The 143,132-nt window shown below is 48.2% G+C and overlaps 2 protein-coding genes, 1 long non-coding RNA gene and 1 pseudogene across 12 annotated transcripts; 2 read left to right on the top strand and 2 right to left on the bottom strand.

The window, feature by feature from the left end:
• Positions 1-6,841: 6,841 nt before the first annotated feature.
• On the bottom strand, positions 6,842-29,724 carry Ldlr (low density lipoprotein receptor). Its single transcript, NM_175762.3, is given in 18 exon segments — positions 6,842-7,121; positions 7,928-8,085; positions 8,948-9,025; positions 9,523-9,750; positions 11,605-11,757; positions 11,960-12,101; positions 12,783-12,922; positions 13,261-13,379; positions 15,238-15,462; positions 15,547-15,718; positions 16,065-16,190; positions 16,347-16,466; positions 16,982-17,104; positions 18,947-19,069; positions 20,309-20,692; positions 21,495-21,617; positions 22,154-22,276; positions 29,504-29,724. Coding segments are annotated over 18 exon segments (2,640 nt in total). The 5' UTR covers positions 29,571-29,724; the 3' UTR covers positions 6,842-7,085.
• A 13,414-nt stretch (positions 29,725-43,138) lies between these two features.
• Positions 43,139-134,757, bottom strand: Smarca4 (SWI/SNF related BAF chromatin remodeling complex subunit ATPase 4). Of its 10 annotated transcripts, none has more exons than XM_087560319.1 (35): positions 134,464-134,627; positions 117,817-118,066; positions 116,022-116,154; positions 114,923-115,327; positions 114,560-114,658; positions 112,822-113,080; positions 111,457-111,583; positions 110,821-110,994; positions 108,707-108,880; positions 107,173-107,340; positions 107,021-107,071; positions 101,596-101,726; positions 101,433-101,490; positions 91,379-91,500; positions 88,389-88,539; positions 86,063-86,226; positions 81,295-81,361; positions 79,994-80,104; positions 78,473-78,715; positions 76,579-76,692; positions 75,954-76,061; positions 75,140-75,226; positions 73,365-73,411; positions 72,220-72,386; positions 69,955-70,118; positions 67,537-67,764; positions 67,164-67,262; positions 66,822-66,899; positions 66,082-66,300; positions 58,861-59,114; positions 46,372-46,480; positions 46,150-46,251; positions 45,378-45,510; positions 45,134-45,276; positions 43,142-43,575 (listed from the first exon to the last, which is right to left on the bottom strand). In XM_087560319.1, the coding sequence occupies exons 2-35, from the start codon at positions 118,036-118,038 to the stop codon at positions 43,543-43,545; spliced, it is 4,944 nt and encodes a 1,647-aa protein (XP_087416445.1). In that variant the 5' UTR covers positions 118,039-118,066; positions 134,464-134,627; the 3' UTR covers positions 43,142-43,542.
• On the top strand, positions 51,724-56,923 carry LOC134480145 (uncharacterized). Its single transcript, XR_015627551.1, has 2 exons — positions 51,724-54,069; positions 55,699-56,923. It is a non-coding gene; the product is annotated as an uncharacterized LOC134480145 (long non-coding RNA).
• On the top strand, positions 64,857-64,954 carry LOC148003985 (U6 spliceosomal RNA; annotated as a pseudogene).
• Positions 134,758-143,132: the final 8,375 nt, after the last annotated feature.

Here is a 143,132-nt window from a genome sequence, read left to right as displayed (position 1 = left end):
CAACAGGAAGTGTCCTGAGCCATGACTGAGTGTCCTGGGGGAAGGTCACACCACTAACGGCTACTGGACTAGCATTAGCCCACATTGCCTGCTGAGTCACTGCCGTGGACTCGTCTTTTCATACCAGTGTGGAACAGTTGCAGGATAGAGCACTCACCCAGCCCGGGTGTTCTTTCCTCTGGCTCTACACAGTGACCTGCAGACCTGGTGCCTGGCAGAGACGGCCATGGGGTTCAGGGCTGCCAAATAGCCAAGCCAGGGGACTGGAGGTGGCTCATGGATAAAGGTGCTTGCCACCAAGTCTGATGGCCTGAGGCCTCATAGGACCCTAGGGCCCATATTTGCCCTTAACAGCACCTCCTCTCTTCCAGGGGACCTGGGTTCAATTCCTACCACCCATAGAGTTCAATGCCTTTAACTCTGATTCAGGAGGTTAGATGCCTCTGACTGTGTCAGGCTCTAGGCACACACATAGTGGGTGTATATATATGTGAAACACTCAAAATACACAAATCTTAAACAACAACAAAAAAACCCAACAGCAGCAGGAACCAACAATGAGGCTTCACTCTGGTCCCTGTGGAAAGGAACTACCTTGCTTTGCACAGGAATGGTGAGTGCCTGGCTGCTTGAACCCCTGAACCTCCTAGCAGTTGGACCTGCCTGCGTCTACCCTGCTCCCTTCACTGGAGGAGCACCAGGGGCTGACTCCAGGGCCCAGTGAGTGAGGATTGTGTCCCAGCGTCCTGGAGAGCCCCCAGCTCTGCATGCCTAGGCTCTGAGTCACTACCTAGCACTGGCTGGCTGCCCGGGACATCCTGGGGCCAGGCCACAGCCTCCTGCCCAAATTCCTACCCACAGCCTGGCTTGCTCTTTCTAAGAGAACCAGACACTCATTTTTAGGACCAGCCAGAAGGAAGAGCAATCATGAGTCTAGTTTACAGATGAGGTAAACTGAGGGACAGTTCCACCTGGCCATTTCCCTAAAGTCCCAAGGCATCATATGAAGTTCAGGGGTTGAGCCATTCACCTGTGCTCTACTGCCACCAATGGGCAGTGGCACCTACAGCCACGTGCCCCCTGAGGTACATAATGTCTTCCTTTGAGGTGTCACCAGGATGAGGTGGTTTGTCAGGACAGTGGTGAGAGCGCCCAACGGGTAGCCAGCCTATTTTTCCAGTCTTTCTATCTCCTCTTTCTGTCTGGGTCAGCTGTGGTTAGAGCATCTCCACCAGGCAGCCTCACTAAGCAGGAAGGATGCATAGGCCAAGGAACTGAGCAGGAGGGCCCAGGGACAGCCAAATTGGAAGGCCGTCTCCTGACTCAAGAGCTGGGCTGGTGTTGGGGACAGAGGATCCGTTGTGGGTTATGGATATGACCACACTTGGGGACTGAAGCCTACAGGTGACTCACCTCAACCTGTGACCTGCTTTGTTGTTCGGGCCGCTCTCACCTCTGTCTCAGGACCTCTTAACAGCCCTTTTTACTGTGTCTGTATGGAGAGACACAGTATGGAGGGAGGTAAGTGCAGGCCATAGGGTGTGTTCATGCTTGTGCAGAGTGAGAGGGTCAGTTTTCTCACCTTGATGAGGTTTCCAGGGATAAAACTCAGATCACCAGGTTTGTGTGACAAGCTCCCTCAGAGCCATAGCCCAGTCCCCCAGTGGCTGAATGTCCTGCCCACTCGGAGCTATGCCTGGCTGCACATTGTCTGGAAAATGAAACTAAACCTGGGCTGGAGATTGTCTCAGGTTTCGCACCTGGTAGCTGCCTGAGCTCCCAGATGTGGGTGGGGGGAGGGAGGGAGGGGGGAGGGGAGTGGGAGGCTCTCAGTCTCCACCAAGGGATGAGGCCATGGATGAGGCCATCACACCCAGCGATAAGGAGTTGCAGGGGATAAAATGCTGTGGGAGGTAGAGGTCTAAAGGGCCTCAGCACGGGGACAAGGGTGGGAGGGTGGAGGTGGTGACACAGAATAACAGCATCAAAGCTGAGAGAAGGCCAAGCGTTGGGACCAAGCAACCTCAGAAGGCACCTTGATCAATCTGGGTCTGCAGTCCACAGTATAGGGGAAGATTTTCCAGATGGCCAGCGGCTTGTCTGAGTAAGAGACTGATCTAATCAAACCCCAAGTTTCTCCCATACACTCCCTAAGACAGCCAGGCCAAAGAGAGGGTCAAGGAGGGAGGCAGGAAGGGGAGGGTGTTGTTCCTCCAGGGCAGGTAGCAAATGCCAATAGGGGTCTCAGACAAGACAGGGGAAGTGTAGGGAAACTTTCCCAGGTAGGCTAACTGGGGGTGATGTTCCTGAGAACTTAATCTCAGAAAACCACACTGGGGGGAGGTGGAGCATCGCGCTGGCTGCTGAGCAGAGCCTCCCCCCCCCACCGCCTCCCTCCCGCTGGGCTCCAAGCTGACTCACCACAGACAGCTGTGGTCTGTGATACTATGAGTTGGACGACAGCCTGGGGGGCTGGTGGTCAGCGGGGAACAGCAGTCTATGTGTCAGAAATCAGCTTCTGCCCGGCATTCTTGTCCTGGACAGAACTGAGTCCACAGAGACAAGACAAGCAAGACCACCCTTACTTGCCCACCCTGGGTCAGATAGATACTGCACACATTGGGGTACCCATCCAGGTCTTTCACTGATCGCCATTCTGAGCCCAGAGAACTTCAGGCAAAGACAGGAAAGGAGAACCCTGACTCAAGTGCCTCCCTTATTAGGCAGGCACTGCACAGTGAGTAAAACGCCAGCCCTTCGTGTATGTTGGTACGTAAGGTGTTTGTTTTTGAGACACAGTCATCGACCCCAGGTTGGTCTTAAACTCACTATGTAGGGAAGGATGACTTTGAACTCCTGATCTTCCTGCCTCCACCCCCCCCTGCCCCCCAGTGATAGGGTGACGGGTATGAGTGAGCATGCTTGGCTTTTTGGGGCCCTGAGGGGAAAAAAAAACTGAAGCCAAGGATCAGAAACTCCATCACCGGGCTGGAGAGATGGCTCAGCGGTTAAGAGCACTGACTGTTCTTCCAGAGGTCCTGAGTTCAATTCCCAGCAACCACATGGTGGCTTACAACCATCTGCAATGGGATTTGATGTCCCTTTCTGTTGTGTCTGAAGACAGCTACAGTGTACTCATATACATGAAATAAATAAAATAAATCTTAAAAAAAAAAAAAAAAGAAAGAAAGAAACTCTAACTCCAATGAGTGGTGGAACGCGACTTTAATCCCACACTCTGGATCTGTAGTGGTAAGCAGATCCCAAATTTGAGGCCAGCCTGGTCTACAGAGCGAGTTCTGAGACAGCCAAAGCCAACAGAAAAACCCTGTTCTTGGAAGAAGAAAAAGTCAGCCCATCACCTTCCATGACGACACCCCATGGGAGCCCCACACCTGCTCTCCAGTGTGTGTTAAATCCCAAGCCATGGGAATCCGCCATGCTGTGTGTCACATATGCCAGCAACAGGACTCGGTGCAGCGGTCCTTGAAGGCCTGTGCAGTGCAGTCAGAGGCTTTCCAGGCCACTTCTGAGCATTCTCTCCCACAGGCGGTTTGGCTCTTGCCCCAAACAAAGGGCAGAAGGAATGGCAGATGCGCCATCCTGTGGTTGGAGAGGAGATGACAGGTCTGGGCAGAGGTCCCACCACAATCTGGCAGAAGGTGGGATTACCCAGCAAAGCTAAGGCTCTGAAGTGCACAGGGTCACAGGCTGAGCCAGTTGCTTCTCTAGTGCGTCTCCATTGCCGTTCCATTTCCCAGACTCTTTCCCGGAATTTCTCTTATTGGGCTCAACAATGGGACTCGAGTGGGAGATGGGTAGAGGTCCTTTTCCTCCTCCACTCGCTCCAGCAAGATTTCCTAAGGCTGCAGCGTGTTTCCCTGCAGCAGTTCTCTCAGGGTGTTGGCATTTAGTCTAGGCTCCGCCCCACAGTTGCCTAGCAACAGCCAGGTGTGCCTGACTCATTATAAGAGGGTCCGCTCGCTCGCTAGCTCTTGTTCTCTCCTCTTGCCCTCTCCCCCAACCCTTCTCCCCATTCCCCTCCCTCTCCACGTGCTCATGACCGGCTTCTATGCCCCTCTCCTCTCTCCTCCACATCTTCACCACAAACACTTGGAAGGCAGAGGCAGGTGATTTAGTCTGCGTTCTCTCTTCGGATGAAATAAACCAAGTCAAGCCTAATTAAAGTTTATATGGCAGGTTGGTCGGATCTTCTTCTCTGGCAGGTTCACTGATGTCCCAGGCGGAGGTCAGGGAAGTCCCCTTGTAGACAGGCAAGGGTGGGGCAGAGAAAAAGGTGCACAAGACATTCAAGAGCCGCTGGGGGAGAGGAAGCCCCGCCCCTGGGCTGGAAAGTTCAGGGTAGAGTGTGGGGTTATGCCAGCCATGCCCTGTAACAGGTAGGGACCGAGGGATGCTGGGAGAACCTGGAGGCCAGGTCTGCTTTGATTTAAATAGGCACCTCAGCCACTTGTCCTGGGTCTCAAACCCAACGTGGGCTATACTGTGAGATCCTGCCTCAAAAACTACCAAATAGGGGCTGGAGAGATGGCTCAGCCGTTAAGAACGCTGACTGCTCTTCCAGAGGTCCTGAGTTCAATTCCCAGCAACCACATGGTGGCTCACAACCATTTGTAATGAGGTCTGATGCCCTCTTCTGGCCTGTAGGCGTACATGCAGGCAGAAAGCTGTATGATGTATACATAATAAATATTAAAAAAAACAAAAACATGACTCAAACAGAAAGCTTTGACTGACAGGCTCAGCAGCTGAGGATGCTCCCTTTGTAACCAGGGCCACAGTGCACACTCCAGAACAGCTTAGCAAGACTGGGGTCCTCTGAACACTTGTAACCCCAACTCTGAGCAGAGCAGAGCCAGGCAGGACCTTGTTGGCTTTAGACAAAGCTGAGGGAGCCTGCGGTTCAGCCCCTGTCTCAAAGGAATAGTTGGGAGTTTTGGGACACCCAATGCCCATTTCTGGCATCCACAGATATGCATGTGCACATCTGCTTACAGACTGACAGACAGACAGACAGACAGACAGACAGACACACACACACACACACACACACACACACACACACAAACACGAGTAAAAGTGTTCTTGGCACAAGCCTGAGTTCCTGAACCTGGGTGAACATAGAGAAGTGACTTCACAAAGCAGTCCTCCAAGCCTCCAGACGCCTCCTCTGAATGCCACACCTCCCATGTACGCACACATCAAGATGACAAAGTTTTCAAAAAGGAATTTAATCCATCACAGCAAGACATTCTCAGCCTATAAAAACATCCGAACAAGGGTTTCAAAGCAGTTCCCACCCCCAAAGCAACACACACAGGACAGGCCTGAGATCAGTTCATTCAAATAATCTTTGTACGCAGAGCATCCCAGAGTATCACCCCAGCCTAACCTGGAGAAACGTCACCGACAAGTGCAGCAGTCAGGGTCAGCAAAATAAATAGAGTTAATATATATGTGTGCTATCCTTGAATATACAGTGAAGACCGGGCCCGGTGCCATAGCACAGAGCTCCTTACAAGTGTCCTAGTGGCTGGACAGTGGGCACCCCAGGAACCCAAGCAAGGTCCCCACTGTCTTTTTAGGTCACCCGTGTGACAAATCCATGGCCATTTCTAAGTATTCTTCCAAGTTCCCCCAAATAGCCTGGATTATGGGATTTCTTTTGGTTTTTAGATGTATAAGGTCTCACTATGTAGCCCAGGCTGGCTTGGATCTCAGTTGTGTGTTTGCCTCTGCCTCTTGTGGATTAAAGCAAAGTGCTACCACATCTGGCTGGCTGATTAGGGCTGAAAAACCATGCATGTCTGTCTGTCTGTCATCCGTCCGTCTCTCTGTCCATGTCCCTCCCTCCTTTCCTTTATGTCAGCCAGGCTGGCCTTCTATTCCTGGCAACCCACCTGCCTTAGGCTCCCAGTGCTGGGATGACAGGTATACCCCACCACGCCCAGCCAAGCCACGAAAGAGAGTCTCTTGTGAGAAAGACGCGTTGAGTCACTGTTACCAGAGGAGCGGAACAACTCTGCAGTTCAGTCAGAAACTGCCAGGCAGAGGTTTAACGTAAACAAACAAACAAACAAACAAACAAAAAACAAACGAGGCCCTGAGATCTGCCCAGCACCGGAGAAGGCAATGGGTGCTTGGGGCCTGGCAATTGTCTTCTGTAGTGAGTGATTCGGGGCCACCTCTGGCCCGAGGTTCCATCCAACACACCACCAAACAGTGCAACCTAGGAGTACAGACGCGGGCCACGTGGGTGCCCAACGGGAAAAGTGCGCAGAGAGACGTGAAGTGCAAATCTCCCATGGACAGTAGGGGCTGGGCATGAGACGGAAGTCTCAATGGCCACCCCTGAGCAGGACACTTACACGGCACAGGCCAGGACTCCTGAGCAAGGCAAGCAGATGTCTCAGGCACTTCATAAATATTAAGGGGGAATGGCGGCTCAGGCTTGTCCCTCCAGGAACGGGTGACGTTTTGGCAAAGGCATGAGGAGTCATCAGTCATTGGCAGCTGCTGACCCCAAGATCAGTACCAAATGTCACAAGTCACTTTCCTGGCTTCTGCCGGGGGTGGCAGAGTCAGGCTCTCGGGGTGAAAGTCAACGCAGGTAGTCCTGAGTTTAGGGATTGGCTAAGGTCCCTGGGACCCTGTCACTAGTACCTGCTGTCTCATATTCAGAACAACACCCTCCTTCTGGCTGGGTCTCTTCTTCCTCGGCGTTAGTGTTGAAAAGAGGAGAATTCCAAAGCTGCTGGGGCACCCTCTTTGTCTTCCAAGGAAAGAAAGATCAGAATAAAAAAAAAAAAAATACCAGGCAGAATTCCCATCTGGAGCATGGCCAGTAGCCTTTTCTGTCCCCAGACAATAAATATATAAAACAGGACCCAGGGCAGACAGGCCGCTGAGCTTGGCCCCAGCCCAGTTTTGCTCTTATCTTGCTTTGAGCAACACAGAGACCACTGAGGTGGAAGGACCAGTGCAGGGCGGGGAGGTGTGAGAAAGCGTCCTTCCTGCCTAAGGGTGGCAGCGGATCCCGGAAAGAGATGGCTCCCCTCAGCTGTTCATGCCACATCATCCTCCAGGCTGACCATCTGTCTCTGTCAGCAAACCGGAAACACAGGAAGCAGTCAGACCAACAGGACTACACACACGGCCAGAACCCACCCTTCTCTCCTGCTTCGGAGTCCCCCACCTTCTGTCCCCTGCACAGCCACCAGAAGTGGCTGAACACCTAAGACTAGGTAAATGCTCTTGTGAAGAACTTGCCTAAGGTGCGTGTAGGGTGTTTGGTCTACACTAAAGTCACATGTGTGCCTGAAGCCTAGGAAGGCCAGAAGGTATCAGATCCTCTGGAACTGCAGTTGTAGACAGTTGTGGGCCACCATGTGACGGGACTTGAACCCAGGTCCTCTGGGAGAGCAGTCAGTGTTCTTAACCACTGAGCCATCTCTCCAGCCCTTCCCTCGTGCTTCTTTTTTTTTTTTTTTTTTTTTTTTTTTTTTTGGTTCTTTTTTTCGGAGCTGGGGATCGAACCCAGGGCCTTGCGCTTCCTAGGCAAGCGCTCTACCACTGAGCTAAATCCCCAACCCCCCCTCGTGCTTCTTAATTAAGCACATTATGCCCAATCTTACCACAATTTGAAATCTTTGCAGTGGACTGATGCCTCTGTTATCCAACCCCCACTGAGGAGACCTCTCCCGCTCCACACCCACAGAAGATGGAGAATGGACTCCATGCTACCCTGTCTCCTGTGAGTCGTGCCCTAAGCCCTCACAGGGGTCCCTAGGCGGATTCTACCACTGAGCTGTGCATGCCCCTGGTTTAGGCTTCCTCTGCTGCTTCCACCCCACCTAACTCCTGTCCTTGTTTGACGTCTCCTCTCCCCCACAGAAGGTGCACTCACCGAGGGGTAGGTATAGCCATCCTGGCTGCGGCAAATGTGGATCTCGTCCTCCGTGGTCTTCTGGTAGACTGGGTTGTCAAAGTTTATGCTGTTAATGTTCCTCAGCCGCCAGTTCCTCCACAGGAGGATGGCCCCGAAGACAAGGAGGGCCACCAGTGCTGCGGGGGGAGAGGGCTTGGTCAGGGGGTGCCCAGGAGGCCCTGTGCCAGCAAAACCACCGGGAATTACCATCCTGGCCCCTTGTGTGAGAGTGATGTGCTCTGAATGTAAAATTCTCCTCGCCTATCACACAAAGAAAAAACCAAGGGAGGGTGGTGGTATAGCAGCCACCGGAAGCCTGGCACCTCAGGGATGAGGCAGGAGGATGCCGGCTTCTGAACCAGCCCGGGCTCCATAGCCTGACCCTGGTTCTATCTTCTCTGATTCTCTGTCAACTTCGCTCTGTTTGTTCTGTTTTTTGAGACAAAGTCTCACTGTGTAGCCCTGGCTGTCCTGAGACTCTCTGTAGACCAGGCTGGCCTCAAACTCATTGACCCTCTTCCGCTGCCCCCTGTGTGCTGAGATTTAAGACACGGAGCGCCATGATTTTTATTTTCACACAGAATCACAATTACTTTTTGAGACAGAAACCCACTGTCTACCTCCCTTGCTGGTCTAAAAGTCTGTATGCTGGTCTCAAAACAACCTCAGTTCTGCCTGCGAGGTTAAAGTGTGCAACCACCGGGCTGGGGATTTAGCTCAGTGGTAGAGCGCTTACCTAGGAAGCACAAGGCCCTGGGTTCGGTCCCCAGCTCCGAAAAAAAGAACCAAAAAAAAAAAAAAAAAGAAGAAGAAGAAGAAGAAGTGTGCAACCACCAGGGGCACTTGATCTATTTGTAATGAATGAAAAGGGGGATTAGAGGCCTGCAGGGCACCCCGCAGGCAGGGCACCCCACAGGCAGGCAGAACAGTGCTGCGGCCCAGTTGGCTAAGCATGGAGTCAGGAGCCCCTGCAAGGTCAGCAGTGCAGACAACACTTACCAATGGGGAGGAAGATGGACAAGAACCCCACACCGTGCCGCTGCACCTCGTCCCCTCTGCCAGCCATGTCACCTTGGACTGCAGTAAGGAGAAGGGTAAAGTGAGGAAGCTCAAAGACAGACATCAGAGAGGGGGTGTGGCAGGACATGTCACATGTCTATTGTCTGACATGTGCCTGACATGTCTATTGTCCTGCTAAAGTTCTGGGGGACCTAGGGGTGTGACCAAGGTTCCTACAACGTCATGTGCACTGAGTCTGGCGGAAGCCGGCCTCCAGTGTCCACAGGGGACAGTTCCAGGATCCCTAGAGATGCCAGACATTTGCACAAAAACTCCCCACACAAACACTTATCACAGCGGGACCAGTAAGAAGGCTCAGTGAGTAAAGGAGCTTGCTGCCCAGCTTGCTGCCCTGAGTTTGATCCCAAGACACACAAGGAAGAAGGACAGAATAGACTGCCACAAGTTGTGCTTTGACACCACAGGCAGAGTGGCCAATTCCCCAACCTCACTGAATACATCACTGTAATTTTAAAAGGTCAATCAAACGAAGGGTGGGCCTGTTGGGCTGTTACCTTGGGAGGACACTGTCACCGACTCCACTGTGCTGAGCTCTGGGGTATCCCCAGGCTGCCTAGAGGTGCTGGTAGCTGAGGGATCCTCCTTGTGCCTGGTAGCTGAGGGATCCTCCTTGTGCCTAGTAGCTGAGGGATCCTCCTTGCGCTTCAGTGACACAGCAGCTGATGTGGTGACCACAGGCCCAATGGTGGATGTCCCCTGGGTGGTCGGTACAGTGTCGACTTCTGATGGGGCAATAAGTGTGTCGTGAGTACCAGGAACCGGGTGCCACCGACACCTCTGCTCTGGGCGGAACGCATATCACCAAGTTCCTCAGCATCAGGAATTGAGCGAGAGCAACGGGTCAGCAGCTGGTGACACTGCTCCTTGAATTAGTCCCGAGGTTTATTCCAGGAGGACCTCAAACCTGTGATTCCCCTGCCTCAGTCTCCAGATTATCCTATTCTTGCAAAGGTTGAGTATACTTTGGTCCCCGAGATGGTGAGGATGACCCCAAAAATCCATGCTGGAAACCTAACCACGCAAGTCTTACTGCTGAGAGATTTTATTTTATTATCTTTTTTTTTTTTTCAGAGCTAGGGACCGAACCCAGGGCCTTGCGCTTGCTAGGCAAGCGCTCTACCACTGAGCTAAATCCCCAACCCTTATTTTATTATCTTTGTTTGTTTCTGAGACACAGCCACACCATAGAGCCCTGGCTGTCCTAGAACTCACTGTATAGACTGGGCTGGCCTCAGAGATCTGCCTGCCTCTGCTGCTGCATGCTGGGATTTAAGGTCATCGGCAGTCAGAACAAAGCCTGGTAGTCAATCTTTCCTTCCACCAAGCAGGTTCTAAGGGATCAAATGTCGGGAAACAGTTCATTCAGGAGCTGTCTCCGGGGCCCCTCGTGTCTGTCACGAGCTGTCTGTCTGTCTCAGGGGCCCCTCCTGGGTATGATACTTGGCGGTGAAACCTTGCGGAGGTGATTAAGAGTGAGTGAGGGCCAACCTGGCAGTGGTGACACACCATTAGTTCCAGCAGTTCAGAGGATCTCTGAGTGCGAGGCCAGCCTGGGCTAAAGAGTAAGTTCCAGGACAGCAAGGGTTACGCAGAGGAACCCTGTCTTTTTTTTTTTTTTTTTCTAAAGATTTATTTATTGTGTATAGAGTTCTGTCTGAATTGTACACTTGCACACCAGAAGAGGGCATCAGATCCCATTACAGATGGTTGTGAACCACCATGTGGTTGCTGGGATCTGAACTCAGGACCTCTGGAAGAGCAGGCAGTGCTCTTAACCACTGAGCCATCTCTCCAGCCCAGGAACCTTGTCTTAAAAAAACACAATGACAACAAAAAAGTAGACAAGGTGGTGAGGGTGGGCCTGAGGACAATGCAGACGGGAGGCATTACAAGACAGAGGTCTGGGAGTGTGGCTGGGGCAGAGCGCTTGCCCGGCGTGCCGTGCGCTGGGTTCAGTTACAGCAATGCATAAACCCGGGACAGTGAGCATCTCTGCAATTCCAGCACTCAGGCGGTCAGAAAAGATCTTCCTCAGGCTACATAGTACTTGAGACCAGCCTGGGCTACGTGAAGGACAAGAGAGGGCCTGAGTTCAGTCCCTAGGACCCACATGACAGAGGGAGAACTGACTCCTATGAGTTGTCCTGACACACGCACGCACGCACGCACGCACGCACGCACGCCTTTCTGCCAAAAATAATTGTCCTTTAAATCAACGAGAACAACTGTCTCCCAGATGCTGGAATCATGCTCTGAAACCTCTAATGTCCAAAACCAGGAGTCACATAAACTATGCTTTATAAATTAGCCAGCCTCAGTCAGTCTGATCTAGCAACAGAAAACAGACAACTCCAAACTGAGCCCTTCTCAGATGATATCAGCAAAAAGGGGTCTTCTTACTCCATACCCTGCTAAAGTCAGACTACGTCCACACAGAGCTTAGAGACAACCGGATCCCAGAGGGAACCTTGGTCTAAGGGTACTTAGAGAACCTCATTCATGGGTCCCAAGACATTTCGTGTCTGGTCAGCCTCGGCAGGCCCATGCACACACACCTCTGGGGACTTGTCCCCTACCTGGGAGGCAGCTCCTCATGTCCTTGGCCAGTAGCATACCATCAGGGCAAGCGCAGGTGAACTTGGGTGAGTGGGCACTGATCTGAGGGGCAGGCAGGCACATGTACTGGCAGCCACCGTTGGGGAGAACCGTTGCCTCACACCAGTTTACCCCTGGGAGGAAGAAGAGAGAAGTTCATAGAGAACGAACCGATAATGTCTGATGACTGGGATAGTCTAGAAAAATTCCAGAGCAATGGACATTTTTATTACCAGGTACAGGAAGGGTGTTGAACCCATCTTCAAATAAGCCAAACGAATATAAGTTCTGGGATCGTGGCAGAGAAACTTATCTGAGTGCAGGGGCAGAGCTCACCTCTAGGCTGCGTGACGTTGTGAAACAGGACAATGTCCTCCGGGGACATGAGGTTTTTAGCCACCAAATTCACATCTGAACCCGTGAGGCGGTTGGCACTGAAAATGGCTTCATTTAAGACATCTGTCCAATACACTTTGTCCTACACAGGTGGTATATATGGAAGAGAACAGAGCCAGTCACCCCCTGCAGTAGCACACACCACCATCCACCCCCCAAAATCTCTGGGGTTCTCATAAGCAAGGCTGGCTGTGGTAGAAATGTGGAGAAACAAACATAAAGTCTCCCATCCTAACCATTTCCTATGTATATGCTGTATGTGCATACACGTGTTCATGTGCTTTTGCACATGTGTGTGGGGTGCGTGTGAAGGCCACAGTCTTTCTCAGTCAATTTCAGCCTTAATTTTTTTTTTTTTTTTTTGAGTCAGATTTTCTTCAGAACTAGCTCTGCCGACCAGGCTGGTCTCAAATTCAGAGCTCTGCCTGCATCTGCTTCCCCGAGTACTGGGATTGAAAGTGTGCACCACCACCCAACTCTCCACGGTAATTTTTGAGACAGTCTCTCAGTGACCTGAGGCTCACTGAGGCCACACTGGCTGGCTGGTGAGCACTGGCATTTTCCAGTCTCGTCAAGAACTCTGGGTTCCACTCCTAGCACCACAAAATAAATAAATAAAAATAAACAAAACAGTTCCACGAAGTAGCTGTAATTCTAATACCCCTCTCTAGAGCTCTAGGCAAGAGCTTTTACCCAGTCTTGGCTTGAACGGACAAGACAAACCTATGGCGGGACCAAACTCCCTCACAGTCCCGGGGTTCACCTCATAGATGGCCAAGGAGAAGGGGTGAGCTAGCTGCTTCTCATCCTCCAAAATGGTTTTCCGACCACCCCCATTGACATCGATGCTGGAGATGGAGTGGAGTTTGGAATCAACCCAATAGAGGCGGCCACTGGGAAGATCTAAAACATAAAGAAATACGGAGAGGCCAGAGTCAGAATAAGATTATTCAATTCGCCTAAATATTCCAGTATGTTCTTGAAGATTCTTAAATGTTCCAGAAAGTTTCAAAACATGCCAGAGAAAATTCAGGGCACTCCATTAGTGTAAAGGGTACAGCTTTGGGGGCGCACTCTAGCTATGTATGAGCCTGAAGGCCACACTGTAGCTTCTGCCTTAACCCAGTAACCCCTCCAGTGGTACAGGAAGGGGGTACTGTCAACCAGGTATTCTCAACTATGTACTTTGTTCTCTTCATTGTGCCCACCCCAGCAGGCTAGACCACCCCTCAGATGATTACCTAGTGTGATGCCATTTGGCCACTGGATGTCCTCGGTCACCAGAGAGTAGATGTCTACACCATTCAAACCCCCTTTCTTGATCTTGGCAGGTGTCCCCCAATCTGTCCAGTACATGAAGCTGGAAAAGACAACAGGAGATGAGGCCTCTCGGGTGGCAGGCTACCGCTAATGTCGACAAGAGTTGGTTCTCAATTTGGAACCACACCTCTTTGTTCGTGACTGATGAGGATCGAACCCAGAGCCTCAGGCTTACAAGGCAGCCACATTTTCTCTTCAGACTCCACCCTTCTACCAACTACAGCTTCTCTGGGGTTCTCCCAGGCCAGGGCTGCCACCTGGATGGTCAGCCCCTCTCTGGAAGGCCAGAGTTAAGCCAGATGTGGTAATGTACACCAGTAACCCCAGTCCTTTCAGAGGTATTAGAACAACGCAAAATACAAGGTATGCCTGAAGCAGACACACTATGAAACTACTCCTATGTGGACACGGATGTGGCCATAAAGGGGCAGAACATATGAGGTGGAGGTGGGAGGTGGGGTGAGCCTCCCAACAGATACTGTCCAGAGATGCTCTGGGGGGGGGGGGGGTTGAGCAGTCAGCAGAGAGATCTTATAGACCCGTCTGATCTCCGTGGTCAGGGGGAGGAGGAGGGAGCCTGTATATCGTGTGATATAAGTGGACCACAGAACAGGGTCTCAGCGATGCCCTCCGTGGGGCCAGCAAGATGACTTGGCCACTCAAGGCACCACTGTCAAGCCTGACAACCTGCGTTCAATCTCTGGAACTTACAAGAGAAAGGCAAGAAGTGACTCCTGAAAGTTCTTTAGAAGCCTGTCCTAGCCTGGAACATTTAGGTACAAAATTAAGTGGCTAGCATCAAAAGTGGTGCACCACTAAGCCCAGTTTGTTTGTTTCTTTCTCACACTGGGGGTGGAACCCAGAGCCTCCTGCAAGTTAGGAAGGTCCACCAGCAGTGTGTGCCACCGCCAGGCCAGGACACTGTTTTTGACAGTGTCAACTCACTAGTTGGTTTCCAGCACGTTTTAACTTAGACCCTCCCCCTCTGTGGCTGGAATGCATGACCATGTGGGCTTTTCTGTGCTTCTGAGGCAGAATCCACATCCCCATCACCTTCATTTTATTTAACATTTATTTACCCATCGTATGAACACACGCATGTGTGTACTCACGCACCACTTTGGGAGGGGGTGTCCCCAGGATTAAACACAGGTTGTCAGGTTTGAAGGCTTTTTTAATCCACTGAGCTAGGCTTGGCTTTCTTTTTAAGATTTTATTTTGCAAGGCAGTGGTGGTCATACCTTATATCCCAGCACTTGCGAGGCAGAGGCAGGCAGAGTTTGAGGGCAGCCTGGTCTACAGAGCTAGTTTCAGGATAGCCGGGTCTACACAGAGAAACCCTGTCTCTCTGTAGCCACCACATCCAACCCATACACACACACACACACACACACACACACACGAAAAGATTTCATTTTTTTTTTCCCCAGAGCTGGGGACGGAACCCAGGGCCTTACGCTTGCTAGGCAAACGCTCTACCACTGAGCTAAATCCCCAACACCCAAGATTTCATTTTTAATTGTGTTTATGTATCTGTGTACCTGTGTGCCATGCCTGATGAGGCCAGAGGCATCAGTCCCACCCCCACCCCATCCATCCCTTGCTAAGTCTCTTCTTTGATTTTTATTTTATTTTATTTATTTATTTTTTTATTTATTTTTTTATTTATTTTTTTGAGATAGGAGTTCTCTTTGTAACCTGAGCTAGCCTGTAACTCAGCCTCCTCAGGGCTGGGATTTCAGGTTGGAGGCCCCTGCTTCCTTGGTCTTTCACTGACACCCCCGGCCTCTACTTCACTGTCATCTCTGCAGCTTGGGGGACCATTTCACATTCCCCTGAGGCCAGCTCTGGCTGGACCCCACCTTGGGCCATCCTCTTGTTCAGCTGAGGACACTCACCCATGCACAGGGTCCACTACGATGGCTCTGGGTCTGGACCCTTTCTCTCGGAACAGAGTTCTCCTCCTGACACCCTTGGTGTCAGCCACGGAAACAGTGCCCGGAACTGAATCCGTCCAGTAGATGTTGCCATGGATCCAGTCTACCGCCAGCCCGTCAGGGGCGTGCAGGTCCCCACTGATGATGGCATCATAGGACAAGCTGGGGCCCTGGTCCATCACGGCGCTGAGGCGGAGGAAAGGGATCTCATCAGAGCCTGGGGTCTGGGCCTCACTAGGGGACGGGGTGTCAAAGGGTGATGGGGCTCACCTGTAGATCTTTCTCTGGGACAGGTCAGACCAGTAAATTCTATTGTTGGCCACCTCAGTGTCCAGCGCCACCACATTCTTCAGGTTGGGGATCAGGCTGGTATACTCGCTGCGGTCCAGGGTCATCTTCCGTACCTCATGGCGGTTGGTGAAGAGCAGAAACCCTATGGAACCTGGAAAACCACACAGGACAACAGTGAGGGGATGAAAGCCAAGGCTTCGCCGACGCCAGGCAAGAACTCCGCCTACCGTGTCCCTGGAACCCGTTTCTCTAGTCAGAGTAACTAGGGAGGTTAAAGAGGCTCAGGTCACACTTTGTACCTCTTCCCATCTGTCTGGATGTGAAGCGGGATAGGCAGAGTTTGAGCAAGGATAAATATGGGTGAAGGCCCCGTGTTTCCAGGTCCCCACTGTGCAGCTCCCCACCAGCCAGAATCCTAGAGAGCTACCATTCCCAACTTAACCGTTCTGAACCCCAAAAAGGAGCACCCATCCCCACCTCGGCCTCCTAGTGCTCACCCACAGCCTTGCAGACCCTGGTGTGAGGGTCCATGTGGAAGCCGGCCCGACACTCGCACTTGAAGCTGCCCTCCAGGTTCACACAGAGCTGGCTGCAGGTGTCTGGCTCCTCACACTCGTCAATATCTGTGTATCAACAGAGAAAGGGTTTTCTCTAGGGGAGAGGAACCCTTTCTACAGGGCAACAGGAGAACAAAACATGTATCCTCCAGTGGCTGAGGGAACGCATGTTCATGAGGGAGGCACGGGTTCGATGGGTGGCTGGATGAACCGCAGACTCACCTTCACACTGGTGGCCGTCCACCAACCGGAAACCGCTGGGACATAGGCACTCATAGCCAATCTTGAGGTCCTTGCAGATGTGGGAACAGCCACCATTGTTGTCCAAGCACTCGTTGGTCTCTGCGCGAGGTTGGAAAAGCACCTTAGACTAGAACAGCCACTGGAAACACTATGACATTGCACTGTCTCTGAAAAGCACTCCGAAGGTCATTCATTACTTTTATTTTTAATCATGTGTGTGAGTGTGTCCGCATGTGGTTATGAGAACATGAATGCGGATGTCCTCAGAAGCCAGAGGCACTGGAGGCCAGGAGATGGATCCTCTGTAGTTAGAGTTATTCTGAGCCTCCTGACTTAGCTGCCGAGAACTGAACATGAGTCATCTGGAAGAACAGCCAGCGCTCTTAATTGCTGGGCCATCTCCAGCCCAAGAACATATAGTGCGAGGGCTCTGAATCAGGTCCTCATCTCCCGGTGCCCCTCCCCTCATGCCTGTCCTGCCCTGGATGACAGGAAGTGGGCCTTGTGAATGCTGTGGGGGTGCTGGCTGGGCTCACAGTCCCACAGTGACTACATGCTGATGCCATGCTGGGCTCCCCAAACACCCCCACTCTGCCCAGCTCCCCAACACTCACTGCACTCCTTGATGGGCTCATCCGACCAGTCACGACAGTCCCGGGCGGAGTTGCACACCTTGTCCAAGCTGATGCACTCCCCACTGTGGCACTTGAATTTGTTAGGGCCATCGCACTGGGTCACTGAGAGAGGCAAAGAGAACGGTCAGGAGGGCCTAAGCCACGGGCTTTGCCTGCTGTCTGTAAGATAACCCTTCAGAGCTGGAATACGGGACTCCCTGGCACAACCCCTGCCTCCCGGTGAGGGTCTGGGGGCAGGTGACGGGGAGGTCTGCCCGAAGTCTCACTTTGTAGCCTTACTGGCCTTGAACAGTGTCCAGGACACTGGAATTTAAGGAGACCCTCCTGCCTCAGCTCCCAAACACTGGGATCACAGAGTTGTCCCCCCATGACTGCGGCAAGGAATTTCCTGGTAGTGTTTTGTTTTCTCTCTGTGTGTACAGGAGAGCCAAGCCCTTGTGTGGGTAGACAAGGGCTCTGTCACTGAGCCAAGCCCCTGGGTACAGGTCGCTGGGGGCTAGGAAGTTAATGTTTAACAGAACAGAGTTTGTTTAGACTCTGCACGATCAAACAAGTCTTGGAGAGGGAGTTCAGCGATGGCTGCAGACATGTGAATTTTTGGTCAAATTGGGATTCTTAGGTTGAATTGGGTTTCTTAGCAAGAGGTCTCAGTATGGTCCAGGCTGGCCGCAGCTTTGTGTGCTTCCTGCCTCAGGCTCCGGACTGCTCGGATCATAGGCCTGTACCACCATGCCCAGCATGGCACCGTGCAGACACCATGCCCAGCATGGCACCGTGCAGTTAAAAAGCAACAAGTAACTCTTATCCTAGCAATGGGAAGCCCTGAGTTCAACGCAAAAGAACAAATGGCAGGGCTGGAGAGATGGCTCAGCGGTTAAGAGCACTGACTGCTCTTCCAGAGGTCCTGAGTTCAATTCCCAGCAACAACATGGTGGTTCGCAACTATCTGTAATGAGACCTGATGCCCTCTTCTGGTGTGTCTGAAGACAGTACTCATATACATTAAATAAATAAATCTAAAAAAAAAAAAAACAACAGCAAAAACCTAACATTAAAAAGAAAAAGTGTTGGTGTTTGTTTGTTTGGAGTGAGAGCTGCTCTCAAATTCAGTGTGTAAGCAAGGGCAGCCTTGACCTCCTGCCTGCACCTCCCAAATGCTGGGGTTACAGGTATGTGCCACCACCCTAACCCTAACCCTAAGAGGCGAGGGCTCGACCAATGGCTCAGCCCAGACCACATCATTTATGTTATGAGCATTTCTTCCAACTTGCAGGTCAGTGAGGTGGGAAAAGTGTCACTAGGCCAGATGACGCGAGTTTGATCTTGGGACACTCATGGTAGCAGGAAGGAAACAGCTCTCCTCAGCTCTGGAACATTCTTTTCACAGAATGGGACTGTACGTACATCACTAGGGTCTCAAGGGGAAAACGGCTTCTACTGGGAATGTGGCTCCTTTGGTAGAAGCTGATATGTAGCAGGCAGGAAGCCCTGGGTTTGATCCCCTGCATAAACTGAACCTAGCAGTGGACGTCCATGATCCCAGCACTCGGGAGCTGGGGGCAGGAAGATAATGAATTCAAGACTAGCCTCAGCTATATAAGGAGTTTGAGACCAGCCTGGACTACATGAGAGCCCGTCTCAGAAATAAACAAATAGAAGTACTGAAGCAGGGGATCCCATATTGCAATCTAGCTAAGTAGAAGCAGGTTCAGAGGGGGCAAGTAACAGGTGGAGCTCTGTGAGTTCGAGGCCAGCCCGCTCTACAGAGCGAGTTCCAGGACAGCCAGAGAAACCCTGTCTCGAAAAACAAACAAACAAAAAGAAAATACGCTTCCTAGGGGCCTGACCCCCACTCCCTCACCCAAGACCAACAGTACCCCAACTTTACAGCAAGGCACTGAGAAGGGAGAAGAGGAAGAGGAGCCGGCGAGGAACCAAGTTTACCATTGATGCAGCCAAGCTCGTCGCTCATGTCTTTGCAGTCATGTTCACGGTCACACTGGCGGCTACCGTGAATACAGGAGCCATCTGCACACTGGAATTCGTCAGGTCGGCAGGTGGTCACCGCTGTGGAGGACAGGGTGACCGTCAAAAGAAGCACAGATAAGCTGCTCTGCTTAACTGCAGCTATAGGGCTGGCAAGCAAAAGCAATTACCAGCAAACCCAAAGGCTGAGCCAATCTCTGGAGTCTTCACAGTGGATGGTGAGGACTCACAGTTGCCCTATGACCTCTGTATGTGTTGCCACACACATGTATCATGTACACTAATAATTTTGTCTTTAAATAAATCATCCAGGGGATTGAAACCTGGGACTCATGAATGTGTGGCATGGTGGTTTGAAGGAGAACAGTCCTGATTGGGTCCTAAGTTTAAAAATCCTTGGCCCCCAGTTGGTAGAACTGTTTGGGAAGGATTAGCAGGTGTGGCCTCATTGGAGGAGGCGTGTCCCTGGGGACAGGCTGTGAGATTTCAAAGGATTCTCACCCTTCCCAGTTAGCACTGTCTCCGCCTCACGCTTGTGGATCAGATGTAAGCTCTCAACTACAGCTACGACACCATGCCCGCCTGCCTGCTGCCACGCTCCCACCATGGCGGTCATGAACTCACCCTTGAAACTGTAAACCTCACCAAATTCTCTCTCCTCTAAGTTGCCTTGGTCACTGCCCGTAGCCACAGAAAACTAAGACACTTAGTAAGTGAGCCACAGATTTGGCCCTCTTAAAATTCATTGTTCCAAAGAAAGAAAAAAATATATATTTTTTAAAACTTATCTTTGGTTGGTTTTTTAAAACAAAATCATTTCCTTTGGTTTTTGGAGACAGGTTCTCTCTACAAGGCCCTGGCTTTCCTGGAATTCAGTATGTAGACTAGGCTGGCCTTCAACTCACAGAGATCAACCTGCTCCTAAAGGTGTGTGCCACCAGACCCAGCCCTTATCTTTGGTTAATTTTTAAAATTTTATTGCACAGTATGTGTGCACATGCGGGTATGTGCTCCTGTAATTCTGGCTCCTTCTCCTCCTCCTCCCCGAGTCTGGGTCTCTCAATGAACTGGGAGCCAGGCTGGTAGCCAGCTCCGGTCTCCACATCCCACAAGCACTGGAATCACAGGCTCGAGCATGGCTGTCTGCAGGAGATTTGAACTCAGGACTTCATGCTCTGGAGACAGGTGTTCTACCCACCCAAACAGCCCCTTACCCAAAACAAAACTTCTTCTCTGGGAAGTCTGGCTATTTCTAAGCCCCAAAGCTCCGCATACAGGGCCTGGAGAGCCATCATCCATCCCTCCTCCCCAGGGCCTTACCGCAGTTCTCCTCGTCCGACTTGTCCTTGCAGTCAGCCGCACCGTCACAGACCCAGCTGCGATGGATACACTCACTACTGCCACAGTGGAACTCGAGGGAGGAGCAGGGGCTGCTGACCACCTCAGCGGCCGTGTCTCGGCCCCCGCAGTTCTGCGGCCACTCATCGGAGCCATCGTCACAGTCCCGGTCCCCGTCGCAGGCCCACAGGCTGGGGATGCAGGAAGAGGAGTTGCAGCGGAAGTGAGCAGGGCCACAAGTGGTGGCCGCACAGTGGGCCTCGTCAGAGCCATCCAGGCAATCCCAGTCTTGGTCACACACAAACTGCCGGGAGATGCACTTGCCATCCTGGCAGCGGAACTCATCCAGGGAGCACGTCTTGGGGGCTGTGGGGGTGCACAGAGAGGAGAGCGCCCTGTCATGCTACGGCTCATACCACCACACACCAGCCTACTCACAGACAGGACCCTGTGCCTCAAAAAAAATGGTGGTAGTAGGCAAAGGCCCAGAAAGCTACAACACACCTGTCTCTGCCTCAGTTTCCCTCACACGGTAAAGTATCAAGCCACTCCTGTACCAACGAGCCCCTCTTTGGGGTGGAGATTCTAGGCAGGGGTTGATCCACATCTTAGCACTTTAGGTTGTGCTGTGAACTGCTTACCTTGCTAAATATATAAATTCCACTATTGAGGGTATGTAGGTATGGGGAAACCCACATTACATGGAGATAACATTCAGGGTTTGGCACTCTCACGTCCCAAGTCTGCCCTGTGGATCGGCACATAAGAGGTATGACATCATGACGCACAGCTGATAAACACATTGGCGGCTAGTACCTCAGCTCTGATTGGACTCCGAACACAGCTCAGCCTTCCCGCCAATGTGGGCACTTAAGGCAGGGAGGCAGCCTACAAGTGGGCTCCCTGGCGACAGTCATCAGAGCTTCCCCCTCCATAAATGCTTCTGATGTCCACGGAGGAGGCGTCATCTCTCAAGGTGGGATTTAAGCCATAGGAGCAAGCACACACCAGAACTCAGGTGGAGTCCACTCGGGAACGACTGTTACATCCCAGGGCCCCTAGGGGACTCTTTAGTGCAAGATGGGCCAGCATGCACGCACACACACACACACACACACACACACACACACGCTCGCGCCACATCCAGGGTGTTCTGAGCGTCACTTACAGCAGTCTAGTTCATCCGAGCCATTTTCACAGTCGGTCCGCCCATCACATCTCCAGGAGTCAGGAATGCATCGGCTGACGCGGCCTCCACAGCTGAACTCACCGGATCGACAGGTGACAGACACTAGGGATAAAGAGGAGCCATCACTCAAAAGGAACACTATTTAGTTAGGCCAGGTCCATCTCTTGCGTGTGTGTGTGTGTGCGTGTGTGTGTGTGTGTGTGTGTGTGTGTGTGTGTGTGTGTGTGGCGGTCACAGGACATACAGGACATTCTTTCCTTCTACCATATGAATTCCAGGGATCAAACTCATATCATGAAGGCTGACCCCAAGTGCCTGCTCTCATCTTAACAGCCCCTAAAAGCAATTCCACACAGCACTGTTAATGGACTGTTGTGCCTGCTGCAAGGCATAGCATGAGGCTAGGTGTGAAACTTTCCAAATCCATCATCACAGCATACAAAATGCTTTGGATTTTGAATATTTGGATTAGGGATGGTCACTCTGAGCCTTCTTCAAATTGAGGATTGAACTTAGGGTTGCTGGACTGCTCTGGCAGGATATAAACTAGGAGAGCGCTGGGGGAAAAAGCCCCTGACTAGAACGTGAAGGGCCATGGGTTCTGTCTCTACAAACACCCACAATCAGAGGCGACTTACTGCATGTCTCAGGGGACTCATCGGAGCCATCCGGGCACTCGCGGCTGCCGTCACACACCCACTTGCTGACGATGCATTTTCCGTCTCTACACTGGAACTCGTTCTTGCCACATGAATCTTCTGCTGCAAGAGCGAAAGGGAAGGAAGGGTGTGGTCATCAGCACAGCAAAGATGGCCACATCAGCTAACCGGGGAAGGCAGCAGAGGTGGCCAATGTACCCGAGAGGGCAGCTGAGGATCAACAAATAAACACAAAGAGGAAATCCATCGGGTGTTAGGACCGACTTCTGGGCTGTTGAATAAAGTATGAAAACATATCGGGCTTAATTGGTTATTTTTAAAACTTATTTTGAGACGGGTTTCCACCGTGTAGTTTTGGCTGGCCTTGAACTTTATATAGAACAGGATGGTTTTGGTCTCACAGGGATCTGCCTGCCGCTGCCTCCTAAGTGTTGAGATTAAAGTACGGGTCGCCTGAGCCCCTGATATGCTGGTACAGTCGAGGCACAAAAGTTGTACCAAGTAAACAGCTATCAGATCCTCATGAGAGGGAACCTGTATCTGACACGCCACCATGGCCGAGAACCTGAGATTAGAAAGGGATGGACCTAGTGGGAGAAGAAGCAAGTACATTCTGCTAAAGGAACCCAGCAGCGGAATGACCCCCGAGAGGATTTGTATATGCTCAGCCCAGGGAGAGGCACTATTAGGTGTGGCCTTGTTGGAGTGCATGTGTGGCTTTAATACCTTCCTCCCAGCTGCCTGAGAGTCAGACTTCTAGCAGCCTTCGGATGAAGATGTAGAACTCTCAGCTCCTCCTGCACCATGCCTGCCTGGATGCTGCCATGTTCCCACCTTGATGCTAATGGACTGAACCTCTGAACCTGTAAGCCAGCCCCAGTGAAATGTCCTTATGAGACTCGCCCTAGTCATGGTGTCTGTTCACAGCACCCCTAATGACATTCCGCTACACTCAGAGATCAGTGCCTTGCTCAGCCATCAGCAGCGAAGCGCCCTCCTGCAGTGGATGGGAGCACACACAGAGACTCACAGCCCTGTTGGGATGACCCACAACCACTGCATTTATTGGCTATGAAAAAGTATGTCCCTGTGCTGTTAACTGTTAATTGCTGGGTAAGTGGAACACTTAGTACTAAATAGGACTAAATCTCTCGCCTCAGGGCTCCGGGAACCCTTCTGCCGAATGAGGAGGCGGAACAGTTGCGAGAGCCAGAGGGTTGGAGGAGACGGATAAAGCAAGGCCTTCCAGATACAGCTGGACTGACACACGTGAACTCACAGACACTGTGGCAGCATGCGCAGATCAACACATAGGTCCAAGCCTGACAGGGTTCCAGCCCTGCGAGGGTAGCTGGACGTGAGAGCCCGACCCTAACTCAGAAGCTATCTTTGGACCTTTCTCAGTTTTTTCCCCTTAACTTTACTGGTCTTTTGTTTGTATTTTATGGTTTCCGATTAATGGTGTGTTTTTATAGACTTCACATGTATGTGTCTTGAATGGGCGTGCTTCTTTTGCTTTCTTTTTCTTTCCTGCTCCTTTTGTTTTATTCTTATTTATTTATTTATTTATAATATTTACTTTGTGTGTGTGTGTGTGTGTGTGTGTGTGTGTGTGTGTACACTGTAGCTGTCTTCAGACACACCAGAAGAGGGCATCAGATCCCATTACAGATGGTTGTGAGCCACCATGTGGTTGCTGGGAATTGAACTCAGGACCTCTGGAAGAGCAGTCGTCAGTGCTCTTAGCCACTGAGCCATCTCTCCAGCCCTCTTTTTAAGTTTTAATGTTATTTATTTATTTACATCCCAAACGGTATCCTTTCCCAGTCCCTCACCTCCCAGACTCCCTCCCCCAAACCCCTTCCCCTTCTCCTCTGAGAGGGCAGGGCCCCACCCTGGTGCTCTCCTGGTTTTGTTGTTTTCTGAAGCAGAGTTTCTCTGTGTAGCTCTTTGACTGTCCTGAAACTGACCAGACTGGCCTTGAACACAGAGACCCATGTGTGTCTGCCGCCACCTGGTGAGCCACTCACCACTGTCCAGCTTCAAGAATCTGAAACTTCATTAACTGAAATTCCACACTCCAGGGGTCCCCTCTGCTGTTCCCGTGACCCCCTCTCAAGTCCCAGTACCCTGCTTGGCTACACTGTAATTCTTTCTGTGTTTTGTTTTGTTTTCCTTTAAACAGTGTAGCACTGAGTACCTCCGGCTGGCCTGGGCCTCTCAAGGCTGTGAGTAGCACTAGCTGCGGACCTGAACAGGTGACTCACTCACCCAGCATCTGGCCAGGAAAGGAAGTGACTCATCCACTTCTCTCTGATGGCAGATGGTGCTGAGCAAGGCCACTAGAATTCCAGGAGTGGCTGCATCATTACCAAAGGAAGTTCAGAGGGGCACTGGCAGAGAGGAGTCACCCCATCAGCCGAAAGCCTGGTGACTGATCAACACTCTCACTTGAATGACACACAAACCGGGATGTGGGTGTGGAAATACCAGCCGTACCCAAAGCCAGTGGGGCTCTGGTGGCAGAGACCTTCCCAGCGTGCACAAAGCCAGGTTAACATCCCCAGCAATGCATCAACCTGGCAAGGGGTACAACCCTGCTATGCCTGTCACTCAGGAGCTGGAGGCGGGAGTATCACTACCATTTTGAAAGCAACCAAAGTTCCATGGTGAGACCCTGTCTCTAGAATAAAAAACAAACAAAAAATTACAAATGTCTGAGGGTGCACGCCCTAGACTAACGGCAAATTGAACGTCAGCTTGGGTTGCACAGGACAGACCCCATCTCAAGCAAACAAAAGAAATAAAGAATGCGGTGTTGGGGATTTAGCTCAGCGGTAGAGCGCTTGCCTAGCAAGCACAAGGCCCTGGGTTCGGTCCCCAGCTCCGGAAAAAAAAGAAAAGAAAAGGAAAAAAAAAAAAAAAAAGAAATAAAGAAGGCCTGTAGGGTGGCTCAGTGGTTAAGGACTGGCCAACACTCATCTGAGCTTGATGAATGGAGATCCCGCTCTGTCCCTTGTCCCCTGAAGCCCATACATACACAAAACAGAGAAACAGATGTCTTGTAAAGATTTAAAAGCAAGCCAGGTGTGCTTGGCTTTAACCCCAGCACTTGGGAGGCAGGATCTCTGTGAGATCCTGATCTACATAGCGCGTTCCAGGGCAGCCAGGGTGATGGACAAACGAATCAAGTAAAGGCCAGTCAACACGCACACACTCTGGAGCCTTGGCCTCAGCTCTCGAACGTCATGAATGACGAATCCTGAACAAGGCCACAGAAACTGCAGAGGGGGGCAGTAGTGCAATGTGGAGTTTTGGATTCTTTGAAAAACACAGAAATAGTCTAGGAATATGTTTCATTTTAATCCCATGGAGTTCCTTGGAGCAAGTCCCCCCATCCTTTTTTCTCTTCTATCTAGTGTTAGGGGGTTTTAAGGGTGGAGAAGGGTGGGAAAAAAAGAACGCACAAAGTAGCAAATGCCAGCTACAGAAATTACTCCATCCTGCTTCCCACACACGAATAAGGTGCTCAGTGCTTTCTAGGTGCCCTCTCTCTCTCTCCTGATGGAATGACAGGGGTGTGAGCGCCAAGCTAAGGACAGATGTCATGCAAAAAAAACAAAACAAAACAAAACAAAACAAAACAAGCCGTGGCTGTGCCACACTTTTAATCCCAGCATTTGGGAGGCAGAGGCAGGAGGATCTCCGTGAGTTTGAGGCCAGCCTAGTCTACAGAGTGAGTTCCAGGACAGCCAGGGCTACGCAGAGAATCTCTGTCTCAAAAGGCAAAAGGAAACAAAAAGATAATAAACCAAAAATAAAGGAAGTTAAAATACCGTCAACAAGGGGTTGGGGATTTAGGTCAGTGGTAGAGCGCTTGCCTAGCGAGCGCAAGGCCCTGGGTTCGGTCCCCAGCTCCGAAAAAAAGAAAAAAAAAATACTGTCAACAAAAGTGCTTGTCTAACACACAGGGTACTTTGGGCTCCACCCACACCAACGAAGAGCAAACCAGGTGTGTTAGCTTTCACCTGTAATCCCAGCATTCCAGAGGCTGGGGCAGGAGGGCTACAGTGAGTTCAAGACCAGCCTGAGCTACACGGTAACTTCCATGCCAGCTGGGCTATATAGGGAGAGCCTTCTAAAATATAACAGTGGGTCATGCTGGGGATGTTTCCTAGTGAGAAGTAGAGAGTATGCAGGGATTAATGTAGGGAAAGCCCTCTACTAGGAGGCAGTGACTGGGTCCGGCTAATGCACAAAAGGGCACAGCCTCACACAGAATATTTCATTTATGTAAACTTCGGGCTCACAGGTTCCGCACACACTCTGCTGTCCTTAAAGCTCTGTTAGGTCTTGACCCCAGGTTACACTTTGAACAATTTAAACAAGAGGCAGGAGACCACAAATCTAGTCCCTTGGGCAGGTGAGAGTTACAAGCAAAAACACTGCCAGAATTGTTTTGAAATACAGTGTTCTTTTCTAAAGGCTGTCATCCTGGGTCATCCTGCCCAAATGCCAAAATTCTCCTTCTGATAAAGACTTAACGGTGGACCAGGACTTAATGACAGTTGTCACCCTGAGTCCCCCCAGAGCTGTCCATCAGAGGCGTGTTTTTTGATGTCGGGAGGGGCCTAATGGCTGGTTCTAAGTCAGGGCTTTCTCCTGTTGTTATGGGAACGAAGCCCAACTGGAGGTCAATCCTGGTGAACAAACATTTACAAAAGTGTTTTCATAGCAACCCTAAACATGAGGGGCGGCACCAGCAGTTCCAACCCACCAACGCACCGGCTGTGTCCATTCTACCGTGGGTAATGCCATCGGCTAAGCAGGGTGTGAGTAAAATAAATCCGCCGTAGCATCCACGGTGGCTCAGGAGCAAAAGTGCTCGCCGGCCTCCTCACCAGCAAGCCTAACATGAGTTAGGGACCGCCAACCCCTGTCGTCTCCATAAGCAACCAAAGCTGATTTGCCCCACATGCCCAGAGGGTGCAGATACTGCTGACAGAATTAACGCATCAAAAGCTTGGTCAAAGGAGCCAAGCATAGAGGTGGCCAGAGTCTTATCAGGACCAAGCAGGGAGATAAGAACCCTGAGCGGTCAGAGTCAGGAGCATTGCCCTCCGGGTTTGTAATTTCAGGGATGCTCAGGTAAGAGGCTCCCAGGGCTCAGGAGTCAGAGGCAGGGGCGCTACCCTGTACAGTGAGACTCTACTTAAAAAAAAAAAAAAAAAAAGGCCAGCCTGGGCTACATAGTGAATTCAAGGACAGCCTGGGCTACAGAGTGAGATACTGTCTCTCCAAAAATAAATAATCAAAAAGAACAAGAGGGAAAAAAAATCCAACCCTATTCAGTGGTTTACCAGTTTTACTCAGCAAGGAATGTGACAGACAAATGAAGCTGAAGCACCACTGTGAGCTAACAGTGCGTGCTACAGACCTCTGGCATATCTGACACCCCTCACACGGCTGCGGGCTCTGTGTGTGTGGAGGCCAGAGTTCCCAGTCGAATGTTTTCCTTAGTGTTCCTCCTCCTCACCCTGCACCCAGAGCTCACCCTCAAGTCCAGGGATCCTCCAGAGTGGTCATTTCAGGCTGCCCCACACATGGCCATGTCACCAACTGACTGAGCCACCACCCCAGCCCCCAGATCTGCTCTTGAGCCATCTAAAGATGTGTTCACAACAGATCTTAAAACAGACAAACCGTCCAGTTAATGCACTGAAGCTTAACCTAGAGCAAGCCGTAGTGTGGCTGCCCGGAGCATGAGAGGGAGGCCAGCACCCAGTGAGGCCAGCACGGGCCCCTCTGGCTTTCCTGTGAGACAGGAAACTTCAGCTCTTGCTCAAGACTTTGTAAAATAATTTCCTCTCTTCCTTTTTGTTAAAGAGAGCAATGACAGGCGAAATGGAAGCTGAGCAGGATATCTGGTCTACCCTTGTTTGCAATTATAGCAGGATGGCTGAGTGTTTGCCTCAGTGTTCAATTACAGCACACGCTCCCACTCTCTCTCTCTCTCTCTCTCTCTCTCTCTCTCTCTCTCTCTCTCTCTCTCTCTCTCTCTCCAGGGGTTCACTTCACTGTATAGCCCTGGCTGTCCTACAACTCACAGGGCTCCACCTGCCTCTGACTTTCCGGTGCTGGGATTAAAGGTGTGCCCCAGGATCCCCAGCTCCGCCAGGCTGTCTCAAGGAAGCATCCCCAGGATTGACAGTCACACACAGCTAGCTAACTCCTTCCAAGCTCCTGCCTGGATCCCATGCATGGCCCCAGGTTCTATCCATGGTATCCCCAAATCTAGGTGCTATGGCACATACCTGTCACCCCAACACTCCCAAACTGAGGAAGAAGAATTAGGAGCTTAAAGTCATTCTAGACCGTATAGTGACTTATAGGCCATCCTAGGCTACATGAGACCCTGTCTATAAAGTAAGGGAGAGGTGGAGCATTTGTCCCAGTGTGCAAGGATCTGAGTTTAATCCCCAGTGCTGCAAAGAAGTCGTGGGTGAGATTATAACACCATCTAACTTCCTGTCCAAATTCCAGCACTTCTCCTAAAACTAAAGTCCACTTGATGGGGCAGCCCAATTCAACACATTCAGAGAGTGGGAACAAACCAGGCCAGCAACAGTCCTCGCCAGATCCCTGGCTCTCCTTGACTGATGGTCCCGGCTACCAGGGTCTGGGTTGCCAGAGGCACAACTATGAAGCTGACCAGAGAAGTGTGGACAAGGTAGTGAGTGACTCACACAGGGGAACCGGGGCGGCCAGGATGTGTAGCCCCACCCGACCCCGGAGACTCAGGCAAGCCACGCCCCTGCACCTCATCTTCTTCTTCCATTGGGCGAGGGGAGTGGCTCGAGTCTCGCCTGTTCCGGCTTTACCCAATAGGAGCTCGGGGGTGCGGTGGGAGGTGGGGTTAGGGCGGAGTTTTAGGGCACCCGGCAGCAGCGGGGTTTGAGCGCATCTGTGTAGACCCCTCAAGTCCTATACCTACGACTAGTGACCCCAAAGTTGAACAGCTGAGCCTGTCTCTCCCCAGTCCTTTAAAACGAATGATGGGAGCCCTCCTCTTGGACTCCCTCACACATAGCTCTGAAGAACACCGCTAACTCGAGAGAGCACCTACCCGTCTCCCCCCAAACCTACTCTGACCCCCTACAACTCTGGCATCCTATTTCCAGAACAGCTCCCTCCAGCCACGTGGGAAGGACATCATCCCAAGTTCGCATGAGTGATTCTATTTCTCGTCCAAAAAGAAAACCACTCGGGGCTCCCCGAGTTCAGAGCGGCTGGCCCTGGCCCTCGGCAGGCTCCTGGAATAAGCCTTACCTGCAACTCCAGCAGCAGCCAGGAGCAGGGCGATGGCCCAGCGTAGCATCAGATCCGCGGTGCTCATCCTCAGCCTCTGCGTCGCGTCCCCACTCGGATCACAGACCCGAAATGTTCCCGCTGCAAACACAGGATCACGGGTCCCACGGTGTCTCAGCTGCAAAACCTGGGTGGCAAGCCCCACGGTATGCGGGCTGCAATCCTACGCCGCACTGGGTCAACTGGTGACTGACTACACGCGCAGAGCCAGAGTCATTCTCAGCCCTAGGGACGAGGTTTCCAGAGGGGGAGGAGTCTGCAGTGGGGTGATTTTCAAAAATCTACTCCTCACTGTGCGGGGAGGAGCTTGGAACGGCCGATGTGACATAGGATCTTTAACCCCTGAAGCTCCCTTAGCCTTGGGAAGTTCCTCGAGTTCCTCCTTCAGAATTTCACCAGTTCCCAGATGCTTAGCTGTGGACTCAGCTCTCACTGTTCAAAGGACGACCCACATCCTTCCACACCCTGGGTCGCCTTCTGACGTTTTCCTTTCCACCTCCAAAGGAAAACAGAAGTATGGGACCCCCCAGCCCCCACCCCGGAGCCCCCAACTCGTGTGCGCGCACATACACACAGACTCCTTGCAGCATTTACTCTCCTTTCTAGGAACGGGCACATAGATTTTTGACCCAAGTACAGTTGCAGGTTTTAGATGGTTATTCGGATCCGACCATAAATAGCACTCAGAGAGGAATGTAAGTAAAATCAACCAGAAGTGCTACCAAAACATGAGTTGGGTCAGTGGGTAAAGGCGCAAGGGCCTCAGATTCCAAACCTAGCTCCCAGCAAAAGACACTGGGGCTAGTGAGCTGGCTTAGTGCACACAGCCAAGCCTGAGGACCTGAGTTCAAACCCGAGGACCCACAGGAGAGGCGAGAACTCTTTCTGTGACCTGAGAACAGGACAGGCTGGACTGGGTTGGTAGAGTATCTTCGTGGGTTCCATCCCCAGCATCACATAAACCGGGCCTGTTGTCACAAGTGTGTGGTCTCAACACTCTTAGGGAGGAGGCTAGCCTTGGCTACACAGATAGTTGAAGACAGAAACCAAAAAGATGTAAGAAGCTTCTTTTGTGAGTTGATTTCTCTCATTTTTTATTTTTGAGACAGGGTCACTCTATTATCTAGCTCTGGCTATCCTGGAACCCACTATGAAGGCCAGGCTGTCCTCGAACACAGAGCGATCCATCTGCCTGTCAAGGCATGTGCCACCACCTGCCCAGTTTATCTCTTCCTCTCCTGGGTTTTGGGGTGCTTGTGTGTTCACATGTATATGTGTAGGCCAGAGTTCAATGTCAGGTGTTCGCCTCAGTTGCCTTCCACCTAATTAAAAACCATTGTATTGTATTGTGTGTGTGTGTGCTCATGTGCTCATGCCTGGCAGAAGTCAACAGGTCAGTTTTCTCCTTCCACGGCGGTCTCAGTCCCAGCCTAACTCGCATGGCCACACGTGGCAGCTCCCTCGCTTGGCAACAGGAGACTCACTATTAATAACCCACAACTCCTGGGTTCAGTGATCTCCTTTCTTGGCCTCCTGAGCAGCTGGGACTGCAGCATGAGCAGTTTGGGACTCCCCACCCCTGCTGTGCCCTCCTTAGAGTCACTGGGAAGGAATCTCTTCCCAGAAGTCGAGCTGTGTGCTGGGCTGGGCAGAGCTGGTCAGCACCTTCCATGAGGTCTTGGAAGGGCTGCTTCTCTGCAGTGCTCTGGCCAGAGCTGGTCCTAGCCAGTTTCCTCAGATCCACACCTGCCTGCCAGATCTCCAAGCCTCTGCCTGTCCCGGCTGCTGGGTAATGGCCTCAAGTCAGATACTGGAAACAACCCACGCTGCTCCCAGCTAAAAGAGCTGTAACTTCCTGATGGCTATGGTGTGTGTGTGTGTGTGTGTGTGTGTGTGTGTGTGTGTGTGTGTGTGTGGTGTGCATTCTGTATGTGTATGTATGTGGTATGTGTGTATGCTATGTGTGTGGTGTATGGTGTGTATGGTGTGTGTAGTGTATTTGTATGGTTTGTGTGTGTATGGTGTGTGTTGTAGGGTGTGTATGTGTGTGTGTGGTATATGTGTGTGCTATATGTGTGTATGTGTGTAGTGTACATGTGTGTCCCAGACCATCCTAATGTGCTCACTGTTGGAATAAGGCAGTCTCAGCCTGTCGGGGTTGGAATCTGCGTCTCTGACTCATTTCTCCTTCACCCACCACCTGTGCTCTCTCCTGAACCGCCCTGGGCAGCAGTTGCTCCAGAAAGTTTCTGCTTCTGTTTTTCTTCCATTCGCTTTCCCATCACTAGCTTGAGAGAGTCTGGAACATGACCAGAAGTGTTTGGTGCCGTTTTCCACCCCGAAGCCACACCAGGAATGGATCTGGCAGTCATTTCTGAGGTCCTCCACCTTTCACCTCCTTCCCTCCACCCCATCCCTTTCCTCTTCCTCCTATTCCCCTCCACCCCATCCCTTTCCTCTTCCTCCTATTCCCCTCCCCCTCATCATCCCCCTTCTTCCTCCTTCTCAACTCTAGAAAACACCTGCCCTTTTCTGCCCAGAGCAAGAAATGCACGTCATTTGGATTTTAATTATTTGGTTTGAAATTTGTGTGTGTGTGTGTGTGTGTTTGCACGGGCCTGTGCACGAGGCAGCCAGAATTCTACACCAAACTTTCCTTGTTATCTGTCCACCTATCTTTAAAGTTAGTCTAAACCCAGAACTCACTGATTGGATAAACTAAATGACTGGCTAGCAAGCCACAAGAATGCCCTGGTCTCTGCAGGTGTGAGCACACTCCCTGCAGGGTCACACCTCCCACCCCACCCCACCCCACCCCAACCCGCCCCACTCCACCCCACCCCACCCCGCCCCACCCCACCCCCACCTGGCTCTTTTCTCTGGACGATGTGTGTCTATCCCAGGTCCCCAAGCTTGCACAGCAGACACTATACCAACCAACAGAGCCATCTTTGCTGCTAGTTTTGTCAATTGGACAAAAGCTAAAATCATCTGAGAGGAGGGAACATTAACTGAGAAAAATGCCTTCGTAAGAACCAGCTGTAAAGCATTTTCTTTTTCTTTTTTTTTTTTCCTTTTTTTTTTTTCGGAGCTGGGACCGAACCCAGGGCCTTGCGCTTGCTAGTCAAGCGCTCTACCACTGAGCTAAATCCCCAACCCCAAGCATTTTCTTTTTTTTTTTTCCGGAGCTGGGGACCGAACCCAGGGCCTTGCGCTTCCTAGGCAAGCGCTCTACCACTGAGCTAAATCCCCAACCCCGCCCAAGCATTTTCTTAATTCGAGATTGATGGGGAAGGTCCAGCCGACTGTGGGTGGGGCCATCCCGGGCCTGGGGTTCCGGGTTCTATATGAGCCATGAGGCGCAAGCCACTAAACAGCGCCCCTCCCCAGCTTCTGCTTCCACTCTTGCATCAGCTCCTCCCTGGGTTCCCACCCAGTGTGAGTTCCTGCTTTGGCTTCCCCTATGGCTTTTCCTCCCAAAGCTGTCTTTGTTCCTCCCCTCCTTTCATCTGTTTTATGACAACAATAGTAACCCTAAGACTGTCATCGGTCTAGTCCCAGGGTTTTTGTGTTTTTGCTATGTTTTTGTGGTGGTGGTGGTGGTGTTCTTTTGTTTTTTGAAACAGAGTCTCTATGTAACCAGACTGACTTGGAACTCACAGAGGTTCCCCTGACTCTGCCTCCCAAGTGCTAGATCATGCCTGGACCACTTTGATTTTTTTTTTTTTTTTCCGGAGCTGGGGACCGAACCCAGGGCCTTGCGCTTGCTAGGCAAGCGCTCTACCACTGAGCTAAATCCCCAACCTAATTTTATCTTTTTGAGGCAGGGTTTCTCTCTGTATTGCTGCTTGCTCTGTAACTCCTAAAGCACTCGCTGCTTCTTTCTTCTGGTGCTGGGATTAAGCACCTGCATCTCCACGCTAGTCCTCCCCTTGTGTTCTATGAAATAGTCTCTCCCCAGCCTGGGCGTCAGTGAGGCTGGCTGGTCAGTTTGCCCCAGAGATCTACATGTGCACCTCTATTGAGGCGTCCTACTGGGTGTATTTATATCTAGGCCCAAGGCTTGTACGGTCATACTCTACCCCCTGAGCTGTCTCCTTAGCTCCTTGCTTGCTTTTTTTTTTTAAAAGATTTATTTATTTATTTTATATACGAGTACACTGTAGCTGTCTTTTGACACACCAGAAGAGGGCATCGGATCCCATTACAGATGGGTGTGAGCTACCATGTGGTTGCTGGGATTTGAACTCAGGACCTCTGGAAGAGCAGTCGGTACTCTTAACCACTGAGCCATCTCTCCAGCCCTTGCTTGCTTTTCTGAGACAGGATCTTCGTGTGCTGTGTGTGTGAGGGATATTCCTGTGTATATGTGAGGCTGTACACACCTGTGTACCCAGAGAAGCCAAAAGAAGATACTAAGTGTCCTGTTCTGTCTGGTTTTCTGAAAGAGTTCCAGTACAGCAGTGGCCTCAGAGAAATCCTATCTTAAAAAATAAAAAAGGGGGCTGGAGAGATGGCTCCGTGATTAAGAGCACTGACTGCTCTTCTAAAGGTCCTGAGTTCAAATCCCAGCAACCACATGGTGGCTCACAACCATCTGTAATGGGATCTGATGCCCTCTTCTGGTGTGTCTGAAGTCAGCTGCAGTGTACTCATATATAAATAAATAATAAATCTTTAAAAAAAGAAGGAAAGGGGGTTGGGGATTTAGCTCAGTGGTAGAGCGCTTGCCTAGCAAGCGCAAGGCCCTGGGTTCCGTCCCCAGCTCTGAAAAAAAGAAAAAAAAAAAAAAAGAAGGAAAGAAAGAAAGAAAGAAAGAATAGAAAGTGGCCTTCTCTGATGCTCTCCTCTTACTCTCTCGAGACAGATCTTAACTAAGCTTGGAGCTAGGCTGGTAGGCAGCAAGTCCCAACATTCTCCTGCCTCAGCTCCCACATTACTGGGTGTGTGTGTGTGTGTGTGTGTGTGTGTGTGTGTGTGTCTGCCTTTTCACATGGGTGGTGGGTATTTGAACTCATGATGCCACAGCACACACTCTGACCCATTGAGCCATCTACCTAGCCCCAAGACGGGTTCCTCCTAAGTAGCTTGAGATGGTTTCAAAGTCCACAACCCTGCTTAGCCTGCCCCGTGCTAGGGTGGCGGGCGCATGGTGCCATGTTTAGCTCTCTTTTTAAATTTCTTCTTGGGCTAGGTGTGGGGGCACATGCAGAAGCAAGTGGAGGCCAGCCCGGTCTACAGAATGAGTTCCAGTACAGCCAGGGCTACATAGAAAAACACTGACTCAAAACAAAAACAAAAAAAGTAAATAAAAATAACCAAAAATCTGAAAAAAGTAATACAAATAATTTTTTATTCTAAGTGGTGGGATTAAAGGCTTCTTCCACTACACCCATCTATGATTCTTCATATTTAAATTTTTTTATGAGGGTTGGAGAGATGTCTCAGCAGTTAAGAGCACTGGCTGCTCTTCCAGAGGACCGGGGTTCAATTCCCAGCACCCACATAGCAGCTGACAACTGTCTGTAGCTCCAGTTCCAGAAAAATCCAACACCCTCACACAGATATACATGCAGGTGAAACACCAATTCACATAAATAAATAAAACAATTTATTAAAAAACTATTTTATGTGTATGATTATCTTGGCTGAATGTGGGTGTACCTGCTGGGTATATGCCTGGTGCCCTCAGAGGTCAGAAAAGGGTAGTAGGTCTCCTGGAGCGGGAGTTGTAAACAGTTGTGGGTGCTGGGTATTGAACCTGGGTCTTCCGGAAGAGCAGCCAGTGCTCTTAACTGCTGAGTCAGCTCTCCTGCCTGGTTTTAGTGGGCTTTCTTTACTCTGCATCCCGGCCTGGCTTTGGAGGCTGAAGCAATACTGCAGCTTCAGACTTCTGAGCGGATGAACCGGGCATGGCCACCTTGGGTGACAATGTAACAAGTTGCTCATGGCTATTACTGTGTGTGAAGAACCAAACGCCACAGCATGTGGGGGGTCAGGGAACAGCTTTATGAAGTTGGCGCCTTTTCTCCTTCCATTTTATGTGGGTTCCAGGGACCAAGGCTTGTGCGGCAGCACCTTGATCTGTGGAACATGGACGCAAAAGCAGCTGTGAGCTGATGGGGGTCTGGCCTCACAGAGGTGAGGTCAAAGGGGAGAGATGACTCAGAGTCAGGCCAGGCCCCAGGGTCCTGGCTTTCTTCTGCATTTCTGCCTCTGTGGAGATAAGGATTTTTCCCCCTTAGGGTAGAGGGCGGGGGAGGAACTTCCTGGGACCTGAGAGGTCAGGGAGCGTTAGCTGGAGGGAGAAGTGAGGGGCTCTTTCTGCCTGGATGCGGGCAAAGGCGATTTAAGGAAGGAAGGGTTTACTCTGGCTCACTGTTGAGGCGAGTCTGGGAGAGGACATGATGGCAGGAACGTGAGGTAAATGCTGCTTCTCAGTTGCCTTTTCCTTTCTATTCAGTCCAGGACCCCAACTCACAGGATGGTGCCACCCACGTTAGGGTGGCACGTTCACCTCAGTGAACCTAATCTAGAAACACCCTCATAAGCACACCCAGAGATTTGTCTCCAAGGCAAGATTTAGACTGTCAAGTTGTCTGCCTCAGTGGAGAAGGCTGAAGGGAAAACAAGACTTCCTGCTTCTGTGTCCTAAGCCCTGACCTTGCTGGGAAGAGGTGAACAAACACCAAACCTCAGCCCCCAACATGGCTGACAACAGATCAAAGAAAAGATGCTACCCAAGTCCACCCCTGGGGGTGGCAGTGGGGTGGGTGTGGAGATGGGGTTGGGGGTGGGGCAGGGGTGGAGATGGGGTGGGTATGGGTGGGGTGGGGTGGTGGTGCCTTCAATCCAGACTAAGGTGGGAGCCATGGAGGGTTCCCCACAGAAGGGAAACTGGCAGGGCACTGGCTTGGTGCCTCCTGTGGTCTCTGGGGAACACAGCGGGAGTGGGAGCCTAAGGAAGAAGTGAATGGCTGGCTAGGTGGGAGATGCTGAGGTCACAGTAGGAAGCTGACAGAACTCAGACACTAGTGGGTCAGATGTTGCTTTAATAACTGTCCCTGTGGCCTGTGAGTGCCCTGGGCTGGAGACTTTGGAACCCTAGAGGTGGATACCTATCTGCCGCATGCTACTGGTGATGAGCTAGAGGGCCAGGAGGATGTCAGGCTATGTGTGGAGTCCTATACAGGCCATGCTGTATATGGTCACGCATGGCCAGTGGGACTGAGAAGGTTGAAGCTAGCCAAACCCAGGACATGAGAATGGTTATGTGTGTGTCTGGGGGTGGAGGTCCCAGCCATGTTCCTGCATGGACGTCAGAGGACAACGCTGGAGTGTCTGTGTGTTCTCACCCTTCACCACTCAGTTCTGTCTTGGCAGCAATTGCCTTCACCCACCTTGGTTAGCTTGGCGCTGATGCCCTGGAGTTCGTGATGGCTCTGGTGCCCACCAGATGGTCTAACGCTAGAGGCCAATGCTCAGTTCTTATCTAGAGTCCCATGTATAAAACGCAAAGAGGACAAATGAGTCCAAAGCAGAGAGAGAGGGAGGGAGGGAGGGAAAGAGAGAGAGAGAGAGAGAGAGAGAGAGAGAGAGAGAGAGAGAGAGAGAGAGAGAGATCCTGGGAAGCATATGAAAGTCAAGGTCACCAGAGCCTACCCAACAAAGATTCATGGGTAGGTTGCCATTTTGATTTTTTTGTTTTTTTGTTCCCCCTGAGACAGGGTTTCTCTGGCTATCCTTGGAATAATTCACTCTGCAGACAAGGCTGGCCTCAAACTCAGATCATCCTGCTTTTGTCTCCCAAGTGCTGGAATTAAAGGGGTGCACCATTACCACCTGGCTTGTTTGGTGTTTTTAAAGATTTATTTTGCGGGGCTGGAGAGATGGCTCAGTGGTTAAGAGCATTGACTGGGGTTGGGGATTTAGCTCAGTGGTAGAGCGCTTGCCTAGGAAGCGCAAGGCCCTGGGTTCGGTCCCCAGCTCCGAAAAAAAGAACCAAAAAAAAAAAAACAAAACATTGACTGCTCTTCTAGAGGTCTTGAGTTCAATTCCCAGCAACCACGTAGTGGCTCACAACCATCTGTAATGGGATCAGAAGCCCTCTTCTGGTGTGTCTGAAGACAGCTACAGTACTCTTATATATAATAAATAAATAATTCTTTTAAAAAACAAGATTTATTTTGCTCTCTCTTTCTCTTTCTCTTGTTTCGTGTGTGTGTGTGTGTGTGTGTGTGTGTGTGTGTGTGTGTCCGTCCTTGAGCATAAGAACAACAATGCCAACCAACCAGAGCTTCAGGGACTAAGCCACTACCCAAAGACTATACATGGACTGACCCTGGGCTCCAGCTGCATATGTAGCAGAGGATGGCCTTGTTGGGTCACCAGTGGAACGAGAAGCCCTTGGACCCCCCAGTGTAGGGGGGAGGGAAGGGGAGGGAGATGGAATAGGGGGCTTATGTATGGGAAACCTGGAAAGGGAATAACATTTGAAATGTAAATAAAAAAAAAAAAAAAGGAGCAAGCAAATAGAAGACTCCCAACCTCCCCAAACAAACAAAAACAAAACGTCAGAACTGGCTTGTAACCAGCCTAGGCTACTGAGACCTTGTCTCAAAAATGAAAAAGGAACAGGAGAGACAGGCTCAGTAGTTAAGAACACTCTTTCTTTCTTCTTTTAAAAATTTATTTATTGGGCTGGAGAGATGGCTCTGCGGTTAAGAGCACCCGACTGCTCTTCCAGAGGTCCTGAGTTCAATTCCCAGCAACCACATGGTGGTTCACAACCATCTGTAAAGAGATCCGATGCCCTCTTCTGGTGTATCTGAAGACAGCTACAGTGTACTCATATATAATAAATAATAAATAAAAAAATTTATTTATTTAATGTATATGAGTACACTGTTGATGTCTTCAGACACACCAGAAGAGGGCATCAGCAGATCTCATTACTGATGGCTGTGAGCCACCATGTGGCTGCTGGGATTTGAACTCAGGACCTCTGGAGGAGCAGTCAGTGCTTCTCAACCGCTGAGCCGTCTCTCTAGCCCCAACTTTTATTACTTCTAAAGAAAATATATTTTGGTGTCTTCTCAACATTCCCCTCTTCTCCGCTTACATGGACCAAGGCTTATGTATAGAGATCAGAATACGACCTGTGGGAATCAGTTTTCATTTCCCACCATGTGGGTCCCGGAGATTACCTCAGGTGGTCAAAGTTGGCAGCAAGCCTCTTTACCTGTCTTAGGTATCTTGCCAGCCCCATTACTGTCTTTGAGACAGGGTCTCACTATGGAGTCCTGGCTGGTTTGTAACTATGTAACCCAGGCTAGCTTCAAACTCACAGAGATCCACCTGCTCTGCCTTCTGAGTGATGGCTTTAGAGTCACCTTGTCAAGCCCAGAGTGCTTTTCCCCCCTTTTTTAAGATTTATTTATTTATTATATATAAGTACACTGTAGCTGTCTTCAGATACACCAGAAGAGGACATCGGATCTCTTTACAGATGGTTGTGAGCCACCATGTGGTTGCTGGGAATTGAACTCAGGACCTCTGGAAGAGCAGTCAGTGCTCTTAACCACTGAGCCATCTCTCCAGCCCCCCCCCCTTTTTAAATAATAATTTTTCTTGTTTTTATAACGTGTATGGATGTTTTGTCCGCATGGATGTCTGCAGGGTTTCTCTGTGTAGCCCTGGCTGTCCCGAACTTGCTTACTCTGTTGACAGGGCTGGCCTCAAACTCATGACATTCACCTGCCTGTGCCTCCTAAGTGCTGGGATTAAAGGTTCGTGCCACCACAGCTGGGCTGAGAATTTTGCTTTAATCAAAGACTTGTGTTGGGTGTGTGTGCGCGTGTGATGAGGCCGATGGGTATCAGAGGACAGGTTTACGTAATGCTGGAGTGGATCCCAGGTTTTCATGCAGGAAGATGAATGCTTTAAACACTGGATGGCACACCGGCCTTGCTGACCTGCATTGAGCAGTTTGTTCCTTCTGTGACAGTGATGAAACCTGCTGGGATTCAATGGAGACTTCCCTACAGTTTGGATGTGAGCTTTGGTGGAGTATGTGTCATCGGTGACATGGACAGAGTCCCTCAGACTCTGGAATCTGGAAGGCTCAGGCACTGAGTGGGGCCAGCATAGAGGAGGAAAAGGCCACCATTGGGCAGCAGGGGTGGGGCAGGGAGGGCCTGTCACCAACTTCAGGCAAAGGGCAGCTTAGGACTAGTACCCTGACCTGTCATCCCACATGGCCCATGTCCCTGTGACACCTGGCTGTGCACGTGGTGCTCAATCCAAAGTATGCTGGCCTGTGTTGGGTCACTCCACTTTGCCCTAAGCCCGATTCCAGCTTCTTGCCTCTCAGATGAGAAAGGTCTCACGTCCTGGCACCGCAGAATGGCCATTCAGTTGTCCAGTCAGCAGCACAGCTGGATGTACGGCTGTTTATAGTGAAACTCAGACACAGGAGCTGCTTCCTCACACTGAAGCAGCGCTCCAGCCTGCCTGCCTGACTTCCTTTCCTTCTTTCTGGTTTTTCTAGACAGGGTTTCTCTGTCTAACCCAGGCTGTCAGCTCTGTAGATCAGGCTGGCCTTAGACTCAGAGATCTGCCTGTGTCTGCCTCCTGGGAGCCGGGACTAAAGGCCTGCACCACAAGTTCCACCAGCTCTCTCCTGACAGCAGAGATCAAAGGTCACATAGAACCTGTTAATTTTGGACTTTTTTGCTGTTTATAATGAAGTATATTATTATAACCACTCTTTGGCCTATTTTACCTCCCCTGTAAAGGACTCACTTTTACATGTATGCACATATGTATTTAATGCGTGTAGAGGAGAAACTTAAGGGGGTCGATTGTCCCCTCACCAACTGGGCAGCCCTGGGGACCAAACCCTGGTGTCAGTGTGCTGTCTCTTCACACCAGCTTGCCCCACTAAACTAAAATTAAAAAACCATTCACTTACTCATTTTATTTTATGTGAGTTAGTCTCCATGTGTACCATGTGCATGCCTGGGACCCAAGGCCAGAGGCTTCAGTTCTCATGAAACTCGAGTTAGAGGCAGTGATGAGCTGTCATGTGAGCTCTGCAAATGACCTGGGTCCTCTGTGGGAAAGGCAAATGCTCTTAGCTACGGAGCCCTCTCTCCAATCCAAGACCCATATTTTACATTCCATTAGAGATTGTGTTCATAGTTCAAGAACACCCAGACCGAGGGGCTGGGGATTTAGCTCAGTGGTAGAGCGCTTACCTAGGAAGCGCAAGGCCCTGGGTTCGGTCCCCAGCTCCGGAAAAAAAAGAACCAAAAAAAAAAAAAAAAGAACACCCAGACCAACTCATATACATTAAATAAAAACAAAGTTTTTTTGAATTGTGGTCTAGCAAGCTGGCATAAAGGCACAGAACAGCTGACAATAGATTCAACCTGACTCCTTCCTCTACTTGGACTCTGCAAATCAAACTCAATCTGTGAGGCTTGGCAGTAAGCACATACCTGCTGGGACAAGTTCTCATCATAGTCCTGGCTGTCCACACACTTGCTGTGTGCAGTAAGTGACCCTTGAATGCAGAGATCTTCCCACCTCTGCAGGATTGAAAGCGTGCATCACCAAGACTGGCTCTGGGGCTCACTTTTGGTTTATGGCTCTGCTATGTGTATCTTATATACTATGTGCACGCACTGTCCAGAGGCCAGAAGTGGGCACTGGATCCCCCAGGTCTGGAGTTACAGATGGTTGTGAGCCTGTGTGGGTGTTGGGAATTGAACCTGGATCCTCTGGAAGAGCACCCAGTGACTGCTGAGTCGCCTCTCCAGTCCCTATTAATGCTTTATTTTTTCACCCAAGACAGTTTCTCTGTGTAGCCCAGGCTGTCCTGGAACTTACTGTGTAGACCAGAACGGCCTTGGACCCAGAGATCTGCCTGCTTCTGCCTCCTGAGTGCTGGGATTTAAGCTAGGACTCATTTTTAAACTGGTTTCTCAATCCAGAATACCACAGAACAAAAGAATTGGCAAATTGTTTCTCTAAACATTCAAGATAATTATTCCAGAGCATTCAAATCAGCGCTAGCCAGGTGTGGTACAGGCCTGTAATCTCACAGCATTTGGGATCATCATGAGATATCAGCCAGCTGCAGCTACATACAAGGTCACCCTGGGCTGCATGCTGGCCTCAGAACAATTTAAAGCAGCCAGAACACGGAGGCCTGCTGGTCTACACAGTTCCAGGAAAGCCAGGGCTACACAGAGAATCCCTATCTCAAAAACTAAATAACTAAAATAAATGAATATACCTGCCTTTGCTTCCTGAGATTAAAGGTGTGCTGGGTTCAAAGACATGGCTGTACTGAATTAGTTCCCCAGAACTAATTTTTCATTAATTTTTTTGAGACAGGGCCTATGTATGAATTCTATGAGTCCTGGAATTCACTACGTAGGCCTTGAAATCAGAGACCTTTCAGTCTCTGCAGCCACTGGTGCTCTTGGATTTTTCCCTCCCAGAAAGTCTCCTGTGAGGTGTGTTGTACAGTTTGTCTCTGTGGTACTCCTTGGTCCCAGACTTCCAGGGCCTTTCCCTTCCGAGATGTAAGACTCTGGGGAAAACTTCCCACTCTGGAGTGGAACAGAACACTTCCCCTGGGGCACGGATGGGTAGACTGAGCAGTAATGGAGCTGGAAGGCAAAAGGGCTGCAGCCAGAACCAAGGCAAGTCTTCCTTTAAAAGAATACAACTTTGGTCCTCAGCTCCGGAAAAAAAAAAAAAAGAACACAACTTTTTGGATGGGAGAAATGGCTCAGTGGTTAAGAGCACCAACTGCTGTTGCTGTCACAAAGGACCACCGTTTGGTTCCCAGCACCCACACCAAGTCATGTGTGCTTCCAGTTCCAGATCCAATGCCCTCTCTCTTGATCTCTGCAGGCTCTAGAAACATACTTGGTGCACATATATACACACATGCAAAACTTCACACATAAAATGTCCAACACACACACACACACACACACACACACACACACACACACACACACACACACACTCAAATGTGAAGGCACGTGCATGGCGTTAAGAGGGTAATAGTGGGTGTTGGCTCTGGTTCACTTGAAGCAGCGTCTCAGTCACTGCCTGGCATGCGAGGTGGACAGCAGCCAGGGGTTCTTCCCTGTGCCTCCCTCATAGCACAGGACTGCTGAACTACATCAGAGCCTGAGCTTGCGCTGGTGGCTTTGTGCTAGAGGTACTTTCACCTATGGTGGGACTTCCCCAAACGACGGACAGACAGCCTCCGTGTGTGTGTGTGTGTGTGTGTGTGTGTGTGTGTGTGTACACGTATGTACATTTGCACATGAAGGCCAGAGGTGGATGTTAGGCATAATCTTTGATTGCTTTCCACCCTATACTGAGGTGGAGGCTCTCACTTGGATCCACAGCTTACCGACTTGGGATGTGTGGGTGGTAGGGATGCAAATCCTAACCTGTACCCCTGGCAAGGCCAGTACTTTGCCATTAAGCTAGACCCAGTTCCTAAAGGTCTTTCTTCTCTGAGGCCCCAGGCCCTACTACTGACAACAAGGAGTCCAGGGAGGCCAGTGATGGTTTGTCATTGGTTTAATTTATTACTGTCTGACTCCAGTGACACTGACATACCCGCGGGGCCTGTGAGCCTCCCGGAGAGTCGGCCCTGTCCAGTAAGATACAGTACAAGGAGTGGACGGCACGCGCATGCATCCACACTGAGCTACAGTGACTGGGGCCTGGGGAGGTGGATGGTGCTCCCAGGAGGTCCCCTCTCTAGACAGTTAATGCTGGTAGAGACTCGAGGCCAGACCAGGGCCAACAGACAGGCCTATACTTCTCTGCCTAAAAATGTGGAAGGTTGCATGTGTACAGTTCTCCAAGTTCGAAACTACATCTGGTGCTACCCATCACTGCTAAGGGTTACTCCATCTTGGCCGGGACGAGCGCCTCGGGGTCAGAACTCAGGAATGTCTGGTTCAGTCTTCCTCGCTGCCACTTCCTGAGCGGTCCTGAAAGAACAGGGCATATATCGTTTGTGAGTAGGGTGCTCCTAGGTGCTCTCTGATGCCACAGTGTTTTCAATGTTGTGGAAGGACCTTGGATCTTAAGGGATAAATTATCTTAAGGCTGCAAAAAAGAAAGCTGCATCAAAACTTGGACCCTGCTTTGTGCCATGATAGTTCGGTTAACACTGGGCCTGTTCTATGGGACAAATAGGCTTGGGGGTGAAGGACAGGCCACCATGGAACGCCACAGCCAGCTCATTACAGCCATTCTTGAGAATGAACATGTTGTCTTCTGACTGCCACTTTGGTATCTGTCTAATAGAGCTCAGATTGGCCTCACACTTGCTAGGCAGCCAAGGGTGGTCATTACCTCCTGATCATCTTGCTTCTCCCTCCCGAGTCCTGGGACCAGAGGTGCTCAGGTGCTCACCACTATGCCCACAGCTGCTATTTTAGTACACTTTAGTTTGAGGGCTGGAGAGACTGCTCAGTAGTTAAGAACTGGCTGTTCTTATAAAGGACATGAATTCCTTCCCAAAAACCCACACAGTGGCTCCCAACACCCTGGAACTCTAGTTCTAGGAGGTCCAATGCTCTTTTCTTGCCTCCATGATCACTAGGCATACATCCATTCATGCAGGCAAAATATCTATATACAAAGACAACAGTTAAACCCCAAATAAATAAACAAGAAAGCCCTTAAAAGAAAAATTAAGAGTCTCTATATAGCCCTGGCTGGCCTGGAACTTGCTATGTGTACCATGCCGGGTCTAAAACACAGACAGTTCCCTGCCTCTGCCTCTGACTGCTGTGAATGAAGGTGTTGGACTATGATGGTCATATTTGGCTTATTTTATTTTATTTTTACTTATGTAGTGTATGGACATATGTCTGTGTGCATGCAGTGCCAAGGAGGTCAGAGGCCCGGGATGTCCTGGTGCCTGAGTTACAGGCAGTTGTGAACCACCCACGTGAGTGCTGGGAACTGAACTGATCTTCCACAAAAGCAGTAATGCTCTTAAGGACTGAGCCATCTCTCTAGCCCCTCCCCATTTTTGTAAAATTATTTTGATGTGTGTATTTTTTTTGCATGTATGTTGTGTGTCATGTGTGCCTGGTGTCCACAGAAACCTTAAGAGGGTACTGGACCCCCTGGGACAGGAATTATAGATGACTATGAGTCTCTATGTGTGTGCTGGGAATTGAACCTGGGTTCTCTGGATGAGCAGCCAGTGCTTTAACCCCGAGCCATTTCTGCAGCCTTCTTTATTTTTAATTCACTGATCTTTTGTGTAAACCGCCCCATATAAGACAGAGCAGAAGCCTGTGGACCCAGCCTGTGTCCCATGGCAGAGTAGAGCAGAAGGCTTCCAGTATCCGGTGGCCCTGCCTTCCTCAGACATAGACACAGACCCATCCTGGCCTGTCCTGCCTAGCTACTCTGCTGGCTGCACCAGGTACCCAGAGCCTAGGTTACAGAACGCTGAGCCTCAGTTTACCCATCTTTAGAGTGGCCTGGATCTGGGACTGGCTAGGGTGAGAATGGCTACAATGCTCTTACCTCCTCCTGCTCCTCATCACTGTCATCGTCACTCACGACAGGCTTGGCCCGGGACCCCCGGCTTGGCCGCCGCCTGCCCCCCTTGAGTCGGTCCTGGGCCTTCTCCTTTCGACCCAGCTTGATCTTTACCTTGACAGAGCGGGCTGTGGGGCGGTAAGGAAGCCAACTGTTAAGTAAGGCACTGGTGGGGGCATCTTGGTCAGTGGTGGCTCCTGCAGCAGCTCTGCCCTCCCCCCTTACTCACACTCAGACTCAGAGCCTTCCTCCTCGCCCTCTTCTTCCTCCTCGCTTTCCTCGCCTTCACTGTCATCCTCCTTCTCGATTTTCTGCCGCACGCTGGTGAAGACAGACTGCAGGACGATGGAGTCCTCGTAGATCTGCAAGGACACAGAGCCTGTGAGCCTCCTGGAGCTGCTGCTCAGCTGGGCCACCCCACAACCTTCCCCAGATGACAAACGCCCTGAAGGGGGGAGGGGCTGGGAGGGCTGTGCTGGCCGGTTTCCCTCATTCAGTCTACTTTTCAAGGACCTGATGTCTACAAAGAGAAATGGTGCTAGAAACATGAAATCCTGTGGGCATGGTGTTTGCTTGACCCAATAAAGCAAAACCAATCTCCTGGAAGCCACCCCTCCCAGATGTGGGAGGAATATGCCAGAAGCAGGATGGGGACCACTGCCAGCTACTTAGTCACAGAAAGGACACCTAGTACAGGGCGCCTTTCAAGAGCGTTGAGAGAACTAGAGATAACACAACTGCAACGTGGGCTAGAGAGGAAGCTCGGCAGCACGAAGCTCCCGCAGATGCAGGCTGCATTCTCATCACCCACTCAGTGGTCCACGGCTCCTGTAACACTCCACTGCACCCACCCTCCTCAGTCACACATGTAGTGCAGAGACCCTGCGGGGCAGCAATGTGCGGCCCTAGACTACTGCTCTCGGCAACAGTGCAACAGCCCCAACTGTGCAAGTTAGGCACACAAACCCCTCCAGCTGCAGGGAGAGCAGTGGGACGCTCACCAGGGAGCCCTCGAGGTTGAAGGTCTGAGCATTCTGGCACAGCAACATCACGTCCTTCTCCAGGTCATTGAGGCTGCGGTACTTGTGGTTTCGGATGCGTTCCTGTGGGGAGAGAAGGAGGGAGGGAGGCCTAACTCTGGGCACCATGGCCTCCTGCCCACCCATGTTGTCACTTTGACCTGGCCGTCCTCCCACAGCCCCAGATTCTCAGCACCCACGCACCTTGATCTTCTTGAAGTCCACAGGTTTCCGGATGAGCTCATAGTACTCAGGAAGTTCCTTGCGAGAGGGGAGCTGAATGAACACCTCACTGAGCTGACGTCCACTACTGCTGCAAGGTGACATAGTGTGTGTCACTCCCGGGCATTAGTCCATCACCCCAGAGACACACTGTATTACTACACAAGGGCAGAGGATGCGAATTTAAAGACCTGGTAGTTCCTCATCTTTCTGAGAAAGTGTTTTACTATGCAGAACAGACTGGGCTCAAACTCAAAAGAGCAGCCTGTCTCCATCCAACTGCCGGGATTGAAGGCTAGCACTCCATGTTTGCTCTGGGACTTATTTGAGTATCTGAGGTCTTTTGACTGTTAGTACATCCCTGACAGATAACAAGGTCCACTGGTAGCATGTGTGTGAAGTCCAGTGACATCTCTAAGTCCAGCCATGGAAGCAGTGCACACTGCCATCCTCATGAGGGTGCACATACCCAGGCCACTCTTCTTACCATTAACAGTTTCACTCTGTAGACCAGGCTGGCCTGAGTTCACAGAGATCCACCTGTCTCTGCCTCCTGAGTGCTGGGATAAAGGCTTCTGCCACCACAGCCATCCCATCCAACTTTCTTTCTTTTTTTGTTCTGTTTCCTGTACTACAGAAACCACACTTACTTGACCATGAAGAACATGACAGGTACCTTCCTGACGTTACAATCCCCGCGGAGCCAGGGCATTGGGAACAAACCCCAAGAGGGAAGAGGATGGACACAGCTGTGTCCTCGGCTCTCCACAGGGACAGCTGCTACTTCCCACAAGGATGGAGTGTGTTTGGGGCTACCTTGGCAGCGGTCCTGGCTCGTTCCTACAGTCCTCATCTTAATGGTTCCCGTGGTAAGCAATGTAAGCAGGCTTTGCACCTAAGGAGCAGGTAGAGCCACCACCAGCAGAGCAAGCGAACCAGGCTTCCTAGGCTCTCTGAGTGGCTGGTGCAAGGGGCCAGGATGTACCTGTCCCCTGGTCAGTCACCTGACCTACAATCGTCCAGTGCCTCAAAGTTCCCAAATGGCAGGACAAGCGGGTGAATAGAGAAGAGGAAGCTATGGCCACTGGGGTCAAGAGGCTGGGCTCTGAGGGCAGGAGGGGTCCTTGCGGCAGTGAGTCCTGACTCTCGTTCTTTCTCAGGTGGCCCAGGGTGGACTCTTGACTGGCTGTGTAGTCGAGAATGACCTCGACCTTCACTCTCCCTCTTCTTTTAAGTCCTAAAGTCAGTCGGGTGCTGGGGGCACACATTTTTAGTCCCAGCACTTGGGAGGCAGAGACCCCTGGATCTCTGAGTCTGGGGACAGCCTAGTCTACAGAGTGAGTTCCACAACACCCAGGGCTATCCAGAGCCTGCCCCAAAATACCAAACCAACCACAAAAAACAAAGTATTTCCCTAAATTCAAAACAGGCTGAGGTCATGGTGTACACCCTTCATTTTAATGCTCGAGAAGCAGAGGCTGAGGCAGAGGACTCCTGTGAGTTTTGAGGCTAGCATGGTCTACATAGGCAGTTTCAAGCCAGCCAGCCAATGCTACATAGTGACACCTTATCTCAAAAATCCAACCAACCAAATATCATGTTCCAGTGGACTCCATACTATTAGTCTATGGTCAGCACAAATTGGTCTTGGTGGATTATAAAGAAAAAAAAAAAGGGGAAAAAGTTAGGAGGTAGAGGCAGACAATGAGTTAGTGTGAGAAGTAGGCAGTAAATATAATAAAAACCCAGAAAAGTACATATACATTTTCAAGGGAAATTCTAAATGGCTGGACCTGATAGAACTCATCAGCAGAGTGTTTGCCTAAGACCCTGGGTTCCACCCCAGCACCACAAAAAACCAAAACAAAACAAAACACCCAAAAAAAACCAAAACCAAAATCAAAACCAAAACAAACAGACAAAAAACAAAACAAACCAAGCAAAATGACCTAGCAGACCATTCACCAGGCCCCATCCAGGTATTCTCAACACAGCTCATTTCTGGAAACGGTGACATTGGAGTTTTGTAGGCTTGTCATGGAGGCTCTGACTCCTGAGGCCATCAGGAACAGGCCAGTCAAGTGCCTACTACAGGCTGCTTCTGATCTTGTGCTCTTCTCCGTTTATGTAGGCCACAAGGCCCCGAGGTGGACTCGGGAGCCCCTTGGTCACAGATCTGACAGACAGGAGGTTTTGTTCCTGCCTGGCACACCCTCGGAGGGGCTGCCACTGCACCCCAGCATCTGCTCACGTCTGCTGCTAGCACTGTGCTGAGAAAGCTAACGTGCTTGAGTGGCATCAGCATCTCTCTGCTCTTCACTGTGGATGTGACAGGACTACATCCTGTCTTGACTTTCCTCTCTACGAGGACAGAACGTCTCTGAACTGTGAGGTAAGGTAAACTCTTTCTTCCTCAGTTTCCTCTTGACAGGGCATTCTATCAAACGACAGAAATGAAACCAGGCCAGTGGTGACAAAAGCTGCTGTAGCCATTATCCTGGAATTTCATGGGAGTAGCTGTCCACCTAACCTTCCCATTATTAATACAGTTTCCCTCATGCTGTAGTAACCCCAAACTGTAAAATTATTTCGTTGCTACTTCAGCAATGCAATTTTGCTACTGTTATGAATTGCAATGTAAGTACCCGGTATGTGGTTCCCAAAGGGTCACGACCCACAGGTTGGGAAACAGCGATCTAGAGAAACCTGCCTGGCACACCCTTGGAGCGACTTAGTATGCTCTGCCCAGCACTTGGTGATATCTTTCATGGCTAAGTCCTGTTGTCAACCTGACATTTACTGCCATCTATCTGATCCTGGAACCCTGGCTGTACACAGGAGCAACGCTGACCAAGTTCTGGGTCTTCTAAAGATTTTTTTGTTTCTCTAAATATCCTTGTCTGGCCTGCAACTCACTATGTAGCCCAGGCTGGCCTCAAAGTTTCAGAGTTCTTTCTGCCCACGAAGCCCATTTCTTCTAGAAAGTTCCAAAGCAGCGGCTGGAGGTCATGGCTGACAGTGCATGCTGGGCCATTCATGTCTGTGCTATCACACGGTGCGCAGCGCCACCTTGCCTCCTGAGATGAGTGGTGAAGGATGCTGATGGCAGTTGTATTTGGATAGAAAATTCTGGGTTGAACAAGTCAAGTCGCAGTCAGCTAAGGCGCTGAGATGGTAAGGAGCTCTGGCACAGCAGATGCCGTCAGTACTTTGTACACTGTGATGCAATGCTATACCAGTTCCCTCCCAGTCCTCAGGCCCATCTGCCAAGTGTCACCCAGTGAGAGGTGAACACACCACAGCCTGTCATACTTCAACAGCCTCCCAAGCTCTTTCAAATGTAACCTCCCTGAGCCGGCTGGCCCAGAGTGCTCCAAACTTCACTCACACATTTCTCGTGACGTTGGTGCTGAACCAGCCTTACATATAGAAATCAATGCTTAGCACAGAGCTACACCCAAAGGCCTATAATCCTGTCATCTCTGTGTCCCAGAGTGGCTCTGGATAACGGGATTGGCTCAGATTGGTCTCTTCAAGCGCTCTGAGGCCTGCCCAGTCTAGCCTTCTTCCACTGATGTAGCTTCACAGGTGACATGTCCTGCTACTGCTAACAGGCACCAGGACTGTGTCTATTCAGTATTAAGAAGTCAGAAGTCGGGGCTGGAGAGATGGCTCAGTGGTTAAGAGCACTGACTGCTCTTCCCGAGGTCCTGAGTTCAAATCCCAGTAACCACATAGTGGCTCACAACCATCTGTAATGATAAACGATGCCCTCATCTGGTGTGTTTGAAGACAGCTACAGTGTACTCACATACATAGAATAAATCTTAAAAAAAAAAAAAAAAAAAAAAAAAAGAAGTCAGCAGTCGAGGCCTGGTGTGGTAGCACACACCTTTAATTCTACTACTTCCAGTGCTTGGGAGGGTCTCAGGAATTTACGAGGCCAGCCTGGTTTACATCATAATGAAAGCCTGTCTCAAAAACAAACAAACAAACAAACAAACAAACAAACAAACAAACCAACCGCTAGATAGTGGTGATGAATGCCTTTAACCCCACTGGTCTACTGAGAGAATTTCAGGACAGCCAGGGATACGTAAAGAAACCGTATCAAGAAAAAACAAGAAGCCAGCAGCTGTGGACACTCAGATTTAGGGGCCCGGCTTTCTGCAACACTGTGATGGTTGAGCATGTGTTCATTCAAGCTCTGCTCTGGATTGGGTATGCTGTGGCTAGCTGTCAGAGCAATGGAGATACCATGAGGACAACACATATTAGGGAAGAAGCCCTTGGTCACAGGAAACTCTCCCAGGCACTCAGCTGGCAGCAGATGGATGGGCCAGCACCCTTTCCCAGTCATGGTCAGAACCTGGCTTTGCTCAGGGGCCGGGAGGGGGCTTGTTTGACACGCTCATTTTAAACCCTTTCCTTCTCTTTACATTACGGTGTTTGGGCCGAACAGATCTTAAGTCATTTATAGGGTCTTACTGTCCTGTTGCAGGAGCATTGCACAGAGACATGTGTACTTGGAGAATGTTCCCACCACTCTTCACATCACCAAGTTAGAACTGGTCACCCTGACACGATGTTCTCCCCAGTTGTCAGCATTCCCACCCTGTCTGCCTGCTTGTCCCCCCATGCGCAGCAGCAGGCTTCAGAGTCACACACTCACTGCTGTTCACAACTTAGTCATGTGAACAGTCTGATGAGATAGGCACAAAGGAGAAAAGACAGACCCAGGTGACTGAGGGGCCTGCACTGTCCTTGCAAACCAACTTATAACAAAGGCAATCTACTGTAGAACTAACTCCCTGCAGACTCTGTGCCTACCCACGCCCTTTGTGGACGAGCTCTGACAAATGCTTCTGTGGATGAGAACAGAAGGGAATGGAACCTGAAACTCTCAGGGCCTGGATGGTGTGACCAAGCTATGAGAACCTGCTGTCAGCCAGGACACAGGAGTGAGGGTGGCGGCCATAGCTTCCTGGTTGGGTTTCACTGCTTTAGTAATAGCTAACGACCTGGGGGCAACACTTGGGGACAGAGTCACTGCTGTTTCCTCATGCACTCTGCTAGAGCAGAGACTGCCTCCACTCACTCCCTGTCGTGTTTCATCACAACAGAAAGGGATGCAATCTAGAGCCCAGGGTTCAATTACTGAGGCCCTGCCAGAGAAGTCCTTGAATTGGTTTACAAGCCCCCTTGGGAGTCAGCAGCCTGGATGGGGCCCCTAACTGTGTTGCCACCACATGGACAGGGCATTCCTCCACACCAGCTCAGCTGTTAGAAATAATTACTGTCAAAGTCTGTTCCTTTCTTTCTTTTTTTTTTTTTGTTAAAGGTTTATTTATTTATTAAAGTACCCTGTAGCTGCCTTCAGACACACCAGAAGAGGGCATCAGATCTCATTACAGATGGTTGTGAGCCACCATGTGGTTGCTGGGTTTTGAACTCAGGACCTCTGGATGAGCAGTCAGTGCTCTTAACCACTGAGCCGTCTCTCCAGCCCCCCCCCCCCCCTTTTTTTTGAGGACAAGGTTTCTCTATGTGGCCCTGGTTATCCTGAAACTTACTCTCTGTAAACCAGGCTGCTGAATTCAAGTGATCCATCTACTATCCCTTCCTTCTGAGTGCTGGGATTAAAGGCATGCACCACCACCACCACCAAATCACCAATTCTTTGATCACGTGACAGAATCTCACGTGTCCCAGACTATCCTGGAATTAACTTCTGATCTAATTGCATTAACTTCCTGGATGTATGTTGGGGCAATGGTTGTGCACTTCCAGTGCTGGGATGGAACCCAGGCCCTGTGTACACTAGGCAAACATTCTGGCATCAGTGCACAGACCAGTCCTGGAAACAAAGTTCTTATTATGGTCTTATGTTGGTCAACAATGGGATCTGAGCCTAAGGTTTAAGAAGCCTGGAAGACCCTATGTGGAGTCCAGTGCTGCACCAGACACAATTTCCAACACCTCCATTTGGTGAAGAGATCCTGAATATGGCACTAGAGAAGCCAGGCTGAAATGGAACAGGTGACTACAGGTTCAACAGGTCCAGAGTAATGGCAAGAAATCATCTGGGGACTAGGGAGTAGATTCAAGTGGACAGCAAGCTAGCTGAGGCTAGAGGCAGATGGAGGATGCCCAAGGACTGTCTGCAGTACTGGGTGGTCTTGGCCCAGACTGAATTTGTCAGGAAACAATCCATTTGTAGCAACCTCAGTGTCAAAGGACACCTCAACCTTCATTCTGAGGCACCAGGAACCTAGGAGCCAGGGGGTAGTGGGTATTTTGGTCTAGGAGAACAAATGGGATGGGGAGTTTGGGGTAATGATGTGGAGATCATGCCTCAGAAGGGTGGCTTACACAGCACATGCAGAGGGATGGAATGGGATGGGAGGTCTTCCCAGGGATACAGATGCTGCTGACTCTAGGAGACAGCCAGGAGGCAAAGGGTCTAGCACCCCAGACTCAGCACAGCTCCCCGTCATAGTCCTGCCTGCCTGTGAGCTATGGACTCATCATTGCTCTCATCCTCAGCTGCCTGCTTTCCTTGGTGTGTAAATGTCTGACCCAGGGCAAGAACCTGAAGATGAAATCTGTCTCATAACCAGAACAGGTGGAGCTTTAAGTAGATTCAAAGGTGAGCCTTAGGTGGAGAGACAAGGAACTAGGTCAGGGCGCCCCAACTGAGTTGCACAGTGAACTCTGCCTGTGGCCTGGCCTGCAGCTTGCTCCGCCTTCCTCTGGCCAAAGTCTGCTGCAGCTTCTGGGCCAGGTGCTAAGCAGATGGATTTGGCCACAGACTTGGAACCACCTAGCAGCATGCCCAGATGTCATTCAAAGGTTGACAGAGTGAAAAGCCCAGAGCTAATTTAATTTGCCCATCTGTCCTGAGGGTTGTCTCATGGCCCCTTTACTTGGGAGAGCAGATTTGATTGTAGGAGTACCTCAGGCACAGAGCCACGGCTTGTCTGCAGGCATCTTCTCCCTTCCCCCAGCAGTGCCTCTCTCTGCTAAAAAACATCTGCCTGCTGCCTCTATACACTGAGCACAGGCTAGAAGACACTGGGGTCTGCTGAGAAGCCACAGGCAGTGCTGCAATCCCTGGTTTATTCCTGGGCCTCAAACTTCTCCCTACCCAGCGGCCTGACCACTCAGCTTGTTTCTTCATTTGGAAACGGAGGCATAGGGTTAGAACATAATTCTAAAATTTACAACTTTCAACCTTCCAGAAGGTGGAGACAGATACGCTTCACCTGGCAGTGTGGATGCTTGTCCACCACCTTGGAGTGTCAAGTACTGACACCATCCATGGCCTGTTGTCCTACAACGGCATGGCAAAGGGTACAACTTGAGTCATCATGACTTCAGTACAATGGAAGCAAGGGCTCTGGAAGGTCTGCAACCTGGGGACAGTTGAGGGGTCCAAAGCCCTTGTTTGCCTGGGCCAGTTGGCCATGATGGCGCCCTCTAGTGCTCTGAAATCTGTCCCTATGCATTTGAAAGGTTCTCTTGGTGCCCTTGTTTTAGGACAAGGTATATACCCCAACTCCTGAGTCCATTCTGAATGTTTGTTTGTTTGTTTTAAAGATTTATTTATTTATATGAGTGCTCTACCTGCATGTGTGCCTGCATGACAGAAGGGGACATCAGATCCCATTACAGATGGTTGTGAGCCACCATGTGGTTGCTGAGATTTGAACTCAGGACCTCTGGATGAGCAGTCAGTGCTCTTAAATGCTGAGCCATCTCTCCATGTTTTGATTTCAAAGTAAAACCTTCTATTTCCCATCTCACTTGCACAATATGGCCTTTGGCTGGGGATGGTGCTCAGGGCTACGTGTGCATAGCACAGCTTTACTATTGGGCTAGCAGCTCTCTAACATGGACAGAAGACTGCTTCAAATAGGTGGGTAGCCAGAACCCTTATAGATCTCAGTGAGTTCAAGGCCAGTCTGGTCTACAGAGTGAGCTCCAGGGCTATGCAGAGAAATCCTGTGGGGTAGGGTTGCGGGTGGGGAGGAGAGAAGCAGTTCCAGGTTTAACTAGGCTTGCTGCATATCTGAGTAGACGGCTTTCGGAAGCAATCTGAAAAGATCCCAATCTGTAACCCCAATGGTTAGAAGGCCGAGGCTGCCTTAAAGTTGAGACCAATTTAGGCTATAAATAAAGCAAGTGCTTGCCTCAAAAACAATAAAGGGGATTGGGGGAGGGGCTGGAGAGATGGCTCAGAGGTTAAGAGCACTGTCTGCTCTTCCAGAGGTCCTGAGTTCAATTCCTAGCACTCACATGATGGCTCACAACCATCTGTAATGGGGATCTGATGCCCTCTTCTGCCCTGCAGGACAATATACAGGCAGAAGACTATATACATAATAAATAAATCTTTAAAAAAAAAAAGGAAAACAACAAAAGGTCCAAATGTTTTTCTTGAATATTTCATTTGATGGTGCAGAGTGACCCAGGTTCAAAATTCCCAGCACCTACATGGTGGCTCACAATCACCTATAACTCCAGTTCTAGATGATCTTATACATTCTTCTGGTCTCCGCCAGGCACACACATGGTGCACAGACATACACGCAGGCAAACATTCATGTACATTAAAAAAAACAAATAAAAAACCAAAAGTTTGATGCTCACCAAGGTTACACAGCCAGCTCCTGTCTAAAATAAGAAGCAAAACCGAAGTTTGATGCTACAGTGTTATTTTCTCCATGTTCTCTCTAGCTACCACCTTACAACAAGGTAAGCCTCACTGGACCTGGCTTGTGAATACTGCCTGCCATGTCAGAAGCCAGTGCTGGCTCAGAACCTTCTGGATGACGCGTATGGCCTCTGTCCTTAGGTGCTGCAACGTGATCTATGAGCCCTTGAAATGCCACTCTGGGCAGGAGGTAGGGCTGTGATTTAAGCTGGTGCGTCTGGGTCAGGCTGACCAGCAGAGGCGGTGGATACAGAGGTCAGTCATGGGAGTGGCCAGCTGTGAGTACGCAAGAGAGTCCCAAGCAAACCCCCGGTGCCCAGGCATCCTTGGCTGTATCACCAACATTTGCATGGGAACACCAGGAAGGGGGAGAGGTGAGAAGATCCTCCTTGAGCAATTGCAAGCAGGACTTCCTGGAAGCTGCTGCTACTGAGGACAAGGTACCATTGCTCCGTGACCTTCCGTTTATTATCAGAATTATGGATGTTCTGTTAGTTATGTCCCTTGGCCATTTTCATCTCCACCTCTCTACCACAATGAAGCCAGACTTTTACTTAAATTCGCTTCGCTTGCCTTCCAAGTATCAAATTTAGTTGTGTCAAAAGTATGTACAAGGGGCTGGGGATTTAGCTCAGTGGTAGAGCGCTTACCTAGGAAGCGCAAGGCCCTGGGTTCGGTCCCCAGCTCCGAAAAAAAGAACCAAAAAAAAAAAAAAAAAAAAAAAAAAAAAAAAAGTATGTACAAAATGAGTCACTGTTGTACCTAACATCATTTTTAAAATTTTTAACAAAGTAAGGTAGGTATCTGACCAGAAAAATGAGGCAAGGCTGTCTTTCCTCAGGTGACATGTGACTATGGCTATTAGAAACCCATGCTAGAGTGACAGGACCTGATTCCAACGAAACCAAAGCTCATCACCCCCTCAGAGACTTCCTGTGATGATCCTTCACTCTGTAGAGTATGGCTTCCTTGATACTGTCCATTTTAGTTAAGGTCACACAGAAACCAAGTATCAAGCCCCAAGACATCTGGTCCCCCAGGGTTCAATATGAGCACAGTCACTGTCCCACTAGGTGCACAGCATCAGCTCTCACTTTTACTACATATAAGGAGTCTGGGCCCTGCAATAGAGCCATCTTGAGAAACCAACTTGGAGAGAGAGTGTTCATCTTTCTAACTGCACTGTGATCATGTCCTCTGTGCTCTGCAGACTGTTCTGTTCATGCTCGGTGAGTCATCTGTTACATCCCGGACAATGACATGAGGTGAAGGAAGCATTCAGCACAAATGACAAAACGGCTCCTCTGAAAGTAACCGGGGCCTTGGCACTTGGTTCTTCATGAAAGCAACAAATCTTTCACAGGTACTGCTCCAGATACACCACATCCAGTGAGTGCACACACTGTCGGTGACCTGCTCACATCCAGGAAGAAAGGTCCAGCACTCAGGCCCCACAGGAGGGCACTGCAGCTCACTGCCTAGCACAGTGGATGGGTCCGGAACAGCACCCACGCTGAAGTACAGTGCTCTGTAGGTAAAGGCCTGCTAGACATCAGCAGTAGCTGTGCCCAGAACTCTCACACAGAGGATATTACAGCGGCCAGGACTTCACTCCCTGTCCAAGCCTTCCTGTCCAGAAGATGGAAACCCTGCTGCCGTGGACATGGGCTGGGCTCTTGGGCAGAGCGACTATCAGAGGGGATGCATGCTGAGCTCGGCTCAGGGTGAGGCACAGTTGCTGCACAACCTTGCTATTAACTGCCAAAATTTTGGATATCTTGAATGTCTTTCAATTCTTTAATTAAAAAATTAATGTAATGGCTCAGTATGTTTTTAAACACTTATTGTGTGGGAGCTTACAGCACAAGTACACACATGGAAGTCAGAAGACAACTTGTCAACCCTTGTCTACCATGTGGATCCCAGGTAGCAAGTTCAGGCCACTGGGCTTGGTGGCAAGTGCCTTTACCCATCAAGGTATTGTTTTGTTGTTTTCTGAGACGGGTTTTCACTATGTAGTTCAGACTAGCCTCAAACTTGTGATCATCCTGCCTCAGCCTCACTCCCAACTCCAAGACTGGGCACCAGCACAGAGTCACTCTGGCTTCGGTGTGCACTTCCTGAGATTGCGCTGTGTGCAGGAATCCTGGCACTCCTTCCCATGGTGGCTGGGTCACAAGGAACCCCCTCAGGAGGTAGGTCTGCACGCCTCTTACCCATGTTTATATCAACTTATCTTTTCACAGTATGGCAAGAATCCGCATTATCGAAAAGGCTCATCCTGTGGGGACCTGATTTTCTGAACTCTAGCTTCCCAGCCATTAATGATAGATGGATTCTGGATCCAACTGAAGGGACAATGGAAGATGGAAGGGTCTTTGCTGGTGGTTTCTTTTAAACTACTGTTTTACCCTTAAAACATCTTTACCATTTTAAAGGAAAAGATGCTCATGATATGTAAGAGGGGTCAAGGGTTGTCTTCTCAAGTGGCTATCCCAAACCTCAGGAGGGCTCACTTCAAAAGCCATCTCGTTTTCCCTCTGACCGTCAAGTTTCCCTCACTTTAGTTTGTTTCTCTTAAGAACACTGTAGGAACAGGCAAACATGTAAAAGAACACAGCCAAACTCACAAAGACGTAATAGAACAAATAAGCCAGAGGCCAGTTATTTCCAATGGATTTTTACAACTCTACCTCTAAAACAAGTATTGAAAGAAGTCACTCTCCCAACACAGTAGTCCCCCACCTACTTTCTGTGTGGAATCTGCCTGAGGTGAAAGCAGCAAATTGGAGTTGACACTTGTTTTTAAACCACTCTTGCTACATTTTCAGATCAGCTGAGGATCTGTGCCAGAACGGACTTGAGGCAGGGAACAAGTGGGTCCTGGGGGTCAACTGCAGGCCACCATTCTTGGTGGCAGGCAATAGAGCTATTTACGTTCCAATTTGCACTCACTGGTTTAGGTGCCATAACCACCCTAAAACTGTTTCACTTGCTGACTCTTCCCAGATGTATGTGCCAAGACTCACAACTTGCTATAACTCTTTTCTCTGGATGACAAAACCCTTTCGTAATTTGCTTACTGAGTCACAGAAAATTGTCACCATAAAAACTCCATTAAGGGGCAAGCCTCAGCCAATGTGTGCTGGAAAGGTAAACTAAGACAGCAAGCACTGGAAAGATGAGCAAATCCCAGGTTTCATGCTTCCCACCTTAGGCTAGTCAAGGCCTGTGTGGGAACCACACAGCATCACTCACAGTGTGATGCCAGCTTTGGCACAGCTGAAAACATGTGCTGCCTCATGTGTGGCCACTCCAGGAGTAAGTAGAACATGGTGAGATCCACAAACCCTCAACTTCTAAATGACCCTTGACACAGGGAGAGAAAGAACTACAGAAATGGAGCAGCAAGTACAAAGGCAGCAGTCATTGTCTACACAGCCACAACTAAGCACCCATCACCATACCAACAGGTGCATCTGCTGCTGCTGCAGGGCTCGCTCCTTCAGACCAGTCCCTCCTCAGACAGAGCACCTGTCACAGGCTACCTTTGCTGACACCTACAGTGCCTCTTTATCCTGCCACCTGCTCTTTGCCTGTCACTGTGGAAGATACCTATGGGAATCCCTGCTTCAGACCATAAGCCACCCTAGGACAGGCAGGAAAAAACAGACCTTCAGTGTGGCTGAGCACCAGGTCTTGCTCTCTGCTTCTCAATCACCCCCAGGAACCCTTCCGCCACTGCCTCAGCTTACCTGTCTTTGTACTTGATCACAGCGTCCACGATCTTCTTCATCTTCTTGGTGAGGTTAGGTGGGTTTGGGGACAGCTTCTCGGCAGGTGGCCGCCCACGTTTCTTCTGCTTTTTGCTCTCCTCGTCCTTGTCACGGCTGCGGGTGCTGGTGGTCGGGGTGGAGGAGCCGGCCTCGCTGTCTCGCTTACGCTTACGTGAAGATTTCTTCTGCCGGACCTCCTCTTCGATCTCCTCCAGCGTGCCCTCCTCGATAGCCTTCAGGGTCAATAGTGGTAAAATAGGACAGCCAGCACCCAGGTCGACAAAGAGAGGCCGCGATACGCACTCTTGGGGCCCGGCTAGGGAGGGAGGAAGCCCCACACTGACATCCTTCCAGCATGGCTGGCTCAGGACACAATATCTACTGGGAATCCTGACTTGTTTCCTGAAGGTAGCAAAGGCTGGTGCTCCTTTACTTTGATGCTCCACCCAGCGTCCATTCAGAAGACTGACCACACAGGATCATAAATGGACCAGGTAAAAGCCCAGCCACATCAATACAGATACCCAGAAGACCTTGCTCCAGGCTCTGTCACCATCTAAAATTCATTTATATTCATGGATTGATTGACTGATTTTGTGTGTGTGTGTGTGTGTGTGTGTGTGTGTGTGTGTGTGTGTGTGTGTGTGTGTGTGTGTGTGTGTACGTACATGTGTACACATATAGTTGTAGGAGTGGAGGTCCTATGGAAACTGATTCTATCGTGTGGCCCCTAGGGACTGAATTCAGGTCAGACATGGTGGTAACAGCCTTTAACTGCTGAGCTACCTCACTAGTGCCCCAGCTAGTTTTTGAAATTGTGATGAGCTATTTTAGATGTTGATTAGTATGGAGTTACAAGTGCCCACAGAGCCTAGCAGCCATCACTCTCAGCACCCTTACTCAGGCCAGTATGTGAGCCTCAGTGCAGCTTACACAGCTCAAGCTCACGGTGTTAAATGTTATCTCCTGTCACTTCTACTAATATTATTGCTGCTTATTTATTTGTTTTGATTCAGGGTTTCATGTAGCTCAGGCAGGTCTTGAACACCTGATCTGCCTGCCTCAATGCTCCCACTTCTGGGTAAGGCATGCAGCATCACGTCCATTCTTGTCCTTCTCTACAGTGTCATTGTCTTCCTTTTCTCACTCTTTGTGGTGCTGAGGATGGGATTCAGGTGACAGGTAGCAGCTTGGCAGTGTCCTGATGCACAGCCCATCTGCTGTGGATTGTTCAGTCCCGTAGCTAGCTGCACTAATTTAATTCCAACCAGTCCTTGAACACTTTAAAGTGTTTGTGTGTAGGGGTTGGGGATTTGGCTCAGTGGTAGAGCGCTTGCCTAGGAAGCGCAAGGTCCTGGGTTCGATCCCCAGCCCCGAAAAAAAAAAAAAAAAAAAAAAAAAAGAAAAAAAAGAAATAAAGTGTTTGTGTGTGTAAGATTTATTTATGGGGTCTGGGGAGAAGGCTCAGTAGTTAAGAGCACTGGCTCCTCTTCAATTTCTAGCATCCACATGGCAGCTCCCAGTGGTCTATAATCTCAATTCCAGAGGACCTGACACCCTTACACAGACATACAGAGGAAAACACCAATGCACACTAAAAGAAAGAAGACATTTAAAAAAGAAAAAAAAAAAAGATTTATACTACTCTTTTGTGTGTGTGAGAGAGAGATCCTATAGAGACCAAAACAGGGAGTCGTTAGATTGTCTGGAGCTGGAGTTAATGGTAGTTATGATATGGGTGCAGGGAGCTGTAGTGGGTAACTCTGAAAGAATCTAAGCCCTTATCACTGAGCCACCTCTCCAGCCTTGTCCTGCTGTGAGTAAGACCCAACTCCTTACACAGGCTTGCCAAGGCCCTGGCCCCAGTTACAAGCTCCACACCCTTCCATTGCTGCTAGAGCTGGGGAGACTGTCAGCCGACTCTCCTGAAATCAGCTTCCTCATGGTGAAAGTACTGAGGTGAAGGACACATTAAACAACAATAGTTAACTTAAAAGAATCCTCTAAGAGAACCTGGGATCAGGGGAAGAACCTAGATCCAAAACACCTAGCAGTTCAATGTTTCACACCTAAGGCTCTGAAGACAGTCACACAACATGTATGGTCTGGCCAAATCTCACCAGAAAGTGACAACTGAGCTTCAAGCTGAAGCAGGATAGAGAGGGGCAGCATCTGGATCAAGAAAGCAGCATTCGGGACATGTAGTAGTAGAAGAGACACAACTGTGGGCTCCTCTGCACACACAGGAATAAGCAACTGTTCCCCAAATTCATATTTACTCAGAAGTGCAAAAAGTGCGTGCCTTATATAGACATGAGGTCCATGTCATCAGTTGCTGATTTTGTTTTGGCAGGAGCAGTACTGACTGAATTCTGGACCTCAAACATGCTGTCCTAGCACAGAGCAGCAGCTCCAGCTCTCGCTTTATAATTTAATTACATGTGGGAATCAGATCTCCTGGAGCTGGAGCTGGAGGTGGTTGAGGGCCGCCTGATGTGAGTGTTGGCAACTGAACTTGGGTCCCTCTGTAATAGCAGGATATCCTCTTAACCACTGAGCCATTTCTCATGCCCTCCAGCCTCTTGTCTTGGGGAGGGTAGCTATTAGTAAGAACTGTTGGAGCCACAGAAACTAAAAGAGCCAAGGATATTGTCCAGGGTCTCTGAGGGAACAGGACCCTGCTGGCAAATTGCCTTCAGTATCCTGGTTCTCCGCAAATGTTTCATAATTACATTGAGTGGCCCAATCATGGTACTTTATCTAAGCAGTCTGAGAAAGAGAAGACAGGCCTGGGTAGTGGTCAGGTGAGCCAGAAGATCTGGGCACCCAGAATGACCAGCCTGAAGAGTGTCACTAATCACATGTCCACTAGCACGATGGGAGAGGACCAGCTTTAGAGGTTTCATTAATGTAAACTAAATGTTTTAAAAAGCAAGGTCTCCAGTAATCCAGGGCAGCCTTGAATTTTAGATTTCGTACCTCTTCCTCACAAGTGCTAGGGTAACAGGCATGTGCTACTATACCATACCTGACTTTATAACTGCAAATTTATTACAATTTAAGATGTGCTCCCTGTGAAAAATGTTCTCTTCAGCAAATGCTGCCAGGACAGCTGGATGTGCACATATAGCATTCATTTTAGACCCCATTCTCATACTATAGAAAACGTAAAACAAATCACAGAACTTAATGTATGAAATAAAATATGAGGACTGGGAGATATCTCAGTAGGAAAGCCACTGCTGTGCAAGCTAAGGACCTGAATTTAGCTCTCTAGTGCTCACATAAACGCCAGGAACGGTGGCATGCATCCTTAGCCCTGGCATGGGTATAAAGAGATGTCCTGGGCTGGAGAGATGGCTCAGCGGTTAAGAGCACTGACTGCTCTTCCAGAGGTCCTGAGTTCTATTCCCAGCAACCACATGGTGGCTCACAACCATCTGAAATGAGATCTGATGCCCTCTTCTGGTGTGTCTGAAGACAGCAACAATATACAAATAAATAAACAAACAAATAAATAAATAATTAACAAAGAAAGAAAGAAAGAAAGAGAGAAAGGAAGAAAGAAAGAAAGAGATGTCCTTGAGTTTAATGTCCAACCAGTTTAGCCAATAGTTAACACCAAAAGGGCCAGAGAGAAGGCTCAGTGGTTGAAAGCACATGCTGCTCTTCCAGAGGACCTGGGTTCTATTTCCCACACGACCATCTCTAACTCTAGTTTCAGGAGGTCTGAAGCCCTCTTATGGCCTCTGTAGGCACAGATATACAGGCAGGCAAAGCCCCCACATACCTAAAGTAAGTCTCTAGGGAAAAAAATACCACGAGACACTTGTGAAGTAATATTTTTTAAAGATGTATTTTTTTAAATAAGATTTTTTTTTTAGAATTATTTATTTATGTAGATGAGTACACTGCAGCTGTCTTCAGACACACCAGAAGAGGGCATCAGATCCCATTACAGATGGTTGTGAGCCAACATGTGGTTGCTAGGAATTGAACCAAGGTCCTTTGCAACAAGTCTTGTTGGTTAACATTCAGCCAATTCTCTAGCCCCGAAGTGTTCTACTTTTAATAGAAGTAAAACTACAAAACAAAAGGCAAAGCCAGGCCACTGGGGCACATCTTTAGTCCCAACACTTGGGAGAGGGAGGCAGGAAGATCACCATGAGTTTGAAGACAGCCTTGGGAACATAACTATCAGGCCAGCTAGGGCTGAAACAGCAGACTACCCCATAAAGTATAAAGAAAATCAAGACAGAAAATAGGGATAAATCTTTGTACCTAGAATTTGGCAAGTTTTAAATATGCATCAAAGCATAAATAAGATAAATAGCACCAGGATGGCTCATAAGAGCTCACCACCAAGCCCCAGATGGCATGATGGAAGAGAACAGTCTCCTGCAAATCCTCTGACTTCCACATGGCATGGTATGTGTGCTGGCACTCATACCCAAATATGTACATACAAAACGGTCATAAATAACTTTAAGGGGAGGGGCAGGAGAGTGACTCAGGGGTTAATAGCTCAGACTACTTCTGCAGCGAATCTATTTCAATTCTTAGCATCCATGTCAGGTGGCTTAGAACCTCTACCCCTGCCCTGCAACTCCATCTTCAGGGGTCAGATGCCCTCTTCTAAACTTACTGGCTGTGAGCATGGACAAACGTACACAAATAAAAAACAAAATAAATATAAATAATATATAAATAATATAATAAATAAAGAAGAAAAAGGAAGAGGAGGTTAAAAGGAAAACAGAGGGCTGAAGAGATGGCTCAGTGGTTAAGAGCACTGACTGCTCTCCCAGAGGTCCTGAGTTCAAATCCCAGCAACCACATGGTGGCTCACAACCATCTGTAATGAGATTTGATGCCCTCTTCTGGTACGTCTGAAGACAGTGACAGTGTACTTATATACATTAAATAACTCTTTAAAAAAAAAAAAAAAAGGAAAGCAGAGAAGGGGGATCTACCTCTAAGTGTATTTATGATAAGCAACTTTAAAGATATATTGGGGCTGGCAAAATGGCTAAGCAAAGGTAGCTTGTCGCGAATCTGATGACCTGAGTTTGGTCTCCATGATGTACATAGTAAAAGGTCAGACGTGCCTCTTATCAAGTTGTTCTTTGACCTCCACATATGCCATGGCTTTGGTGCACCGCTCCACAGCCCCCACATATGCACATTTCAAATAAATAGAAACATAATTTAAAATTTTTAAAAAGAGAAAGTAGGCACTACTGTGTATTTATAGTTCCAGCTACTCATGAGGCTGAGGCAGGAGGACTGCTTGAGCCCAGGAGCTGGAAACTAAAATGGGCAATGCAGTAAGACTATCTTTTCAAAGGAACACAAACAAACTTTTCCAGAAGATACAGGAATGGGCAAGAAACAAAAAAAACACACAGCCAAGGCAAGCTGTGACAGGCGTTAGTGAGGCCTGGCACCCATGTGGCTGGCCATTTGTTCTACTGATACCACTCCCAGGTACCCATAAGGCAAGCACCCACGGTCACTGTATATTACCCAAGACAGTCCCTCAAAGGAGGCAGCCCAAACACCCACCACCTGGTGAACAGAAAGATAACGAAGTGCACTCCAGAACGCTGCACCAAGGTGCTATGCTCACAACGGTTACATGAGTGGAAGGGTAGCGTGTTGCTTGTGTGTAATGAGAGGACTTGGACGGGTGGGTAGAACACAGCAAGAGAAAAAGGCTGGAGAGATGGCTCAGTGGTTAAGAGCACTGACTGCTCTTTCAAAGGTACTGAGTTCAATTCCTAGCAACCACATGGTGGCTCACAACCGTCTGTAATGGAATCCGATGCCTTCTTCTGGTGCTGACAGTGTGCTCACATACATGTAATAAATAAATCTTTAAAAAAATATTGAAAAAAAAAAAAAGAGTGCAAGGACAGCCTGGGCTACACAAAACATGAAAGTATGCCAATTGGTCAACTAAAAACATCTAAGTAGTGCTCACTGGTGGCACACACACCAAAACTGGAATAAAGAGGCTTAGTATGGCCCCGGCCAAGGATGACACACAAATCTGCGAATATTCCGTATTTAAAAACAAAACTTGCTAAGGGCACTAGTGGCCATCAGTGTAATACAATAGAGGAGTGACAGAAGCAAGCAGGAAGAGTGGGGTTTTGGGGGATGATGCGGCTGCTCTAACCTGATAGGAAGGCTGCCTGACTCTAGCAATGGACCTTCAAAGGGATCTATGAGTGACATGGACATCCCACCTCAGAAACCTGTACACAAAACTCAGCAATGTGACGACTTGAATAAAGCCTCCTAGTGCTTTGTAAATGTAAATCAGGGGACAAGTCCTTTAGGTGTGCCTTACCACACAAAGGACTATCTTCCTGGAGTTCCTGTCCTAGGTTCTGGAGAATTCTGAGGAGTGCCCCTTCCAAGGTTTCTTTGACTTCATAGCAGGTTCTTTTCTTTGACAAGGTCTTGTCATGTAACCCAGGTTGGCCTTGAACTCTTGCCTCAACCTCAGAATTAGAGATTTCACTATCACTCTGGCTTCTCTGATGTGCTCTAGATGAGGCTCTTCTGAGCTCCCAGGACTACCTGGCCACACAGCAGGACCACACAGATCACTCTTGGATTGCCACCTGCCTTCTTATAATAGCTACTTCTGGGCTGTGCTCACAACATGACCTTAGGGCTAGATTGGGGATCACTAACACCAATGCAGGCCCTGATGCCAGACCTCAGGTACTCTTCAGCTGTGATCTCACTCACCATCTGCAATGCTGGCTGGACAGCTGCTATGTGCTCTCCCCTCTGTGTGCCTAGGGGCAGGCAGCTTAGCTGTAGGCAGGGACCTGAAACCTCAGTCCTCTCCAAAGCCAGGCTGGGAGCCTCGCTCCTTGCTACCCCCAGGGGAATTTGCTGATCATTTTTATAAGGCTCTCTCATCAGTTAATCTCATAAAAAAGGTAAGCACCTACTAAGAGAGCTCACAAGAGCTGGAAGCATACTAATTGCTGGCTCCTTCTAGTGACAGCTATAGAGATAGAAGCTAATCATCCTATGTCCTGTTGAAAGCCATTCAGTGGTGGATACAGCCTACAGTCAACAATGTGGGAGGGTATCAGTTTGGATGAGCCAACAAGGCCAGCCTCTACTCCCAACCACGCCTGGCACAGTCTGCGGCGCACAGCCCTCTCAGGCATGTACCTTGAGCCACTGCTTCTCTGTCAGTGAGTCGCTGTAGTCTACCTCCTTGCGGTGGCGAGAACCACGGCCGAACATCTTTTCCTCTTCCTCTTCACATGTCAGCCGCTCTACCTCTGCATCATCCTTGATGATCCAGGATGGAAGCTCATCCTCTTCCATCAGGCGTGGCTTCCGCTTGGGGTTGCGGGCTTCTTCACGCCGGCGGTCCAAGTCCATGCGCTATGATGTGGGTGGTGGGCAGAGGGTGGAAGCAGTTAGCACAGTAAACAAGAGCCCTCAGAATGGGCCTCGCAGGGACGCTAGGTGGTGAAGAGTTACACAGCAGTGCTTCACTCTGGGGATTGACCCAGCCTGGATGCTACAGCGGACCTTGGGGTAGGAGGTTGGACCGTGGAACACAAGAATGTCCACAGGGCAGCCTTAGTGGAAAATACCAGGCCTTCTGAGTTCAGATGGAACTGAAAAAGCTCCATCTAAATTTCACACTAATACCTAGCGGCATGGGGGAATATCTGTAGCCCAGGCCCTAGATAGCCCCTCAACTCCTCTATAAAGGGAGGGAGCCTTTGGGCAAGCAGCCCAGATTCTACAGAAATGGCAGTGTGGTATCCCTCGCTATCCCTACAACATGAGGGTCAGCTGGAGGTTTTAGGAAGCTGTTTGAAGAGGAACATCCGCTCCAGTAGCCACAGAAATGCCATTATCATCACTGTCTGTGTGGTCCCAGTCCCGGTGCTCACCATGAAGAGGTCAAATTCTTCTTCGTGCCGGGCAATCATCTGGTTGACGGTCTCATCATCAGGCACCTCATCTTCCTCCTACAAGATTGCAAAGCTTTAGTCTGACTGTGGTGGGGCTGGGTTGGGTGGTGGCCAGGCTCGAAGGCGAGCGGCGGAATCCGTCCAAAGATGAGTTGATGAGCTGAAGGTCCCAGGCTGGCTGCGGTGGAGGAGCCCACGCGTCAGCAAGAGGCACACACATTCGCACAAGCACACGCACGTTTCGTGGGGTTAGGCCCTTGCTGGCCAGTCTCAGCAAGAAGCTGAGTTGAGTGGGCGTGGAGACTGAACTACCCCTCTCACCTTTAGAGGTGGCTCCTCCAAGTCGGGGTTGACGCCCGCTGGCGGAGGGGCAGTGTGGGCGAAGCTGGCACTGCCGCTGCCCGTGCTGCAGTGTCTGCTCTGTGGATAAATACAGGACTTCAGTCTCCAGGGCTGTCAATGCGGCCGTCTGTCACCAGCAGTTTAGAAAAAAACCCACTTCAAAGGGAAAGCAAGTGCGCATCCTCTTTCTGCTCAGCCCACACTCCCTTTACTCCAAAGGGATGCAAAAAAATAAAAATAAAAAACCAAAAAACCAAAAACAAAAACCAAGAGTGCAAAAAAGGTACAAAACCGAAAACGAAAGCCTCATGCATCCACCACTCACGCTGGGCCAGGCTGGCGCCATGCTCACCTCGTCCTGCTCCTCGTGCTCCAGGATGGCCTGCAGGAAGGCACGCCTCTCATGGCTGGAAGACTTCTGGTCAAACATGCCTGCCTGGATGACCTTCTGATCCACATTGAGTTTGTATTTAGCAGCAGCCAGTATCTTCTCTTCCACACTGTTGACGGTGCACAGGCGAAGCACACGCACCTCATTCTGCTGCCCAATCCGATGGGCACGATCCTGTGCTTGCAGGTCCTTGAGAGAGGAGGTAGGTCAGTCTAGGGATTCTAGACATCTACCTTAGCCTTGGCCTGCAGCTTCATAAGCCAGAAACCCCAAGTGGACCTGTGACTTGTCCCTAGGAGCCTGGAGGGGACTTGTACCCATAACAGACATCTGCTTTCCTGGGACCCAATGAACCCCCACCCCTCTTGTATTTTAGTGTAAGTTTGTGTTTGTGTGTGTGTGTGTGTGTGTGTGTGTGCGTGTGTGTAAGTACCCACTGGGCACAGGACAGGGTGTTAGAGAACCTGGAACTGGAGCTGCTGGGTGCATCTTGGTGCTCTGCACGTGTATCTGCTGAGTCACCTCTCCAGCCCGGGATACTTTTTTTTTTTTTTTTTTTTTTTTTTTGAGGAAGACTCCTAGGGCAACACTCTAGGGAGCCATTGTCACAGCTCCACAGCATGGCCATGTCCCAGCTGTGGGCTTTGGCACTGCTGTGCATCCTGGGCCCAAGCCAAACACTTATGAACCTACTACTGATCACAGAAGCTCTCTCAGCTTCAGGACACATAGAGCAGATGGGTGTGAGGAGGATGGAATACGGAATAGAGCAGTCAGTTCCTGACAGTGTGGCAGTGAGGCTGCCAATGGAATTTCTGCCATTTCTAGCAGAGACTGTCTGGAATTCTCTTTGGGCCAGGAGCTGTGTAGGCAGGCTGAGTGTCAACAATGTTCTTCAACTTGAGACTCATACCTGATCATAGGAACAAAAGGACTTGTTTGACAGTTGGTCTGAGTACATCAGGATGCCTGCTGTCATGGCTGGCACTGATGCTGTGCTCCTGCTGGCCCTGCACTGGCCTCTGCTTGACTGCTATTACCTAACCACCTCTTAGGAAATGGCCCATCAGTAGCATCTGGGCAGGAACTACACTGATATTCATTACAGTGACCACCTAGGCCACTGGCCATCAAATGTGCCAGGCTGGAGCAAGGACATGCCAGAGATTGTCAGTGAGTGGCCAGCATGTGAAGATAATTCCTCATTACTGTGGCAGCCACTCATTTTAGTTAGAGCTGATCTGACAAGCAGTGTCTCTTAGCCTTCCTAACGCTGAGACCCTTTCATACAGTTCCTCATGTGGTAACCCCCAACCATAACATTACATTTGTTGCTACTTTAGAAAATTAATTTTAATACCCGTCATGAATTATACTGTAAATGTCTGTGTTTTCTGATGGTCTTAGGTGGGCCCCAAGGTGTTGCAACTCACAGGTTGAGAAACCGTTGGCCTAGAGGGACCTTGTAAAAGTGCCCCAAGAGCAAAAAACTAAATTCCTTTGAGACTAATGGTCATTGGATAAACAGAAACACTTGCCCATTAGGCTGGAAGAAAAAAATGTCTCGGATCTGCTAGACTCTGGAACACCTTGAGGCAGAGGAACAGTCAAATAGCTTTCTTTACTATTGTCTCCTCTGGAGAGGTGGTGGGCAATGAATGATTGCTAAATGGGACAGGAACATACCAGTACACAGCAAACACGTCATCAGTGTGTGCCTGGCTGACGCAGAATGATGGTCAGAGTGGGGACCAGCTCACCTTATGTCTTAGCATGTGCTTTACAAACGAAACCCATACAGTATAACCAAATGAGACAGTGCAAATCTGCTACTCAGCTTCAAACTGCTAAATGTACGAGTCAGCACACCACAACAGCTTCGGTAGAGGGGCCTTAGGGCAAATGTGGCCAGGAACCAAGAAGAGGTAATAAACAGAGCTTGCAAGGGCCTGGTTCTGCTGAGTAGGAGTGTGTGGGTCTTAGGACAGGTCTGGAAGGGCTGCACCCCCATGACGAGTAATCGTCAACACTGTAGATAGACTAGCTTGTTTGCTACTTTTTTCTCAGCTGTGAAATCCAAGAACCATATTATTGTAACGTTAAGGATGGAGCCTGGAGCCTCATGTGGGTGAGACAAAGGCTCTATCCCTGAGTTGACTACTGCCCACATATACCAAGAAATAAAAAGACGATCATTGGAAAAATAGCTCCTCAAACCAGGGTGAGGTCACTTTCACTTTGAAAAGACGGAGGGAAACATGACCACTGTGGAACGTGGTCACAAATGTACTTCTCACGGCTCCCAGGACAGTGAGAACATCAGGGAGGAAGTAGACACTAAGACAGGAGATGTCTCCTCTCCTCTGCCAGTGCATTTACCTGGTGAGGATTCCAGTCACTGTCAAAGATGATCACAGTGTCAGCTGACTGCAGATTCAGGCCCAGCCCCCCAGCACGGGTACTGAGTAGGAAAATGAAATACTCAGAGCCAGGCTCATTAAAGGTTTTCAACAGCATGCCCCGGTCTTCTGCTTTTGTGGTTCCTGATAGGCACAGGAGAAGAGGGTTAGAAGGGTGACAGGGATGGGAGATCCAAAGGAGCTTGTATCCTGGCATCAGGGATGGTGTCGCAGGTCTCAAGCACCAGAGATGTACTTTATGGAGTGTAAAGGGTTAACCAGACAGCGACCTGGAGGTACAGCTTGTTTTTACTGAATGCTACCATGATCAGGAGATTAAAAGGGGGTTGGGGGTGGGTCACAGACCAGCTGTCTCTGTACGACACAAGGCACTGGAAGAAGAAGATGCTGGCAGGCTCCTGGGCTGCCATCTTTAGGTGCAATGCTTCTTGACACTTGTTCACTCTGTCCTACATGAGGAGAAACACCACACAACTAATAAGGCTGATGCCATACTCTGACGAGGAGCACAGTATCTCAGCATCAGTGGCCTAGCATGATGAAATGAACCACTAGCTACAGGGTTGGCACACACCCTTAACTCTCTTGTAGTAAGTTTGGCTAGTTTTAAGAAAAATCTATACAGAAGAGCTATAACCACCACAGCCTTCCTTGGGCTCCTAGCTCACAGAGGGTAATAGGCCTACATCTCATACTTGCCACACTGTGTTCCTTGACCTTCTGCCCTGCTCCTGGAGCAGCTATGCCATCAGTCTCCTTAGCGACACATGCAATACACACAGCAGAAACCAAATAGATAAAAGTCCTTAGGCTCCTTCTCAAGAAGACAGGGACCTGCATAAAGTAGGACCTGGTATTCACAAGGACAGGAGAGGCAGCTGAAGAGGTCCAGCCATTTGAACCTCAACAGTGTTTGGCCAGCACTGAGATATGTGAACATATAGAACAAGATATTGGTTTAGCGGGATTGGGGATTTAGCTCAGTGGTAGAGCGCTTGCCTAGCAAGCACAAGGCCCTGGGTTAGGTCCCCAGCTCCGGGGGGGGGGGGGGGGGGGGGAGATACTGGTTTAGCAAAGGTGGCCCTGGAGCATTCTAAGGAGAGGCTAGGGCCAGAGGGATGTATAGGAGTTCTGGTCAGCATGTTCTAGAAGCTCCACAGAATCAGACAAAAAGATAAAGCAATCAAGCACAGATTGTTAGTCCCTGAAACATCTTTAAGATGCAGTACAAAATTAAAAGGTTCAGGGCTAGAGAGATGGCTCAGCGGTGAAGAGCACTGACTGCTCTTCTAGAGGTCCTGAGTTCAAATCCCAGCAACATGGTGGCTCACAACCATCTGTAATGAGGTCTGATGTCCTCTTCTGGTGTGTCTGAAGACAGTTACAATGTACTCATATATAATAAGTAAATAAATCTTTAAAAAAAATGAAAAAGTCCAGGGTACAGGGAGATGGGTCAGAGGCAGAGGTCTATAGTAAGACACACCTAGCAAGCCCAATACAGGCTCTGCAAGGAAAACAGAAAGCTGTTAACTAAGTCTTGTTGGTTCTGAGGTCCTTAACAATGTTGGCAATGGGACACTAACTTCAGGGCTTCCTCGATTACTTGTTCTGTTAACAATGCTGGCCCCCTGAAGTATCTTTTGGAGAGCAAGGAAGGTGGAAAGACATACTGTGGCAATTGGTACACAGAGCCTCTGGGGCAGCGCAGGACCTTGCCTGCAAGCAGGTCAGGGTCCTGTTGCAACTGATTGTCATTCAGCTCTGGGCCAAGCCTGTTAGAGGCCTTAGCAAAGCAGTGCAGGGCAACAGGTGGCTGGGAGCTGGGTGAAAGATTGGTATTTCTGTTGCTAACACTGGGCAGTGGTAGAGCCACTGTAAGGATGAGGCCAAGAACGGAGGAGAGCTGCATGTGGGTGCATCTCTACTGGACAGAGAACTCTCAAGGTTCCCTTTTAGCAGGGTTCTTAAGTTCGTGGCCATGTGACAACGATGTATGTAACTGAAGCTGAAATGGCACTGTCAGAACCCGTAACACATACTCCAGCACTCCAGTGAAGACTTGAGCAAACAGGAGACTAAACACCTTCAGTTCAGGCCTCCCCCAGGTTCTCCTCCTTGTTCCAGGAAGCTAGGATGTTCTCAGATTCAGTGTATATACCGGACTCCATTCCAGATAACCAGGTCAGGAAGGAAGACCTCACACACACTGTCGTCTACTCACCGTCAAGCCTGAGGTATTTGAAGCCACGGTATGCAAAGTAGTCTTCCATGATGGTCATGAGGGAGGTCATTTGGCAGAAGAGTAGCACTTTATGGTTTGTTGCACGGAGTTTGGGTAGAATTCTATCAAGAAGTTCAAATTTCCCTGAGGCACGATATAGGTCCAATCTAGTCCATGGAGGGAAGAAGAGAAACATTGAGTCCCTCCTTCACAGGCCTGTGAGGTCACAGATATGTGTGCTACATCTAGGATGCTGGGCAAACTCAAGGAAAGAAGTGGCTTCCCAAGCAGACCTGCCCACAGCTACACACAGCTGAGGTCACTCCTGGCAAGGGGTAGTGCCAGGGACCACATATCTACATGCCATCTTACCAGATCACATGGAGAATAAAAATGTGAGATCAGACATGATGGCCAGTGGGCTGGGGAGTTAAGTATTTGTCCCGTAAGCTTACTGATCTGAGTTCAGGCCCTAAAACCTATGTAAAGGCAGAAAGAAATGACTCCACAAAGGAACAGAGCTGAGGTGAAGCTGCTCTGAGGATGGTGGGTCTACCTGCCACCATAAGGTTAGGACAGCTCACACTATGGTAAAGAATCTGCATAGGATAGTGAAGCACTTGTCAAGGACAGAGAGTGAGGCCCTGGGCCCAATCTCCAGTGCAGCAAAAAACACTGCCACCATCTAATCATGTCCTTCCAGATCAAACTGAAGGGCTGGAGATGAGGCCTAACCAAGAATGTCAGAAAAAGGCACACAGGGATATTCTAGAGATGGCATCTAAGGTCAGCACCATGAGCTGGTGTCCGAGCACATGGAGGGCTGAGGCACAAGGGCCCCAACTGTTTCAGGAGGAAGATGACACAGTTACATAAAAGCCTAGGTCACACATTGTGACCATGTCCCACCCGAGAGAAAGAAGTAAAGCCTGCATTGAAGCTGCAGGAAAGGTGGTCCCAGGGCATCAAGTGTAGAGTGGGTGGACTGAGGCTCAGGCAGAACAGAAGCTGCCTGGCATTACACTATGGGCAGTGGAGCTAAGGTCTGGAGGCCTCGGCTAGCAGATAAATGCTAACCATACCAACCAAGACTACAACCCCCTCAGCAGACTGCTACCCATTCTCAGAGCTGGGAAGCTTCTCACCCTTGCACGATGCCACCGGTGAACCCCAGGTGCTCAGAGAAGGACTCCTGCAACAGGACAAGAGATGGATCAGTGCCAAGGCAAGAAGGAACTGCCCAGTCAACCCATTTTCCAGACAGCTACTGCAGAGGACTGAGAGGTATCTGTGGCCTACAGTGGCACAGAGTACAGATGTGGATGTCCAGCTTGGACTCAGTGCACCAATGCCAACCCTCATGCTTTTGCTGTGAAGGGTAGGAAGAAGGCTAGGTGACATTAGGCACCAATGTGAACATCTCCGACTACCCTGAAATGGAACGCCAAAGCATCAGAGGTCTTGAATGACCTTGAAACTGTACACTAAGAATACAAACATATGCTTGCTTTTGGGGAGCAAAAGACTGAGGTATGGACTTGACTGATGTCATCTATGCAGCACTTCATAACCTGGGGTAGGAAGCCCTGACAGACATTTGTGACCTCAGCTCTGGGAATATTTCCCCAAGGAGGCGCCCCCAAATCCACAGAAAAGACCTACAAAGTGACTTGTTTAAAGAAATGTTTATCATGTATACAGTGTTCTGTCTACATGTATGTCTGTAGGCCAGATCTCATTACAAATGGTCATGAGCTACCAGGAGGTTGCTGGGAATTGAACTCAGGACCTCTAGAAGAAAAGCAGGTTCTCTTAACCTTTGAGCCATTTCTTCAGCCCAGAGGTGACTCTTGAGCAAACAGTTTTAGAGACTTTCATTTTCAGTCCCATGATGGGTCTGCTAAGCACCAGTGAACTGGGCCCACTCCAAATCTGAACATGTGTTTCCTTGTCAAAGGCCTAGGTAACACTGCCCAGTGCTGACGGATGTGCATCCCCCCCGCTCCCCGCCTAAATACTAGCAAAAGGAAATTTTAACAGATACAGATGTAAAGACAGTGGCTAGTAAAAATACCTTAACCCTTTTTAGTTAGCATGTTTCAAGACCGGTTTCCCTTTCTCTGTGTGGCCCTGGCTGTCCTAGAACTTTCTCTGTAGAGCAGGTTGGCCTTTAACTCCGAGATTCACCTGCCTCTGCCTCCTGGACCATGCCTGCTGCCTTTTTTGTTGTTTTGTTGATATGGGGTCCACCTACTTAGCCTTGGCTGTCCTGGAACTCAAAGAGGTCCACCCTGGTCTGCCTCCTGAGTTCTGGGACTAAAGTAGTAGTTCACTATGCCCAGCTCCTTAGCCATTCTTTTTTTTTTTTTTTTTTTAAAGATTTATTTATTTATTATATATGAGTACACTGTAGCTGTCTTCAAATACACCAGAAGAGGGCATCAGATCTCTTTACAGATGGTTGTGAGCCACCATGTGGTTGCTGGGAATTGAACTCAGGACCTCTGGAAGAGTAGTCGGGTGCTCTTAACCACTGAGCCATCTCTCCAGCCCCTCCTTAGCCATTCTTAAGAACATCCCAAGGACTGAGTAGACTGATACCTTTGTCCCTCAAGGCCCTGCTGTACTCATGATGACCTAAGTTGGATTCCTGGCACTTAGGTAGAAGCCAAGCTTGCTGACAGATGTGGAGAAAAACAGATCTGTGGAGCTCATTAGCCATCATGTCTAAAAAGTTAATGAGCTCCAAGTTTAACAAAAGATATTATCTACAAAACGTAGGCAGAGGTTAGTAGAGGGTATCAACCTCTGGCCTACACATATGTGCACACACACATATGCGCACACACATGCCCGCAGGCATCAGGGACAAGCGCCCAGCTCTGCCACCAGGAGCCAGGTCACTGGGCTGTGGCCTTACCTCAATGTGCTGGAACATGTAGGGGTGGTTGCAGATCTTGCGCAGCTGCATGATAGTGTTCATCAGCGTCTTGGTGCCACCTTTGCCCTGCAGAAGCACAAGAGATGGTCCAAAATGGAGTCCTGCCTTTGGGCAAGATGGAGGTGAGCAGGGGACTGGGCAGGGTGGTGGTTATCTTTGTGACAGTTGGGAGAGGCAGGTGTCTCTGAGAAGTCCTAAGAGACAAGCTGGCACAGGGATGAACGTAAGCAAATGTGGCAGCCAGGGGAGGGCAAGCACACCCACTCTCTGCAGCTACACAAGGAAGGGTGTGGTGGTCTGTACCAGAACAGAAGCAAAGAGCACAGTGCTTCAATGCACAGGTAAGAAAGGGGCTGAACAACAGAGGCACGCTGAAGGCTATGGCTGGGGTGCTGGGTACAGACTGCAGGGACAGGCCCAGGCCTGCTTAAAGGAGGTGAAGGATGACACTCTTGAGTGCTCCCAGTAATAGCAAGAGGAAGGGCAAAGAGGCCATGACGGATAAGGTGGCTCTTCAGCTGCTGGGTAAGTGGAGCTCCAACTCTGGATCAGTTAGCCCTGTGTCTCCTGCTGTCATGAGGAAGGCAGTGTCTCAAACAAGGGAACTCCAGAAAACAGCCCAATAAGCATCCTCAAACCAGCATTCCAGACATGGCTGTCTGAAGGCCCGAGGGTCCAGGGCCAGGTATGGTCTCCTGGGAAGAGTGCGCACTCCTCTGAATCCCTGCTGTTCTTGATTTACCCTCCTCCTTTCAGACAATCGTCAAATAGGGAAGAAGAACCTGGAACCAACCTTCTTGTCCTTCTCAGAGCCGTCAGTCAACAGCACACCTTTGGCCTGCATGTGACGGTAGAGCACACGCTGCAGGGCTGACATGTCACATTTGATGACATATTCTACCTGTGGAGAAAAGAACACTCTCAGGCCATATAAGCTTAGACTGGGCTGCCTGTGCCAAGTGGATGGAGTCTTGTGACCAGCACTGATTAGGACATTGGGGTATGAGGGAGGAGCTCTCAAAGTGGGGAGATCTGGGAAGAAGAAGAGATTCTGGGCTACAGTGGGTAAGTTGCCCACATTCTGGAAGGCTTTCCAAGGCTTGTCAGAAAACAGATGGTGAAGTGAGCCAGAGAGGCAAGCCAAGTGTGGGTGCACAGAGCAGCGGGTGCACACCACTGACACTGCTCGGTAGATCCAACCTGAGCCCTAGCCTCTATCTGGGGACACAAGTCTGGGGAAGGACACAGCAAGTGTGAGTGTGACAGGGCTCGGCTCTGCACCAGGCCCTGGCTTGGCTGCACTGTGGTGTCAGTCACCAATCCCATTCTGTGGAGCAGGTCCAGGGAAGGATCAACTGACTGTGCTCAACCTGGGAATAGCCCTGCAAATGGCACCTGTGGCTTCTGCCAACACCAACCTTCTCAGGGAGCTGGGCTTCAACTTCCTTCTTGAGACGCCGCAGCAGGAAGGGCCGTAGCACCTTGTGTAGACGACGAATAATGAGGATGGTCTCCTCCTCATTCAGGTCCACCTGGGAGCCAGACAGTAAGTACATCGTTAATACTTCCTCCAAGACAGGGAGGCAGGCACGGGAAGTGCAACTGAGTCATGGATAGCAGCTATATCACTTGGTACCTGTGTGCCCTCTGGAGAAGAGGAAGATCCTCACCCTTGGGAAACTGAAAATCTGCTGCCTTTTGTGTAATTTATGAAATACCTAGGACTGGAGAAATGGCTCAGTGGTTAAGGGCACTGACTGCTCTTCCAGAGGTCGAGTTCAAATCCCAGCAACCACATGGTGGCTCACAACCATCTGTAATGAGATCTGGTGCCCTCTTCTGGCATGTCTGAAGACAGCGATAGTGTACTCATAAATGATAAATAAATGAATTAAAAAAAAAAAAAAAAAAAAAAAGAAATGCCTAATGGCCAGGTACCATGCTTACATTATGCCTGAGCTCCACTCCAAGAACACATATGACAGTTGGCTGCTGGGTCTCTCTTATGTATTACCAATTTGGTACTTACAACCACAGCATCAGCTGACTAAAGTCAGGCAACTTGGGGCATTATAAGCTTGTCTGATCAATGCCAAAGAATGCTGTGACACCAGGGGCCACACCTTCGTCTCTCGACCTCAGAGGAATTATTGCCTAAGAAACATTGCTTATCCAGGGCACTGCTCTTCGGCTTCAAGGCTACATTCCTCAGCATTTAAAATGGTTTTTCTTTCCTTATTTGTGTTTGGGGGTGGAGACACCCAGAGGAGTCACAGCTGGTTCAGATTCTACTTTGTGTGTCCTGGGACTCAAACTGAAGACATCAGGATCGGTGGTAAGTGCTTTTAGCTGCTGAGCTGGCTTGTTAGCCAAGGATCTACTTATTACTGTTGACTGGTTGGTTTTTCCATGCAGGTTTTCACTGTATGAAGCCCTGGCTGGCCTCAAACTCTGAGATTTGCCTGCCTCTGTGTCATCAAGCCCAACTCCTAGAACTCTACTGAAGTGAAAACCAGGAAGGAGAGGCAACTAAGATGGCATAGGCCTGAGCTTTTCAGCTGTGCTCTGGTCATCCCTTTTAGAGCTTCGGCCTAGAGGAAGAGAAACAAATATATAGCTTTGGGCTGTAGCTCTGGGAACGGAGCCTCAGAGAAGAGCCTCCTTCGTTATATGGGTTGAAAAACAAACAAACAAACAAACAAACAAACAAACAAAAAAAAAAAAACCCAGAAATGATGGCCCTTTTACAAGGGCTGTTTGCCTCAGCATGGTTCCAGGGAGGACGGGGAACTTGTGGATAAGAGCAATGGACATCTGTCTAAGACCTGAGGAGGCATGAAGGGGAACAAATACCAAGGCTCAAAGGCTGACTGTTTAATCCCTTCACAATGCATATGGCTTGCTTCAAAACCCACCAACACCAGTACTGTGGACTAGAAGCTCAGATTCTTCACCAGGGAGACCTCACACAATATGGAGAACATGGCCTTTGGACAGAGTCCCACCACATAGCACCTATACAAGATGATAACTGAAGAGCTCTTTATAAACAATGTCATAGCCTGGCCTCACAGATGTATTAACTAAACTTTCTCAGCCCCTTGATACTCGCAATGGCGAGACCTGATCCTTGTGAAGGATCCCTAGTTCCCACAGAGACATCTGGTTTCTGCCCTGCTGAAGTCTGGGGTGCTGCTTGCTCTGACAGCACACTCTGCTGCTATGTGGCCAGTGGGCACTCATGGTCAGTCCCAGGGTGGCTGAGCCGGGGATGGCTCCTCAGAGGCCACTTTCCACCCCAAACAAACTCACCTTCTCTCCAGTCATGGCAAAGGGTGCATTGAACCACTGTTCGAAGGTGCTGCAGCTCTTGAAGATAGTGGGGAGCAGGAAGTTCAACAGTGCCCAGAGCTCAGGTAGCTTGTTCTGCAGTGGCGTGCCTGTGAGAAGCAGGCGCCGAGGGGCCACGTAGTGTGTATTAAGGACCTGTGTCAATTTGCAGTGGTGGTTCTTCATGCGGTGGCCTTCATCCACAATCATGTACTTCCAGCGGATCTGCAAGGCCAAGAAAAGGTGGTGAAAGGAGGTAGCAGGCCTGCAAAGTGAGCAGCATGTCCAGCAGTAACCACCAGACACACACTCCCTAACACATGGAGACAGATGGGTGAGGAGCTGAGCTACAATACACTGGCTTTCCAAACAACAGGAAATAGTGCTCAGCACCTCGTCCCCAGGGAGGCACCTGGAACATTGGCCACAAGCAGCCATGCTTATGTAGCAGGTGGCATACAAGCAATCTGAATATGACTTCCAGGAAGGGGCAGTGCCAGGCTTTTCCTCACCAGAGTCTGCCAGTGACCCCAACGACAAGGAGAACAATGTTAGGCTTCAGGTAGGAGCCCCAAGGAGAATTCTGTCAGTTCTCCTAAGGCCATAAGGACTTCCATCTCTCAGAACAGGCATTTATGTCGATGTGAATCACTGCCAGCAAGCAAGGGTGTTTTCAGGGCCCCATGCGTGGCTCGGGGGTGTATGTGGTTTTGTACTGCAGTAGAAGTCGTGTCATGTAGATGGATGGCCTATATGTAAAGACTGTGCTGGGCCAACTCCTTGGACCTCGGTACACTCATCTGTCAGCCTAGGCCCTGCAGTGAGTGCACACATTATAGGCACTGTGCAGGAAAATGTCACCATGGGAGAGGGCCTGATCCTCAGCTGACCTCTTTAACTAACACTCTGTTGGAACACCAGCCCAGGGGGCCCAGTCCTGCCCCTCAGCTTCCATCCCAGTCCACGACAGGAAAACAAGCATGGGCAGAGGAATTGGGTAACTTCATGCTACTTACAGCTCTCAACAGCATCAGGCAAGGCCATGGCCTCCATGGACAGGGGCCCCATTCCAGCCCAGCACCCACTCACTGCTCATCGTCAATTGCTTCCCCAAGAGTCCTCCAGAACCCAGTCAATGTTCCCTGGGCCCAACTCCAGGGAGAGGCCCACCATAACATACAAAGCCTTGCCTCAATCTGATAGGTCACTCATGATCAGGAGACACTGTGATGAGTCTCTCTGCACAGAGGTCCTGGGAGATGGGTGAGGGACACTTATTCAGGTCCTGTGGGGGATCCTAACCTGAATTGGGGCCCACTCAGGATGCTGAGGGAGCCAGGGCATAGCCTTCCTTATACAAGTGCATACCAGCTATGTTTTTTTATACATGTAGACAAAATACTTAGGCTATGCAAGGGGCTATGACATAGGTAAGACATCAGGCATTGAGATCTGTAGACAGCCTGAGCCCTAGGCCTGCTGTGTTTCCATGAGGACACCTACCTTGGCCAGGATATGTTTGTCTTTGATGATATACTCGTAGGTGGTCAATAAGACATTGAACTTGCCGCTGCGAAGCTGGGGGACAAAAGCTCGTCTGGCAGCTGGAGAGCCCTGTAGAGACAGGATGTAAAGAGTTTTGACTTGGGGTTGGGGATTTGGCTCAGTGGTAGAGCGTTTGCCTAGCAAGCGCAAGGCCCTGGGTTCGGTCCCCAGCTCCGGAAAAAAAAAAATAAATAAATAAAAGAAAAAAAGTTTTGACTTATGAATAGTACTCTTGAAGGATAAAGCTGGGTCTTGCCAGAGGCAGCCCAGGATGATGCTGGGCAAGGCTGTTAGCATGTGCTGACCAAGCCACATAGAACACCAGCTGCAGCAGAGTAGTGGGCACAGGACACCCTTAGCCACATTCCTAGGCTCTGATCAACTTCCCTCTTCCTAGGTCCCAAACCATTACCCTGGAAGATAGGGCCCCCTCTTTCACCTGGCCAACAGCCAACATACTCACTTTGGCCTTCTCACTGCCTGATCCTTCCTCATTTCTAGTCTCCAGTCTCCTCCATGACTACTTTCTAACATATCAAGCTCTTGCACATAGCAACAATGTCCTTATATCACAGGCACAGGATAAAGAGCCTGAGGGGGTTGGGGATTTAGCTCAGTGGTAGAGCGCTTGCCTAGCAAGCGCAAGGCCCTGGGTTCGGGCCCCAGCTCTGAAAAAAAAAGAAAGAAAAAAAGAAAAAAAAAAAAAGAAAGAAAAAAAAAGAGCCTGAGGCAGAAGTAAATGGTGGTATGTATGCATTGGTGGACTGGTACCCTGTCCACCTCAGTTTCCAGTGCCCATACCAAGGGCTGCAAGCCCCTTCCTAATGCATTGAGCATCTATCTGCGTTGGGCCTGATGCTTGGCACAAGCCTGGCTAGGTACTCAGGACACCAGAATCATGTCACCAATGGTCTATATTCACTCTGTCCTCATACAGAAATGGGTTTAAACCACAGTTCTAATAAGACAATCCTCCAGTAAACATGTCCATGTCTGTTAAGTATACTAAGATATATACTATTGAGACAATGCTCACAAATAAAACATTTGATTTTGACTTAAAATAAAAAGTATGCCTCAAAATAAGAAACTACCCATTCTACGTTACTACTAAGACCACTTGTGCACCAAATAAGCACCAGGCCTAGGAGTCTTGTGCCTCTAACACACCCTGGCTTCTCTTTTCATGCACCTTCCCCTCCTTTGGTCAAGACTGTCTGCTAACAAGTTGGAGGACACTTCTTTAGCCTGTGACATACCTTGTAGGAAACCTTCACCACAGAGGGGGCCCACTTGTCAAATTCATATGCCCAGTTTGACAGCGTCCTGAAGGGAAAGGAAGGGATAGTCAGGTTCTACACTAGGCAATAGTGAAGCCAACAGGCCTGGTCTTTAGAACTGCCACAGTAAACTCCATGTGTCCAATGGGAGCTTTGTGCACAGGAGTGGAGAGGGTTGCAAGTGGCAGCAGCCAAAGAGGAAAGACACCCTGCTCCAGGTGGGAAGAATAGACACACACACAGATATGTACTGGGAGAGCTGGCCCAGGGCAGAGCCAGGAGTGGGTCTTAGGCAGCCAGCCCTAGTGGAGATTCACAGGCACCTTGGTGAGTGAATATGTAAGACACTACAGATGTGCTAAGCCATGTGGCTGGCCTCCCAGTGACAGCGAGGGATTTAACACATGGGAATACAGGGGACATGGTGATCCTGTGACCACCTGAGACTGAAAATGGAAGCTACAGATGACCCAGAAGGAATAGAAGAGGAGAAAAGAGGTAAGCAGGGGGGGTTGCGGATTTAGCTCAGTGGTAGAGCGCTTGCCTAGGAAGCGCAAGGCCCTGGGTTCGGTCCCCAGCTCCGAAAAAAAGAAAAAAAGAAAAAAAAAAAAAAAAAAAAAAAAAAAGAGGTAAGCAGGGGCCAAGAACACAGAAGAAGGTCCAGAGAGCCCAGACCTTTCTCAGGACAGGTCTTGAGGACCTTGGAGAATCCTGGAGCTGCGAAGGGCAGAGAAGCAGCCATAGCTCAAGATAGAGCTTCCTCCCCACTCTTGATTTTCTTCCCAGAAACTCCACTCCTAGACTTTCTCGCTACTGCTTAGCAGAGTCCCACCTAATGGTAGTTCAAGTTGCTGACATCACACTGGCAAAGGTTAGTTAACGTAGATCCTTTACTCTGCCATCCTGGCAACCAGGGGAGATGACAGAGACAGTATAGTCACTTTGAACCCATAAGGCAAGTAGCCTACAGATGGCTGTCACTAAGAGGAAACGAGAACACTTAAAGGCGTTGGTGGCATATGCCTTTAATCCCAGCACTCAAGGGGCAGACACAGGCAGATCTGAGTTTGAGGCCAGCCTGGTCTACAGAGTGAGTTCCAGATCAGCCAGGGCCACACAAAAAAATTCCGTCTTTAAAAAGAAAAAAATTAATTAAAAAAGGAATGAAAAAAAGAAAATAACAGAATACTTCAGGAGCTTGGATACCTAAAAGCACTGGGAGCTCCTGGCCCTAGACTATGCCCAGCTCTGGAGCTGCCCCTCAGGGAGTAGCAGCAGAGGCCTGGCTGAGCACTTGGTATTATTGCCATTGCAGAGAAGGAAGGCTTGAGGGATACGGAAGACTTGCAGCAAGCCGGCATGTCATGTTTAGCTTGGGGATCAGGGCAGGTACAAGACTATAAGGCAGGCAAAGAACTCACATGGGAACAGCAGAGCCGCAGGCAGGATAGGAGAGCTGGGTATTGAACACTAAGACTCCCTAGGGCATAGGGAGTGCTTCTAGCCAGGAGGGGTGGGATGGACAGCATGAACATGTCTGGACGGGAATCATGAGAAGAGACTGTAGGTCGGCCCAGTGTTTGAATGAGCTTACATATTTGAATAGTTGGCCTCAATAGCTGGAACTGTTGGGGAAGGACTAGAAGATGTGGTCTGTTGAAATAGTGTTGTATTTCAAAAGCCACCCTATTTCCAGTGTCGTTCTGTGCCCTGTGCTTGTGGATTAGTATATGAGCTCTCAGGTGTTCCTGTCACCATGCTGTTGCTCTGCCACCATAAACTCTAACCCCCTACAGTCCTAAGCCAGTTCATAAGTTGCCTTGGTCATGGTGCTTAGTCACAGCAACAGTAATTAAGTAATTAAGACAGGTTCTCTGTACAAGCTGTGAGCTTCAGACAAAGCAGCCAGCCTGGGAATCAAATGCTTGTTGTGACACAAAAGACTGCTGCTGAGGACACCAGAAGACAGACAGCCAAACCAGAGGAAGGTGTCTGATCTCCTCCTTTACCTACAGTTCCATGCAGCTGAAGTGGTCTCATTTAGTTATTGGGAACTGAACTCTGGTCCCGAGTCTTCTCTCTATCCTCTTCTTTTGTGTTTCTTGCAAAGGGGCCTCATTCTATATTCCAGACATGCTTGGAACATCTTGCTGCCCAGGTTGGCCTCAATCCTGTAGAAAGCCTTCTGCCTCAGCCTCATGAGTACACAGTATAGTTTCTAACACTGGGCTCCTTAGGGAATGAGCTGATCCAGAATTGGGGCAGGAACTGGAAAGAGGTGCCAGGGGAAAGCAGCTGGACAAAAGCAAGAAGTGCTCTAACTTCAGGCGGAACTTGGATAGGGATGGCAGCTAAGAGCCCAAATTAGATCAATGGGAAAATGTGTGGAATGCTAAAAGGGAAGGACTTCATCCACAGCCCCAAGCACTCAATACAACAACACAGTAGAAAAAACCACAAGCATCCAGCAGTGAACCTGCCGGAGTAGTATGTCAGAGTTGCTATGGGCACGATGTGGACACAGAAGGAGAAAGAGGGTACCTCACTTCCACAGCTACAGGACTACAGCTCTATAGTCATGAGCAAACCTTAAGAATGGAGCAGGAGCTTGAGAAATATACGTCAGCACCGGCCTGGAACGTGGTGCAGCAGCAGAACACTGGCCCAGCATTCCAAAACCCTGACTCCATACCCAACACCAAACATAAAATAGTGAAGAGGCTTTCAGAAAGTTGAGGCAGAATCTTGACCTCAAGGCCACCCAGGGATAAATACAGGTAACAATCAAAATGTGTCAAAGTCAAAATTATGGCAATAAGGAGGACCCATGAGAAGCTGCAGGCCATAAAGGAGCCATAACAGCCACTAAGCCTGGGCAGAGCAGTGAACACAGTGCAAAGCTAGTGGAAGTAGCTGAGAGTAAGCTGCATCGGTCCCTCAACGGTGCTGCACCTAAGGAACAAAAGATAAACCACAGGCAAGAAGGAACCATGGTGGCTGCGATGTGTACAGTAACAGAAGAAATTGGGCATTAGCTAGAGCTGGGAGGCCACCACTAAACACTTAAAGGGGAATCCAAGCCAGGAATGGTGGTACACACCTGCAATTCTAACACTTGCAGGCAGAGGTAGGGTTCAAGGCCAGCCTGGTCTACAAAGCAAGTTCCAGGACAGCTAAGGCTATATCAAAACAAAACAACCCCAAACAACAAAAAACCAGGAAGACAGAAACAACTAACCTGGACCCATGGGGCTCTGAGAGACTGAATCACTTAGCAAAGAACATACTGGGCCTAGACCTCCCCACACATAGGTATTGGATATACAGCTTGGTTTTCGTGTGGGTACTCAAAAACTGGGGTCGGGGCTAGCCCAAAAGCGCCTGCATGTGGGATCTGCTCTGGCTGGACTGCCTTGTCTGGTCTCAGTGGTAGAGGATGTGCCCAGCCTTGCAGAGACTTGAATGCCAGGATGGGGGTATCCCCAAGGTGGCAGTGCCACTCAGAGAAGGGGATGGGGTTTGGGGAAAAAGTGGGGGTAGGGAGTGATAGAGGGCAGTGAGTGGGATGTAAAGTGAGTAAGTAAAAAATAAATTTTAAAAAAAGAAAAGGAGGGGTGGGGATTTAGCTCAGTGGTAGAGCGCTGTAGAGCGCAAGGCCCTGGGTTCGGTCCCCAACTCCGAAAAAAAAAAAAAAAAAGAAAAAAAAAAGAAAAGAAAAAAGAAAAGGAAACTCTCAGTTTATAGGCTTTTGTTGACTCATGGAGAGGGTGGAACACAACCCCAAGAGACTTCAGATAAACCGTAACCTGGAAACAAACGTCGTGCCTAGGCCTCAGATGTGACAGGCTTGCAAGGACTGAGATTTGGGACTAATGGCTCTGGTAGTGAGCTTAGAGACTGCTCTAGGATGAGGCCCAGGCACAGAGACAGCAGGAACAGATAACCCCTAAGCAAGAAACTGACCCGGCCAGAAATATAACCTGGGTTATACCAATGAGAGCCAGCATGGGGAGGGCTGAGGCAGATGGACTTTTTTTTTTTTTTAAATCCAACAGATTTCCAGAACTGCTGAAAGCAAGAGGCCATTGGAACCAAGAAGTAGTGAGTGGGATACTTTGCAAGATGCCACACACACACAGGTGTGGGCACCTGTGCTATGTATACCAAGCTGAAATATGACACAAGAGGACATTGGGCCCTATGCAGGGCACAATGACTACAAGAGAATACAACAGTCTTTGCTTAACAGAGCCAAAAGTAGCCCTACCAACTGCCCCAGTAGGAGCAAGGAGCCATTAAAGAAATCTGTAAGAGTGACTCATAGAATATGAGTGAGCTCCACACTCCTGCTCCTCCAAGGTAGAGGCAGACAGCAACGGGTTGATGTGTCTCCCAAATGCAGACATGACTGAAGCAATGTCTCATCCTTAAGAAACAACCAAGTAGGGGTTGGCGATTTAGCTCAGTGGTAGAGCGCTTGCCTAGGAAGCGCAAGGCCCTGGGTTTGGTCCCCAGCTCCGGAAAAAAAGAACCAAAAAAAAAAAAAAAAAAAAGAAAGAAACAACCAAGTAAAGACAGACAGATGGTAGCCACGATGTGAAGACCATGTGAAAAGAAATGGAAGGTGGTCACAGAGAGGCTCTAGACTAACCCTATGCCATACTCTATAGACAATCCACTTCTGTCCTGCAGGAAAAAGAAACCCATATAGCAACCAGGCTGGGAATGGAGTTGTGCTTATACATACGAGAGAGGAACGATGATGAGGAAGGGCCCATTGATGCGCTTGTGCTCCATGAGGTACGTGATGAGTGCAATGGTTTGGATGGTCTTCCCCAGCCCCATCTCATCAGCCAGGATGCCGTTCAGGTTGTTGTTGTACAGGGACACCAGCCACTCCAGACCCTTGATCTGAAAGGGCAAAAGGGTCAGGACCAAGTTCACACAACCAATATGCTACCTGTGGCTACCCTACAAGCTACTATGCCTGGACTACCCTATTTTTCCTGGTGTGCTTATGCCCAGCCACACTTACTATGAAAACACTGGGGACCATGCTAAGAATGACTTTATTTGGGGTTGGGGATTTAGCTCAGTGGTAGAGCACATGCCTAGCAAGTGCAAGGCCCTGGGTTCGGTCCTCAGCTCCGGGAAAAAAAATAAAAAATAAAAGGGCTAAGAATGACTTTATGTAATATTTTTGTTTTACTTGTTTATTTTTTATGAAAGTCATGTAAATAGCATTACTATCACCTGACCATAATGTAAAAGCAATCAAAAGACTACGGCTACATGTTTCATGACATGTTCCCAGTAGCAACACCTTTAAACTGCTGCCGTCCCCACGTCCCGCCTCTCCACCTCTGCCAGCTGGAACACGCTCTCCTGTTTTCTTGCCTTTGCTATAGATTGTGTCTCTTCTGCACCATGTTCTGTACGCATACAAACAGTAGCCCAATCCTCACTGCACATTCAGTCACTCACAAAACTCTCTCAATTCCAGATCTCCGAGTGTCTGAAGATATGGCTGGTGGGCTCACTATTACATGTTGGCTCTGACCAAAGCATAACATGGTGGAAGTCATAGAAACCACACAAATGAGATGCCACCTCAGAAACTGACCTATTTTTTAACTAAATATATTTTAATTGTTTTAGACTAATTTATCTCATTATTCTGAGTATTTGGCCTGTAGGTGCCACAGATGTGTCTGGTGCCCATGGAGGATGTAAGAAGGCATTAGATAGGACACTCTTAGACTGCAATTAGAGATTTGAGTCACCACAGTGGGTGCTGAGAATCAAACCCAGGCTTAAGAAAGGCTTTAGTGCACAGATTAAGCAGAGGAAGGAGAGCTCAGAAGACAGGCGTGTTAGGCAAGGAGACCCGAATGGCTCTCAAGTATAGGGTCACCTAAAACGCCTGTTTTTAGTGAGTATAATGTACAGGTCATGTATGCCTGTACATATGTATGTGGAGGCTAGGTGTTCTTTATCAGTGTTCCTTGATTACTCCCAATTTCTTCAACATTTACTGAGGCAGGATCTCTCATTGAACCCAGAGCTCTATAATCTGGTTAAGTCTAGCTAGCCAGCTTGCCTGGAGATGCTGTCTTCACCTCGAGTACTAGGATTAACCGAAGTCATATCACCGCCTCGCTTCCACGTGAGATCTGAACTATGGCTCGCTCTATCTATCTATCTATCTATCTATCTATCTATCTATCTATCTATCTATCTATCTATCTATCTATCTATGTGAGACAGGGTTTCTCTGTATAGCTCTGGCCATCCTGGAACTCACTGTATATACCGGGCTGTCCTGGAACTCAAGAGATCCGCCTACCTCTGCCTCTTGAGTGCTGAAATTAAAAGTGTGCACCACCACTGCCCAGCTCAGATTTCTTTTTTTAATGGAGGACTTTCCAAAGCATGGGAGCTTTCCAACTGAATATAACAAGGAAAGAAAGTTTGTACATTCTCTTTACAGAGTCCTCAAGAGAAGAGACAGGACTGTAAGACATGGAAAAAGGACATTTCCCAGCCAATCTGGGAGCAAAGCCATGTGTGGTCTTTTCACCCTCATAGAAAACCCTCCCATGGGAAGGACCATTCCTCTGCTCCCAGAAGGAAGTCAGAGTTCCAGGTAATTTCAGATCTAACTCATGTTGCAAAGTGTCTCTGAGGGCCATGCCTGTACAGAGAGGCTGTGTGAGGGTGCCTAAGTCCTCTGTGCATACAATGCCCCCGTGCCTGGCACCTGGCAGCTTACTCAGGTTTTAATGCCTTCTGGTGGCCAGCATAGCTGACCACAGCTGCTTTACATAAGGCAACTATCTGGGTGTAGTGTCATACACCTTTTATCAGGCAGAGACAGATGAATCTTTGCTGAGTTTGAGGCCAGTTTGGTCTACGTAGCAAGTTTGAAGCCATTCTAGAATACACAGTGAAGACCCTGTCTCAGAGGAGACAAAACCAAAACCAGATGGGAAAATTGTGGCTCTTCAGGAAAAGTAAGTGTTGCCTAAGTCCAACCACCAGCCATCCAGCCTCCCAACTGCCTCTTGTCTTACCTGGTACTGTTTGAGGACACCGTTGACCATGAGGGCTGACTGCTTATCTACTCTCTCTGTCACTGCATGGGCCACAGCATAGTAGGACTGCAGACCACGAGCAAGGGCCTGGGACACGCCGTACTCATCGTCCACATCCTGCTTGGCGTTCCTGGAGGGAACACATGTGGTATGAGGACACAGGCACTGTCTGAGACAATGTACTGCCACTAGCTTGCATTGGCGACCTCTGCCTGTGACTTATAAACTGCAGAGGATATACGGGAATCACAGCACAGGGGGCAGTCGATTCTAACCCGAGAAGGACCAGACGATCATCCCCGAGACCACACGGGCCCCAAGCCCATCAACAAGGGCTAGTGTGGGTCCTGCCACTGCCCGTGACAGAATGCCCTGGTGTTAAAGAGCAGCTGCTCACCTAGCACTGAGCTGCACAGACACAGCACTGTCCTTACACTGGACACGTCTGAGACACAGCCTAAGCTCACTTGGCTGCTGTTTTTTAAGATTATCTTGATCTTGAGACATGGTCTCAATATGCAGCCCTGGTAGACTTTGAATCTGCCATTCTCGTGTGTGTGTGTGTGTGTGTGTGTGTGTGTGTGTGTGTGTGTGTGTGTGTAGGGGTGTAGCCATGCCACCACAGATATGTGGGAGGGAGTCAAAGCTGGTTCTTTGCTTCTTCCATGTGGGCTTGGGGGACCAAATTCAGGTTATCAGGCTTGGCATCAGCCACCACTGCCAGCAGAGCCAGCTCACTGGCCTTTACTTCCTACTTTGTTCTCTAAAGCCAGGGTCTCACTCTTGTAGCAGTGAATGGTCTAGAACCAGCCACATAGACCACAGGCCTTGAATCCTGCCTCTGCCTCCTAAGCACTGGAATTACAGGAATCTACTTCATTCCTGGCTCAATAATTATTTTTCTTTTTCTTTTTTTATTATGTATATGAATACACTGTAGCTATCTTCAGACACACCAGAAGAGGGCATCAGATCCCATCATAGATGGTTGTGAGCCACCATGTGGTTGCTGGGATTTGAACTCAGGACCTCTGGAAGAGCAGTCAGTGCTTTTAACCACTGAGCCATCTCTCCAGCCCTCTTTTTCTTTTTTTAAAGATCTGATTTTTAATTATGTGTCTGTGTGGCAGAGGGGACTGTGTTTATGAGTAAAGATTTCCTCAAAGGTCAAAAGGTAGTATTGAGCTACCATTACAGACAATTGTGAACCAGTTAGTACTGGGACTAGGAACCAAAACCAGGCCCTCTGCAAGTGTGGCATATACTGAGCCATCTCTCTAGACCCTTACTTTCTTTTTTTCCCAGACAGGGTTTCTTGGTGTAGCCCTGACTGTCCTGAAACTCACTCTGTAGACCACGCTGGCCTCGAACTCAGAAATCTGCCTAGCTCTGACTCCCAAATGCTGGGATTAAAGGCGTGCACAATTACCGCCCAGCAAAACCTCTCTTTTCCTCACAATTATAAATTTAGTGGTGTATAAGGGATATATACATGGTGTTTTGAGGATTGGCAGTGCCTTTACAAGAGAAGCCATCTCAACGGCTGTTTATTTCCCACGTAAAAAGTCATTTAAACTGCGTGGCATGGTTGCATTCACATAGAACTCCTGCATTCAGGAAGTAAAATAATTTCAGGAGTGAAACCAGCCTCGGCTGTAGGATGAGATCCAATCTTAACATTAAAAAATAAGGGGTTGGGGATTTAGCTCAGTGGTAGAGCTCTTGCCTAGCAAGTGCAAGGCCCTGGGTTCGGTCCCCAGCTCCGAAAAAAAAAAAATTAAAAAATAAATAAAACAAAGTCAGGCATAGGGGCACATGTCTATGATCTCAGCACTCAAATATTTGCTGATATGTATGTATGTGTACTATGTGTCTGTCTGGTAGCCATGGAAGTCAGAGGGTCCCCTGGAGCTAGAGTTATAGGTGGCTGGAGTCACCAGGTAGGTGCTGGGAACTGAATCCAGGGTTCCAGGGCCTCAGCAAAGGCAGTAAGTGCTCTTAACCTTATTAAACTATCTCTCTAGACCCTGAGATTGATTTTATTTTATTGCTGTTCTTTGAGAGAGGGTTTCTCTGTATAGCCCATATGTCCTGGAACTCACTCTATAGACTAGGCTGACATTGGATTGCTGGGATTAAAGGCATGGGCCACCACCAGGTTGAACATTCTTATGTGTTAGAGATTTTGGAGTTTTTCAGTTGGTAGAGTATCCACAGTGATCTTCATTTCACAATTCCCAATCAGAAAATAATAACTGCTGTGAAAACTGAAACATTTGGAATTTGGAGTATTTCAGATTTAAGTAACTCAAGTCTTTTATCGTATTTCTCTATAATGGTCTCCCATAAACTTCTTAGCACAAAGATCAAATCAACACATTAATTTTAAGTTGTGGTTTCCAGAGCAAAATGTCTGCATGCACAACACTGGGGTGAGCAGAAAACAAAGAGCAGACAGAGCATGAGGCTCTAATACTGCCGTACAAGATGGGAGCAACTGTCTACATCTGCAGATGCTTGGTGAGAAGCCACGCACACCACAATGCTTGGATGTATGTGTGCAAACAAAAAGGAAAAAGAATGCAGCTACTCTCTCTGGACGTGGACACAGTACCAGACACAGGTTTCTTGGAGGAAACAGTGGGAGGTCCCTGGGAACAAGGGCAGATGGGCGGACCTGTGTTGTTGGCTGTACTTCAAAAGCTTATGATGAGCAAGGAATCATTTTCTATGTCAATCACTACAGAGACTAATGATGGCTTTAGGAAACAAATATGGCCCTTTGGTAGCTGTGTCAGTACTGGGAATGCCACCTAGGGAGAGGACAATAATCTCAAGTCTGAAGCCATCTGGGACTGTACAGTAAGACAGACACAAAGCACAAAGAGAAGTGAGTGGCTGGGGCTTTGGCCACTTGTTCTGGTGCCACTTTAGAGAGCTTCAGATGAGGACACATGGGGACCCCTTACTCAATAATGTGTCGAGCGTCCACCTCAGAGACATCATCGCTGTCTGGGTCTGGAATCTTCTTCTTTTCTTCCACAGGCAGTGTAGGGGGCTGTGCGGGCTGAGGCTGCTCCTCTTCCTCCTCCTACCAAGAGAGGTGCCATGTCACCTTGGTTCCCTAGTGTTTCCTAGCAGTCCCAGGGAAGAGCCGCTCGCTCCCAGTGCAGTGGTGTCTGCCTCTTACTGTGCTTCCCATTGAATTGCCCCATACATGCCTTGAGCTTCCCTAGCAGACTGCACGGTCTTGGCAAGGGCGTCTTAGGCCATCTCTGTAGCTGCTGATCTCCAAAGCAGCCGCCACACCTTTGCACTCTACCAACTCAAACAGCTCTCAGTTCCACAGCTGACGTCGCTAAGACACTTGCTTTTGCTCATCTAGAGACAACAGGCATCTTAGCTTACACAGCCTTTCCAGTAAACTGACTGAAGGTTATTTCCTCAAAGGTCCTCCGTGTGTTTACTGAGCAGGTGACATTGGAATTCTGCAGATCATGTTCAACAAATACACAGTAATGATTTCCCAGTACTGAGCACTCTTGTTCTCCTACATGAACCTTGCAGGTCCATTATAGATTCTTATCAACTATCATAGAATTGCTAGAGAGATTTTAAAATTCTGTATGTAACTGCCACATGCCTCTAACCCCGGGTTATCAGAGACCTGAGGAACACAGATTATAATTTGAGTAATCAAGACAATGTAGTTGGATCTTGTCTTGAATAAAAGTTAAGAACCAGGGATACAGCTCAGTGAGAAAGTGCATGTGGCAAGGTTCAACCCCAATGGTACAAGATGTGTTTTTCATAGCTATTTGTTAAACAGTTCTAATCAAACTCTGACAAAGCTTTCCCTGCACCGTGCAACACAATTGCAGATCACTGTGAACAAGGAGGTCACTCCCTCAAACAAATGCAGAGAAGCAGCAGCTATTTAATGAATTACAGCACGGCTAGAATTAGACAGGCGTGGGACAGACACTGAAGATCGTCTTTCCAGAAGATAAAACTCAACAAAATTGAGAAAAATGACTATTCAAGCTGCAAGAGATAGGGAGGGCACGGCACATTCATCTTGGAAATGCTGCTATCTTCTGGGAAAAAGCAGACTGCAGTTGATTTCTCTAGAGGCACTGCAGTCCAGCCACCCACAGCATGAAGTCTACTGTGTTGGGGGCCATGGAAGCAGACAGGGCTGGCAGGTTCTGTAACCAGTCTTGTAGAAATAAAGCTATTCTCAAAGCAAAACACTAGTCTCTATATTTGACTACTGAAACAATAGACTCCAAAGAAATGGCGATATTCCCAGAAATCTCATGCTAGAAGGAAACAGGACCAGCCACAAGATCGACTTGTCTCTTAGAAAGAGATCTAAAACAATTCTAATAATTGACTGATCACCTGACAGGATGAGACTAAAACCCAGGCAATGACGGGTCAGTGGGATAGGACCACACCTTGATAGGCTCTGATCGATGAGCACAACTTTGGTCCTTTAAACTCTGGTCGCACGTCAGGATCCTGGAGACAGATTTGAGGGGGTTCCTAGTTCTGTTGTCCCTCTTCTGAATGTGGCCACATTGAATAAATCCTCCTCTCCTTTTCAGTTTTAACATGGTTTTTTTTTTTTTTTTTTTTTTTTTGGTTCTTTTTTTCGGAGCTGGGGACCGAACACAGGGCCTTGCGCTTCCTAGGTAAGCGCTCTACCACTGAGCTAAATCCCCAGCCCCTAACATGGTTCTTTTAATTGGCATATTGAGAATGGGAGGCCAGAACCAACTTGAAGTACAGGTTATGACACCAAGTTTGAGAACATTTCAAACATTTGGCAGCAGTGGTGGCCCTGCCTACCTCAGGGCAAAAATGGTATCAATCTCAGCCAAGTAGTACATGCTACTACTACTATTAGTGAAGATGAGACTGGGGGAGCTGTACACATGCAGAGAACAAAAGGGCCCTGCGAATACACTATCTTAGGCAGACATGAAAACAGCCTTTATCTGGAACGAACTTCCTTGTACAGAGCCACAACAGGACACATATGGCTCACTGGCTTGGCTGTTAGCCTATTTTCTGCCACACTGTTAAAGGATCCATCACTCTTAAATGGCAGCTAAATAGGGTCTTTTCATAGGGAACCAGGGCTGAACTAGGAAGATAAACTGAGCCAAGTCAAAAGTGTCAATGCCCACCATGAAGAGAAAGAAGTCCCTAGGAAGAACTCGAGGTGCCACTCCTTTGACATCTGCCACTCTGCTGCTTAGCCTGGGACAACCTGGCAGCAACTAGAGACACCGTGGGAAAAGATACCATCTGAGGTGATAGCAGACTGGCCTGTGGCCATGTCTGTGGGTGTGTTTTCTTGATTACTGATTGATGTGGGAAGGCTCAGCCATTGTGGGTCATGTCACCCTGAGGACAGGTGGCATGGAGGTGGTGCTGAACGGTAACCTGGAAGCAAGCCAGTAAACAGGGATCCTGCTTTAGTCCTCTGAGCTCCCACCCTGAATTCCCTCAGTAATGGGTTGTGGCCTAGGAGTTGTAAGATCAAATAAACCCTTTCCTCCTCAACTTGCTTAGGTCATGGTGTTTGCTACAGCAACACAGAATCCTAACTAAGATAGCTATAGTCCTGGATGGGGAGGGGTCATAAGCCTTCAAAAGAGCTAACTGGGAGATCTCCGAGTTTGAGGCCAGTCTGGTCTAAATACACAGTTCTAAGCCATCCAGGGATACATAGTGAAACCCTATTTCAAAAAAACAAAATAAAATAGAATAAACAAAGAACTAAATAAAAAAGAAAGAAAGAAAGGAAGGAAGAAAGGAAGGAAGGAAGAAAGAAAGAAAGAAAAGGGCACTCAGCTGCTTCTGCCTTTTCGGATGTTGAAGGTGTTCCAAGCAGGAGTATCCATAATGTGTGTACAGAGCTATTGAGGAGTTCAAGTCCATAAACACGGAATCACAAAGCACAACCAGATTATCTGTCCACAGACACGGTGGACGCACAGCAAGAAGAATAAATATCAAGACAGCTTTGTGTGGATTCTACTGAAAAACCAAAGACAGATAATAGATAATCTATAAGGCAAAAAGAGATAAACAAAACTATCAAGTAACAAAGAAGGTGGTAACAGGTGACTGAAATCTCATCTGAAACAACAGGCCAATACGGAAGGTGCAAAAAGTCCTGAGTAGTTAAGAGCATATACTGCTGCCCTTGCAGAAGAACCAGGTTTGCTTCCCAGCACCCATGCCACACAGCTCACAATGGCCTGTAGCTTCAGCTCCAGGGGATGAGCTATCCTCTTTTGGCTTCTGCAGGTAGTGCCTGGACGTAAGAGACAAACAAGCATACAGAGAAACAAAACCAAACTGAAGTAAAAGAGCCACTAAGGTTAGATTCACGTGTTCAAACTGCCAAAAGGGGAGGAGAGGGACAAAGAAAGAGGAACGTTAACTAAGTCTGACACATTCAACTAAAACTGTTCTCCCAAAATACAAAAATACCCCAGAAGAACAGACTGAGGAGCACCTGTTGCTGGTAGACATATGGACTTTTATGACATTTTTCTATGAGGGCTGGGGTATGGTTCAGCAGTAGAGCACCTGCCTGTCTGCATAAAGACCTGGGGCCAATCCCCAGCAAAACTGTAAAAAAGAACTGAACAAACTGACTATCACCCAACACATGCTACCAGATCATTTAAATCTATGCAGAGAAACATTCCCTGAAGAGACTACAGCAATGGCTCTAAGGTCAGCAGTGCCTGCTGCACACTGATGACAGCTTGTCATGCAAAAACATGCAACTCCAGAAATCTGATACTCTCTTCAGGACTCTGCATGCACACACATGCATACAATCACACAGACACACAATAAAACAAATCTTTGGAGAACGCCAAAAGAGCATCAGAAATGGCACATATACACATTAATGCAAACTGCTATAAAAATACATTCACTTACTACTCTCTATACTAACATCTTCCAAATGGTTCAGAGTGCATAATGCATTAAGTTGAAGAATCTCGATGTCAGCACTCAGGAAGTGGAGGAAGGATGATCCTGGGTTCATAATCATTGGGGGTGTCGTACTCCCTGTGGCTAAACCATTAGGACCCTATCTCAAACATCCAACTGAGCTGGCAGTGGTGCACACGTCTTTAATTCCCGCATTAGGAGGCAGAGGCATGATCACAGAGTGAAGACAGAAAAACCCTGTCTCTAAAAACAAACAAGCAAACAAAACCAACTTTAAAATATGTAATGGAGGGCTGGAGAGATGGCTCAGTTGTTAAGAGCACTGACTCCTCTTCCAGAGGTCTTGAGTTCAATTCCCAGCAACCACATGGTGGCTCACAACCATCTGTAATGGGATCTGATGCCCTCTTCTGGTGTGTCTGAAGACAGCTACAATGTACTTATATACAAAAAATAAATACATTTAAAAAATATACAATGGAGTAAGATGCCTACTGTATCTATGTGATCATAAAGAAATTACTACATAAATGTATGGCACCAACAAACATTTACAGAAAAGGTAAGTCAGCAAACTGAAGAACAAAACCCACCATACCAAACCAAACACAACAAAAATCATTTTAACAGAAAAAGACTGTACATGGGAAAGGATGAAAAGAAGAAAAAAAAAAAAGGAAAAAAAGAAAGGAAGGGAGACAGGGTAAAGCCACACTTCTGGCTGGAGGATTGCTATGAGGTCAAGGCAGCCTGGAATACAGAGCAAAAGTTCCTCAAATGCTCACCTCTGCACACATTCATGCACAGAAAAATGAAGGAAAAACAAATTAATAACCAATAGCATAGTGACACTGTAAATGCTACACTATCCTATAATCCAAGTATTATTTCTGGAGTCCAGGGCAAGAGAGATCTGACTCCTGAAAGATATCCTCACATCTCCTCACTGCACACACGCCTACCCTCACTCACTCACTCACACATACACACACACATGTGATAACAGACTTTAGAAGAAGTTTTAAAAGAGTATTTCAGATTGGACGACAACAAAATTAAATTAAAATATTAGGATTCTAGGTTTGGATCCCCTCTGTACATCATGTGTACACTTTCGTTTTCAATAAAACACTCCTGAGTATAAAATAGTGGCTGGAGCTAGGGCTCAGTGGTATAAAAGAGTACTTCCCTTGATTATGTGAGACCCTAATTTCAACACCTAATTTTAAAAAAAAACAAACAAAAACAAAAACAACAAACAACAACAACAACAACAAAAACACCACAAAAACCAAAAACCAAAAACCACTGGAGCAGGTGGATCTCTGAGTTCAAGACCAGCTTGGGCAACAAAGTCAGTTCTAGGACAGTGAGAGTTACATAGTAAAAAGAACTTGTCTCAAAAATATCAAAACAAAAAACACCCCCCCCCCCGCCCAGCGAAAAATAAACAACAAACCAAACTCATTAAATTTACTTAGTTCACTACTGCTTATCTAGCAAGTACACTGCTCAGGTTTTGGGGGGGGGGGGGTTAAAAAAGTAACATTTATGAAGCCAGGTGTCATGGCACACAGCACACAACTATAACTACCAATGCTTGGGAGGACCACGCAGGAAGATTTAGAGTTTGAGGCCATCCAGGCCTAACAGTTCAAGGCAAGCCTGAGTAATATATAGTAAGGAAAAAAAATCTCAGAACCAAAGTTTATGAGATGTAGCCTAAGCATGAATAGTGCAAAACATATAGGTTTTGGGCTTAAGGAGATGGCTCATCTGTTAATAAGAGCACATGCTGCTCTTCCAAAGGATGTGAGTATAAATCCCAGTACCTATGTCAGGAGCTCATAACTGCCTGCAACTACAGCTTCAATGGACTCAATACCCTTTTCTGGCCCCTGCTGACAGCAGCCAACATAAGATATACACACATGAATAAAATCAGTAAGTTTAAAACCAACATCATTTAGGTTTAAACACTATTCATATCCAAAACCAAAAGCCTTATGTACTGGCTAGTTTTGTATATCAACTTGATACAAGCTGGAGTTATCACAGAAAAGGGAGTCTCACTTGTGGACATGCCTTTATGAGATCCATCTGTAAGGAATTTTCTCAATTACTGATCAAGGTGGGAGGACCCAAACCACTGTGGGTGGTGCCATCCCTGGGCTGGTGGTCCTGGGTGCTATAAGAAAGCAAGCTGAGTAAGCCAGCAGAAGCAAGCCAATTAAGTAACATCCCTCCATGGCCTCTGCAACAGCTCCTGCTTCCTGACCTGCTTGAGTTCTAGTCCTGACTTCCTTTGGTGATGACTAGCAACTTGGAAGTGTAAGCTGAATAAACTTTTCCTCCCCAACTTGCTTCTTGGTCATGATGTTTGTGCAGGAACAGAAACCCTGACAAGACAAATTGGTACCAGAAGTGGGGCATTCCTGTGACAACTTGACCATGTTTTGGGGAGGACTGTGGAAGAACTTTGGAATTTTGAGCTAAAGAGCTATTGGGATGTTAAGAGCTTCTGTAGGAGCTTGGAAGATAAGTTGAGAACAGTGCAGAAGATGGAAGCCTGGCTTGTGAAATTTCAGAGAGAAGATTAAAGACTCTTATCAGGGTCATGTTGTTTTTCATTGTGATGATTCTGTGGTTTTGGTTATCTGGGGCTGAAGAATCAGCTGTGATTAACAAGATACCAGAACTACTAAAATGACTATTGATGCTGGTTAGCTGGAGCTAAGAAATTAGCAGTGATTAAGAAAAGACCCGCATCATTGAGGTGAAATCTTCTGGGAAGTGTTTGAGAGCACAAAGAGGCTATGTTCCAGAGAGAGCCAAGGTTGTACCTTGTACTGTGGCTGGACTTGGTAATGTGTAAGAGTCACTCGGGTGGTACTAGTTTTGAAGGCACGAAGGGATCATGAATAGCAGCTGAGGCTCAGCACTGTGAGAGGCCATGGAAGGCCATTGGTGAAGGTGCAGCCTCAGTTGCAATTGATGGCCCAGGACTGACTGAAGGGGTCATGCAAAGGAGTTGAGGCTTGGCACCATGAAGAGAGCCTGTAAGAGGCTATTGGGGAAGCCTAGTTGCAGCAGAAGACAGCATTTTGGAGATGCTAGTACCATGAGATGACCACCAAGAACAGCAGCAGCAGTGGAGTACAGGCATCTGAAGCCTAGAAGACAAGATGTGTGCTGCAAAGGGTAGAGCTGGAGAAGTGAACCAAGCTCTTGGAGGAACCTAGAAGATCCTGAATGGATCCTAGACATTGGATGGTTGGAGTTTGATTTTGCTTTAGATTGTGACTGTGCCCTGATATTTTTCCCTCTTGAAGTTAGAAAGTATTTTAGTGGAGTCCACAGATAAGAGACTTTGAATTTTAAAAAGACTTTGAATTTTAAAATGGATTGACTGTGTGACTCTTAAAGTTATTTAGATCTTGGGGATGAATAAGAAAGTAAGGATTGAGGCTTAATAATGATGTATTTGTGTATCAAGTTGACAAGGAGTCAATAGTACTGGCTGGTTTTGTGTGTCAACTTGACACAAGCTGGAGTTATCACAGAAAAAGGAGCCTCAGTTGTGGAAATGCCTTTGAGATCCAGCTGTAAGGCATTTTCTCAATTACTGATCAAGGTAGGAGGACCCAGCCCACAGTGGGTGGTGCCGTCCCTGGGCTTGTGGTCTTGGGTTCTATAAGAGAGCAAACTGAGGAGGCCAGGGGAAGCAAGCCAGTAAGTAACATCCCTCCATGGCCTCTGCAACAGCTCCTGCTTCCTGACCTGCTTGAGTTCTAGTCCTGACTTCTTTGGTGATGACCAGCAACTTGGACGTGTAAGCTGAATAAGCCCTTTCCTCCTCAACTTGCTTTTTGGTCATGATGTTTGTACAGGAAAAGAAACCCTGACTAAGACACCTTACTTCAATAATTTAAGCCTAGATCAATCAACGAAATGAGACAAATCACTAAAGTACCAAAATCAAGAATACCGGACTGATCACTATGACCCTACAGAAAGATAAAGCAATAAGAAATCATAGAACACATGTTGGGAGCTGGGGAGATGGCTACGTGAGTGAACCACCTGCAAACAAGTGTGAGGACCCGAGTTCAATCCCCAGAAGCAACATACCACCAGGTGCAGTATTGTATGTCTGTAATCCCAGTGCTTCCACGGTGAGATAGGAGGCAGAGAAAGAAGAATCCCTAGAAGCTTGTGGGCCAGCTTGCCTGAAGTATGGCAGTAAACAGAGCTCCAGGCTCATCAAGGTAGAAGTAAGAAAGGACATCTCAAGCTGTCCTCTGACTTCTATACACACACACACACACACACACACACACACACACACACACACACACACGAGTGAGAACCAAGCAGACTGGGAAAGGATATTTACAAATTACACACTGGGTCAGAGGGGTGCATCGAGAATAAGTAAGGGCTGAGAGCTCCTTAGGACGGCAGCCCAATTAAGACCAGGCAAGACTCGAACAGACCTCCACTGAGGAAGATGCTGGATGGCGCACATGTGCACATGAAGATGCTTGACAAACTACTTACTAGGATAATGCAAATGAAAACCAAATGAGATGCCACCACACATCCACTAAAATGGCCATAAGCAAAAGAACAGACAATACCAAGTGTTGGTGAGAACGTGAAGAAACTGGAGCCTGTGAAATGGTAACAGCCACTTTGGAGAACAGTTGGGCAGTCTTAGAAAGTAAACATAAACTTACCACGTGACCCAGCAATTCCACGCCTAGGCATCTACCCAAGAAAAATGAAAACATATGTCCAGACAAACCATGTTTCCAAATGTTCACAACATAATTATTCATAGTAAAACCAGAAATAATAGTGTCAACTGATGGTGGACAGGTAAACAAAATGTGGTATATTAATACAATGGAACACAAAGCAGCAATAAAAAGGAGTTCTTAATACGTACAACACATGAAAGAACCTCAATAACATGCCACGTATTGGCACTCTGACTCATCTGCGCATGTCTACAATGGCTAACGTGGAGATGGGAAGCAGAGTGGTGAGTGGTGTGGGGTGCGCTGCTGTAGTCCTAGTACTCCTAACTCGAGTTAGAGGATACTGAGTTTGAAGCTAGCCTGGACTATACAGAAAGACTCATCCAACAAGAAATAAAAACAAACCAAAACACCAGTTGTGTGGCTTCCTGGGTGTACAGGGGAGGGACAGCAGACAGCCACTTATAGCTTACAGGTTACTTTCTGGTTGACTACAGCATCCTAACACTGGTGTGAGGGGCTGATCCATGTGAACTAAGAAACATCTACACTTTCCAGTTTAGATTTCAATGAAGCTGCTTAAATTAGAACAAAGTGTTCCTGCAGGGCATGGCAAGGAGCAGGTATAACTCTAGCATTCAGAATGATAGGAGGATGCATGTCTGAGCTTCAAGCCAGAATGTGCAAAACAGCAAGACTCTATCTGAAACAAACAGGTTAAATATATATAAAACTGACTCTTAAGGAGAGAGGTGGCCTTAAGACTCCAGTGGTCATAAAAACCACAAGTCCTCTTTCTAAAGCAGCAACTCAACAGGGAAGGCTTGAGTAGATGGCATTCCATCAGCCTAATGTGGGGAGAGGAAGGGGAACGCAGAGCCCAGGGAGAAAGGGATGCAGGCAGGAGCCATCAAGAGGCACGAGCAAGAGAACACTGGGTGGTGGCCGCATATACAGGGCACGCATTCATGACTTAAATCACAGCACTGATGAAGAATGGGCAAAAGCAGCAGAATGTTCAGAGGAGGGATGCTCAGCGCCTGAAATGTGGCCAGTGCAACTGAGGAAATGACTGAAACTCGACTGTCCTAAATGGGAACAGCCCACGAGTCAGCAGAGCTCTGCAGCACCACTTCCAGGCAAGCCCCGGGCCTTGGCTGCCCTGCCAGACCATGCCCAGCCAGCACACAGGGCACAAGGGCACAGCCCACAGCGTGACAGCCACAAACAAGGTGGAAATCCCAAAAACAGTTACGATAAAGTGGCCTCTTACCTCCTCCTCCTCTTCAGAGCCACTTTCTTCACTATCTGATCTGGGAGCTACTTCATACCTAGGAAAAACAGCAGTCTTTGGATGCAGCTCTGCCTGGTGTGCCACCCAAATGCAAGTACCACTGCCCAGATGCCAAGTCCCACGGAGGAGGCATTTAACTTACCCTGGGTTCATCTCAAGCCAGGCTTCCAGCTGCCCGGCTTTTGGGGCATCTGTGCCAGTGAGGATCTTGCCACTCTCCACATGGATCACCTTCACAGGGAGGTCACTCATCTGGCTGGTCTCATCCAGAGGCTGAAAGAGAATGACTGCCATGAGCCAAGACTCCCCATTTCCCACCCTGCCACCCAAATGCAGAGATCACCAGGAAGAGACTGGTCTGATCCACAGCATCAAAGACGAGGGGAGAAGATGAGACGCAGCACATCACTCTACCAAGGTAAAGAGAACCAAAGCACGGTACTTTCTCTACCCTAGAATTTGGATTAAAATGCTCGGGCTGAGTCTCAGTTATCTTGTATTTTTAAAAAAATTTTTTTTTGCTTGTATATATTTCTGTTCATTAAGTGTGTGCCTGGTGCCCCAAGAGGAACGCCAGAAGAGGGCATCAGATCCCCTAAAACTTGAATTATAGACAGTCGGTAGCTGCCACATGCATGCTGGGAATTAAGCCCAAGTCCTCTACAAGATCAGTCAATGCTCTCAACTGCTAAGCCATCTCTCTAGCCCCTCATCTCAATTGTCCACAGCCACACAACTATAACTGAAGAGTGTGTGAGGCTGGGGACCAAGAACTTAGAAGAGTGAATGCTACAATGCTGACTCAGCCCCATTCCCTAACGCTCACTTCTCTGAGGCAAGACCACATGGCTTAGAAAAGCGGCTGTGCTTCAGGCACAATGGCTGAGACAGGGTGCCAGCCTCAGCTAGACAGGAAGACTTTGTCTCAAATGATAAAAATAAACAAAATACTATAAACTCCACAGTGGCTTTGTGCTATAATATAGCAACCCACATTCTTTTACAATAATTCAAGAGAACACCTAGTTCTGGCTAGTGTTTTGTCAATACAACAGAAGCTACAGCCATCTGAGAAGAGAACTCAATGAGAAAATGCCTCCCTGGTATGTCCTATGGGCAAGCCTGTGAGCATGGTCAGCACTGATGACTGATAGAGGAAGCCCACTGCGGACGGTGCCAGTCTTGGGCACCATGACAAAGTAGGCTTCCTCCAGGCTTTGCATTGCTTGCTTCACCCGAGCGCTTGCCTTAAATTGCTGTCTTAGCTCCCTTGGTTATGTGTATGTAAGCTGAGATGAAATGACCATTTCCCTCTCCAACTTGCTTTTGGTTGTGGTGTTTTATCAAAGCGATTGAAACCTTTAGACAATATCCCATTTAAATCCCCCGGAATGGCTAGTTCCAGAATTGTCACCACAGTATGCTTGGGGCCAGCCTAAGATATGAGTCTGCCACTGCTGATAGCTTCCTGAAATGCTTGGGAGGAAGCACTTGCCTCAGAGAACAGGACTAAGTCAAGTCCCCTGGGGCCGTAATGGAAGCAAGACTGATGATGCCTGTGGGGTTAGCTTAGTTCAGCTGTACACCAAGTGCTTAAGAGTGTACAAAGCTCCAGCTTCCATTCCTGGCAGAAACCTAAAAGCTAGGGAAAGGACACAGCGATTTTTCATGCTTTTTCCTTTTCCCTGTCATGAGAACATAGACAGCATGTGCGATGCTCCAAAACTCAGGAAGAGAGTCCTCTCCCAAGCACCCAGCACTCGGGCACCTGAATTTTGCTGTTTCTATCTCTAGAACTGTACAGAATGCTGTTCATGCCCCCAGTAGTAACCAATAGTACTTGGCTACTGCAGCCTGAGCTGAGCAAGACATCAACTATATAGGGCACAACACACTCATAAAAGAACAGGGCAAAAGACCCTGAAAGGATGTGGATATAAAAGGCTGACATGGTATCAAAGTTCATGAAGTGGACATGGGCATGGGGCATGCCTGTCATCCTAGCCCTCAGGAGGCTGAGGAAGGCCGGAGGTTGTGAGTTCAGGGCCAGACTAGACTATATAACAAGAATCTTATATTAAAAACAACAGCCAGGCACAGTGATGTATGCCCTTAATCCCAGTATTGGGAGGTGGCGACAGGTGGATCTCTGTAAATTTGAGGTCAGTCTGGTCTACATCAAGTTCTGAAATAGCTCCACACAGAAAAACCCTACCATAAAAGGGGTGGTGCGGGGGGCGGGGGGGGGGGCCCCTGGAGAGATGGCTCAGAGTCCTCTTCCAGAGGACCTGGGTTCAATTCCCAGCACCCACATGGCAGCTTACAACTGTCTGTAACTCCAGTTCCAGGGAACCAACAATCTAACATAGACATACATGCATGCAAAACAATGCTGCACACTGAATAGATTAGAAACAAACAAACAAACAAGAAGCCACTCAGGGGCCAGAGAGATGGTTCAGTAGTTAAGAGTACTGTTGATCTTGTAGGATCACTTCCCAGCACCCACATGGCAACTTACAACCATCCATTATTCCAAGGACATGACATCTTCTCTGGACTCTGGGGAATAAGGCACGCACATGGTACAAAGAGATAGGCATAGGCAAAACACTCAAAAATATTAAGGAAATAATTAATTAATTAAAACGGTTTGTCAACACGGTGGCCTAGCACCCAGGAGGCAGAAGCAGGCAGATTTCTATAAGATTGAGACCTAGTCTATCTACATAATGAGTTTCATGAGTAACCAGGCATGGTTACTCAGTGGACCTTGTCTCAAAAGGACTAATTAATTGGTTAATTAAAAATTTTAATTAGGGGTTGGGGATTTGGCTCAGTGGCAGAGCACTTGCCTAGGAAGTGCAAGGCCCTGGGTTCGGTCCCCAGCTCCGAAAAAAACAACCAAAAAAAAAAATTTTTTTTAATTAAAAAAGAGAAGAGCAATACAGTAGTCTACCCATACCTGTACTGCCATAACACTGTAGTGGAAGACAAGGGGATCAGATATTCAAGGTCATCTTTGGCCAGTAGAGATTGCAGGGTGAGCCTAGGCTAATGAGAACCAGCTTTGGGTTAGGGATTTAGCTCAGAAGTAGAGCACTTGCCTAGCAAGCACAAGCCCCAGGGTTCAGTCCTCAGCTCCGGAAAAAAAAGAAAGACAAAATAACAAAGAGATCCAACTTCAACAGAAGATAAGGGTAGAGTGGTTGCTTCACAAGCACCTGAGTTTGATGTACAACAAAAGTCAGGCCACTAGTGATGTCAGTACTGGAGGCAGACACAGGGGCTCTCAGGGACTTGCTGGCCAATCTCCAGCCAAGCTGTTGTGTTCTAGGTTATAAAAATACTGTCTCAAAGGCAGTGGATTGAGTTTCTTAGGACAAAACTCAAAAGTTGCCTTTTAGCCTACACATGTACAACAGAAAAAACAAACAAAAGAATCCAAAATGAACATTACGCAGAGGTCCTCAGTGAGGCATTTTCCTGAAATCAGCCTACCATTGCACTGAACATGCAAGTACAGAGAAACAAAAGGTTCTTCTATTACATCTTCATAGAGAGCTTGTCCAAACACCCAGGAATGAAAAGCATCCAAATTTGTCTGTGGAGGAGACCCCAAAGCCTAGGACAGTGGTTCTCAACCTGGGGGTTGAACGATCCTTTTACAGGGCTGCCCACAACCATTAGGAAACAGAGATATTTACATCGCAATTCGTAACTGTTGCAAAATTACAATTAAAATGAACCAACAAAAATATTATGGTCAGGGGTTAACTACAACATAATGAACCGTATCAAAGGGTCACAGCATTAGGAAGCTTGAGAACCACTAGAGAAACCTAGAATGTTAATCACACAGGCTTATTGATTCAAGGGAAGGAATGAAAAAATCTTATCAGCACAGAAGCTAAAGCAAATACTCTTTCTCGCCTGCTGCTGACCTTCGCACTGTCTGTGTGACCAGAGACTTTTCGTGCATCGGGCCCTCCCCCAAACCCTTATGAATTTATTTTTCTCAGTCAATCAATAGAGCCTATCTTTATGGACTTTACAAGTAGTTCTGATGTAGTCACGTCTGATCTGTCTCAGGGAGACTTATGTATGCTTTGTTGTACACGTGGGACTGAGTTAAATTGTTAAATTATCCCCAGAATAACTTTGCTGTACTGCGCTGTGCTGTGCTGTGCTGTGCTGTGCTTAAATATGCCTAAAATAAACCACTGAGGTCAGAATCCTTAAGTTTGAACCAACATGGACTACTGAGACGTGTTGAGAGCCAAACTGCCTTCTTGTCCCCTGATCATCACTCTGCTGGCTGTGAAGGTCAGAGAGCCCTGCATATCTACATGGCCCAACAGTGTGCTTGACTAAAGAGTATTTTTGAGTTTTACCACCAAACACATGCCTTTCTAATAACTGGGGAATAGCAACTTCTCAGGGAACAGGACAGTAGGCATGTATGGGATCTATCTTAGAAAGGTATGAACTAGCAGAAATCCTGGGGCCTGCATAGAAAACACACAGGAGGCAATACACTAGTTGTGAGGCAGAGTTTCTATCTGAGAAGGACTTCAAGGTTCCTTTCAAACAATGTTTTATACTTCCATAATTATCTTTTGAAAAACAGGATACTGCTATATGCCCTTGAACTTAGGGTGAACTTTCACTTTTGACCTCACATGCTACATTTCCAGGCAGATGTCACCACGTCTGCCTTCTGCTGTTTCTTTTGTCACTGAGTGCTGGAATGTAGTAGTAGACAGGCACCTCCTTACTAGGCAGAAGGTGATGGGTTTGACCCATAGCCAGTCACTACCATCTCCCCAGCACACATATAATGAGTGCACCGAATAAGACTGTCTGTCTTGAGGAAGTGAAAAAAGTAAGTATAGTGTCCTCTCTCCAAGTAGACAACACTGCCTGCTGACTTTCTGCAAGAGCATACTAATAAAAGCCCACGAGTAAACTGACTGAATGACAAAAATCAGGAGGAAGGCACAAGGGAGAGGTCCGACAAGAGACTCTGAAACACACTCCCAACCAAAGGTCTGGGAGCAAAGGCTGAGGCGTAGCTGAGAATTCCCACAAGAGCATTGCACAGGCCTGCAGAATGGATGTCCCGTGTGCCCTAGAACTAAACAAATGTACAAACCCATGACAGCTGCTGGAAGTGGACTACAGATCATCTGAGCACAACACACGGCTGCAGTCCCAGCTGCCTAGGAAGTGCCTAATGCACATTTAAGTGCAGGCATGTGCAGACACAAAAATATAATTAAAACACAAAAAACCAACTAAGTGGATCCATCCACAGTGTCCACACTTGTAAGTCCATTATGGGAGGTGGAAGCAAGACAATCAGAAGTCCCAGGTCAGCCCTGGGCTGGCAAAATGACTTATTGGGTAAATATATATGAATGGCACCCCAGAAAGAAAGAGAAAACCTTCATCACTGCCCCCACTACATAAAAATGTGATTTAAAATATTTTTAAAGAAACAAACCAAAAGAAACACGTATCACAGGGCCAGCTAACATTTCTGTAAGAAATACCCTATATCTCACCTCACCGTCGGGTCCAATGGCAGGTGTCTGCCCTTCAGCATTTTCTGCCTTCTGCAAATAAAGAGAGCAAGGTCAGACTGACCGTACAGGCCCAGGCCTCTAAGTGTGCAGCCATTCCAAGGGGTGCCTGTGCTTAGTCAGACCCAACGAACCTTCTTTTTCTTTTTCTTCTTCTTCTCCTTGGCTACCTGGGCAGCTTTGTGCTGCCGCACCAGCTCTGTGAGGTTGGCCACATACTCATCTGTCTGCTGCAGGAGGTAGGCCAGGCGCTTGTCCTTCTTCTGGTCAATGAGCTTGCGGTAGCCCTCCTCGTCTTCAGCCTACAAAACCAAGGCAGGGTGAAACACAGTCTTGTGGGTGTGTGTGTGAGGACTGCAGAAGCTCACTCATGACTACTACTGTACCACTGCCTGACACCATGCTGAATCTCAAGGGCACTGCCAGACAATGCAGGTCTTTTCATGAGCCATTCACACAGGGCAGCAGTGGCACAGGCCTTTACTCCTAGCACTCAAGAGGCAGATGAATCTCGGTGAGTTCGAGAGCAGCCTCAGTCTGGTCTACAGAGTGAGTTCCAGGACAGCCAGAGCTACACAGAGAAATCCTGTCTCAAAAACAAACAAACCCAAAGGGAATTCTAGACTCTCTCTCTAAAAACGTGTCACAAATCTCAACCTTTGTACCTGATCTGGGCCCTGTCACCAAGAATCTCAACCCCCTCTTTCTACTTGATCTGGGCCCATCTCCACAAACCTCAGCCTTGAATCCCTTATATCCTTTTACGAACAAATAAAAGCTGGAGCTGAGCAGAATGTGTGCCTGTAATCCCAGCACCTGGGAAGCAGCAGCGGGTGAATCTTAGAAGAGTTTAAGCAGAACCTGGTTTATACAGCGGTTAGCCAGGTATACTGAAACCCTGTCTCAACTAAAGCAAAACCTACTACATAACAGATGGATTCCCTGGGCACTCTTTCAGTAATCTAGTTCTCTCTTGATGGCCTGCAAAGTCCCACCTGATGCAACCTTGCAAGCTCTAGGACCCAGTGTCCTGTTGTCCAGCACCATGAGGTCTAAGGCCCCGGAGGCCACTGGCTATACCTTACATTGGTGTCCTACTTCCTTGCCCTTCTCTCCTTCTCGGACTCTCTCTTCTCCCTCCCATGCTCTGCCCTGTGCAATGAACTCACCCCCAGCTTCTATCCAAGTCAGTCTAACATGCCCAGTCCTAGGCCTGCCACATCGCTCCTACCCAATTATACTAGATCTGTTTTGCTGTTTTGTTCCTTCAAGGGCAAATAGGAGCTCCAGGAAGATAGGGATTATTCTGCTCCCTCTGGGTCTCCACTATACCTGCTAGGGGCAAACCCGGAGCGGGTAAGAGTATCTGTCCAGTTAGCAGCTCCCTCAAGATGAAATGCCAGTGAGATTCATCTGGATAGTCTTCATTGTACGTTCTGTGGCACCCATGAGGCCCAGAGCAGAAGGGAGTCAGAGCTGGCCTACATTATAGCCAGAGGAATAAAGGTGAAGGCCCAGACCCCCGCCTCCCAAATCCATGTGTCACTTCCTTTAGCTCCACGTCTAAGCCAAGCATAGAGCATCTATGTACAACCCTGGGGTGAATAACCCAACATTTGCCACATCCAGCACACACAAGGGATCAAGAGCAAGAAAACTGGTGTGTACCATAAGCCTTCGCATCCGTTCCTTCTCGATGCGCTCATTTTCTTTCTTTTGCTCCCGCTCAGTGTTGGCATGGTAGGTGGCCACAGCCTTGGTGAGTTTCTGGAGTTTGCCTGTGACTGATCTGTGATACTCCCTGAAGTCCTTGGCATGCTGCAGAATGCTGTTGAGGTACTCCTGCAGAGAGACGATATTGAGGGCTGAGGCAAAACTGCACCCACAGCTGTTTACAGACAAAGGAGCACTGGGAACCCACTCAGTGGCATACACAGTTTCCCTAGCATATACAGTTCCTCAAGGGAAAAGGGCACTGTCCACATAATGAGGCTACCGTGTCACCTTTGTTCATGACAAACTCTGCTGCTAGCCCCTGTGCAATGACAAGGGCCCTGGATACAACAGTTGGAGTACCAAGTGAGCCTGTCCTTTTTTGTTGGGGAAGAATGAAAGACAAGGTCTCACTATATAATTCTGGCTGTCCTGGAATTCACTGTGTGGACCAGACTAGCCTCAAACTCAGAGATCTGCCGCCTCAGTCTCTTGGGTGCTGGGGTCAAAGGTGTACGCCATTTCACCTGGCTCAAGTGAACCACTCTTGCCAGAGGCAACTTGACCCTATCAAGTTCTAAACATGTTTCCTATTCCCACCCTGTGTATAGCTGTGCCCCTTTGAGGAACTTATCCTGACATAGCAGTGACTCCAGGACTGCCAGGGTAATTTTTAATTATGAAATGTAAAAAACTAGCCCCAAGGCTGGGTGTGGGGTGGTACACACCTATACTCCTAGCACTTGGGAGGTAGAGACAGGAGGATCACTGAGTTCCAAGCCATCCTGAGCTAAGAGTGAGAACCTGCCTCAAGAAAGTAAAGAAGTTATGGTGTGTCCCAAACAGGGGTATATTGACAACATTTATAGTATTTAATGGTAAATACTGCATAGATGAATCATAGATCAATGTATTTGAATTCTAGTGAAATGGTAGGCAGTTAACTTTTCCAGAATCACCCTAAGAGCTCTGGTATTTAACGATTCATTAATATGCACATACATAAAGAAAATGGAATGGTAACTACCAAAATGTTAACCATGATTAATACTGAGCATTGATTTTTTTGTTTTCTTATGTGTGGAGCTAGAAATTGAGCCTATGATTGTGTGGTGTGTGGTGGGCAAGTATTCCATCAATGAAATACATCTTGGGCTCAGGCTGCCCGTAGACCTGTATTTCTGCCTTCATTTCAGAATAAATACACCACATCCTGGAATAAACAGTCATTGTTTTTAAAATGTGTAAACTGTACATGAGCAACCGAGCCCAGCATGGCGATGCCTGTAATCCTAGCCTGCAGGACGTTGAGGTACAAGGATTACGGGGTCTGAGGCCAGTCTGGGTTATACAGAGAGGACCACAACCGTCAGAGCTCCTTACCAAGACTCTGTTTCAGAAAACAAAAAACACAAACACACAAGGCCGGAAGATGCCTGAGTGGTTAAGAGCATTTTTTGCTCTTGCAGAGAACATGGGTTCAATTCCCAGCATCTACATAGTAGCTAACCACCATCTTTAACTCCAACTCCAGGGAATATGATGCTATTGTCTTCTGACCTCCTTAGGTACTGGGCATGCAGGTGAGGTACAAGTAAAAAATAAACAAAACAAATGAATACATGAGCAGACTGAGTCATGAACAAGCCTATCTGACAACAGACTTTCATGTCCCTGATGGACTTTGTAAAAATCACAGTCTCTTGTGGTTTCCCCTTGCTCAGAGCAAAAGCCCAAACATTGTCTGTGGCTCACTTTGCCAACTACCTCGTCCTCACTTCTAGATGACACATGGGAGCATGTTCCAGCCCCAGCCCCTCCTCAGCACTGTACCCTTGCTCAAGTCTCTCTGCTCAGCCTCCTCACAGAAACCTCACTGAGCTCCGTCTGTCCAAGGTGGATTCTTCTTTAAGGTCCCCGCTCCTCTTCTCCCACCTCTTGAAGCTGCCTGATATGATCCCTGCTCCTCTTCTCTTACCGTTTGGTCTGTGCACTGGCACACTGCTGTGCCCAGGACACTCTGGCTTGCAGGGAGACTCAGCAGAGTACACCCTGCAAGGCAAACACACCTGGTGCTTCTGACGACGCTTGCGTTCCTGTTCAATCTTCTGCTGCTTCTCCAGCTTCTCAGTGATGCGGGCCTCCCGCAGTGACTGCCGTTTGCTGCGCTTATAAGCCTTGGCATTGAGGGCTGTCTCTAGGGCTGTGTCTCTTCGCATGCACACCACCACCTCCTGGCGCAGCTTTTAGGGTGGAAAATGAGACACTGGCATTAAGGCATGATGGGTTTGTGCTGTCTGTGGAGATGCTCAGAGTGATGAGCACATGCTGGGCAGATGATCCTACAACAAACTGTCTGGGATGCAGAGGATGCTTGGGAGACAGCAGGTAGAACAAGCAAGGAACAGAACATAAGAGATCAGGACTTTTCTACACCCACACATACAGTTCCTGAGGGGATGTGTAAAAGCACAGTACCCTCAGGAAGAGACTCACCAAGCCTTAGCTGCCAACTGCAACCTCAGGAGCCCATACCCATGTAGGCACAGACTATGCATGGCTGGGTCGTGCCAAAGCATGAGCCATGACAGTAAACTAACTCTCCCAGAGTCCTGACTGCTCCAACCATGCAGGTATCCCAGATAACACCCCTCAAAGCATTCTTGGAGCCCAGCATCCCCACTGACCCAGGCCCACAGACCCACCTGCCTCTGGAAGTTCAGCAACCTAAGGGCCTTGAGTTCGATGGTTGCTTTGGTTCGAAGGTCCCCAGCCAGGGACCCAGGGAGGTTTTCAAGTTCCTGAATTCTGTGTGCGATTCGAGCCTGCAGCCTGGGCAAAGATAGGGAAAGAAAGGTGGTGAGGACTATTTGTCTACAAGAAGTCACCTGGTCTCTATCTTTAAAGCCAGAGTCTATAAACAGTCTGTCCTTCAAAGGAGGGGACTCTTCAAAAAAAGGACATCAGTTACCACACAGAACCTCACAAGCGGCTTCAGAGTGCTTTTGAGAACAGGCCTGCTGGGACCACAGCGAGCCTGAGACTTGACAACTCTCCTGGCTAGATTTTATTGTCAAGATGACACAACCCTGAATCATCTGCAAAGTGGGGACCTCAAATGCAAAAGTTGCTTGAGCAGACGGCCAGCCCAATGTGGAAGCATGAAAAAATTTTTTTTCTTTTCCGAGACAAGATTTCTCTACATAGCCCTGGCTGTCCTGGAACTTGCTTATAAGAACAGGCTGGCCTCAAACTCATGAAGATCTACCTGCCTCTGCTTCCTGAGAGCTGGGACCAAAGGCATACACCGCCGTGCCTTGCCCTGACAGCACGATTCTGAGGAAGGTAGCTCTGAACTATATAGAAAAGCTGGCTGTGCATGAGTTGGAGAACAAGAGCAGTGTTCCTCCCCAGCCTGTGCTTCAGGTCCTGACTTAAGTTACTTCCCTCAGTAATGGACTGTTATCTGGAAATCCATGGGGAGATAAACCCTTTCCTCTCTAGATTGCTTTGGTGTTTCACCACAGCAATAGAAAAGTAAACTAGAACAGTGACTTAGCCAGGTGCTAATCCCATAAGGGCAGTGAGAGTTGGCCTATGGCATTAGGCAGCTCAGCTTCAGCATGAGACCCAGGGCTATGGAAATCTGCAAAGCCCATGGGCAGCATCAATGTTTTATCTACAGGTTAACCCTCCCAGTAACCTATGTGGAAAAAGTTCCCTACTTTACCTTCCTATAGTTATTTATGGAGCACCTACTGTGTGCCAAGGCAGTTTCTCATATGGAATCTTAGCTGAACAGGGGTCAAAAAAGTTGTCTGCTCTCTTGTGGCTCACAGTCCCATTAGAAAGGATACAGCAGTAAGCACTGGCAGCAATGCCAGAGTACAAGTACAAGGCAGAGAGGGAGTGGGTCCAGGAACCACAGAAATGGCCACCACCTCACTTGATGGCTAGAAGGTGTGACGCAGCCTGTGCAAAGGCTCTAGAAGGGACTGAGCCTAAGAAGACCACAGAGCATTCCCTTGTACCTCGCAATCACACTGGCAGTGTAGCACTTGGGTGCTCACCTGTACTCCCGCTCCTGTAGGATCTCCACAGGGTCCAGGCCCCGGGGCTTCTGGATGGGGGTGATGCGGCTCTGCTTCTGGTGCAATGGCACCAATGGAGCAGGCTGGGCTGGCTGCCCTGGGGACTGTGTTTGTGGTGGCATTACAGGTGAGGCAGCAGGCGGGACAGCAGGAGGTGCAGGTGAAGGGCGGCCTGTTGGTTGCGGGGGAATCAGCTTCTGTGGGGTGCTTGTGGGGGCAGCAGCATTGGCCATGGGTCCTGGAGAGGCAAGTGGAGTATGCTGCTTGACCTCTGGGCCCCCAGGACTGCCCTTCCAGCCACCTCTCACCTAGGCCAGAACCCAGACACTCCTACCCTCCAGGTCAGTTCTCCCATAGCTCTGCCCTAACCGCAAGTGTTTGGATGTTCTGTCTGGCTTCACAGCGACAGCAGGCCCCCATCTTTCCTCTATGCAAGCTCGCCCCTCCCCTTTAGCAGCTTCACCTCTGACGTTTCAATTGCCCTTGGTCAATGGCAGTCTAAAAATATTAAATGGAAAATTCCAGGAACAAATGATTACTGTCTTAATAGTGTGCTGTTCTGAATAGCTACACTCAAATTCTACTTCTGCATAGTAACTGCTTCCTCACAGCAGCATCGCAAGGGCAGGTTCGGTGCACGCTGTCCTCAGACCGTTTCCTCAGACCGATGAGTTTTTTTTTTTTTTTCTTTTTTTCTTTTTTTCGGAGCTGGGGACCGAACCCAGGGCCTTGTGCTTGCTCGGCAAGCACTCTACCACTGAGCTAAATCCCTAACCGGGCTGATGAGTTTTATCATTACTTCTTGTTACTCTGCTTGATAAACAGTGTGTGAAGGAAACAAACAGCATGCGTGGGGTTTGCTGCTTTCTCCATGTCACGTATCTACTGAGGGTCTTGGATAGTTTCTCTCTCAGAGAATGACTCTAGTTCACATCCAAACAAAGTAGATTTCAATAAGTAATGATTCACCTCAGACCAAGAAGATAGTCAAGGTCCACTGTTACAACTCAAATGAAGACCTTGAAATATCCAAATGAACTTTCCAGAGATACGTCTCAGAGGACATGGCCAAGGTCACATGCAGTTAGCAAAGTTGGCAGGATACTGAACTATTTTGCCATCTATCTACCTCCATGGGGGTGTTCTCTAGAGAAAGGGACATGCTAGACCCCATCTCCCCAAGCTCAGGAGCCCCTTATCCTGAGTAAGCTTGCCTGTAGTCACAGCTATAACCAGCCATCACCTTGAGTCCCATAGTAGACACATCCCCTGCAGGAGACTGCAGGATTCCTACCCATAGGACAAGGAAGATAAGAAGTACCCTGTGGACCCCAGCTGAACCCCAGAGAATTCCACCGAAAAATCTGAGGTTTCTAGGGTGAAAAACTGTAGCCTAGGGCTGGAGAGATGGCTCAGTGGTTAAGAGCATGGACTGCTCTTCCAGAGGTCCTGAGTTCAAATTCTAGCAACCACATGGGGACTTACAACAACCATCTTTAATGAGATCCGATGCCCTCTTCTGGTGTGTCTGAAGTGACGAATATATGATAAATAAATAAATCTTAAAATAACAAAACAAAAAACCCAAAACGAACGAACAAACAAACAAACAAAAAAACAAAACAAAACAAAAAACTGTAGCCTAACTTCTGGAGTCCTGCATAGTTCAGGTTCATGACAAGAAGTAGAGCATGTCACCAATAGAAAAGAAACTTACCTTCAGGCCATGGCTTGGGAGGCCCTCCAGGAGGCTGACCAGGCATCCCGGGGGGCACACCTGAGGGTCCTGGAGGAGGCATGTTGGGCCCTCCCATACCTATATTAAAGGAAAGAAAGCACCATAAATACAACTATGTTCAAAGCTGCTGGCCTACTCTCATATCAGCTCAGGGAACATACCCACCCACCACAATAATTATTGGCCAGAGTGATGAATAAATGGCATTTAGGTAGACATAACCGCCCACCCCCCACCCATCACAGCAGTCCTAGGTACCACTAGCTGGGAGCCAGGGTTGCCTGCTATTATCATACACATTAAGCATTCTCCCCACTCCAGCGGCAGGGATATAGGTCTTACCATGGGGTCTACTGTAATTCGGAGGGGCTGGTCCTGGACCTGGGCCAGGGCCAGGGCCAGGGCCGGGTCCAGGTCCTGTGGCAGACACTGAAGGTGGAGGTAGTGTTGGCATCTGCTGCTGCATTCCAGGCATCGGCCGCTTGCCTTGAACGGCCATCTGCAGGTGGTCGGGCAATGGCTGGCCCCTGGCCAACATCTTATAGGCCATTATCTGAGCTCTGAGTTGATGCAGCTGGTTCTGGTTAAATGGGGTTGGGCCTCTGTTTTGCTGCCCCAAGGCCTGGGGGTCAGAACCATCTAGTGGGGCCCCTCCTGGCCCAGAGGACATCTGAGGGCCTGAAGATGGGCCGCTGGCCGGGACAGGACTGGAGGCATGTTCAGAGCCACCTAAGGGTGAGGGGTAACCTGCAGGGAAAGACTAGTTCAGTGGTCACTCAGCAGCATGCATCTATAACAGCTAAATCACATCACATTACCTGGCATCCCTGGAGAGGTAACTAGGCAACATCATTCTCCTGAGTCAAACAAGAAGCACCCAGAGGTAGGTGGCTGACTGAGAGCCTCAGCCCAGCAGCTAATGTGGTCATGACACAAGCTAATGAGCTTGGATACATGCTTCAGTGGGGTACAGTTAATCAATTCAAAAGGTAAAAACTGCAAACCAGGCCCCATCAAGCCTGCCCTCTGTCCAGGTCAACTTCTCCATTGTCATTCCTATGAATCCTAGGACCCAGTACCTTACTTACTGCCCCTAGTGACGGGGGGACTCAACAAGTCATCTACAGTATCAATCATCCCCATGTAGAAAAGCCATCTTGCCTAAAGCAGTGGCCTAAGGCACCACTGGAGTTGCTAGCCCCAGCTCCATCATGCTAATCCCTGACCTCAAACAACATGCTAACCAATCATTTCTGTCCCACCTGTTCAGTATTCGAGACTGCTCCAAGGCAAGAGGGCTATATAGAGAACTAGCCACACGTCACCAGGGAGGCCAACCCATAGCTCAGTTGTACTAGCTGTCCTTGAAATCTCCACTAAAGAAAGCAGATTCTGAGCTCCAGGCACATGAACATGAAACAAAAACCAGCCCAAACTGTACCTTGAGAATGCTGGTCCATGGGACTAGGCGGAGGTCCCATACCTGTGTGGGCCCCTGATCGCATGCCCATCCCTTTCATTTGGTTGTATCGTGGGTCATCAGGCATGCCCTTCTCGTGCATGGACTCCATAGGCTGTAAGATGTACAAGGAGACAGGTCAGCCAAGGACAAGAGGCAGCTGCGCAAAGCTCAAGAGGCAAAGCTGAGAAAGAAGACCACAGAGGTCCACCCAAGGGGGCCAGAGGGCTAGCTCTGAGGCACACTCACCTTCTGGGTGTCAGGACAGACACAAAACCAAGCTACTGGAAAAGGTAACTACTTAGGCAGTGGAGGCATGGAGCTGTCTTTCAAGCCAGTGAGAACCACAAAGAAAGATGTCCTGGTCTCTTGCACTTTGTGCCAAGGAGACTTGCTGCAAACCTAGGGCTGAAGCCCTCACCCTTGGAGACTATAAATCAAGCAAACTACAAAAAGGTCTGCTGCATATTTAGACTGGACTACAGTGAGACTCCCCACTGTCCTCAAGGCCTCAGCAGCTGCCAGCTTAGGAAGGAAGGATGCAGAACTGTCCCACCACTGAGACAGCACAATGTTAGCAGGATGCTGCCATATGGCACCTGTGGGAGTAGGCATGCCTCCCAGGGAAACGGCTAGCGCGGCCACTGGGAGAGATTAATACCTAAGACCCTTCTGTCAGCTAGGACTGGTTATCGAGCACTGTGCTCAGCAAAAACTCACAGGCCAGCATGTGATGAAGGAGAGTGATACCAAAGCCACACTTAGTATAGCTGTAACAAAGGAAGCTGAGACGGGGCATGAGGGCAGCTTCCTGTGGGGCCACTACTCTGTGCAGGCTCCCCAAGATTGTTTATGCTGAGCAACAGGGTTGCCTACAGCGTAGAAGAGGTTCGGTGAGGTGTTACCCACCAGGACTCCAGGACATAGATTTCTAGATACATGGTAGGTGTCCAATGGGCAGTAGCATGTGTGAGCAATGCTAGGATAAGGAGCACAGGGAAAAGAGATGTAGTTTGTGGCACATGGAGGACCCTGTAAACCAGACAGTGGGCTCATACATGTGACCCAGAGCTTCCTTTATAGGGAGAAAGGAGCAAGATAAGTGCTCTAAGATGACAGAATAGTTCGGGAACTGGGAAGCCAGAGATGGAGGTGTCTCAGAAGCAGAGTACAAGGACAACCCAGGCAGAGGAATGAGAGAGGCGTGTGAAGGAGCGCCTTCCTCATTTGTGGATAGGGAACACAACCTAAACTAGGAAGCCTACAGGGGTAGGAAGCAAACACAGGAGCAACCCTGCAGGGAAGAGGAGCAACTGACAGCGCCACTATGGTAAACCCTCCTGCTGTCTTCAACTACATCTTCTTACACCCCAGCCTCTGTGGGCCCAGACAAATGCTGACATTACTCCCAGCCAGTCCTAAGAGGAAGACCAAGGCCTCAGGACAGGAGAGCTGCTTGGCAGACTGAATACTCTCCATGTATGTAGGCCACCAGTACAGCCAGAAGAGCCTCCTTGGAGGAACTTGGGAATTCCTTATAACAAGGTACAAGGAGTATGGGGAATGTAGGGTGGAATGGCTGCTCAGCCTCCTGGCTCAGGAGAACAGCCTGATCCCTTTGTTCAGAGGAATATACTTTAGGGTAGGAATCTGAACCAATCCAAGTCACCTCCATAAAGACCTCTCCTCTAATGTAGGGAGGCTCCTGCAGCTTTGTATGAGACACAAAGGCAAGTCTCAGGAACAGAGTACAGGATTGAGATCACGGGATGCCTACCTTGTGCATTTGATGCATGTTGTCCTGGGGGTACCCTCCAGGCCCCTGGGTGGGCATGGGATGTCCTGCTGAAGGAGGTCCTGGGCTTGGCCCCATCATGCTGTGGGCAGAACCTGGTGAGGGGCCAGGGCTAGGACCCAGCATTGCACCAGGTGAAGGACCAGGGCCTGGGGAAGGACCAGGCCGAGGGGTTCCACCCAGGGGTGGGTCTGGAGTAGACATCTTTTCAGAAGCTACAGGCAGTGGTCTCCTGTTGGAAAGAAATTCTGGTCATCCTAGAATCTGGGACATGGGTTCGGTTATGTCAAGAACAGCAAAGAAGGGCCCAAAGGCCAGTCAGTTCACCCAGCCCACAGTGCCCCATCTTGCAGGTCTTATAACAAACTTTTGTTCCAAACCTTTTATTCTTCTTGGAGAAAACAATGCTACCTCAGGAAAAGAAATCAGCTCAGAAAGCAGAAGATGACGGTGCAGGCCCACCACTCCAGTAATAGGGAGGCAGAGGATCTTTTTTTTTTTTTTTTTTTTCTCTTCTTCTTCTTTCTTTTTTTCGGAGCTGGGCACGGCTGAGCTAAATCCCCAACCCTGCAGAGGATCTTTTTTTTTTTTTTTTTTGGTTCTTTTTTTGGAGCTGGGGACCGAACCCAGGGCCTTGCGCTTGCTAGGCAAGCACTCTACCACTGAGTGCAGAGGATCTTTTAATTTGAGTTCAGCCTGGTCTACACAAGTTCCAGGCCAGTGAGGACTACATAAAGAGACCCTGTCTCACTCCCTACCACCATCACTGAATTACTTCTGGGTATTAACCCAGCCTTATCTAAATATCACATGGTAGTTAAAGTAACAGACTGGTGAAACTGACCTCATGGGTGTGGTCAATGACCATGCTTGGAAGCTACACTGTGGTCAGAGGGAGAATATCCTCCCATTACCTCCAAGATCAACTAGGTCCTCAGGGGACTGTGGGCAACTCTCAAATCGTCCTTTAACTGTGTAGTCAGCTGTTCTCTTGTTCATGAAGGTCATGGAGACAGGACTAACAGACACAGACAGACAGACAAAGACAGACAGACACACAGAGACAGACAGACAGACAGACACACACACACTATCAATGAGCTCTAATCAGTGTCCAGTCCACAAAGAAGGTCAATGCGAAGAGAAACTCCCTCCATACTTCCAAGAAAAGCCACAGTCAAGCCCTTTAACTTGTCTTTACAGAGATAAACAACTGGTAAAAGAAAGGCTGGAGGAGTCAAAGGTTCTCTTAGGAACCATGACCTTAACTGGCCTTGTCAGTTAAGAAAGAAAATGAGTCCAGGCATGATGGCACACACTTTTAATCCTAGCAGTGGAAGGCAGAGGCAAGTGGATCTCTGTGAGTTTGAAACCATCTGGTCTACACAGACTTACTTCCAGACCAGCCAGGTCTCAAACAACAAACAAAAGAACAAAAACAAGAATGAGGACAAGAAGAAACAAAGAAAGAAAAGAAAAAGAGAAAAATCTGCCCATATATAAGACTTTAAACCTTGATTCACTGAAGCATCTACCTACAGCTAAGAGACAAGTTGGCTATTCTTTTAACCTAAAAGTTAAATGATAGCTAAACTACTTACCTCTCCTGCTCTAGAAGTCATCTGGGAGGAAGGAACATCACATGGTTCTAGCCCCTAACACACAGCTATCAAAGTCTCTGAAAGCCTATCTTGAATCATTACTCTAGATCACCTTAGGAACCCCAGAAAAACCAGGAGCCAATGGCTACTATGAGCCCATCAAAAGATTCTAATGGGGAGCAGGAGAATGTGTTTAACAAGGTGGAAGCAAGGGGCCAGAAGTTCAAGGTCAACCTTGACTACATAGTGATCTCCAGGTTCATCCTGGGTTACATACAGTATCTCAAAAACAAAAATAAGCCTGGTGTGGTGGCTCATACCCTTAATCATAACACTTAGAAGGCAAACAGGAACATGTGAGTTCAAAGCTAGCTGGTCTACATAGAGAGTTTCTGAACAGCCAGGGCAACACAGAGACCTCATCTCAAAACAAAATAACAAGTAAACAAGACAGACAGACAGACAGACAGACAGACAGAGAGCGAGCGAGCGCGAGAGAGCTCAATCAACCAACCAATTGGATCAGTGGACTCTCCCAGGGTGAGGACATGGATGAGACCTACCCTTCTTCAGGCCATCTTTCTGATCACAATACAAAGAGCTGAGGAATAGAGTGTTAGTCTGCCCTTCAAATCCCTTAAGGCTTACTGACCTTAAGAGAAAGACCAAGACTCAAACATGAAATTCTACTCCATAAATTCAACAGAAATAAACTCTTGAGCTGAAGAGATAGCTCAGTGGTTAAGAGCACTGGCTGCTCTTTCAGAGGTCCTTAGTTTAATTCCCAGCAACCACATGGTGGCTCACAACCATGCTCTGATGCCCTTTTCTGGAGTGTCTGAAGACAGCAACAGGGTGTGCACATACATAAAATAAATAAAATGTTTAAAAAAAAGAAAAAAAAAAGAAAAGAAAAGAAGTAAACTCTTAGCAAATGACACAGCCTTTCCAGAGAAGGCCATGACATGAAGATACCATTAAAATTTGGGGCTGGGAGCAGCTTACTGGTTAAAGTACCTGTCCTACACATAGGAATCCAAGCTTTGATCCTCAGCACTCTTGAACAAGCTGAACACAACAGTGCCCATTTATAACCCTAGCTATAGGAGTACTACTGGCTGGTCAGTCTAGCGGGGTCACACGTTCCAGATTCAGTAGGAGACTGCTTCAAAGAACAAGGGAACTAAGGAAAGAGAGTACCTACACACACCAACCACACAGAGAGCTACAGCAAGAGCCTATCTCAAAAATGGGGGTTGGGGTGAAGGGGCTGGCAAAACAATTCAACAGGTAAGGACACTGGCTGCCAAGCCTAATCTGAGTTCAAATTACAGGTCCCACACGGTAAAAGAAGAAAACTGAGTTTTACAGACTGTCTTCTTCAAGACGTGTGCCATGACAACACACAACCCCAGGGACTAGCACATACTCAAATAAAGGAATGTATGTTGTGTGTGGAAGCCAGAGAATAACCTTGGGTATCTGACATTTGAGACAGGATCTACATACACAGTACATAGATTAAAAAAAAAAAAAAAACACAGACAAAAATAAAAATAGAATATAAAGGGCTGAAGAAGTGGCTCTGCGGTTACGGATGTTTGCTGCTCAAGTGGGTGTGGTGGCTCATGTCCTTCATCTCAGCACTCAGGTGGCACTCAGATGGGTCTCTGTGAGCTCAAGATCAGCCTGGTCTACATAGCAGGTTCCAGGATAGCCAGAGGTACACAATAGAGACCCAGTCTCAAAAAAAGAGAAAAAAGGAAAAAATAAAGAAAAAAAGGGGGGGCTGGCTACAGAAATGCAGAAATGGCTCACAGGTTAAGAGCTCTGCTCTTCCAGAGTCCTGAGTGCAATTCCCAGTAACAACATGGTTCATAACCATCTATATAATGAGATCTGGTGCCCTCTTCTGGCTGCAGGCATACATGCAGGCAGAACACTGTCTATAAAATAAATAAATTTTTATAAAAGAAAAAGTGATAGCTGCTCCTCTGTAAGACCTGAGTTTTGTTCGCAGCACCCATACTGGGTGGCTGACAGCCCTGTAACTGCAGCTCTAGAGTATCCAATATCCTCTCCTGGCTTCCACGGACATTCAACTCAAGCACGTGCACATACACATACAATGAGAAATAAAAAAACAAATATATATATTTGTGTGTGTGTTTATATATGTACGTACACACACACACACACTTTTTTTTGTAATGTTTTTAGACAAGGTCTTACTATACAGATCAGACCATCCTGGAACTCAAGCAATCCACCTGGATTAAAATCATATGCCATGGGGTTGGGGATTTAGCTCAGTGGTAGAGCGCTTGCCTAGCAAGTGCAAGGCCCTGGGTTCGGTCCCCAGCTCCGAAAAAATAAAATAAAAAAAAAAAAATCATATGCCATGATACCCATTCTATACAGTAGTAGAATCTCTCTCTCTCTCTCTCTCTCTCTCTCTCTCTCTCTCTCTCTCTCTCTCTCTCTCAGGGCTCAATGTGTGATTGAGTGGAACAGCACATGAATAGCATACATGAAGTCCTAGGTTTACCCCAGGACAATAAAAGATCTCTCAAAGGTGAATGGCATTTCTAATGACACCCACGATTATCCTCTAGCCTCCACATGCACATACATGCCCTTATGCTAAACCATAAAGAGAACTGTGAGGGCTCATGAGATGGCTCACACACATATACATAATACAAACATATGTGTACTCAACAACAACAAAATTAATCCATGGGAAAGTAATTTCTTTGTAGCTATCCAGTCCAAAAGCATTATAACAACTCTGTAGTCTGAGACAGGGTCTGAGATACAATTCCCATATCTAAATCACTTTCCTGATGATGCCATATTCTTTTTTTTTTTTTCGGAGCTGAGTACAGAACCCAGGGCCTTGCGCTTGCTAGGCAAGCGCTCTACCACTGAGCTAAATCCCCAACCCCCGTAATATATTCTTATCACTAAGAAAAACAGAAACAAAAAACAGAAATCAAAAGTCATTTGTGATCCCAAACCTTGCCTTCATTTGGTTGAAGAAAACACTGTATCTCAGGCAGAGAAATCAGATCAGAGTACGGTGGCGCAGGCCTATCATGTTACCACAATCCCAAGGATTGACCACTGTAGTGGGCGAAGGGGCTGGTGGTTCCTCAGGGTATCTAGGCCAAAAAGCTGCCTGGGCCTCCTGGAGTACCCTTCAAAACAGTATTTCTCAGCACTTAATGGGCCTGCTTTTCTACAGTTTATTTCCCTATGGTTGATTTTATCAATTAAGTCTTCAAAACAGGAACGTGAAACCCTGCTAGGCCAGCCAGGGCTACATGGTAAGACTTTCTCTCAAAGACAAAGAAGCCCACTGGCTATGCAAGCACTGAAGCTCTGAACTCCATTCCTCAGCACCCATGTACAAAACAGGGCATGGTTGTGTTTGCCTGTAATCCCAGGACTGGGACATGAAGACAATCCTTCAACCAAAACAAGTTTCAGGTCCAGGGAGAAACCCTGCACCAAAGAAGATCAGAGCTCTTGAGGTTTCACAGACATTTGATATTAGCCTGGGAAACTGTCTTCAAAAAACAAAAACAAAACAAAAGAAAACTGTAAAACTTTTTTAATCTGAAAGGAGGAAACAGTTTTCTAGATAGAAGATTAAAAGTCCAAACTGCTGCTGGGGCTGGAGAGATGGTTCCAAGGTAAGAACAAGAGCACTGGCTGCTCTTCCAAAGGAACTAGGTTCAATTCCCAGCACCCACACGACAAGGAACAATTGTTCTAGGCGATCCAATATTATCTTCTGGCCTCCACACACAGGCACCAGTAACAAAAGTGGTGCACAGATACACCATGCAGACAAAACACTTAGGGACATTGGTTTTTAAAGTCTAAACTATTTCCATTCGGTTTTAAGGCTAGTCAGAAGAAAAAGCAGAGTAGGTGGGTGGGAGACGAGCAGGTAGATCTGATTTCAATGCCAGCCTGGTCTACAGAGCTAGTTCTAGGATAGCCAGAGAGCTACACAAAGACACCCTGTCGCAAAAAAAAAGGGGCTGCCGACTAGGAACCTGAGTCCAGTGAACAAAGCTATAGGTGCCTGCTACCTGCAAAAGCTTTAATCTTATCGGATCCTCTACTTCCTAGGCAGCTAGAGATAAAGCTGAGGCAAACCTGCAAGCATCACCAGAAAACAGTAGTTCAGCATCTCCTTACAACCCCAAAGCCAGTACAAGCCAACGCCCCTGTCAATGAGCTGAAAGCAAGGGCATTTGACTGCTATGGCCTCTGCTCAACAGTACTCCTGAACTGACTTCATTTTGTTTTTTAAGAAATTATCTCAGGGGGCTGGGGATTTAGCTCAGTGGTAGAGCGCTTACCTAGGAAGCGCAAGGCTCTGGGTTCGGTCCCCAGCTCCGAAAAAAAGAACCAAAAAAAAAAAAAAAAAAAAAAAGAAATTATCTCAGGCTAGATCTCTAGATTCTGCTGCCCTTAACTTCCCATTGATAAGGTCACACAGGAGCCCCAGCACCCAGCTTAGTATCGCCTTTAAGGACAAAGCCTGTTATCATAGCCTTTAATCACAACACATGGAACAGCAGTAGGCAGATCTCGAATTAAAAGGCCAGGCCAGCCTGGTCTACATATTGAGACAGATGTCCAGGAAAGCAAATGTTCCACAGACTCTGTCTCAAAAAGAAAAAAAAAAAAGATCAACTTTTGAAGGTTCATTCGTTACTCATGTTCCTGATAAAACACCATGACTATAAAAGACAATTTAAGGAAAAGAGACTATATTCTGGTTTAAGGCTCTAAAGAACTAAGAGTCCATCATGTCTTTGTGGAAGTATAGCAGCAAGTGGCAGGCACAGCAGCAAGAACAGGGGGCTGTGAGGTCCTATCTTCAGTCACAAGCAAAAAGAAGAAAAAGTAGGGTAAGGCTGTTATGTACACTCTTAATCCCGACCTAACTGAGCTACTTCCTCTAGCAAGGCCGTCCGAGACAGCACCACCAACGGGGGCTCAAATGCTTGAGATTATGAGAACCAAGACCATTTATTTAAACCACTACATAAAGTACAAGAGGCTCTTAAGAGTGTCACTTGGAGGCTGGAGCAACAGCTCTTCAAGGAGGCCAGAGCTCAGTTCCCAATGAATACAAATCCAATGTCCTACAACTCCTATTTCAGGAGCTCTGACACCCTTCTGGTTTCCCTGGGTATCTACACACATGATACATGCATACAAATATAAATAAAAAAAAACAGGGGTTGGGGATTTAGCTCAGTGGTAGAGCACTTGCCTAGCAACCGCAAGGCCCTGGGTTCAGTCCCCAGCTCCGAAAAAAAGAAAAAAGAAAAAAAAAAAAGAAGAAAAAAAAGAAAAAAAAAAAAAACAACCTAAAAACAAAAACAGCACTTGCTCTTCTAGCTGCTGCCTCTGAAACATCAGGCTGCAGAAAAGCCAGCAAGTGAGCAGAGCCACCATCAGCTAGGCAGTCTACCAACACTGGGGAAGAACAAGGGAGCTCTGCACAGGGAACAGAAAGGAGTGCATCTAGGTAGGCAGCTTCACTACTGAAACTCAGGGGTTGGGAGGGGGTTCAGTGAGCAAAGAACTCCCTCTGAAAGCACCAAGGCTGAGTAAAGCACCATGTGAACACTAACTGCCTGTGGCCACCACAACAAGGGGCTAAACCAACCAATGCACTCTGTTTTCAAAAGCTCAAAATACAAGGCAAACAGCAATTAAGGATGATGTTCATTGTTACCTTTGGGCCACCAAACACATGCCTACACACAAGGTTTTAAAAAAAAAGCCAAGGGCTGGAGGGATGGCTCATCGGTCAAGAGCACCACTGGCTGCTCTTCCAGAGGTCCTGAGTTCAAATCCCAGCAACCACACAGTGGCTCATAACCATCTGTAATGGGATCTGATGCCCTCTTCTGGTGTCAGAAGAAAGCAACAATGGACGTATGTACACACGTACACATGTACATATACACACACACACACAAATTGGACTTAGAAATTGTGTGTGTTGCTGAGCAGCGGTGATGCATACTTTTAATCTCAGCATAGGCAGAGACAGAGGCAGGGACAAACTCTTTGAATTTGAGACTAGGCTGTTGACAGAGATAGTTCTAAGACAGCCACGGATACACAAAGAAACCGGTCAAAAGAAAAGAAAGAGAGCTAGGAAGGGAAGGAGGGAAGAACGGAGTGAGTGGGTGGGTGGGTGAGTGAGTGAGTGAATGGGTGAAAAGAAATTGTGCATGGATTCTGGGATCTTGTACCCTTCTATTTTCATTCACTTGAAAATCACTTAAGATCTCAGCACTGTGCGCTGGAGAGATGGCTCTGTGGATAAGAGATGGGCTGTTCTTAGGGTCCAGGTTCAAATCCCAGCACCTACAATCACAACTATCTGTTAATTCCAGGTTCCAGAGGATCAGACACCCTCACACAGACATACATGGAGGCAGAACACCAATATAATTTTAATAATAATAAAAAAAGGATCTCAGTACCACAGGCCCTGAGAGTCAGATAGACCTCACCATCCTCAGGGAGTTTTATGAATTCAACAGTGATTTGGGGGGCTACAAGGATATAGCCCACTTAGCCTTTCTACCCCTGGGATGAGCTTTTCACCACTGGCTAGACTGTGCCTAGTCCCCACATCTGCAGTAAGGTTACACAAATCTGTTCTGTCCATATCCTTTCTCTTGTTTAAGGTTGGTTCCACCCCAGTAGGCCTCTCACTAGCTCCCACTAGCCTAGTGTATACACAAATAACGTAGGTGGGAGAAGTTCCCACCAGGGGCACAGAAGACGATGAATGACAGAGAAGCAGGGAGCAACAGCAGAACAATACCTACAGAGGTCACCGAACCTCTCACAGGCAGAGGGTGTACTGGGAAGTAAACAGCATCACACATGTCCACCTGGATTCCAGATTAAATTCCAAGGGCACAGTGGGATGATGGCCCACAGTGCAATTCTCCTGAGACTTTTAGGACACACGCAAGAAGCACATCAGATGTCCTTGACTGACGCCTCCCACTGTCACAGGTGATGCAGCAACTGTCATGTAGCCACCTGCTTCCTGAGCCAATGAGGCATACCCAGCTGGCAAAACAACTTAAAACTGACAGTCACCACAGTTGAAAATGAATGCACTGCTTGTTTTTCTGTTGCTGAACTTGAGAATTTTGTTTGTGTTTTTGAGATACAGACTTACTATGTAACCCCAGCTGATCTGGAACTATATAGATAAGGCTGACCTCGAATTCATCTACCTCTGCCTATCTTTGTCTCTTGCTCTGGGATTAAAAGCATGCACGACTACACCCAGCTAAACCCTGGATTTTTTTGATCCTCATGCCTCTACCTCCCAAGTGCTGGGTTCACAGGCATACACTACCATGCTGGTTTCTGCAGTATGGAACCCAGGACTTCATATATGTATGTCAGGCAAGCTCTCTACAAACCAAGCTACACCCCAGGCAATTTTAACCACATTCACTGGTGAACACACGGGGCAAAAGACAAGCTGTTAGCAGACTATGGTGGCACACACACTAACCTTAGCACATAGGAGGGTGAGCCAGAAGCATCCAAACGCCAAGGCTAACAGGAGCTTCATTTGAGTTCCAGGCCAGCGAGATAGATAAGAAGATCTAAACAGTTCCTATCCTACCCCTCAAAAAAAAGTCAAACAGTAAGTATATCCCACACCCGTCATCCTAGCACTTGGGAAGTAAAGGGTGGTGTTCAGAATCATTCTCGGGCACAAAATGAGTTTGAAGCCAGCTTGGGCTGCCTGAATTCATCTCATAAGCTCTAGAAACCAGCTTGGGGTACAAATGGCAGGAAGGGATCAGGGCTGGTCTGTTTGCTAACATCCACTTGCTTATTTCTGTATATATCGCCTTCCGGGAGGAAAACAAAGGGAAGCCAACAACAGCCCCTTCTTTCATGCAGCTATGGAAATGTCAACCCCTAGACAAAGTCTCCCAACTCCACATACAGAAAACTTCATAGCAGCAGCTGCAGGTACACAGCAAACAGCAAACTCACTAGTTACCTTAATGAGCTTAACACTTCTGCTAAGATATGACATCAGTAAGATCTCGTGGCCTTGACTGACAGATCCTTGACATATCCCAGACAATACTGCCACTTTTATTCAGAGCTTTTAAACATTCAGTGTGTAGTGTGACTGACTGAACCCAGGAGTAAAAATGCTAAGCAAATGCTCCACCACTGAGCCACACTGCCATTCCATTTTCTGTATTTTAGGGTCTGAAGAGATGGTTCAGCATTTATTGTTTTTATAAAGAATAGAGCTCACCCCAGCACACATGCAGGATAGCTCACACCACCTGTAACCCCAGCACACATGCAGGACAGCTCACAACACCTGTAACCCCAGCACACATGCAGGACAGCTCACAACACCTGTAACCCCAGCACACATGCAGGACAGCTCACAACACCTGTAACCCCAGCACACATGCAGGACAGCTCACACCACCTGTAACCCCAGCACACATGCAGGACAGCTCACAACACCTGTAACCCCAGCACACATGCAGGACAGCTCACAACACCTGTAACCCCAGCACACATGCAGGACAGCTCACAACACCTGTAACCCCAGCACACTTGCAGGACAGCTCACAACACCTGTAACCCCAGCACACATGCAGGACAGCTCACAACACCTGTAACCCCAGCACACATGCAGGACCAACACCTGTAACCCCAGCACACATGCAGCACAGCTCACAACACCTGTATGTAACCCCAGCACACATGCAGCACAGCTCACACTACCTGTAACTTCAAATCCAGCCAGAGGACTCAACTCCTGACTTCTCTGGCTTCCACAGGTACCTACATGCATATATCTACACAGGTACACATCATTTTTAGATGCTATTATTTTTAATTATGTGTATCTGTGTGTCTGTGTAGTGGGTATACACACATAAGCACAAGTGTCCAAGAAAATCAAAGATATCAGATCCTCCTGGAGCTGGAGTTGTAGAAATTAGGTAGTTATGGGACACCCAACATGAATGCTGGAAACCAAGTTTGATCTTCTGAAAGAAAAGTATGCAATCTTTCCAGCAGAGCCATCTCTCCAGCCCACTTTAAAAAAAATCATTTATTTATTTATGTTTATGAAAACGACTAAACTGAGACATTTTGTTAAGTAACAGTAAATATCAAAGAACAGCTTCATACCAGGCAGGGGTGGTGCACAGGGGAGGAAGAGGCAGATGGATCGCTGTGCATCTGAGGCCAACCTGATCTACAGAGTAAGTTTCAGGACAGCCAGGGCTACACAGAGAAACCTTGTCTCAAAAAAAAAAAAAATCAAACAGGAACAAACAAAAACAGTTTCACACATGTTTCCATTGTTGTAATTATTGTTTCACATCTGTGGGTGTTTTGCTTGCATGGGTATCTGTGTAGTTCCTATGTGCAGTGCCCATAGAGGCTAGAAGGTGGCACTGGATCTCTGCAGGAATGGAGTGACAGACTGCTATGAACCACCATGTGTCTGCTAGGAATGGAACCTGGGTCCTCTCAAAGAGCTGACAGTACTGTCCTAGAACTCCATCTGTAGACCAGGCTGTCCTCAAACTCATAAGAGAGCCATCTGTCTCTGCCTCCTGAGTGCTGTGATCAAAGGCACCACCACCCAGCTGAGCTGCCAGTACTCTTGACCACTAAGCCATTTCTTCATCCCTCCAGACCCATGTTTTCTATGGACTGTGTCTGTGCTTGTGTTGACTGGAGATAGACTTTAGGGCCTAGTGCATACTAAGCTACCACTAAGCTAGATCCCGGCCCCAAATTCTTGGTTAAAAACAAAATAAATCAAAAATCATTGAACTCTCAAGTATTTTTCAATGCTACTACAGCTTATGAAAGCACAGAACCCTTGCTAGCCACTCAGTGAGATGCTATGTTCACCTTGTGATGAAGTCGAAAATGAAACAGCAAGTGTGAGCCAAGTGTGGTATCCAAGCCTGTAAACCCAGTCCTGAGAGGCTGAGACAAGAGGATTGTCATGAGTTTGAGGCCAGCCAGGAATATGTGGTAAGACCCTATCAAAAAGGAAAAAAACAGTAATAGGTCACCTTCAACTATATAGCAAATTCCAGGCCAACCTAGGCTATGCAAGAGCCTGTCTCAAAACAATAATTAGGGTAAGGTGATGGCAATACACACCTCTCATTCCAGCACTTGGGAGGCAGAGGCAGAAGGTTCTCAAGGAGTTCAAGGCCAGCCTGGTCTACAGATCAAGTTCTAGGATAGACAGGGCTACACAAAGAAACACTGTCTTAAAACAAACAAAAAGTTAGGAGCAATCAAGATGGCTCAAGGTTAAAAGCATGTGCTGGCTGGTCTTATGCCAACAACACATAACTAGAGTTATCTGAAAGGAGGGAACCTTAATTGAGAAAATGATTCCATATGATCTGGCCCTAAGGCATTTTCTTAATAAAGATTGTGGGGAGGATCCAACCCACCCAGGGCGGGGCCATCCCTGGGCTGGTAGTCCTGGGTCTTTTAAGAAAGCCAACTGAGCAAGACATGGAGAGCACCCCAGTAAGCAGCACCCCTCCATGACTTCTGCGTCAGCTCCTGCATCCAGCCATATTCCTGCCCTGTTTGAGTTCCAATACTGACTTCTGATGAACAGAAACATGGAAGTGTAAGCCAAAGAAACCCATTTTTCCCCCAACTTGCTTTTTGTTTCAATGCAGCAATAAAAACCCTAATTTAGTCAGGACACTTGCAACTTCACCCAATGATCTGAGTTTGAATCTTATAACTCACTTGATTGAAGAACCAGTTCCTGAAAGTTGACCTCTGACCTCCGACCATTTTACACACACACACACACACACACACACACACACACAATGTAAAACAAGGCAGTCTTGAGCACTGGGTGTGGTGGAGCACTCAGGAGGCAGAGGCAGGTGGAACTCTGTGAGTTTTAGGCCAGCCTGGTCTAAGAATGAGTTCCAAGTCAGCCCTGCTACACAATGAGACCCATGTTTTTTTGTCTTTTTGGTTTTTTTTTTTTTTAAAGCAAAAACAAAAACATGCCAGCCATTTTTGCCTATTCTCTATGCTGGCATCCCTTTCTGCAAAAGCAGTGTATTACAAAACATCTCACTTCCAGTAATTTCTTGCTTTACTAGGATCTTGTTTCCCACAGTGGAAAGACAGAGTGATGTCCTCCTCTCCCTTTTACATGCGCACATACAAAATAAACTTGCTAAAATTAAATACGCCCTAGAAAAGACTGACAATCAATAAACGAGCTAATAAAATAAAAACAAAATTCTTTCTTGAACTACAAATGGACAGTAAATATTTTAAAAGTGTTCAACATGAGATCCGGGAGGAAGGTTCAGAGGTTAAGAGCCCTTGCTGCTGTCGCAAAGGACCCAAGTTCAGTTCCTGGCCCCCAATCTACCACGAACGTAACAAACAATGAAAGACTAACCTAATGGTAAAGCACTCCCCACTGCTGTGAAGACACCAGAGCCAAGGCGTTATATCCAGGCTCCTGCTCACAGTTCCTGAAGCTGAGTCTGTGAGCTTCACAGCAGCAAGCAGGCAGGCAGGCAGGCAGGCAGGCAGGCAGGCAGGCAGGCAGGCAGGCTCCCGTAGCAATAGATGATAGCTCACATCTGATATACAAGGGGGCAGCACAGAGAGACTGGGCCTGACATAGGCTTTTGGCTCTCAAGCTCACCCCCACTGAAACACCTCCTCTAAGAAAGACACATATTTTAATCCTTCCTAAAACCAGTTCTGCCAGGCTTTCAAATATATGAGCCTATGAGGGCTATTCTCATTCAAACCACCACAGCTATACTATGGAAACTCTGGGTGGTCCCCAGCACCACAAAAAAGAACTACTAGAAATGAACCCAGAATATTAACTGTAACAAAGAGTGCCCATGCCAGGCAGTAGTGGCTCACACCTTTAATCCCAGAACTCTGGAGGCAGAGGCAGGCAGATGGAGACCAGCCTGGGCTACGCGCAGAGAAACCCTATCTCGAAAAACAAACAAACAAACAAACAAACAAACAAACAAAAAACAAATGGTGTTCACTATAGTTAGCAGATTCGCTCGTCACTTTATTCAAGCCTATCACCAGGTACAGTGACATCCCAGTGTACTTGTTTTACAGGTGAGTGCCAGGACTCAGGGGGCTGCATAGGAATCAGAGAACACTGAAGAGCTAGCACGCTTGACAGCAAGAAGGATCAGCAGAGAAAAGCATCTGCTACCAATATGATGACCTGCAATTCAATCTCCAGGACACACGTGGTAGGAGAAAATCCACTCCTGAAAGTTGTCCTCTGACCTCCATATATCACACAAAATTAAACAAAAATTTTTAAGTTCAAAAAAAAAAAAAAAAAAAAAGGGCTGGAGAGATGGCTCAGCGGTTAAGAGCACCCGACTGCTCTTCCAGAGGTCCTGAGTTCAATTCCCAGCGACCACATGGTGGCTCACAACCATCTGTAAAGAGATCTGATGCCCTCTTCTGGTGTGTCTGAAGACAGCTACAGTGTACTTATATATAATAAATGAATAAATATTTAAAAAAAAAAAAAAAAAAAAAAAAAAACACCTTTCACATCCAGCCACAAACAAACCACCAAACCAGGACCCCAGACTTCACCAGTGACTTCATCACTTTCAAAGCAGTGACATCTGGGGCTAGAAGAGCAATGGCCTGGAAAGTTCAAGGCCAAACAGCAGCAACAAATATTTATTGCTTTGGATCTTGTACCAATCACCCAAGTTCATCCTCCCCAGGACCCTCCTGTCCTGTCTCACTACTGCCTGCTCCAACTGCACTGTTGCAGACCAGACAGACAGAGCAACAGTTCTGCAGGCACCATTCCATTCTCAGCGTGTGGGGTGGGGAGACACATCTTCCCTAATTGTAAATGAAGGGTCCTCCTCCATGCAGCTTCTAGACTTATGCCCACCACTGCTCCCTCAGGCAACCACTCTGTCCTGTCACATGATAGGTTGTGAGGCTAAATGATTGGGGAGAATATATCATGTCTAACATGCAGAAGGCCATGGATTCCAGGCCCAACAACACCCAAAATGAACAAACAACAACAAAAATATCCCACATTCATAAAAATAAAAAGATCAAAACCATGCTTGGGTACTGGCTTGTGGTAGAACATTTCCCTAGCATGTACAGGATCAACTTTGATCAGCACCACAAAAATTCAACACACTTAGAGCTTAGGCAGGAGAAACGAATCAACAGGTAAAGTACCCCACAGAAAACTGACCACCTGAGTTCAATCCCAGGAACCCACATGATAGAGGGGAGAACTGACCCCTGAAAGTTGTTCTCTGACCTCCACACACAAATAAATAAGGAACAGCAACACTTTAATGAATCCCAGCACTCCCGGAGGCGGAGGCAGAGGCAGAGAGATCTCTGAGTTCAGCTAGAAGCCAGCCTGGTCTACAAAGCAAGTACCAGGAGAGTCAGGGCTACACAGAGAAACCCTGACTCATAAAATAAACAAATAAAATCTATTTAATTAAAAAACAAAACAAAACACAAATGGGCCCAACGGCATGGCTAAGCAAGAGTTTAATCCCAGCACTCAGAGGGCAGAGGCAGGCAGAGCTGTGTGAGTTTGAGGCCAGCCTGATAACAGAGTTTCAGGACAACCAAAGCTACACAGTGAGACCAGAAAGGGGGAGGGGAGGAGGTCAAAACAAACCAAGTACTTCTTTATGAACCAATACTCATGCAGGCCAAGGAGTAATGGTTCCATTACAGCCCATTCCCCTACTAAGACATGTAACACAAAGTAGGAATTCAACTATCTGCTGGACCAGTCAATAACAGTACAGGAAGCCTGGCTGAATATGCTATCCCAGCACTTGGGAGGTGGAGGCAGGAAGATGAGGATGAGCAATTCAAGCCCAGCCTGGTCTACATAAGAAGGTGGAGGGCAGCCTTGGTTATAAGATCCTGTCTTCAAAATCAGAATGATGATGATGATGCAGGAGCTATTTTTTCCCAATCCTATCAGTGAAAGTGATTCCCTTGTACAAAGGAGGAAACCAAGAGGTTTGGAGAGATTTAGCGATTTCGCCTAAGGCCACACAACTAGCTGGCAGACAACGCTGGGCATCAAACTCAAAGCCTGTCTGTCAATTCAAACAAAAAATTTGTTTCCAGTTCCTGAGGAGTCACTGGAGGTAAAGAGGATCAAGAAGATGCCCCTCCGACCCGCACAAAACAATTGCCTTCGAGGTTTTAAAATAAAAAGCCCTATCTGAAAAACTGGGAAGAGCCAAGAGACTCAAAAGAAAAACAATGCGGCCGTGAGCAAAAGTTCCCAGGCATCTTTCACTTTTTAGGCAAACATTTTGAAGCCACGGAAGAAATTTAAAATCTGCAATAATGAAATTTATCAAAAAGTAAAAAAAAAAAAAAAAAAAGTGAGGTCTGAGGACCGAAGAGGGCTCATGACTGTGCCCAAGCTACACTGGGCATCAATATCTGAGGTAAAATGTTGCTCCCGACGCCCGACCACAGGGCATTAGAATCGCACAAACGAGGCCAGAGAAGCCCAAGACACCTAGCCACTGTTCAAAGTTAAGATTCACAGAAATTAAAGTGGGGGGGACCTGGATCTCTGGAACGCCAAAAGGAAGGAGCTTTGTCCCAAGACCCCACGAGAACGCGCGCGCGGCCTTCACACAGGCCAGAGTCACCCGCCTCGCCGGCCACAGAGCCTGGAAGCAGCCGCGGTCTCGCTGCACTGCGGCCTGAGCAGCGCGCGCAAGGCTTCTTGACCCTCAGGCGCCGCCGTACCCCGACCCCGCTCTGGTCGCCCAGCTGCCCCCTCCCCCTCCCGGCGCCTCGGCTTCATTCAAACCGTCTTCCCCAAGCCCCGGGAGTCTCGTTCCGCCCGGGAGTCTCCATTCCTTACCTGGAGGTACCGGCGCCGTAACCTTCCTGGCGCCGCCCCCAACCCTCCACGAGGGGTCGGGGACAGAGTGGGCGTCTCGCTTCTCCTCACGAAACAAAGAAGCCGTCGCCGCCGCTGCCAAGCTAGTGGGAAAGCCTCGCGCGCGTGCCCGCTCGGCTTCGGCTGGCCGCCCCCCCCAGCACACACGCAGCCCGCGCGCCCGCTACGCGCGCCCCCGCCTCCCTTTCTACCCAGTCCACTTCCCCTGCTTCCGCTGCCCGTCCGGCCTCGTGCGCGCGCCAGCCCACCCTTCCGCTCTCTGTGCGCATGCTCAGCCATTCGTTGTGCGCATGCGCACTGGTCCTTTGAGGTAGTGAGAAGATGGGCGGGTCCAGAGGCCACACGAGATCCTGGTGCACCGCCCATATTGGGGGGCTCTGGGCGGCTCTGCGCAAGCGCACACTTATGTTCAAGACACGAAATTGGGCCTCAAGCCGAAGGGCATGCGCAGAGGTGGCGGCACTGCGGCGACGCTTAGATGTTGGGGGAGGGTACTGGGTCGTCCAGATGGGAGATAGTAATGATGAAAGGGAAGTTCTTAGGCTCGGAAATGAGCACCCTGGGAGGAAAGTGAAGCCGAGAGGTGGCCAGACTGCCCAAGGACGGGACAGAACCCACGCGGGGGTAAGGGCAGGCCTGGGAAACGCTTTGATCCTGGCTCTGGCACGGCCCTGCCTGCTCTGCAAGGCTCTGTCCTGGCCACATTTCCTGCAGAACCTGTTGAGGCCCAGTAATTAGCTTTCCAAATATTTATTGAGCTGCCATCGGCTACTAGCCATCCTCTGGTTCATAAACCAGATGAATAAGTAAAAGCACAGGGTGTGAGGTAGAAACAGCAATGGTCACAATTTTCCTTATGATTTCGAAGAAAGCCATTAGCTTTGGAGAAATGAGCGTATAATTCTGTCCAAATGTGGAGATTCCAGGCCTCTGGTTGGTTTTAAAAGTATTTGGTGGTGGTTGGGGATTTAGCTCAGTGGTAGAGCGCTTGCTAGGTCCTGGGTTCGGTCCCCAGCTCCAAAAAAAAAAAAAAGAAAAAAAAGTATTTGGTGGTAGCGGGGCAGGGTTCTGGAGGCAGAAGCAGGTGGATCTCTGGGGGGTTTTGTTTGTTTGTTTGTTTTTTTAAGATCTATTCATTTATTATGTATAAGTACACTGTAGCTGTCTTCAGATACACCAGAAGAGGGCATCGGATCTCTTTACAGATGGTTGTGAGGCACCATGTGGTTGCTGGGAATTGAACTCAGGACCTCTGGAAGAGCAGTCGGGGCTCTTAACCACTGAGCCATCTCTCCAGCCCCCAAGACCAAGTTTCTTTAAGACCTGGCACTTGCTCTCAAGACTAGACTGGCCTCGAACTCAGAGATCTTCCTTCTTCCTTCCTGAGTGCTGCATGAATGTACCAATCCAGCTTGGTCTTTCTTCTACATAGTAAGGTTTCAGGGCAGCCATGGATACAAAGTGAGACTTTTAAACAAAGAAACAAAAAGCAGTTTTCTGTCACAAAGTAGAACAAAGAATGTTTCAGGCCATTAAATAGCTGGCAGTGATCCCCCTGCCACTGCCTCCAAAATGCTAGGAAAACAGACCCAAGCTATCAACACTGGCAAACACATGGTATTTTTGGTTGGTTGGGGGGTTTTTTGCTTTTGTTTTTCAGGACAGAGTTTGTCTGTGTTGCTTTGGCTGACCTGGAACTGGATCTTGAGACCAGGATGAACTCAAACTGAGACCTACCTGCCTCTGCCCCCCAAGTCTGGGACAAAAGGCATGCACCACCACATCCAGCTCGGTTTTGTTTTGTTTTTAAGGACTTATTTATTTTGTGTATGTGAGTACATACTCACTGTCTTCAGACATATCAGAAGAGGGCATCTGATCCCATTACAGATGGTTGTGAGCCACCATGTAGTTTCTGGGAATTGAACTCAGGACCTCTGGAAGAGCAGCCAGTGCTTTTTTTTTTTTTTTTTTTTTTTTTTAGATTTTTTTTAAAATGTTCTTTTTTTTAAAAGATTTATTCATTTATTATATATAAGTACACTGTAGCTGTCTTTAGACGCACCAGAAGAGGGCATCGGATCTCTTTACAAATGGTTGTGAGCCACCATGTGGTTACTGGGAATTGAACTCAGGACCTCTGGAAGAGCAGTAGGGTGCTCTTAACCGCTGAGCCATCTCTCCAGCCCTGCAGTTTTGGTTTAAGGTTTATTTTCAGACAGGGTTTGGTGGCATTTGTCCTTAATCTCAGCAAGCTTATGTGGCCAACTTTATCCACATAGTGAGTTCCAGGCCAGCTAAAGTTACATAATGAGATTTTTCTCAAAAAAAAAAAAAAAAAATTTTTTTTTTGGTGCCTGGTAAGATGGCTCAGCAGTTAAGAGGAATTGCTTTTGCCGAGGACCCACATTCTGTTCCCAACACCTTGGGAGTACCTATGCAAGCAGAACTGCTCTCAACTCAGGAGCACTAGGATTACAGACAGCACCATGTCCAAATTGCATACTAGAATTTTTTTTTATCTCCAGAGTGCTGTGATTGAAGGCATGTGCTACCACTATCTGCCATACTAGATTTTTAATTTTTTATTATGTATATAAAATTTTATTATATATTATATCTGTTTTTCAAGACAGGGTTTCTCTGTGTAGCCCTTCAGCAGGCTGACCTGAAATTCAGAGATTTGCTTGCTGCTGCCTCCTGAGTGCTGGAAATAAGGTGTGCACCATCACACCTGGCTAGATTTCTTTTTAAGTATCATCTATGGGCTGGAAGGCTGGGAGTATAACTCTTGCTTGTAGTGTATGACAAGCATGCACGAAAGCTGGGTTCTATTGCCAACACTGTGAACTAGGCATAGAGGTACATTCCTGTTGTCTCAGAAGTAGAAATGCAGAGGCTTGAGGATCAGTAGTTCAAGGTCATCCTCAGTCAGTGAATTTGAGGCCAGCTGGGCTACATCAGACTGCTTCAAAGGGTAAGAGAAGAGAAAAGCGGGTGGGAGGGGAGTGGCGATAAAGACCAGGCTGCCTGGCTATTGAGTGAACAACTCTGCCAAACACTTACCCTGCATCAACAAATTGGGCCTTTTCCATTCCAGATAGGAATGTACCAGGAAAATCATAAGCAAGAGTCCAGATAGATACAGAAGCTGGACTGGGAATAAACCAGACTGCATTTTTAGCACACAGTCTGCTGGATCCCACATCAGGTCTTGTGCCCTCCATCTGTAAAACAGAAGCAATAACTTTTCCTAGGAACCTCAGGACCAAGCCAACTGACAGCTTTCTAAACCTTATTTTTTTTTTCTTTTTTCTTTTTTTCGGAGCTGGGGACCGAACCCAGGGCCTTGCGCTTGCTAGGCAAGCGCCCTACCACTGAGCTAAATCCCCAACCCCCTAAACCTTATTGTTGATGAAGTGGACAAGTGGAGTCTGGACATTTTCGTTGTCCTGGTTGGTTTTGTGAACTTGAAACAAACTTGAGTCACCATGGAAAAGGAAATCTCGGTTGGCCAGCTGTTTCCGTTAGAGTGGGCTGTGGTCTTGTGTTTGAATGAATGCCTTGACTAATGATTGACATGGGATGGCCAGCCCACTGTGGGCTTCAGCTCTGTAAGAAAGCTAGTGAGTAAAGCAGTAGGCAACATTCTCCATGGGTTCTGCCTCTAGGTTCCTGCCTTTGGTTCCTGCACTGACTTCTCCCAATGGTGGACGTGTAAGCTGAAATAAAGTTTTTCCTCCCCAGCTTGCCAAAAGCCTATCACAGCTACAGAAAAGTAATAAAAACAATGTTTCCTTTTTCATTCAACTTTTTAATTTTTTAAAATTCTATGGGATTAAAAACGTGCCAGTACTTCCGAGGTAAAATGGTTTTTTGTTGGTTTTTTTTTTTTAATTTATATCAATGGCACACACCTTTAATTTCCTAGCACTCGAGGCAAGCAGATATTTGTGAGTTTGAGAGCAGCCTGCGTGTGTGTGTGTGCACATGCGTGCGTGCGTGCACATAAGTGCAAGTGCCCACAGAGGCTAGAAAAGTTGGTTTCTACTGCAGCTGGAATTATAGACATTGTCAGCCACCTGGTGTGGTCACTGGGCATTGAACCCTGGTTCTCTGCAAGAGTTTTTTTGTTGTTTGGGTGTTTTGGGGGGTGGGAGGGTTGGTTTTTGTTTGTTTTTTTTTTTTCAAGGCAGGGTTTCTTTGCCTACCCCTGGCTGTTCTGGAACTTGCTCATTAGACAAGGCTGGCCTCAGTCTGAAGAACATGCTGGCCTGGAATTCAAAGAGCCACCTGCCTTTGCCTCCCAAGTACTAGAACTAAAGGCATCCCCCACCACATTGGTTGGGGGTTTGGAGACAGGGTCTCATTATGCTGTCCTGGTTGACCTCTCAAGTGCTAGGATTAAAGGCATGTGCCACCACTGCCTGGCTCACCTTGGGATTTTTTTAAAAAATATGTTTTGTGTGTGTGTGTGCGCGCACCATGATGCTTATGTTGAGTTCAGAAAAATTTGCTGAAGCCAGTTTTCTCCTACCCTGTGGGCTGGAATTTTTAAGTAGCTGAGGGTGGCCTTGAACTCCTGATCCACTTTCCACAAAATTTTGAAGTGCTAGGAGGGCAGGTACGAGCGCCATACCTGACTTAGCTTACCTTCTGACTATCCCATTGTGTCACCTACTTATGGGATGGCCATAACTAGAGCGACCTATCAAGCAGCACAAGGGGTTTGTTCCTGGTTAATTTTAAGAGAAAGACTTCTCACTGTCCAGGCTGAACTCAAACTATGGCCGCACTCAGCCTCCTGCATGCTGGAATTACACTGCCAAGCCCTACTGCTACCACATGGGAACTCACGGATTCCCACGCTCATGGTGAGCAGACCCTGGAGTGTGACCCCAGTGTCATGGAACCCACCAGCGATACCATCCACCCTTATTCTCTCTTTGGTCTCATCTGGCTTTCCTTGTACATTCTCCTTCCTTTCTTCCCATAGCCTCATTCTGCTTTGGGGATGAAAATGCACCTTCAGCACATGTGGCGATCAGGAGACAATTTAGGGGAGTCCATGTTTTCCATCTGCTGTATTTCACCATCTGGGAATCCAAATTAGGTCATTAGGTTGGTGGCAAGTCTTTATCCTCTGGGCCTTTTGCCCTCTCCCATTTTTTTTTTTGTTTATTTGTTTGAAATGGAGTCTTATATGGCCTAGAATGGCATTGAACAACTTGCCAAAAATGACCTTGAACTTCTAACCCTCTTAAGTGCTAGGATTATAGGTACACACCACCATCCCTAGTTTATTCAGTTCTGAGAATCAAACCATCAGCTTCCTGCGTGTAGGCCACTGAACCACAGCCTCTGGAACCAGGGTGAAGAACCCAGTGTGAAGCCTAGTGGGTGGGGTCTGTGAGACTCAGTTAAAATAGGTTATGTAACCACCTGAAACCATGACTCACCAAAGCCACTGATGGCTGGAGAGATGGCTCAGTAGCTAAGAGCACTGGCTGCTCTTCCAGAGGTCACCCACATGGACGCTCCCAACCATCTACAACTGCAGTCCTACAGGATCGGATTCCTTGTTCTGTATGCAGATTTACATGCAGACAAAATACCCATATACAAAAAAATACATTAATCTTGAGCCAGGCGGTAGTAGTCTATGCCTTTATTCCCAGCACTCTGGAAGCAGAGGCAAGAGAGGAGGATTTCTTGAGTTCAAGGCCAGCTTGGTCTACAGAGGTGAGTCCCAGGACAGCCAGGGCTACTCAGGAAAACCATATCTCAGAAAAATAACCAACCGAGCAAACAAGACAAACACTCATATGCAGGAGGAGGACCACAAGCTTGAGTCCACCTGGTGGGCACAGAGAGTTCCAGGCCAGTCGGAGCGACGTTAGTACATCTGTCCTGTCAGAAGGGTGATGAGAGCCAGGCCTCGTGCGTCTGTGACTTTCTCCCGTCTTTCTTCCTGTCTTCTTCCTGCCTGTCTCTTGCTCCCCCCTTCCTTCTTTTCACTCTTTTCTTTTTTTTTTGAAGAAGGTGTTTTGTTGTTGTTGGTTGTTTAGGCCTTTGAGACAGGGTTTCTCTGTGTAGCCCTGGCTGTCCTGGAACTTGCTCTGTAGACCAGGCTGGCCTCTAAGTCAGATCTGTGCTGGAACTAAAGTTGTATGCCACCATCACCCCACAAGGAGGACATTTTAGAACAGATTTACATCATCTGTAAAGAAGACCAGGCTCGGGGGCTGGAGAGATGGCTCAGTGGTTAAGAGCACCGACTGCTCTTCCCAAGGTCCTGAGTTCAAATCCCAGCAACCACATGGTGGCTCACAACCATCTGTAATGAGATCTGATGCCCTTGTCTGGTGTGTCTAAAGGCAGCTACAGTGTACTCATATATAATAAATAAATAAAATAAAATAAAAAAAAAGAAGACCAGGCTCTCAGCCCCACTCTGGTTGGCCTCTCACAGGCATGATCCACCATAAATAGAAAAAGTACAGTCATCCATACAGTGCAATATGATCTATCCTCCCTTAGAAAAGAGGAAATTCTGACATATCCTATCTTACAGTGTTAATATGTCCCTCAGTGAAAACATGCCTAGCATGTTTGAAGCTCTGGGCTCAAATCTAAGTACGAACAAAACAGAAATGTCCTCTATAGTCTCCTATGTTGAACATTTTGTCCCCAAGTGGTGAAAGTTTTATGCGGTTGTGAAAACTTTATAAGGTGGAGCCCAGCTGAAAGGAGGCGGTGCTGGCAAGTCCTAAGTCACCTTGACACATAAAGCAGACTTACCTGAGAGGAAGGACTTAAAAAAAAAAAAGTATTTATTTTATGTATATGAGTACCCTATCGCTGTCTTCAGACACACCAGAAGAGGGCATCAGATCCCATTACAGATGGTTGTGAGCCACCATGTGGTTGCTGGGATTTGAACTCAGGACCTCTGGAAGAGCAGTCAGTGCTCTTAACCGCTGAGCCACCTCTCCAGCCCAAAAGGAAGGACTTAATTGAGGAACACCTCCATAAGACCTGGCTGTAGAACATTTTCTTAATTTGTTACTGATGGGGGGCGAAGGTCCATCCCATTGTGGGTGGTTCCATCCCTGGACTGGTGGTCCCGGGTTCTATAAGGAAACAGGGTGATGAAGCCATGGGGAGCAAGTCGCTAAGCCGCACTCCACCTCAGCCTCCATCCACATCAGCTACTCCTTTCAGGTCCCCGCCCTGTGTGAGTTCCTGCTCTGGCTTCCTCCAGTGATGGACTACTTACTATCTGGAATTGTAAGCCAAATAAACCCTTTCCTTCCCAACTTGCTTTCGCTCATGTGTTTCATCAGAGTAATAAAAATCCTGAAACAGAGCTAGAGAGATGGCTCAGCAGTTAAGAGCTCTGACTGCTCTTCCAGAGGTCCTGAGTTCAATTCCCAGCAACCACATGGGACATCTCACAACCATCTGTAAGAGATCCGATGCCCTCTTCTGGTGTATCTGAAGACAGCTACAGTGTACTTATATATAATAAATGAATAAATCTTAAAAAAAAAATCCTGAAACAGCTGGACAGTGGTGGTGCCTGACCTTAATCCCAGCACTCAAGAGGCAGAGGCAGGCAATCTGGTCTACAGAGTGAGTTCCAGGATAGCCAGAGCTACACAGAGAAACCACATTTTGAGAAGTTAAAAAAAAGGGGTTGGGGATTTAGCTCAGTGGTAGAGCGCTTGCCTAGCAACCGCAAGGCCCTGGGTTCGGTCCCCAGCTCCGAAAAAAAGAAAAAAAAAAAAAAAAGAAAGAAAAAAGCTCTATGGGCTGAAGAGATAGCCAGTGGTTAAGAGCACTGACTGTTCTTCCAGAGGTACTGAGTTCAAATCCCAGCAACCACATGGTGGCTCACAACCATCTGTAATGGGATCTGATGCTCTTTTATGTGTCTGAATACAGCTGCAGTGCACTTATATATAATAAATCTTTTTTAAAAAGAAAAAGGAAAAAGCCCTAAGACACTACCACAGAGGAGCATGTGACCTCACTATTGTTGGGGGCAGCTTACAAGAGGATTTCCGGGGCTTCCTGGCTAGCAGTGTAGATCTAGGCTAAGAGAGACCCTGTTTCAAGAAATAAATGATGTGACAGAGGAGAAAAACTGATGTTCTCCACTGAATTCTACCAGGGTCCATACACCACACTAATCACACACACACACACACACACACACACACACACACACACACACACACACACACACACACCCCTCTCAAGGCTCCAGACTCTAGCCCTTTCTATATTTCCATATTATAGCACATATAATCCACATCAGAGCTCAGGCCTTACAGAGCATGCTCTGTCTGTTGCCCCCATGTCTCATCAGTGCAGGGGGCCAATCTTTCCATCTACATCTTGCTGCTTTCTCTACTACTTGTGGAAATTTATTGTTACTATTTTTTAAATCTTTTTTTCCTTTTTTTAAGATTTATTTATTTTATATATGTGAGTACACTGTAGCTGTCTTCAGACCCATCAGAAGAGAGCACCAGATCCCATTACAGATGGTTGTGAGCCATCATGTATGTGGTTGCTGGGAATTGAACTCATGACCTCTGGAAGAGCTCTTAAGTCAGTGCTCT

Source organism: Rattus norvegicus, chromosome 8 (assembly GCF_021556685.1).
Source record: "Rattus norvegicus strain SHRSP/BbbUtx chromosome 8, alternate assembly SHRSP_T2T, whole genome shotgun sequence".
Classification (NCBI taxonomy): Eukaryota; Metazoa; Chordata; class Mammalia; order Rodentia; family Muridae; genus Rattus; species Rattus norvegicus.
This window is presented reverse-complemented; position numbering and strand designations above follow the sequence as displayed.

Coding starts and splice junctions, on each gene's coding strand:
- Smarca4 (XM_087560316.1), bottom strand. CDS start 118,038: ATGTCTACTCCAGACCCACCCCTGGGTGGAACCCCTCGGCCTGGTCCT. Junction 116,155..117,816: donor ACATGCATCAAATGCACAAG/GTAGGCATCCCG, acceptor TACATCTTACAG/CCTATGGAGTCCATGCACGA. Junction 88,540..91,378: donor GACGCTCGACACATTATTGA/GTAAGGGGTCCC, acceptor TGTTCCCTCCAG/GAACGCCAAGCAGGATGTGG.